At 46.8% G+C, this 141,729-nt stretch overlaps 5 protein-coding genes across 17 annotated transcripts; 1 reads left to right on the top strand and 4 right to left on the bottom strand.

Annotated features, from left to right (window-relative positions):
- Positions 1-8,159: 8,159 nt before the first annotated feature.
- Positions 8,160-30,738, bottom strand: FXYD1 (FXYD domain containing ion transport regulator 1). 3 transcript variants are annotated; one of them, XM_082232227.1, is made up of 8 exons: positions 30,527-30,738; positions 18,815-18,879; positions 17,801-17,845; positions 16,479-16,553; positions 14,851-14,887; positions 12,730-12,779; positions 11,697-11,735; positions 8,160-10,609 (listed from the first exon to the last, which is right to left on the bottom strand). In XM_082232227.1, the coding sequence occupies exons 2-7, from the start codon at positions 18,870-18,872 to the stop codon at positions 11,713-11,715; spliced, it is 288 nt and encodes a 95-aa protein (XP_082088353.1). In that variant the 5' UTR covers positions 18,873-18,879; positions 30,527-30,738; the 3' UTR covers positions 8,160-10,609; positions 11,697-11,712. The 3 variants fall into 3 exon arrangements, with proteins under 3 accessions (XP_082088353.1, XP_082088354.1, XP_082088355.1); XM_082232228.1 differs by lacking the exon at positions 30,527-30,738 and adding an exon at positions 23,804-23,897; XM_082232229.1 differs by lacking the exon at positions 30,527-30,738 and adding an exon at positions 23,701-23,823.
- A 16,020-nt stretch (positions 30,739-46,758) lies between these two features.
- On the top strand, positions 46,759-61,621 carry LOC309537134 (leucine-rich glioma-inactivated protein 1-like). 3 transcript variants are annotated; one of them, XM_082231684.1, is made up of 9 exons: positions 46,760-47,511; positions 49,171-49,242; positions 51,549-51,620; positions 52,762-52,833; positions 53,506-53,577; positions 54,974-55,143; positions 56,634-56,798; positions 57,908-58,416; positions 59,851-61,621. In XM_082231684.1, the coding sequence occupies exons 1-9, from the start codon at positions 47,318-47,320 to the stop codon at positions 60,154-60,156; spliced, it is 1,632 nt and encodes a 543-aa protein (XP_082087810.1). In that variant the 5' UTR covers positions 46,760-47,317; the 3' UTR covers positions 60,157-61,621. The 3 variants fall into 3 exon arrangements, with proteins under 3 accessions (XP_082087811.1, XP_082087810.1, XP_082087809.1); XM_082231683.1 differs by having other exon boundaries at positions 57,842-58,416; XM_082231685.1 differs by lacking the exon at positions 51,549-51,620 and having other exon boundaries at positions 46,759-47,511; positions 57,842-58,416.
- Positions 61,622-64,292: 2,671 nt separating this feature from the next.
- On the bottom strand, positions 64,293-80,226 carry LOC309537343 (FXYD domain-containing ion transport regulator 3-like). Of its 9 annotated transcripts, none has more exons than XM_082232211.1 (8): positions 80,029-80,226; positions 69,941-70,007; positions 69,657-69,689; positions 69,305-69,328; positions 68,799-68,873; positions 66,791-66,827; positions 66,553-66,584; positions 64,293-64,485 (listed from the first exon to the last, which is right to left on the bottom strand). In XM_082232211.1, the coding sequence occupies exons 1-8, from the start codon at positions 80,098-80,100 to the stop codon at positions 64,466-64,468; spliced, it is 360 nt and encodes a 119-aa protein (XP_082088337.1). In that variant the 5' UTR covers positions 80,101-80,226; the 3' UTR covers positions 64,293-64,465. The 9 variants fall into 9 exon arrangements, with proteins under 9 accessions (XP_082088337.1, XP_082088345.1, XP_082088339.1 ...); XM_082232219.1 differs by lacking the exon at positions 80,029-80,226 and adding an exon at positions 79,863-79,973; XM_082232213.1 differs by lacking the exon at positions 80,029-80,226 and adding an exon at positions 79,553-79,759.
- Positions 80,227-98,091: 17,865 nt separating this feature from the next.
- Positions 98,092-122,171, bottom strand: LOC309537653 (alpha-tectorin-like; the record flags this gene model as incomplete). Its single annotated transcript, XM_082232544.1, has 15 exons — positions 98,092-98,186; positions 99,168-99,267; positions 99,949-100,111; positions 101,663-101,911; positions 102,491-102,654; positions 104,000-104,184; positions 104,462-104,581; positions 105,709-105,974; positions 114,745-115,031; positions 115,644-116,036; positions 117,582-117,781; positions 118,727-119,249; positions 120,572-121,173; positions 121,534-122,098; positions 122,166-122,171. 15 exons carry the CDS (start codon positions 122,169-122,171, stop codon positions 98,092-98,094), a joined length of 3,918 nt encoding a protein of 1,305 aa, XP_082088670.1.
- Positions 122,172-122,623: 452 nt separating this feature from the next.
- Positions 122,624-140,997, bottom strand: LOC309537652 (zonadhesin-like; the record flags this gene model as incomplete). The annotated part of the gene is made up of 7 exons (XM_082232543.1): positions 122,624-123,871; positions 125,207-125,472; positions 127,022-127,308; positions 128,829-129,221; positions 134,068-134,267; positions 135,642-136,191; positions 140,638-140,997. 7 exons carry the CDS (start codon positions 140,995-140,997, stop codon positions 123,207-123,209), a joined length of 2,721 nt encoding a protein of 906 aa, XP_082088669.1. The 3' UTR covers positions 122,624-123,206.
- Positions 140,998-141,729: the final 732 nt, after the last annotated feature.

Here is a 141,729-nt window from a genome sequence, read left to right as displayed (position 1 = left end):
GGTCCATCACATTACTAAACTATTTGTGAAGCCATGGGGGGCTAAAACCCTTTTAAAACCATTATTATCTATTGGGAGGATGTGTCGAGACTTTCAGGGTTCTAACGAGACTCCTTGAGCCACGGGAAACGAGGTCGCATGTGGCTCACAGCCGTCCCCGTTCCTCGTTAAGTCTTTCCATCCCCTAATGAAGCCAGTCTGTGATTTAAGGCGGAATTAGTTTTATGCAAGAACTAATTAACATTTTGCTGAGCCATCTTGCCCAAGGTCAAGTACACATAGTGTTGATGGAATCGCTTTTCTCATCCAGCTCGCTGTATTGACAAGCCTCATAAAAACACAAAACAGAAGATCACAAGCTCATAAGAATGACAGCGCTGCTGGAGCACAGCCCATTAGGCTCTCTAATCTCATCAACTCCCCGAAGGCGACAAGACACATTATCCCCAATAGATAGTGCCTGTCGCAAGCCTTTCTCCTTACAGTCGCAACCTGCCCCAGCAGACTACTCTGTTACTGATCGGTGCTTACTGTTCAAAAGAGTAAGGCTGCGCACACACTTTCCCCTCTCCCTCAAAGAATTCTGGGCATTGTAGTTTTTAAAGGGTTGCTGGGAATTGTAACTCTATGAGGGGTAAACTCCAGTTCCCAGAATTCTTTGAGGGAAAGCATGTGCTTTGAATGTGATTTAAAAGGACAGTGTGCTGCATGGCTGATATTGAATCAGACCATAGCTGATTTAGCTCCATAGCTCCATCAGTAGAGCACGAGACTCTTCATCTCAGCGTCATGGGTTTGAACCCCACATTGGGTGAAAGACTCCATGTGAATGTGTCTTTTGATGAACTGAGTAGAAGACTATGAGTCATGGGGGTGGCGAGAGGGTGTGTATGAATTCAGCAGTGCTTAGTTTATTTTTGGTTGTTAGTTTGTTAATATTGTTAATGTTGTTTTGTAGAGTGCTGCGATGCTTTGTGAATTTGATAATATGATTTTTCTTGTGGTTGTGCTGTTTAGCCTTTTTGTTTTGTGGTGGTTGTTTTACTGATGATTTGATCATTATTTTATATGATCTGTGTTGTAACTGTGATGTTCTGTTCTGTTGTTATTTATTGTGTGTAAGCCGCTTTGTGACTCAAGGGAGTGAAAAGAGGTGTGGAAAATAAGAAACGAAATGAAAACGAGACCGCTTGCGGACTTCCCATAGACATTTGGTTGTCCACTGTGAGAGCAGAGTTCTGGAGTTGATGGGTTTTGGGACTGATCCAGCAGGTCTCTTCTCATGATAACAGAAGCACAGAGAAGGCTGCCGTTGACTGACTCACAGTAGCTTTTGTTCTTACGCTTTTGAGTAAGCTTTCAAAAAACAGACACAAAGAGTTTCTTACATTTCCAGAGCATATTGGCTGCAACCTGCCAAATGGCATTAGATACTCGCTGTGCCATCCTGAGCACAGTTGCTCAGAAATAAGCCCCACTGTGTTCAGTGGAATTTACACCCTACTAGGAGCGTTTACAGGGACGTGGGTGGTGCTGTGGGTTAAACCACAGAGTCTAGGACTTGCTGATCAGAAGGTCAGTGGTTCAAATCCCCGCGACAGGGTGAGCTCCCGTTGCTCGGTCCCTGCTCCTGCCAACCTAGCAGTTCGAAAGCACATCAAAGTGCAAGTAGATAAATAGGTACCACTCTGGTGGGAAGGTAAACGGTGTTTCCTTGTGCTGCTCTGGTTTGCCAGAAGAGGCTTAGTCATGCTGGCCACATGATCCAGAAGCTGTACGCCGGCTCCCTTGGCCAATAAAGCAAGATGAGCGCCGCAACCCCCGAGTCGGTCACGACTGGACCTAATGGTCAGGGGTCCCTTTACCTTTTTAGGAGCTTTTACAGATTGAAGACTGTGGATGGAAAAGGAGCCTCAGGTTTCCTTTTTTTAATAATCTGATTGCATGTTCACATTGCATAAGAACGTAAGAACATCCTGCCCCATCAGGCCAAAAAGCCTCTTTTGTTGAGCATCCTGTTCTCATAGGGACCAACCAGATGTCTACAGGAAGTCTGCAAGCAGGATCACGGCAGCAATAGTTTGTCAACCCCAACAACTGGTATTCACTGGAAGTAGTTCATAGCCATCATGGCTAATAAGTTAACGGTAAAGGTAAAGGACTCCTGACAGTTAAGTCCAGTCATAGACGACCCTGGGGTTGCGGTGTTCATCTCACTTTACAGGCCGAGGGAGCTGGCGTTTGACCACAGACAGTTTTTCTGGGTCATGTGGCCAGCATGACTAAGCCGCTTCTGGCGCAACCATGATGGAAACCAGAGAGCAGTGCATGGAAACGCCGTTTACCTTCCCACCAGAGTGGTACCTATTTATCTACTTGCACTTTTTGGCGTGCTTTCGAACTGCAGGTTGGCAGGAACTGGGACCGAGCAACGGGAGCTCACTCCATCGCAGGGATTCAAACCGCCGACCTTCTGATCAGCAAGCCCAAGAGGCTCAGTGGTTTAGACCACAGCGCCACCCACGCCATCCATCATGGCTAATAGCCATGGATAAAAAGGGATGCCTCTCCCCAATTCCATGGAAATATTAGGGTTCAGAGTGACTGTCTCTGGAGTCGCAGGGCAGTGGATCTGCTGCAAGGATGTCAGTGGACTACACAAACAAATGGCCATTGCAGCTGGGGCTGATGGGAGTTGGAGTCCAGCAACATCTGCAGGGCACCATATTGGAAAGGCCTTGATCTGTAGCACACTAGGGGTGTTTACGCCACTTGTCTCCTCTTGTCCACACAGAGCACATAGCAGTATCTTACAACTCCCCTTTTATGGTAGGTATAAATAAGGATGGAAGGAGCTGTCATTTCCAATTCTCTCAGTTTCTCATTCTTTTCAGTCTTAAATTCAGTTTGTGTAGGAATCTGCATTTATTTTAAAAACCCTCATGAAAATTCACCAGCATGTTAGCACGAATTTCTCCTTGTAAATTTTGTACACAGCTTTGACAAATGTACAAATTTGTACAAGCAATATAATCCCAATATAATGCATTTTAGCAAGTTATATTACTTTTTAAAATCACACTTTCCCCAAATAGATGTGTTTTTGAAAACACTGGCAGGAGAACGGCATCACAAAATTCAGATACGCAGCTTTCAAAGGCTAGCTGTGTTTAGATTCTCATCTTGTTTCAGAAAGAGCGGATTTGAGAAGTTCGGGTTTAAACGCGAAATCGATTTTCTCCATCTCTAGTACAAACGCCAGCTGTTATTACTGTGTCTTTGTCATCCAAGTATACACTCACGGTGTTTGGTTTTGAAGAAATCCATCTGCTGATGAGTGTTGGCATATGTGTCAGAAAGGGTGCCCAAATGTCTGTGATCTCTTCATTCGATTTGCATAAGAGTCCTCTGGCCCATTGAACATGTTCAGTCACTGCCATTGCCCTCACATCGTGGGCTATGAATAGCTTTGATGCAGCCACTGGGATGCACTGACTCCATATGAATATATGAGGCTTCGGTGATGTGATTCATTTGTGCTGGGCCATTTGGTGATGCTCCCTGGAGACCCTATTTACAAGGAGGTTGCATTCCAAGGCACCATGTGTTTAAGTGAAATAGTGTATGTCGGGAACACCATTGAAAAAGCCTGCAAAAACCCTCTAGACCAGGGGTCAGCAACCTTTTTCAGTCATGGGCTGGTACATCATCCCTCAGACCATGTGGTGGGCCGAACTATATTTTGGAGAGAAAAAATGAACGAATTCCTATGCCCTACAAATAACCCAGAGATGCATTTTAAATAAAAGCACACATTCTTCTCATGCAAAAACATGCTGATTCCCAGACCGTCCGCGGACTGGATTGAGAAAGCGATTGGGCTGCATCTGGTCCACAGGCCTTAGGTTGCATAGCCCTGCTCTAGACCCTTGAAAAACCCTTGAATTTTTTTTTAAAAAAATCCACCAAACTCCACCACAACCGTGCCCTCTAAATCTCCTCGCTCAAATTCCAAGTCTCCACGGGCTTCAAAGACTCATGGGATTGCATTTGCAAAGGCTTAGAATCATAGAATCATAGAGTTGGAAGAGACCACAAGGGCCATCGAGTCCAACCCCCTGCCAAGCAGGGCTTGTGGGATTGCTAGATGCAGTTTTTGTGCCATTTTCGCAAAAATGTGCCATTTTTCCATTTTAGGGCTGTTTTTGCCTCTTTTCGTGCCACTTTTGTGGCGATGCACACGCACAGTTGCACAAGCCTTGAGTATACGTAAACAAGGAGTTGCCTGTGCTGCATTGTAAATGTCCCAGTTGTGACCTTCATAAATCCAGGCACTTTCTAGGCATCCAAAAAGTAGGCCCAGTAAGGGACAGCTGACTGGAGTATCATGACCTTCAGTAACACCGAATTTACAGACGACACCTTGTTCCCAAAAGCCATGTGATGGCCAAGAGCAGAGCAAGCAAAGAGAGGTTATCTTTCAGGTAAGGCTGCTGATGAGAAGCTGTTGATGGAAAAGATCAGGCTGCTCCAAACTGGCCAAGTCTGATGTTGTGTTAATTAAGTTACTTCTTTCAGAAGAGATTACCTGGGATCTAGGACAGGGAGTACCCGAAAGAGAGGTCTCCTCAGAGTCAACCACGAGACGAGCTGTTCAGGTGCCTACCTTGGTAGCTGCCACAGAAATAGCTCAAGAGGGGGATGAAAGAGGAAGTCAAAGAGGGGTAGAGAACCTGTTTGGTGGGCATCCATTGAAGCTGCACATTGGAAGCTTCAGAAGCTCATTCTTGCATTGCAGGGGGTTGGTCTAGATGTCCCTTCCAGGGTCCCTTCCAACTCCACAATTCTATGATTCTAGGACTGATGAAAGAATTAGCTTCTTCACACTGTGGGATTTGATCCCACAAGGAACAGTAATGGAAACCAGCTTGAATGGCTTTAGAAGAGCAGACAAATTTCAGAGGAATGAGGTTACCAGTGGCCACTAGTCATGATAATTATGTTCTACATTCAGGATGCTTCTGAAGGCCAGTTGCCGGGAATCACAGTTGGAGAGAGTTGGGAGCAAAGGTTGGGTGGCCATCTGTCATGGATGCTTTAGCCAATATTCCTGCATTGCAGGGGGTTGGTCTAGATGGCCCTTGGGGTCCCTTCCAATTCTATGGTTCTGTGCTTCCATGTGAGTGCTGTTATGCTCATGTCCTGCTTTGTAGGCTTCACAGAAGCATCTGATTGGTCACTATGAGAACAAGATGTGAGACTAGTTAAGCCATTGGCCTGATCCAACTCTTATACACAGGCGTCCCCCACTTACATGCAATTAACTCACGTGCAACCACATATACACGCAGCACCGGGAAATAGATAGATTCAAACCAGGAAATGGCAGGAGACAGCTGGAGAGCCCTCATGGCTTGAGAGGAGACCCTCCCCAGACCATGAAAAGAGCTATAGTAAGGGCAGAGCAAGCCCCAAAGAGACCTGAAGTGCAGAGAGGCTTTGTTTAGGCTGCTCAGCCTCCCCATCTAGCAGCTGACATGTGCAGTAGTGCAGCAGCTGTTTTCCTGTGCATCCTCCAGCTGGCCCCAGAGCTTCAACTCTAGTTGAAAAGAGAGTTGTGGGGAGAGAGAGAGAGAGAGAGAGAGCGAGAAGGAGAGAGCTGGAGAGCAGGAGGGGGCGAAATGGGCATTGAGGGGCTTTTCAGAGGCTGCTCCCCACTTGCCCAATTTTCCTTATGCGTGTAGACCCAGAACGTAGCCCCCACATAAATGGGGGATGCCTGCACACACACACACACAGCTGAGGACAATACTTTATATTGGCTTAATGGTGGAGTTAGATCCACAGCAGCTTTGCCACACCTAATCTGTTAGCTTTTCAGGCATCAAAAACCTCTGTTGTTTCTGCTGCGGCAGATTAACATGATTACCTCTTTGGAAGCTGAAACCCAGCTTTGGAGATCCGAGCCCCAGGGAAATGGAAACCTTACATTCCCCTGGAGATTTTTGTTATTTTCCACTCAAGTCACAGCGACAAAGCAGCGTTCAAGGAAGCTGTACAGGGAGCCCCCGAGGGGCAGCTTATTTAAGACTTTGGGGAGTTGCGCCAGTCCCTGAGCAAGGCCTAGAGGGACAAGTGGAAGGCAGAGAAGAAAACAGTTTTGATTTTCATGTAAGACGTGTGGCTGTTTGATGAAACCGTCTCCCTGTCAACCGTCAAGCCTTGTGTGAAAGCTCATGTAGGACTCCTGCCTTCCCCATCCTGGTGCTCTCTACTTGTCTGCAACTACAGCTCCCATCGCCATGCTGGCTTGGGTTGATGGGAATTGTAGTCAGAAACATCAAGAAGGCATCAGTATGGGGGAGGTGGCATCAAACAATTCCTTACTTGCAGGCACTTGTGGCCTGGACCTGTCACATTTGTGCCTTGCAGATTGCTGGTGAATAGTCCCACATGACCAGCTGAGGTTCCGTCAATGAGAGCTCATGGTTTAGAGATGGTCTCCTGCCAGCTGAGGCTCTCTCCGCGTTTTTGAATGAGATACCCAACGGGCCTCGGCAAAGGTGATGCCGTTCCAGCCGAGGAAGCTGGCATGTGTCAGCGCACACACAAGTGTGGAAGGCAGGAAGCGAGAGAAAGCTTGAGGAGAGACAAAGGATGTGGAGCTTCCCCTAAAACTTCTCATCACTTATGGAAGTAGGGGGCACACAACAGTTGCACATCTGTGAGGCTCAGTGTGTTTTTTTTACATGGAAACAATCTGTCATCTGGATGAAGCAGGCTCCTTTGGAACTGGAGTCAATAGATGGTCCAGATAACCGAGACAATACATAGTTCCGAACCTAGGGCACCCTTTCCTTACACATAAGAATCACTGATTCTTTCTCAGCAGGTTGTGCTTTTAACTAAGGCTATGTGCACATTACCAGCTCAAAACATAGCTAGGTATTTCTTTTCCCCCAATAAGCCCGTCCTCAGCTGATCCATAGAAAGAACAGGACCTGCGAAAGCTCTGTTGGTATGAGCCTCTTCATCTCAGGGTCATGGGTTCAAACCCCCCTTTAGGCAAAAAGAGTCCTGTGTTTCAGGGGGATGGACTAGATGGTCCTTGGGGGTCCCTTCTAATTCTACAGTTCTGTGATTCTGGAACACAGAAGTCACGCTATACTGAGTCAGGGACAACTGGTCCATCTAGCTCAGCACCATCTACAGTGTCTGGCAGATACTTTCCAGCTTTTCACGTAGGGCGTCTCACCTAGCCTTGCTTGGAGTAGGTGAGGAATGAGCCAGAAAAATTCTGCCTGCAAAACAGGGGGGCTCTGGTCAGCAGAGAGGGGTTATTGTTCATCAAATGGTCAATGTGATGACCACAGTGGGGGTGACTTGCAGTCCTAAGATGGCACTCATAGAATCAGAGAATTGTAGAGCTGGAAGGGGCCACAAATGTCATCTAGCCCAACCCTCTGTGATGCAGGAACCTTTCAGCTAATGTGGGGCTCAAATCCATGACCCTAGGATCAAGTCTCGTGCTCTACCGACTGAGCTATCCAGCCTGTGAACCCTAATTTATATTACAGTGGACGCTCAGGTCGTGAAAGTGATCTGTGCGGGAGGCACGTTCGCAACCCGCAGCATTCGCAAGCCGCAGCACCGCGTCTGTGTATGCGCAGGTTGTGATTCGGTGCTTCTGTGCATGAGCAAAGTGTGATTTAGCGCTTCTTTGCATGCACGACCACCGAAACCCGGAAGTAACCCGTTCTGGTACTTCTGGGTTTCAGCACATCCGTAACCTGAAAAAACACGACCTGAAGCATCTGTAACCCAAGGTATGACTGTATTTTTGTTGCTGCTGTTGAAATTTGAGGGGGTGGGGGTGGAATTGCTGCAGGAGCTGGATATGGCCCCCAACCTAGGTGGCAAATCACTTAAGGCAATTAAACTCACAATGGGGAAATGTGCAGCTCTCCTCCGATCCCTCCACAGCTGTTTGGTACAGCTGTTATTTGGTGAAGGAGATAGTTCTATATCTGAGCAAGGCACCTGGGAGTTTGTGTGTGGAAATTCCCGAAAATACCACCCATATCTTACTGCTCCCAGGCTCGTTCATGCACAAGCACACAGATACACAGAGAGAGCAAAGTCTGACATTTCACCGCAGCTGGAGAAAGTAGCAATTTAATGTCGTGGAAGAGACTTGGCAGACATAAAAGGTCAGAAACATAGAAAGGGGTCAGCGAAACCAGGGGAACGGGGCTCAGTGGAGAGCTTTCCTAAGGGCCAGCAGCACAAAGGCCATCAGGCATGAAGCTTTGACAGGTGCCACCCACACCTGCTCCTCCTACGCAGCCTAGACGGAACCGAAGCAGGTGGATGTTATAGCACTGCCCTCTGCTGGAAAGAAACCACACTGCTCTGTGGCGAGAGAATGCAGGTAACCTCAAATGATACCGCACGCAGCAAGGTTGTTTTTCCAAGCAGGTGAAGGCGGTATAACAGGAGAACTAGCGTACACACTCATTTGTTGCCTCCTACACACCCAACACTCAGGGCAAAGGCGGGAATTACTTTCTGCCTCCAGATTTTATTATTTGAAGCATCAGCACTTGGGAGCAGATTTCCAGTTCTGGTCTGGATTTTCAGAGCTAGGCTGCATTGCTATGCCACAGGCAAAGATTTAGGCTAAGGATGGGGAAGCCGTGGTCCTCTAATTTGGTGCTGGACTCCCAGCAGCCCCAGTTACCATAGGCATTTGAGTTGAGAGTCCTATCACATCTGGAAGGGCTACGGCTTCTGCATCCCTAGTTGGTTAGATCCAGCCAGCTTGCTGAGCCCAACAGCTGGATATTCTGCACTGACTGTAGGAAGTTCTTGGCAAAAAAGCAAGCTTGTAATAAGGCCAGAACTTCTTCTTCCTGTCGAAACTGTCACTATTTTTTGTTCAAGAAAGAAAGGTCTCAATTTACTCTCATAAATAAAAGGAAAGATCTCATACTCCCTTCCCATTTATAAGAGTGTATTATTGTGCATTTGGCAGGGCTGGGAACTCGCACTCCACCAGACAGGAACAAAATGAACATTCCCCACTACGTCTTGTGGCTGCAGCTGCTAAATGCAACAAATAGGCTCTGGGGGAAATTGCAAAATCCTGGTTAGGGAGCCTCATGGTTAGGGATGCATTATTCATCACCCTCTTCCTGGGGATGGGGTGGGATGTTAGGAGAGGGGTAGTACCTCTGATGGGGGACACATTGTGCTCCTTCTGGAGTAGTTTGTTCAGCTTTGGGCCCCACCCTGCAATCAGCTCTCACCTGTGGCTCCTAGAAGGTGTCAGCATATAACAGCAGCCACACTCTGGGAAGTGGCTTAAAGTGGCTGGCTAAACCAGGCGAGGATAGCAGATGGGTCTCAAACCCTCAGTGAGTTAAGGACTTCCCCTGCAGATGAAGACAGGCTCCAGCAGATGGAGTGGATGAGACCAATAGTGGGCCCAATGGTCAAGAAGATGATTTCTGCACATCCTGCAGAGTGAAGTGAGGGGCAAATGGGGCTCCTCGTCAACTTGGGAAAGCAGCCCATCTAGGAGAAGGAAGACTCAGATCCTAGACCACTGCTGCCTTGAGGGATATCTTCAGGAGAAGACAAGGCTAAGGAGAAAACCCTATGCAAATCTGCAGTTCCCAAGGTGGTTGGATGGTGCCTTGTATGCCTCTGTCCAGCAACTCCAACAGGCAAGCTGCTGTCAAACGTATTGCTCTGCTTTCCTTTGGGCCACATCAGCAAGGCTGAGAGAGGGGTCTTGCCATCTGACCAGCCTGGGACCTCCATACACACTGTCCAGGCTTGCACCCTGGGGAGGTCACTCTGGTGCTGTTAACACAGCGATTAGACTTCACCCTCCGAGGCGCACTCCATTGTCTCTCGAGACAGACAGATGTCAACAACTTCTGGAGACAGTGTGCGCCTTCAGCTTTCCCCAAAACAGTGCCATCCAAATGTCGTCAGGACTGCAACTCCCTTCATCCCTGGCCATTGTGCACGCTGGTCAGGTTTGATGGGAATTGGGAGTCCGACGAGATCTGGAACGCACCGAATCAGAAAAGGCTGCCTTGCACTCTGCACTTGCACTGAGTAACTGAGATTGCATTGAGTGACAATCTGAAAGGCCAGTGGAAGCAACCCCCCCCCCCACTTTGGATGAGCTCCTAGCTTCTCTGGAAGAAGAACACCCCTTCTGTTTTCTTTTCATGGACAGAGCTGCCAGCCTTTATGACTAGATATGTCTGAAAATCATTTCTACCACCGCTCTTGGGAAGTCTCATCATAACCGTTTGAGCACCAGGAAGGCAGATTTAGTATCCCCCATCGCCCAGGATGAGGACTAAGCTTGAGCAAAATGTGACGGACGACAACCCCTTTCTCTCGGAGTCTCGCAGCAAGCTAAGCACTTCCAAGTTAGGCTGGGATCACCACGAAGACAGCAGGCCTGGCGTTTTGCCAGGTTTGGTGCAAAAGGCAGGCGGCTTGCTGGGGGGCAGGGAGGCGAGGGCTGTGTGCAGTGCAGAGACAGGAACACTCTGGATCATGGGGGGAACGACATGTCAGGAGCAGCCTGGGAGGAGAAAAAGAAAAGTCAGGTGCAGAAGGAGTTAAGTTCAAAATAAATCCAGAAAGGCAGAAGTCCAACAGATGCCCCCAAAAAGCCCCAATAAGATCACAGTTTCTCCAGATGGTTCTCAACGACATACTGCTCTGTGAAGTGTCCCACAGTAAGTTTAGAGGAAATGACTGTGGCTCAGTAGGAGAGCACATGTTTGGCATGCAGAAGGTCTCAGGGTGAATCCCATCAGCGCCAGATAGGTCTGCGAGAGACTCTTGCCTGAATCCTGGAGAGCTGCTGACTTAGGATAAGGAAGCTTCTTGTGTACTTCCAGGCCTCTCTGTAACTGCAGGCCTGGAGGTGCCTGGCTAAATTAAAAGGGACATGGTTCACCTTTAAAAGCCCTAGGCAGCTCAGGCCCTGGGTACAAGGACTGCCTCTGCCAGGCCCAGAGCTGGCACCCAGGATTCCTGGGCAGCTCCAAGTAGTGGAGTGCCTTTTGGAACTGGTAGGTTTTAAGGCAGGGAGACCGACAGTAGGTGGCGCTAGAGACAATGTCTGGCAGAGGCAACTAATTCTTGTTTTCTCTCCATTGGCCTCTTCCCTGCTGAGGATAGGGGGCAGGAAGATGGCAGGTAGTGCCAACCCCTGGCTGGAAGTAAGAAGGCAGGCAGGCTGAGTTGATTGAGCTTGGCAAGGGAATGCCCATTCGCCCCAATGGATGAGCCTTCACTGGCTGCCAGGGGTCCGGCAGACCCTGCCCTACTGGTGCCTGCCCCACAGCCCCCTCTTTAACCCCTCTAGTGTTCCAATCAGCATTATTGACAGGGTGTGCGAGCCGCCATTCAGCATTCCCCACAATATCCCTGGATTGAACCCTGGCCAAGCAGGTCCTAGTCCCAGTCTAACCACTGTGACACACTGCTCATTCAGTAGTGTTCACTGGAAAGTTCTATCATCACTTTCAATTTCAATATAGTGTAAACTATGAGCAAAGCTGTCAACTTGATTTTCAGAGCATGCTAGCGGGACCCAAAGCCCAACCAGTCCGTCCAAACCAGCGGTCCATCTCCCCAGGCCTGTGGTATATGCAACTCACCAGTTTCAGGCTTCTTCTATCTCATCCTTGTGGATAAACCTAGCAAGGAGAGTCAGAAAGAGACAGGTTTTTTTTAAAAAACGGTTGTTTCCCTAAAAGGCTTTAAGCTTTCTTTCCTTCTTTTTTCCCTAATCCACCCCAGGCAGGAACAGTTCACCCCAGCAGTGTGTCCTGTTACATGACAAATCAAAGCAGTCCCAAAAGACATTTTGCCCCACAGCGCAGGATCTAGCAGACGGTGGGGAACCAGAGGCCTGGGGGTGGAATGCTGCCCTTCAGAGATCTCAATCTGCCCCTCCTCAGGCCACAACCTCCTCACAGGCCTTTCTTTGTGCCTCAAGTTTTTCTTTGCCTGGCTGGATCCTGTCAAAGAGCTACAATTCCCAAAGTTCCCTGGAAAGAAGAATTGATTGTTAATCCACTCTGGGAACTGCTGCTCTGTGAGGAGAATAGGAGTCTCCTAACAGCCCTCACCTTGTCAACAAAAGGTCCGTATAGTTAAAGCTATGGTTTTCCCAGGAGTGATGTATGGAAGTGAGAGCTGGACCATCAAGAAGGCTGATCGCCAAAGAATTGACGCTTTTGAATTATGGTGCTGGAGGAGACTCTTGAGAGTCCCATGGACTGCAAGAAGATCAAACCTCTCCATCCTTAAGGAAAGTCCACTCGCTTTCTTTGTTTCAGCCGCTCAATTAAGGTGGGAAAAGTCATATCCTGGTTGCTATTGTTAAGCACCTGAGCCAGGAGTCCTTGCCAATCTATTCCAACGCACTTAGAAATCCTACCAGCAGATTTCAATCTACCTTCTGCCGACCCCTTAATATATATATAAGCTTTTGTTTTGTTTTTACAAAAAAATTGTAATTTTTACAAAATAAACAAATAAAAAGTTTTTAACGAAACGAATAAATCTGACGTAGGCACGAGGCTCAGCTCCCTGGTTTTCTTTTTAAAGTGTCTAGTCCTCAAGCATGAGGAAAAGAAGGGCGCAGCAGGGGAAAGTGAAGGATAACTAAAGTAGGCTGGATCTTACGCCGAATCGAGCTGCGCAGGGGCCCCTCCTCCTCGTCAGGTTCACCCGTCCTGTAAATAGGAAAAAATATTTGTCATGCTGTGCTTAACAAAAATGCCTTGCTCTCTTCATATCCTGCAGCGATTTCTGTTTTTTAAAAACCATGGTGTTTTGTACAAGTGCAAAGCAATAGCTCCTCCTGTTGACAGATAAAATAACTACTCAGGGCACCAACAGAAATGGTTAATTAAGGTGATGTGAGCCAATGAGCCTTGCCAACTATGGATTTATTCACATTTCCATGGGCCCAAAAGGGTTGACTATTTGGAGGGCTGGTGGTCTGAACCCTACTGCCAAGGACCCCTTCTTCCAATCCAACTATTGTGGTGGGGGAGCAGGGAGCAGTGGCGTAGCGTGGGGAGGGCCACAGGGGTGCAAAATTGTTAAGGCCGCCAAATTTCAACACCTGGTGCTGTCTCAATACAGTTGTGCGATTCCGTTGCTGGGCTCTGTTGAAAACGGCCTCTCCATGAGAACCTCTCCGGGCAATGGAACAACTCTTATTTTCTTATCTCTACAGCTGCAATCTCTTGGGTGCCGCAGATGCTGTTAGGCAGCTGAATGCACATGCGTTCTCTGTCTCTGTTTCCCTCCTTCTCACCCTCTCTCCTCCAGGTAGCCCGGAGTGCTGGCAACCCACGCTACGCCACTGGCAGGCAGGGAGAAGCTTTGTATTTGCTTTTCCAAAGTCCCAAGTTTAACAATTTGCTGTCTTGCTACCAGGCCAGATTCAAGTTACTTGTGTTCATTCATAAAGCCCTAAACAACTTGAGGTCCAAATACCTTAAGGACTGCCTAATTCCTTACGATCCACCTCTGTCACTGAGACTGTCTGATGGATGACTTCTGGCTGGTTCCCAATGCTCCTAAGGCTGGGTTGGTCTAAACGAGGGACTGAGCCTTGAGTGGGGCACGCCCTGCCCTGCGGAACTCCCTGCCACTAGAGTTCAGCAGGAACCATCCCTTCCTTCTTTAAGATGTCTTTTGAAAACTATATTGTCACGAACCATCTCTTTTAAAGCAATCACTATGTTTTACTGATGTATTTATGGATGCTTTTGGCTGATTTTATCCTTATATGTCGCATACCACCTGGATATGTTTTTATGAAAGTGCCGGCTATAAATATATATATAAGGAAATAAATAAACAAAATCTTGTGAAAGCTCCTTAAGAAAACAAAGGAGGCAGCTTAACAACTGTGTACTCTTAGCACATGGGGAAGCTTTTAGTGAGAAATTCCTTTGGAAATGAGCGAAGCCAAATGTCCAAGTGTAAATAGTTTTTATCTGGAGGAAAGGGTGTGTGGGAAGATCTTTTTCCGATTGTAGATTGTACTTCTTGTTGTTTTGTACCAAACTGTTTTACTGTACACCTTGGTATTGTTTTAATGAGAGGCGGTATACAAACATTTTAAATAATAATAAGTAAAGGGAAGGCAACAAAATCATACACAAGACTTGCAAAGAAAAAGAAAAATCAGCCTGACCTAACTAGTTATATTTTACCTGCTTAAGCAAAGTCTTGGATTTCAGAGCATGTGCAGAGTTCCTTATAGAAGAGAATTTCTGAGCAAGAGAATATCTTTGGCCTCCTGATTGGATGGTTCCAACAAGACAAAGACAGAGCGCAAAGCCTGTTTGTTCGCAGAGGCAGACTGGTTTTTGGCCTATTTGTGTGATAGACTACTGGCACAAGAGATAAAGTATATTTTGCCAATCAAGAATTTCTTTAGAGGTCGATTCCACCTCCTTGATGATTCATTAAAACTTGTATTACAAGAAGGCTTAGCTGTTTTTGATTAGATGAGGTACTGCAATAAATGATTATCAACCTCAGAATGCATACTGAAGAATAAAAGACAGGATATCAGTTTGTTGCAGACTTCCGGAGGAATGGTCTGATCACAGATGCTCTAGAGGGTGCTGTTGTCCTGTTCAGGTTATAATGTCACATTCTCCAAAACTCATAATTTGAACTACTTTTTTCTCTCCTTTCTAGATCACCTGTCTGCATCTGCAATATATAAAAGCCCCTCCATCCTAGGTCACCCACTCATTTAAGCTTTCAGAAAGGCGTTACCTCTGTTGCTGGTTGAACTTGCAGCGACAACGTCGACCTGGGAAAGAGAGAGAGAAATCCCAAGTTGGGCAAACAGTGAAAGAGAATCAGTACAGGGACAGGCGAGGGGCAAAGACTCTGGGATTGCCAGCCTTCTTTTGGGAAGGGAGTGTTGCCAAGTAGTTGGAACAGAAAGCAGCCCACATTAGAGGGAGCCCACAGGTTAGTGGCAGAATGCATAGAGACAGTCCCAACTCCAATTCACAAAATATCTAAAGACAGGATGGGAAAGACTAAACTTAAGAGCACTGAAGCCAGCCAGTCTTGAGCTAAATAGATCAACAGTCTGAGGTCCACATGGGGCTCAGAGACTACAAGTGAGACCTGCAACAAAATGTTGCAGCACAGAGTGCCGCTGCTCGGGCTTCCAGCTAGCCATGCCCTCCTCCCGAAAACTCCATTCCAGACATCCTCTCAATGGCATTCTGAGGACACAAGCAGCTTTCATTGGGTTGCTCTTTCGGTTGGAGAAGATGCCCCCCTACGGGTTTCCCCTTGATGTGTTTTCCTTTTGCAAACCTCAAGGTTCCCCAAAGGATGCCAACACACCCTCCTGTATCTCAGAGGTTCCAATTTATCTACAAGCCTGGTGGCACTTAGCAGCTGCATGTGCTGTTAACATGCTGCAGAAGATCACCAGAAGGTGGCAGCAGAAAGTTATGGCAGAGCACGTAACTTTGCCTGTGGAAGGCCCCAAATTCAATCCCCAGTGTCTCCAGGGATGTGAGTGATGGGAAAGACATCTGCCGAGGTCCCTGTAGAGCCACTTCCAGTCAGAGGCAGAAATAGTGGACAAGGCAGACCAAATGCCTGACTCTGTAAAAGACAGCTTCATATATAAAATCATAGAATTCTAGAGTTGGAAGGGACCACAAAGGTCATCAAGTCCAACAACCTGCAATGCGGGATTTTTATTTTTATTTTTGCCCAATGTGGGCATCGAACCCACAACCCTGATATTAAGAGTCTCATGCTCTACTGACTGAGCCATATGTCCACATGGGCTCCTCGATCCATTTCCCTTCAGTAGTTTCCCCCTCCTACCCTGCCCCCACTAGCTGCTTTTCACTCCTCGAGAGAAAAGGTGTATCCAGTGTGTGAGACAGAGTATGCAACTGAGCCCCGCTGTGTGGGTCTTAAGAGGAGAAAAAATAACAACTGGACAGCGGTGACTGGTTCCCATTTGGAACTGGCGAGGTAGGAGGCAGGGAGGTCAACAGTAGGTGGCGCCAGAGAACGCTAATTCTAGTTTTGTCCACTTCCCTGATGACTCCTATGACACTGAGATTGAGGACAAGGATAGCCAGTAATACCATATATGCTGGATGTAAGTAAGAAAGCAAGGTTGGGTCTGGCAGAGGGCAGGCTGAGAGTTGGTGGGGCAGTGTCCCTTTCGCCCTGAGCGATCAGCCCTCTACTAAACAGGTGTGTGAAAGGAGCCCTTCCTCTCCACACCTGCAGCTTCTGTAGCAGCATTTTATTAAAGTCACAATGTTGGGGAAATTCAGCAGGTGCCATGGCTCAGCTTGGCTCATTATAAGGCAGGGAATTGTGGGGGCTGGGGGGAGAGAGGGAGAGAATCTACTCACTGAGCACAATGAGAATGCCAAGCAGGAACAGGACGACAGCAAAAATCAGCCCCCCAATTCTCAGCGACTGGTAATCTGAGAAGGAAGGAGAAGGAAGAAGTGGTCATTTCCAGCTGGGAACATATCCCCGACTTGGAATGAGGGGACGCTCTTGTGATGCTTTGCATCAGTGTTCCCCAACCCGGTGCTCTCCAGATCAATAGCAGCTGGTGCCCATCGGGATGGGTAGGGCGAAATTCTGGTAGCCCAAACCGTAGGCGGAGCTCCCAAGCCAATGATATCTAAAGGTAAAGGTACCCCTGACTGTTAGGTCCAGTCGCAGACGACTCTGGGGTTGCGGCGCTCATCTCTCTCTATAGGCCAAGGGAGCCAGCGTTTGCCCACAGACAGCTTCTGGGTCACGTGGCCAGCATGACTAAGCCACTTCTGGCGAACCAGAGCAGCACACAGAAACGCCGTTTACCTTCCCGCAAGAGCTGTACCTATTTATCTACTTGTACTTTGATGTGCTTTCAAACTGCTAGGTGGGCAGGAGCTGGGACCGAACAATGGGAACTCACTCTATCGTGGGGATTCGAACCGCCGACCTTCCGATTGGCAAGCCCTAGGCTCAGTGGTTTAGACCACAGCGCCACCCACGTCCCCAAGCCAATGATAGCAAGCGCCAACTAAGGAAAGGAGCCCCCATTCTCCTCGCAGAGCTTCAATTCCCACAGTTCCCCATGGAGAGGGATTGACTGCGAGACCGCTCTGGAAATAGTAGACCCGTGAGGGGAATAGGCGTCTCCTAAGAACTCTCAGAACAACAGCTCCCAGGGTTCTTGGGGGGCGAGGGGAAGAGACGACTGTTTAAAGCAGTATCGCAGCACTTTTAAGGCACGGTGTAAATGTGGCACAGGTTTCCTCCTCCCTGTTGAGTCCTAGAAGGCCAGCACTGAGACTAAGGAATAGAAAGCTGACAGCCAGAGCTGTCTTGTCAGTGAAGAGGTAGGCAGACACGTGAGGACTGGCTGGGGACAGACTGATCTTAGTGCAGCAGTGCCCCACTTGCTCAAATGGATGGGTCTCCACTATGGGAAGCAAGGGAGACATAGGCTGAGGAAAATAGCCTCCACAGGTGGTCACGGAAGGTTAAAAAACCCTTCTCCTTTGCATCAGTGCTGCGCTCCAAGCCAGAGTCATCTGACCTCTTTTAAAGCTGTAGTTTTTTAATTTAAAAAATGAGGAGATTGGAGAACACGTTTTTTGTTTCCAAAAGTCTGTCAGAGGGTCTCCGCCCTTGCCATCTATCTCCTGACCCCAGGTAGTAACAACTGGCTCACCATAATTGAATGGGTCGTGTGGAATGTCCTTGGGTTGTGGTGGTTCTGAAAGAGGCAAACACACACACACATATATAGAGGAGATTAATAATACAGTTATCCTTTAATCTTCCCTGCCCCGCCCCCATTAATCAATCACTTTATACTGAACTACTTAGTGTTATAATAACTTCCCATGATCTTGATAAACCCCATTTGGGGGAAAATGTTTTATCTTTATTATTTATTTTTATTTATATCCCACCTTTCCTCCTCTTTAAATTGCATTTCCTATCCCACCTGGCAACTAAACAACATATAAATTAAGAAATAACAACAAAAACAACACCAAAAATACCTGGATATATAAGTGGCACTTTCAGACACCTGCTACTTTTGGGTGACATTCAAGCAAATACTGGCAAGTTCAGGTTTATTTATTTGATTTATTATATTTTTATCCTACCGTCTGCTGCCCCTGCCCCCCACAAGAGGTTTGAGGTAGTGTATATGGTTTTCCCCTTCCCCATTTACTCCCCACAACAATCCTGTAAAGTAAGCTAAGAGGCAGTGACTAGACGAGGGGTCAGCAAATTTTTTCCACTGTCCCTCAGACCTTGTGGGGGACCGGACTATATTTTTTGGGGGAAATGAACAAATTCCTATGCCCCACAAATAACCCAGAGATGCATTTTAAATAAAAGGACATTCTACTCATGTAAAAACACGCTGATTCCCGGACCGTCCCCGGGCCGGATTTAGAAGGCGATTGGGCCGGATCCGGCCCCCGGGCCTTAGTTTGCTTACCCATGGACTAGAGCAAGGTCACCCAGTGAGTGTGGATTTGAACCCTGGTCTTAGTCCGAGATTCTAACCACTACACCACCTTGGCTCACCAAGATCCTTTTTGACTATAAGGTGCAGTACATTTTTGAACTGGATTTTCTTTTTGCGCAGAGTACAAAATGCCCAAATGTCAGCAGACGTTCTCAGCCATTTCTCATCCTCCTCCTCCCCTGCCCCCCCCAAGCTTACCTGCTACTGCAGATCCTATCAAGATCCCACACAGAGGCAGAAGGAACCACAAGTCCATGACTGTTCTGAGGAGATATAAAAACAATGGATAGTCAGATTCCTGGCTTGAGCAATATGCAGGATGTAATATGCTTTAGCTGATATTCCAGAATTGCAGGGGTTGGACTAGATGACTCTCAGGGTCTCTTCCAATTCTGTGGTTCTTTCTGGCCACCATCCAGGCAAGCAAGAATCGTAAGAATTCCAGGACGCATTCCAGCAAGGCAAAAACTCCCAGGAAGAGCACAAAGCAAGGCTGGTGAGGTGTGCAGCCTGGAGGGAAAGGGGTGTGGTCTGGTGAAAGGGGGTGTGGCCTGGAGAGAGAGCTGAGGACCATACAGAGAGTCGTGGAAGGTTGCATTTAGCCCTGAGGTTCCCTATTACGGGGTCCAACTACACATTGTGTTAAGCACACTTTCTAAAAAGTGTACAGTGGTACCTCGGGTTACAGACGCTTCAGGTTACATACGCTTCAGGTTACAGACTCCGCTAATCCAGAAATAGTACCTCAGGTTAAGAACTTTGCTTCAGGATGAGAACAGAAATTGAGTGGCGGTGGCATGGCAGCAGCGTGAGGCCCCATTAGCTAAAGTGGTACCTCAGGTTAAGAACAGTTTCAGGTTAAGAACAGACCTCTGGAACAAATTAAATTCTTAACCCGAGGTACCACTGTACTTAGCCCCAGGATGCAAAGAGAACCCTATTGGGGCTAAACCTTTCCCCCCCTATCCTGTTTTCCACCAAAAACAGCTGCCATGAGCTACAAATTCCACCTTTTCAGACATGTTGTTCTTCTTCAGGGCATTTCCTGTTAAGTTGTGTGTGAACATATCAGACAACACAGCGATTCTTCAAACAGCTCTTGTTTATTCACAGGCCAGGCCAGAACTGAACTGAAGGGTTCAGCCAGCCTGCTTATATAGAGCTCCACTACCACGCAACAGTAACCATTTTCTGTAACTATCCAATCACTGAACGTCACTTTCAATCCCTTATTTGCACATGTGGACTTGAGTGAAAACTATCTACAGTATCCCCCTGCTGGCCCAGGGTGAGAACTTCAGTACATAACATTTCCCCTCTTCATTCCCCCTTTCTTCTCCCTCCTCCACCCTTTTCTCCCAGCAAGGTTGCTGCCTTTCCCTCTTGAGAGGGCTCCTGCGCTGTCAACGGACGCACCAATCTGAGGCAACCAGCAGAAATTCAACAGCTAACGTTTCCCACCTCACTCGGCATTGCCCTGAAGAAAGAACACAGCCTGTTGGAGAACAAGCAGGAACCCTGAGAGAACGCAAAGTCGGTTACTCTTAAGGACGGAAAAGTAAACAGCAAGTCCACCGGGAGCCAGGGGGGTATGGTTAAAAATAGAGCTTTGCTGAGAAACGTTCCAGAATTAGAGAACGTCCCTCAAAATGCAAGCAGGAAACAAAGATGGCTGAGAAGTGTCAGCAAGACGGCTGTGGGGAGAGGGGCGGTTTGGGGGGGGTGTTCAGATCAGCCAGGTGGAAAGGGAAATGGACTGGGAGAGGCGAGGAAATGGATCCTCCAACAGCTGGGGCTGGACCCATTATTTCACATCCTGAAATGGCCTCAGTGGCCCTGTGGAAGGGAGGGCAAAGGCCTGTAACTATGGCAATAGGCTTTTTTTGCAGCCACCGAAAACTGCTTTGCAATGTTTGCAAATGATAACCTGTCTCTAGGGTGCTCAGGGACGTTTCAGGGTTTCCCTTCTGCCTGCCCTGGCAGGCAATTAAGCTCGCAACCTTCCGGCAGAGAAAGGTCCTGTCGTGCTCTTAACCAGAACATGCAGATCAAAGTGCATTTAACAAGAAAGAGGGAGAATTCAGCTAAAATTCAGAGTCTCTGTTTGCAAGTGCCCATGGCCTCCGATGGCCGAAGAGGCACTTACGGAAAACAACTGAGGCTTGCAATAAAATGCTGCAGTAGTATATATCAGGCCTCTGACCTGCTCAGCCCTGCTCCAGGATACAGTGGTACCTCAGGTTAAGTACTTAATTCGTTCTGGAGGTCTGTTCTTAACCTGAAACTGTTCTTAACCTGAAGCACCACTTCAGCTAATGTGGCCTCCTGCTGGTGCCGCGCCGTCACTATGCGATTTCTGTTCTCATCCTGAAGCAAAGTTCTTAACTTGAGGTAATATTTCTGGGTTAGCGGAGTCTGTAACCTGAAACATATGTAACCTGAAGCGTATGTAACCCAAGGTACCACTGTACTCCATTCTGTACCCCTCTCCCCCACCCGTTCCTCAGGGGTCCCATTTGGCTCAATTTCCGTCGGCACTTATCACATGACTTCGCTGCTAGGCACCGGTTCAAAAACAACCACCACCATCGGACTAATGCTGGAAGGCACACACCCAATTGCCCGGGAGGGAGGCTGGCCCCTGCTTCCTCACTTCCTACCCCAGCCCCATAGTGCTCAGACAAACAGATCCTTTCCACAAACATCCTTCTGGCTTGCATCTTTGGCTGCTGCTATCACTAACCAAGCAGGAAAGAGGAATAGGAACACTCCCATGCCTTGGCTCACTCTCTGCCAGAAAGGCCACGCTTTCAACTGCAAACGTCAGCCAAGAGATTTCTCGGTACAACAAAGAACGCCCTGGCTCACACATTTGGAGCTGCTCTAAACGTTAGGTACCACTTTGCTCTCAAAAAACGGGTTTTCAAGGTACAGTGCCACGTGTTTGCACTTGCTCTGCCAGCGAGCTACACTTCCTTCTGGAATTAGCCAGATTTGCAGCTAGGCAATGATGCTGGCATCGACTGACAGAGGTGTTGTGGGTAGGAGCAGGGACCTGTCAACCACCTGTCAATCAATGAGCGTGGGAGGGGCTGCAAAGAAGCGGGGGACCTCCTCCTCTGCTAGGACGACCGCTGGGGACCTCACAACCACGGCACAAGACCAAAAAAGTGGAAGCCAGGCTCTGGCAGGGAGCAGAGTGTCGCCAAAGCCTTGTGGAATGTGCAGGAGATGTTTGGGCTTGCCCAGGCAGCTCGTAATTTTGAGATCCACTGGACAAGGGTACAAAAGCTTTTCTCCATGCTGGGGAGATTGAAACGGGGGGACGCAGACGGTTAGACTGGCTCGACAATCCAGGGACGGCCAGGTTTAGAGCTGCCTGAATGTTCTTTTGTCGGTTCCTTGTAGCCTTAATTTCCCACACATACACACCCTATTGTTTGTTGCTGTAGCTGCAGAGCAACACCCGCCTGCCTTTCCCTGCTGCTCAGTAACTGCACCTCAGCGGGGAGCACATTCCTGGAAGAAAGCGAGTTGGCTGCTGGGGTTGCCTCCAGCAGGGCTAGCAATGCTACTGAGCACCAGGAGAAACAGCATGCCTCTGGCAGCCAATTTTGAACCCCACTATAGGGGCAATACATCTGTCGCCTCCGGGCTGCCTTGCTTTGCGGGAGGGATTCAGGCGCAGAAAGGAATTTAGGCTTGCAGAATTCTAATGGGTAAAAGTGCCTAGCTGTTGCCCTGCAACCACAAATCCTAGGTGGAGCAGGGCGGACAACAGACATTTTTTGTGGTTAGGAAAGCAACAGGGAGACCAGGGTTCAAATCCCCAGGCAGACCTGATGCTCGCTTGGTGACCTGGGGCCAGCCACAGTCTCCCAACCTAAACAACCTCACAGGGTTGTTGTGAAGTTAAAAATGGGGAAAGGAGAAAACCATGCACACCACCCTGAGCTCCTCGGAGGAAAGGTGGCGTATAAAACCAATAAGATATACATAAAAATTAAAGCTAGATATTGCTTAACCTCTGTGTAAGCATTGCAGTGCTGAGTTTCAGAGGAAAGGAGGCAGAGCGAGCAAAGAGCCCCCTTGGACCCACTGGTGGATCCAGTTAACACTGACTGTACCTCAACTGGATCAGACCTTTCCTTGGGGGCTGCATGCCCACCAGTGCTAAGGGGGTGCGTGAGGGGGAGGAGATTCCGTTGCGCAACCTTTTTGCTGGCAGAATCTTAGCACTATGTTGAACACAAGCCTGTACCCTTAAAGACCCTTTCCCTCCCCACAAAGAATCCTGGCAACTTTAATTGAGCGAGGGCGCTGGGAACTGTAGTTCCCAGGGTTCTTTGCAAGGCTGCTTTAAATGCAGAAAGGATGGCTGCACCTTCACAGGGTGAGGCTAGACATCACGGGAGCATGTCACATCCACACCAAAGGTTTATTTTATTTATTTGTTTTCATAAGCTTTTATTTATATATTTCAAAAAGAAAGTTGAAGCAACATTTGCCAATGTACAATCATATTTTTCTAATTTATGCTGCATGCTAGTTATTCTATATTTTGCCTTTTCCACAGTATTTTCAAATCTGTGTTTTATACTGCTGTTTTTACTCTAAAGCCACTTGAGTTTTAGCATGTTTACAGTAGTTGTGTTTTTAAAAAACAATCTACAAACTTTCTCCAATCCTCCTTGAATTCTGCCTCATCTTGATTTCTGATTTCGCTAGATAAACTTGCCATTTCTGCATATTCCATCAATGTGAAAAATCACAACACATGTTTAAAGCACGTTAAAAGCACGTGGCTTCCCCCACCATGACCACCACCACAGAAACCTGGGAACTGCAGTTTGTTTAAAAAACTGGCTTTCCAAGCATTGCTACACACCAGAGAAAAACGCTTGCCCCCTGATTCTGCCATACCCCATTCCAAATAGCCAACACAACCACTCGGTTGACAGCTCCATTACAGCCCCTGACACAGCTGTCCCTGCTCCTCCCCAGAGAGGTGCCCATTCTGCTGTTTTGGCACGCAAGGGTGTTATATTATCCCACCCGTAGGCTCACCCTCACAGGAAACTCACCCTGCCCAACAGCAGTGCCCTTGGGGTCGTCTTGTCTCCTTTCCCCAGATAAAGGGTGGGGAAATTGCTTCGCTACCTGCCCCGTGCAGCCCCTCACACCTACCCCTCAGGATCCGTACTGCTGGGCCTCCCTGGTCTTTCGCGAGGAGATAAGGGCTGGTTGGAGCTGAGGGAAAGGAACAAACTTCTTTTTAAAAAACTAAGAGGGAAGCTACTGGCTAGTGGCAGAGAGGGAAAGATTAGGGGAGCTAAATTAAGTCTGCCTTGGCTCCAGGACAAAGGCTGGAGGGGAACAGCAGCGTGCGCTGCTGACCAGAAGGTGCGAAAGAAAAGAAAAAAAACCCACAGGCAGCACAGCAGAGGAAACAGCCCGGCTGTGCAAGCAGCATTCACTTAAAAGCAAGAAGCCTGGGAACTGTAGTTTGCCCTTCACAGAACTACAGTTCCCAGAACCCTTAACAAACCGTGGTTCCCAGGATGCTTTGGGCCAGGGTTTCCCAAACACTGGTCTCCGGCTGTTTTGGACTACAGTTCCCATCACCCCTGACCACTGGTCCTGTTAGCTAAGGATGATGGGAGTTGTAGTCCCAAAACAGCTGGAGACCAGTGTTTGGGAAGCCCTGCTTTGGGGGAAGCAATGTGTTTTAAATGTATGGGATGCACACAGCCAGAGAGGGAGTTGGATCAGGCTAGACTGCCGCCCACAAAATATGCGATGGACTACCAAGCAGGTCTACAGAAGAGAGTGGCCCTATAATTCTTGCATTTGTATACTCTTTGTGTGTGTGTTTATTTTCATGTTTTGAGAATATATACCACAGGAAAGCAAGCTACAAGGACATCAAAATATATGCGCCAATGCAGTATTATTGTTCTTTAAAGTTGCAACTGACTGAATCTGACATTCTGCCGAGGACAATCTGTTAACCAAGGGTACATCAGGTTTGGAAACCTTGAAATGAAACCAGCCCTTTTGTTTTCTCCTCTGCGGGGATGCCTGCAAGCTTTGCCGTGACTCATGATTCATTCCTTTTAACTAGCTAGATTGCCCACACAAACTGATGCCACGCTCTTTGGAGAGAGAACGAAGCACCTCTCTTCCCTTTTGCAGACTTACCTGGAGGGGATGCACTTGAGGCTAAACCCCTGCATTTAATTTATCCATTTAATTTGTTGCATTTATATCCCACCTTTTCCTCCAAGGAGATCAAGGTAGTGCACATGGTTTTCCCTCTCCCCATTTAATTGCCACAACAACCCTGCAAGGTAGTTTAGGCTGAAAGGCAGTGACTGGCCCAAGTGAGCTTCATCTGGAGAGCGTCAACATGAGAGCGGGGCCTTTTCTGCAGTGGCTCCCTGTTTGTGGAATACTCTCCCTAGGGAGGCTCAACTGGCACCTTCACTGCATATCTTTAGGCGCCAGGTTAAAACAGTCTTCTTCACCCATGCCTTTGGCTAATTAATCTATGGCTTTTAAAACTAAGTATAGGATGTGTGTGTTATTGTTTTGTTTATTATGTTATAAAATTTTGTGTTTATATACTGTAAACCATCCTGTGATGCTCGGATTAAGGGTGGTATATAAATTTAATAAATAATACTGGCCAAATGGCAATTTGAACCCCGGTCTCCCAGGTCCTAGTCTGGTCCTCTAACCACTACACCACACTGTCTCTCCCCTAAGCTAAGCACCTATCCTGCTTTTGATTTCCAAGGCAGGAGTAGGATGGGAGGGATAGGACTGGGGATGGGGAGTGCAAAGGTTTAACCCTTTCTCTGCATGTTAGTTAACTCACCCCGCCTGCCCACTCCGTTGCTTCTTGTCCTTATCACACACAAACACACATGTCTGCTATCTTAAGAAGAAGAAAATACACAACAGCAGGCTACACATTTAATGCAGACTGAAGTTTGTCCATTCCCTAGCATAGTTAACTAGACTTTTTGCTGTAAGGGGCTATTGGGTCAGTGGTTTGATCCAGGTTGGTACATTGGGTATCAGAAACAAAAAAAAATGGCCCCAGAACCAGCTGAGAGGCATCCTTTTATCTTTATTTTCGGTGGAAACATCAATGCATGTCTCTTTGCACTTGGAATGGGGAGCATACAGCTTTCCTGATATAGATTAACTCCCAGCAGCAGCATGGCCAGTGATCAGAGATGAAAGCCAAAGGTTCTCCAACCTTACTTCACTTTAATATACTCAAAACAAAGGAGCGAAAGGAAGACAGATCTCTGCCCCAAAGAAGCTGGAAATCTAAATTCTAGCAGTAAGGGAGAATAATGAAGAGAGCCAGGGGCACCCACTCTGTAAGGCCAAGCTGTCTATGCCCCCCACCGCAACATTACCTGTTGGGAGCAGGCCAAGGTCTTTTTGTCCAACCCCCTGCAATGAGGGAATCTCCTTTCTTGTAACTTGAAGCCACTGGTTCAGGTACTACCCTCTGGAGCAAGAGAAAACAAGCTGCTTGCTCCATCTTCCACGTGACAGCCTTGTATATATTTGAAAATGGCTATCCTATCTCCTTTCAGTCTCCTCTTTTCCAGGCTAAATATCCAGATCCTTCAACTGTTCCTCATAAGGCTTGGTTTCCAGACCCTTGGTCATCTCGGTTGCCTTCTTCTGCACATGTTCCAGCTTGTCAATATCCTTCTTAAATTGTAGCACCCAGAACTGGACACAGTAAGTATTCCAGGTGTGGTCTGTCCAAGGCAGGACAGAGTGGTACTATGACTTCCCTTGACTTGGACACTATACTTTTGTTGATGCAGCCTAGAATGGCTTTAGCTTTTTTTGCTGCTGCATCACACTGTTGTCTCATGTGAAGCAGGTTGGGGATGCTTAGGAGATATAGACAGAAAGGGAGGCTTTTTCCTGCCTAGGACTTGGCCATTCATTGGCTCATCACTTTTGTAGGTTAGTATTATGAGAGCTGGACCATAAAAAAGGCTGATCGCCGAAGAATTGATGCTTTTGAATTATGGTGCTGGAGGAGACTCTTGAGAGTCCCACAGACTGCAAGAAGATCAAACCTCTCCATTCTTAAGGAAATCAGCCCTGAGTGCTCACTGGAAGGACAGATCCTGAAGCTGAAGCTCCAGTACTTTGGCTACCTCATGAGAAGAGAAGACTCCCTGGAAAAGACCCTGATGTTGGGAAAGATGGAGGGCATAAGGAGAAGGGGACGACAGAGGACGAGATGGTTGGATAATGCTCTCGAAGCTACCACCATGAATTTGACAAAACTGCGGGAGGCAGTGGAAGACAGGAGTGCCTGGTGTGCTCTGGTCACGAAGAGTCGGACACGACTAAACAACAACAAGAACAAAACTGCGAGAGGCAGGGAAAGAAGCGACCCAGGAAGGAAAATTCCTCTTGGGTGTAGCACACGGGAGTTCAGCTAAGCCCTTTGGCCAAGCCCTCTCCCCTGACTTGTTCTTTGGCAGCTCTGTCTAAATATACCCAGGCTAGCAGGATGCTGGAGTTATAAATATCCCCCATACTCGACCCCCATGGCATCCAGTCTCACAGCTCTGCTTGGGTTCATTTCAGTACCAAGCCCTTCCAAAGACGATAAGTAGCAACAGCATTCCACCTTTGCCGCAAGCCTGTTCTCCATTTGCACAAAACCGACGGGCCTGGAGTAGACTGTCTTGGGTTTGTGGGTGGGGAGCAGCAGTTAATATGGCACCCTGGCCTTGATCCTGAGAAGGGTTGTCAGAGCGGCTCACAATTAAAACTATCCATTTAAAACGACAGGTGGCTGCATTTTGAAAAAAGAAGCAGAACATTCAAAACTCGGGCAAATTATAAAACTTTAAAACCCACGTCAGTGGAGTGTTATATTGCTTTAATTGCTTTTTTAAAAAACTGTTTTAATAGTTATAATGTTTTGATGAACTTGTCTTACATTTTTAATAACGAATGTCTTCAACTTTTGGATGAAATTGCATTATTGTGCATTTTAAACAGGTCTGGATACATTTGTTACCATTTGTCGGACACGACTAAACAACTAAACAACAACAACATACTTGTAAAGTGCTTAGAAGCCCTTTTGGCAACTCAGCGGTATATAAATAAATAAATAGCTAACAACAACGGTGGGAAATTGCAGTCGAATATAACTAGCAAGCCTAGGGCTAGTTAATACATCCATGAAGGAGTTAAAACCACAGAATTGTATTCCTAGACTCAGTTAGTTCACGCCCCCTCACCTCTGGTGAAGGAGAATATGCTTAATGTACAAGGAAGATCTAGTAGGAAAGGGGAAATTAATTACACCGTCTCTACCAAATTGGTCTCGTATGTTAAAGTAATTTAAGAGATTAAGAATTTTCTTGTTCATGCCTGCGGAGATTAGGAAACTAGGAAATTCACCGGATCTGGCTAAAGACACCAGGCTAAAGGTAGAAGATAGGTCCACTAGCATGCAACCTTTTAGAACATACACAAGCACTTTAAAAATTGTACTGTGATTTTCTCTCACAATTAAAAAACACCTGAAAAGTTGCTATTGTTCCCCTTTTACAAATGGAAAAACCGAACAAGGGGAACGTGTTCTATGTAGAGCCAGTGCCTTGATCCATCTGCCTCAGCATCACCTCCACCAACTTCTGCCGCCGGCACAGGCTTCTCAGAGGCATCTTGTTGGCCAACCATAAGAACAAGAAGCTGGGGTTTTCAGGGTCATTGCCCTGGTCCTGCAGGTTCTACTTACATTGTGAAGATGCCTGATTATTGTCTTCCAAAGCAACTACTCTATTCCCAACTTAAAAATGGAAAGCGTAATGCTGGTGGTCAACAAAAGGGGTTTAAAGGCAAATCTCAAGGCAAATCTAAACAAATGTAGTATAAACACCGACAACTGGGAAATACTGGCCTGGGAGCCCTCCAATTGGAGAACAGCCTTTACCAAAGGTGTCATGGGCTTTGAAGACACTCAAACTCAGGACGCAAGGGAGAAATGCGTTAAGAGGAAGGCACGCTTGGCAAATCCACACCGTGATCAACTCCCGCCCGGGAACCAATGTCCCCACTGTGGAAGGGCGTGTGGGTCCAGAATTGGCCTCCACAGTCACTTACGGACTCATTGTTAAAACCGTGTTTATGGAAGGCAATCTTACTCAGCTACAAGTGAACGCCAAAGAAGAAGACTTATGCTATTACGGTGCTCTCCAGATTATTTGGACAGCAATCATTCCCGAGTGTAACAAACAGGCTGGTAGAAATGAGAACCACAGAGCACATAAGAAGAGCCCTTGTAGAATTAGTTTGCACAGCATCCTGGAAAGGCTGTACTTCAGCAGTTGAGCAGCTCCTTTGCCCGCAAAAGGTCTCAGGGTCAGATAAGGCTGGAAAAAAACTCCTGCTGGGTGTCAGCTACATGTATAAGAAGGCAACTTCCTGCCTTTCCCCCAGTGGCCAGCCAGACACGACAGCATTAGCCCTTTCCCCAGCAACTGGTCCTCAAGAGGCAGGCTGCCTTTGCCCTGGCAGTTTGCATGTAGCCCTTCATAAGACACACCCTCCATCCATTTGTCTAACGCCCCCTTCCGGGCCATCTCAGCACACCAAGTTCCATGAAGAAATTCTGTAATTTGCAAAACACTAACGCAGCATTCTCGCAAGCCCAGAGCGTTTCCCTTAGGAATGTTGCTAAAGGCAGTCAAAGAAATGGGCCATTCTTTGTCCCTTAAAGCCAAGCAAATATTTCAAGTCAACATGAGTTGATCGGGTCACTTGCCGTGCCCACCTAACACAAGCCTCCCATTCAACCACCTTCCTCTGGAAATACTTCCAAGCCTTTCCCACTTAGGATTGCCTGCCAGCCAGCCACCTCCACCGCCAGCACCTAGGCTCCTGTCTCTTTTTCAAACTGAGCGGCATGCAAAACTTCAACAGGAGAAGCCTTCCCTGCCAATAACGGGATGTGGGGGGGAGGGAGAGGTTTCCCCTGTTGAAGTTGTGCCTGTTTGCACCACTGGGGAAGACACAGAAGCTTTTCTAATAAGAGTCATGCGGCTCTTCGGAGTTATCCTCCCAAACCCCTGGGATTATTCCAAAATATCGGGTCTTTCCCACAGATTTCAAGATCACCCCGATGACCTTTGCAGGAGGAAGGCCTCCTTCGTACGCTGTTAAATTTTCAGAGACCACAACTAATGCACTGTTTCATGGGGCTTGGGGAAGGAAAACTGTTTATTTGCCCCGTCAACTGAGCACCGAGAGGCACCCACACCAGGAGGTAAAAGGACCCCAATTACCAGGGGCAGCAACGTCAAGGGGGAGAGTCCTGGCTCAGCTGTAGAACATCTGCTTTGAGTGCAGAAGGTTCCAGGTCCAAGCTGCGAGTTAGGGGCTGGGGAATTCTCCGGATTGAAACCCTGGAGAAACAGCTGTCAATCAGTGTGGGCATTACAGAACTAGAGGGACAGCTGGTCTGCTTCCTCTCTTCTTAAGTTGGCAAAGGTCAGACCCCCACCCCCACCCCAGGCCCTAGCACACTAACAAGAGCCCCCTAGACCTGCCACAGCGAGGGGGAAGGCTCGCCAAGAGGATTGGGGCCATGGAGAGTATCCTGCCCTCCAGAAACCTGGAACTGACTTTGCTAGTAGCTCCCAACTTAGATTTAATAGTCCACTAATGACGGCTGACCACCAGTATTAGCACTTTCCAGGAAGCAAAGTCACGCACAAAAAGAAACCCGACCTCCAAAAGGAGGCGATTTCGTGCCCCTTATCCAGATTCTGACGTCTCTGCTAACTCCGGATCGCACCCACCTCGAAATCAACCCACAACAGCAGACCGTTGCCTTGAACTTACTTGGCAAAGCGCTTTCCGAGAAGTTCAGAGACGCACAGAAACACCGGTTGCTTTCGGTCGCCCCCACCTCTTCCTACCCGTCCTCGCTGCTTGCCACGCGGTTCCGGGCCCGATCGGTGGTCCCAACCTCGGCGCGCTTCCCTTGCTGAGCGTCGGAAAGCAGCCGCGTCGCCGACGCGAACCCGGGTGGGTGTGGGAGGCGCCGCGGGGGCCGGCGGGGCCTGGGCGGGGCGCGGAGCTCGGCGGGGCCGGCCGGGGGTCAGCAGCCGGAGGGAAAGGCCGGAGGAGGGAAAGGGAGGCAGGCAGGCTGCCGTCGTGTTGGCGTGCGCGCACAGCTAGCGCGCCTTGCAGTTGCGTGTGGATGGCGCACGCGGCAGATCCGGGCGTGGGGCTGCTTGACGCGCGCGGACACGCGTGTAGTGAATGAGATCCGTGCTGAAGACCGTTCATGGCAGGCGTCGATTTCTCTTCCCCTCGTTTTTTTACGCGTGTTTCTAAAAAGTGACTGAGTAATGCGTGGACGCTCCTCTCTGTCAGGCACACACGCCCCGCCCCCTTAATCACGTTTTTTTCTGGCCGCCCCCCCACCCACTCACCCCACGATCGTCCTTTTTCTTTGTTTTCTTCCATTCCTGCAGACTTTGCGACACGGTGGTGTATCCTCGTGGGTTGTTGTGCGCGTGCGCGCATAGCAACGCTGGGAAGTCCGGGATCAAAATGCAGGGGGATGGACTGGATTACTCTTAAGGTCCCTTCCAACTTTACAATTCTATTACAGTATTCTATAAAATCTCCACGAAGATCACTTGGATGGTCTTGGGCCTATTACCGCCTCTCAGCCTAATTTACATCGCAGGGTTGTTGTGAGGAACGATGGATCGGGACAGAACGATATATGTCATCGTGAATTCCTTGGAGCAGGGGTCTGCAACCTTTAAGACAAAAAGAGCCACTTGGACCCGTTTCCGAAGAAAAAAAAACTGGGAGCCGCAAAACTCGTCATTATAAAAATAACTTTTTTGTCACTTTTTATTATTTCTTTGTTTGACCCCTCAGAATTACTCAGCCTCATAGAAATAAACGTTAAATTAACAAGTTACCTTTTTGTGTGTGTGTGTTCTTCACTCCCCTTCAAAACAGTGACCAGCGTACATGCCCCTTACAATGTAGCGGGCGATGGGCGGGAAGGTGACGTTGGGACTAATGCATGCATCGCCCCCATGCGACGTCACAGCCAGTACAGCGCCCGCCACTGTGGCGAGTGTCGGGGCACACAGTGCGCCTCCTCCCCTCACTAGTATCTGCCCCGGAGCCACGGCAAAGGTGTAAAAGAGCCACATGCAGCTCCGGAGCCGCGGGTTGCAGACCCCTGCCTTGGAGGAATAGTGGGGATATAAATGTCATAATAAATAAATGCATTGAAGAAAAGCAACATAGTATCGGGCCACGCCTTGCTTTCTGGGCAAGCTTTTACATGACCTCACTAACATGCATTCTTGGACTCCGGACGCCACTTGGCAGCTCTTTCATTCCAGAGTTTAGTGCGCACAGAAGCGAGCGCCAATTCACAGGGCCACTATACAGGCAGGTGTTCCAGGCTATTTAAATGCGACATTGTGACCGCTACACGCAAGGCCAACGCGCTACTCGGCACTATTCAGACATTACTTTGGAGCGCTACGTCTGCACGTTCCCTTCCCTCCACCCACACGATCAAAGTAAAAATCTGAACACTGATAAACCGCAGTTTGATAACCCACTGCATTGTTCCGTGCTCCGGATCCTGGCCATGTTTACTGGGAAGGCAGGGTCATCGATGTAATTGCATTGCAGCCCCGCTGGAAGTCGCGAAATGGCTATGATGGTGAACTTTTTTATTGGGCTAACGAAACCTGAGGTCAATTGACCTACCTGTGTGAGTGCTTTTAAGTGCCAAAAATCGCCCCCGCCTGCACTGGCATGGATGCAAAACAGCTTGACAAAAAAAGGTCACATAAGAGTTGCATATCTGTGAGGGGTGAGGAACACAGAGCCCTCCAGATGTGGGTGGACTACAACTCCAATGAGTTGCTGGTTGGGTATGATGGAAGCTAGACTCCTAACATCATCTAGCTGCTCCCCATCTCTGCTATAGGTATCACCTGTTTCCATGGCAGGAAAAGTCCCAGAGAAGGGTTTCCCAAACTTGGTACTCTTCTGGTTGTTAGACTACAACTCCCATCATCCCTAGCTAGCAGAACCAGTGGTCAGGGATGATGGGAATTGCAGTCCAAAAACAGCTGGAGACCCAAGGTTGGGAAACCCCTGTCCCAGAGCAAGATTTCTATGTGGCATAGAGTCTTAAAAGAACAGGCCCTCTCTGAGTCAATTTAGCAACCCAAACTGCATTTTTCTTGGGAGGAAAGCAATGACAAACCTAGACAGCATCTTAAAAAGCAGAGACATCACCTTGCCAACAAAGGTCCGTATAGTTAAAGCTATGGTTTTCCCAGTAGTGAGGTATGGAAGTGAGAGCTGGACCATAAAGAAGGCTGATCGCCGAAGAATTGATGCTTTTGAATTATGGTGTTGGAGGAGACTCTTGAGAGTCCCATGGACTGCAAGAAGATCAAACCTATCCATTCTGAAGGAAATCAGCCCTGAGTGCTCACTGGAAGGACAGATCGTGAAGCTGAGGCTGCAATACTTTGGCCACCTCATGAGAAGAGAAGACTCCCTGGAAAAGACCCTGATGTTGGGAAAGATTGAGGGCACAAGGAGAAGGGGATGACAGAGGATGAGATGGTTGGACAGTGTTCTTGAAGTTACCAACGTAAGTTTGACCAAACTGCGGGAGGCAGTGGAAGACAGGAGTGCCTGGCATGCTCTGGTCCATGGTGTCACGAAGAGTCGAACACGACTAAACGACTAAACAACAACAAAGCTGCATTTTAAGCTGGTGTTGTGCACCAGGTCCCTACTCACAGTCATTAAGATGCTGAAATATCCAGGTGGGGATTGGCCTTTTAAAAACACCCTTTAGCCCCACTGATGGTCAGCATGACAACAGGGATAAACAGTGTTCAAGGGCTAATTTGTAATATGCATCAAGTGACCTTGATCATGAGCTGGGCATCAGGCTAAATATCCTACCAATTAACAAGCATACATCGAAGAGTGCTCTGCAGCTTATCAGATTCCCACATCAAATGTGAGCATTCATTTCTTTTGACACATGTTCAAATTCATCTGCAGGGAAAGCAGTGGGGGATGGGTGAAGAAATGTACCAAGCTTATCAGGATGTGAGTCTTTTAACTTCTGGGCCAAGCATGCAGACACAGTCTTAGCTGCTATTATAGTGGCAGACTGGGAAAGTAAATTAGCTCTGGAAAGGAAAATTAACACAGCTTCAGAAAAGGGCAGCCTTTCTCTTGTAAGGACTGCACATCAGACTGACGTTCAGTAGACATCACCCTGTACATATCATATATTTTGTATCTGTAAAGGAAGGAATGTAAGTTGAGCAGTAATGTGCATAACAACCAGCTATTGTGCATATTTCCCGGTCAATACACATAATCTCCAACAGGCCTTTGGAATTATGCATAAATCAATTAACTTTTATACATTCCCTGGCCAATAAGCATAATCTCCAACAGTCAACAGGCCTTGGGGGATGTACATTTCTCAACTGCATTCTGCACATTCTGTGGGCAATATGCACATTCTCCAGTCAGCATGCATGGTCTCCAAGGGGGTTATTGTGTTGTTTTTATTTTGATTATATATTTTGTGGTTTTGTGTTCTGGTTTTGCTCTGTGAGCTGCCCTGAGACCTCCATGTATAGGGTGGTATATAAATTCAATAAATAATAATAAAATAGTAAAAGTGTGTCATCTAACCAACCAACTAACTGAGTCCTCGGACTCTGTGTCCCCTCCGCCACCTCTTGTCTACAACATACCCTCCCAGCTCCCACAGAGCAGCAGGAAGAGGGGAGGTTAATTCATATTGCCTGGGAAATGTGCACAATTCCCTGTTCAATGAGGGGTTGTGTGCACAGTCTCCACAAGGCCTGGTGAATGTGCACAATGGCCAGTTATGCACCTCAACCACTCAACTTACACTTACATCCACTGGGTGATTTGACAAATTACCAGTAGGGGGCAACCGATTTCCAGCAATGGGACCCCAAAAGGTCTTTCCAGGAGATGGAGGATGAGTCTCTAGAGATGCATTGTCTTCAGGAACAGTTGTAGAGAATTTGCTGGAGTTATTTCTAGAGTTTCCAACTTCCCCTGCCTGCCACCAATAGTTCTGCTGTCTCTTTAAGGGCAGCCTAGTCCGTAGAAGTAGAGACATCACCTTGCCAACAAAGGTCCATATAGTAAAAGCTATGGTTTTCCCAGTAGTGATGTATGGAAGTGAAAGCTGGACCATAAAGAAGGCTGATCACCGAAGAATTGATGCTTTTGAATTATGGTGCTGGAGGAGACTCTTGAGAGTCCCATGGACTGCAAGAAGATCAAAGCTATCCATTCTTAAGGAAATCAGCCCTGAGTGCTCACTGGAAGGACAGATCCTAAAGCTGAGGCTGCAATACTTTGGCCACCTCATGAGAAGAGAAGACTCCCTGGAAAAGACCCTGATGTTGGGAAAGATGGAGGGCACAAGGAGAAGGGGACGACAGAGGACGAGATGGTTGGATTGTTTCTTTGAAGCTACCAGCATGAGTCTGACCAAACTGCGGGAGGCAGTGGAAGACAGAAGTGTCTAGCGTGCTCTGGTCCATGGGGTCACGAAGAGTCGGACACGACTAAATGTCTAAACAACAGCAACAAAGTCCGTAGAAACATAGCATGTGGAACTTTTCCTGACATGAAAAAGAACTCATAAGAAAAGAGTCACCTTCTGAATTTCTGAGTGTCAGGATGTGGGCAAAGGCACTGAAGCAGGGCCAGTCAAAAACTGGGAATGCTCGCTATTTCTGTGCTGTGACACAAATGTGTGGGAGAACCTGCCTCCCGTTCACCCATCATTCAAGCAGACTCGCTCAAAGCACCAGTACAGGATAGGAACATGATTACATTTTTTAACGTACACTGTATTTCTCCATTCCTGCAACTAGATTCTCTGGAACAATTTTGCTTAAGTACAGTGGTGCCTCGCAAGACGAAATTAATCCGTTCCGCGAGTCTCTTCATCTTGCGGTTTTTCATCTTGCGAAGCACGGCTATTAGTGGCTTAGCGGCTATTAGCGGCTTAGCGGCTATTAACGGCTTAGTGGCTATTTACGGCTTAGCGGCTTTAAGAAAAAGGAAACAAACTCGCAAGAACTCGCAATACATTTCATCTTGCGAAGCAAGCCCATAGGGAAATTCGTCTTGCGGAACGACTCAAAAAACGGAAAACTCTTTCGTCTTGCGCGTTTTTCGTCTTGCGAGGCATTCGTCTTGCGAGGTACCACTGTACTGTTAAATCTTTGCAACAGGACTATGTTATGAGGCCACCAGCAAACATAAATGACAAAACATACAAAGGCATAACTGCAAAGGCTGATCTGAAAGTTGGTAACCCGGAATGGCTCTCTCATACTTCGTTCCAAGTTTTCGATGGTTCTTGGGAAGATACCACACAAACAGACATCGCTTGCAGCACAGACTTCTCCTGTATGGAACACATGTTCTATAGCAGAGCCGTTTTTGGGTGCCTGTTTTGGGGTCTGTCGCAACTTGCAACCCTTGCAAGCAGTAAAATTGTCCAGGCTGGGTAGAATGTTTGTGATAAAGATGATGTTTCTACTCAGGCTGCCTTTGCTGATTCAGATGCTCCCAGTTGCAACACACAATTGGCAGGGAAAGATGTGGTAGATGTTCGCAGTGAGCTTTTGCAGAAAGGGCTAAAGGCGACTGAGAGACACAGCACTACAACCATTGGCACAGGAAAGTGGGTGGGGTTGATGGGAGTTGTAGTCAAAAACATCTGGTGGGTGAAGGTCAGTTTAGTATATTGCTTTTATTTTAACCACTAGGGGGTGGATTTTGATTTTCTGCTTGCGACTCAAAGATAGCCCAGCTTAGACCAGTGTTTCCCAACCGGTGTTCCGCGGCACACTAGTGTGCCGTGAGACACCGGCTGGTGTGCCGTGGGAGGGAGGCGGGCGAGTCGGGCGGCGAGAGGCGGCGGCGGCGAGGATCCGCGTCGAGCCGGGGGCGGCTCCACGGTGGTGGTGCCGAGCGGCGGGGCAGCGTGCGCAAAAGGGAGGAGCGCGAGACAGCGGAGGAGGAGGAGGCCGGCATGTCCGGGCAGCAGCAACAGCAGCAGCAGCAGCAACTCCCGGCGACGGCTCCTCCTCCGCCCGCTATCGCCGCCACCACCACAACAGCCGCCGCCGCCTCAGCTGCCGCTGTCTCTCAGTCCCTCGCTCTGCTGCCTCCTCCCACCCCGGCAAGGGGAAGGGAAAAAACGTTCACTTTTGTGCGTCCCTCCCGGCGTGACGCTGCGCGCTGACGTCACGGGGCGGGGCTTTAATGGTGGTGTGCCGCGAGATTTTTTTCCGGTAAACAGGTGTGCCGTTGCCTAAAAACGTTTGGGAAACACTGGCTTAGACTGTGTCTGTCTGTTTGGAAGAGCTAGAACTTTCATTTTCTAAACTTTTCCCCATGCTGTCTTTCTGTGCATGTGTGTGTGTGTGTGTGTGTGTGAGAGAGAGAGAGAGAGAGAGAGAGAGAGAGAGAGAGAGAGAGATCCATTGTTTCAGCAGTGTTGCAAGGTCACCAAAAATTTGTCGTCTTCTTCCTTCCACTCCTTTGGACAGCAATTTCAGAATGCAATTCTTGTTCCAGGCACTACGAGTTCTTCTGAGTGCTGACTGGATGGTTGTACCTACCCACAAAGACAGGCATGCAGAACAAGCCAGCATTATTCAGCCTCGGGTCCCTAGATGTTGCTGGTTAAGTTGGCTGGGGACGATGAGAGGGGCAGTCCTACATCATCTGGGGACTCAAGGTTGAATAGCACTCTTCTAACCAGAGCACTGTCCGTTTTATATCAATGGAAATGAGGAGGGGCCACCCTGTCCCTTGCATCAGGCAGCAAATTGTTTTGGGTGGATTGGCACTTGGGAAGAGGGCAGATTTGACCCAAGGAATGCCAGTTGCTGACTCCAAGTTCATTACATGCCTGAGGCAATGCAGAAGGTACTCCTGGCAAATGTATCCCACAGATCAGTGACCCCTCAAATTCTTCTCTGCTAACTCACTGAGACAGTGGTGGCAGATACCCATTGGAGCTGGCAGGGCAGAAGGAAGGGAGGCCCAACAGTAGGCAGAGCCAGAGCCAATAACAGGCAGTGCCAACTAATTATAACTTTGCCCCCATCCTCCTCCTTGACGGTGTTGGCCCTAGTCTCTTGTGAAAGAGCGTTCCACCAAGTCAGGGCCAGTACTGAAAAGGCCTAAAAGTCCTAGTTGAGACCAATCTAACCACCTTGCAACCTGGGACCTCCAAAATGTTGTCATTTGTGGACCTTAAGGTCCTCCGTGGGGCATACCAGGAGAGGTGGTCCCGTAGGTATGTGGGTCCTAGGCCGTACAGGGCTTTAAAGGTCAAAACCAGCACCTTAAACCTGACCCTGTACTCCAACGGGAGCCAGTGCAGTTGGCAAAGCACTGTAAGAAGGCAGGTGCCTTTGGTTATAACCTGCCTTCATCCTGAGCAATTGCCCCCCCCTCCAGGGCAACCTCCTTTGCCCTCTCTTTGCTTTTGCCTCATTCTGAACAGCTGCTCTTTAAGTCCAGGTCTTCTCCATCCCCTCCCGAGAAGACTTTGGAAGAACAAAGCAGCGCTGTGTGAAGGGAAATGCCGAGGCCTGGGCGGGAATCCCAGCTCTTAGGGCACTTGGCCAAACAGCTGGACCCATTGTGCAAGTCGAGGGGGGGGAGGGCCCGCGATCCGCGCTTTGCTTTACAGCTTGGCATTTAGGATGGAGGGGTGGTGGTGGGAGAGAGCCAAAAGGCCGGATCATCAGGGGGAGTGGAAACTATTAGAGCTTGTTGGAGCTTGCCGGAGACTCCTGGGAGATGGAGAGAGGGCATCGACCCTGCAGGACTCGCCAGGTTTCTCAAAGAGCAGCTCTCATGTATTTTGACAAAAAAGAGGAGGCTACTGAAGGGTAAAGTAGCCTGTCCTGGACCTGTCCTAAGATGCCAAAACTTCAGAGCAGCAGGCAAGCTGGGAATCAGACACAGACAGTCGTTTTGGATGGGAGTTCAACAAAGAGACACTAACTAAATATTTTAGCTAAAACAGAGGCAGAGTGAGACAGTTCTAAGGAGGGATGGACTGGTACACAACACCAGTGCAGTTAGGGAAAATGTACAAAACTAGTTCAAATATATGTTGGAAGTGTAAGGAAAAGGAGGGGACATTTTATCATATGTGGTGGGATTGTGAGGTAATTAACAATTTTTGGGAAATGATATACAACGAATTGAAGAAAATGTTTCATTTAACATTTGTTTAAAAACCTGAAGCATTTTTATTAGGGGTTGTAGGGAAATATCTGCCAAAAAGCTGAAAAACTTCTTCATGTATGCGACAACAGCCGCAAGAGTTTTGATAGCACAAGGATGGAAGACTGAAGAAATCCCAACTAAAGAATCATAGCAAGAAAAATTGATGGACTATGCAGAACTGGCAAAACTGACATAGAAGCTACAGGACAAGGATAACTGTGACTTTAAAGATGAATGGGAACCCTTTACAAAGTATCTGAAGATACAACAAAGCGAACTGGACTCCTTGGCTGGTTTTGAATAAACATTCACAAACCTTTTATTGATAATAAGCAGCTAAATAGTTTGAGGATCTATACAACTGTGTAACATACAGAAAACAGCATTTTGAGAGAAATCAAAGACTGGAACTGAGGGAAGTCGGGGGGTGGGGGTGGGTGGGTTCTGTGGGGGGGAGAGAGGAAAAATGGGGGGTGAAATAAGGATGATATGTTTCTGGATAATATGTTTTGTTTTAATTTTGAATAAAAAAGTTATTTAAAAAAAAATAAGGAGGGATGGAGAACTTCAGGTGCAGGGAGCCAGATCTCTATCTGGACATCAGGCCTTTCTCCAGGGTACATCCCTGCCCCAGTCATACCCCCTCTCCTGGGGCCACAACCCTCACTGGCCTTCCTTCACCCTGTCCCTGAGTGCTTTTGCCTGGCTGGAATGTGTCCCTGAGCTCTCAGTAATGCTTCTTGCTTGCTTGCTGGAGGACAGGGAGGGGGTGTGCGTAGGAACTAGCCTGCTGTACAAAAGTAATATTGACATTCATTCCTTTGCCTGTGTTTGCCCACCCACTGCTGACATGTGGCCTCCAGAAAGTTGTGCAGAAGAGAATGTGGCCCTCAAGACTTAAAAAGGAGTTTCCCTAAATGTTGGACTTCATAGAGAGCCACCTCTTCAGTTGGCATTGCATATGGCTCTGCTTATTTCTCAAACTGTGACAAGCCAGCAAGGCTGTGTTTAAAGATCCCCTTGCTTGTTCTGCTGAGTGGGATCCACAACTTCACCCTGATGTCACCATTGCCTACAGGATCCCTGCATTTTAGAAGGGGCCCGAGGACTTGCAAGAGCACAGAAAACACGCTAAAAGGAGGGGGGGGGACACACACAAAATGAGCTGAGCATCCAGGATGTTTCTTGTATGCCGAGGTCTGCAGTGATTTTGCTTTGGGAGTCCTTGCCAACCACATTTCTTTCCTAAGTTTGTAAATAAACAGTTTCACACACAGGGAGAGAAACATGTCCATGTCCAAAACTCTCTCAATGAAAGCCATACTGTAGTGGCTAGGCTGCCAGACTCCCACTGGGGAGAGTGGGGTTGGACTCCCCAAATAGCCCTGAGGATATATTGGATCAGAAGTGGCTTGTCAGATGGGGCAGGGTGGGCTGGAGCTGCTAAACTAGTTTATCCACAGATGGATTGCAGTTGCAGGCAGATTGATGTGTTTGCACCATGCTGGCTTCCCTGCCACCCATATCCTCCCAGGGAGCAACAGTGGCCCACCTGTTGGGAAGCGAGCATAGTAACTTCATAGCATAGTAACTTCACCCCACCCAATGAGCCACTTCTGACCAATCACAATCGCTCAGACTAACTGACCTCACAAGGTAGTTCTGCATAGGGAATGGGTGAATCTAAATTCAGGTCCTTCGGTTTCTCATCTTCCAAACCTTCAGTTCAGTTCTCCACATTTCCACATCAGTTTGCAATGTAAAACAAAAACAAATCTGTGTTTTAGTGCATTTCCCCCTAATGTATGCACATTTGCATGCATATCTGCCTAACATGCACATTTTTGCAGAGCAATTTTATGCAGACTTCATCCCAGCATATGCATTTTAGAAGGCATTACTTTACAGAGAAGCATGAATTTTGAAGGATGACTAGGTTTTTGTTTGCATATTGTTTCGGAAAATGTGGGTTTTGTAAGTACATTTCTAAATACAAACTAAATCAAACCTCCCCTCCATCACTAATCATAACAAAGGATTCTGGAGCACACACTCAATTTTTAAAAAAATTGAGCTAGCCATATTAAAATACAGTGTTACCTCGGGTTACATACGCTTCAGGTTACAGATGCTTCAGGTTACAGACTCCACTAACCCAGAAATAGTGCTTTGGGTTAAGAACTTTGCTTCAGGATGAGAACAGAAATTGTGCTCCGGCAGCGCGGCAGCAGCAGGAGGCCCCATTAGCTAAAGTGGTGCTTCAGGTTAAGAACAGTTTCAGGTTAAGAACGGACCTCCGGTTAAGAACGGACCTCCGGATTATTACCAAATAATGGAGGCATACAATTTGGACAAAAAAGTTGGTTTCCAGGTGGAAAAATCAAAATTGGAAACAGAATTGTTGGATCCAAAAATTAAGAATTTGTCAAGAATGTATAACTTGCTGTTGAAATGGAACACTCAGGATGAAACGGTGAAATCAGCTATGATTAAATGGCCACAAGATGTTGGACATAACATATTGATGGCTGACTGGGAACAGTTATGGACCACAGGTATGGAATTCATGGCATGTAATGCCCTAAGAGAAAATTTAATGAAAATGATTTATAGGTGGTACATGACACCAGTCAAGCTTGCAAAAATTTACCATTTGCCCGACAATAAATGTTGGAAATGTAATGAGACTGAAGGTACATTCTTTCATCTTTGGTGGACATGCCCAAGGATTAAGACATTCTGGAAGATGATTTATAATGAAATGAAAAAGATATTTAAATATACTTTTCTGAAGAAACCAGAGGCCTTTCTCCTGGGCATGGTCGGCCAAATGGTGCCAAACAAGGATAGAACTTTTTTTATGTATGCAACAACAGCAGCAAGAATACTCATGGCGAAGTACTGGAAGACACAAGATTTACCCACCTGGGAAGAATGGCAGATGAAGTTGATGGACTATATGGAAATGGCGGAAATGACTGGCAGAATCCGAGACCAGGGAGAAGAGTCGGTGGAAGAAGACTGGAAAAAGTTTAAAGACTATTTACAGAAATACTGTAAAATTAATGAATGTTAGAAAAATGTTGGAATGAAGTTATATGGCTTTAGTAGAAATGTTATAAGGAATTAAGTATAAATAGATTAATAGAGTATTAAAGGGGAAAATAAGGTTAGAATGTGTTAAGATAATTATAGGATAGAAAACAGAGGAAAATGGAAAGGAATTGCTGAAACAATTAACAGAAGTGGAATACAAAAAGGGAGATGTGAGGTCATGGAAATAAGTGAATGAAAGATAAGATATTGAAATTGTTTGATGTGTTTTAAATGGTTTTTGTTTTGTTTTGTTAGTTTTATGTGTTAGTGTTTTGTAGTGTTTTTGTATTGTATTGTATTGTATTGTATTGTATTGTTTTGTTTTTTCTGTAGTGTTGTGTTTAAACTGTTGGAAAGTTAATAAATATTATTAAAAAAAAAAAAAAGAACGGACCTCCGGAACGAATTAAGTACTTAACCCGATGTACCACTGTAGGAAGTTGCCTTAGACCAGGTCAGTCTATTTGGCAATCCCAGTATTGTTTCACGCTGGCCAACAACAGTCATAGAAGTATAGAGTTGGAACGGACTCTGAGGGTTATCTGCTAAGGATCAAGCCACCCAAACATGTGCGTCACCCTGAGCTGTGGTCCTTTCCAATGGCTGGAAGCTACAAGAGAACCTAGACTTGTGTGCTGCTTCCAGGATGATGGTTATTCACAGATCTTGCAGTGAGTTCTGTTCTGCGGAACTGACACAAAGATCTTCCTCAATGAGAAAGTAGCACCAGCAGAGGGCCTCCCTGCACCAGGAAAAATCATCCGGGGGCTTCCAGACTGTCACTGTTTTCAGGTTGGATTCAATCAGATACCAGCTAATTCAGGTTATGCAATAACAGTTGCTTGGGAAGTCTTGCACAACAAAGCTGCATCTTCCCAAAATATTGGCCTTTTTGCTGTAATGAATGTGATGGGAAAATGTACTGGGAAGTGAAGGGGTGACACTTGCTTTGGCTCAATCTTGAGAAGAGTGCAGGTTTCTAGTCCTCATGCCTGGCAAAATTTCAGAAGCCTGAAGAGGTTGGGCTGATCAGACAGGGGTAAAAAAAAAAGAGAGAGTGCTTCTGTGCTTTGCATAGTTTCTTTCCCTTTCCTGTGATTCTGTAGTTCCCACAGTGATTATAGAACAATACGATCAACGTAGTATAAACACCAACAATTGAGAAACACTTGCCTGTGAGCACTCCAGTTGGAGAACAGCCTTTGCCAAAGGTGCCATGGGCTCTGAAGACACTCCAACTCAGGACGTAAGGGAGAAACGTACTAAGAGGAAGGCATGCTTGGCAAATCCACACCGTAATCAACTCCCACCCGGAAACCTGTGTCCCCACTGTGGAAGGACGTGTGGATCCAGAATTGGCTTCCACAGTCACTTACGGGCTCATTGTTAAAACCATGTTTATGGAAGGCAATCTTATTGCATTATCAGCACCACACTCTAACCAGCTGAGCTAACTGCCAAAGCAAAGGTGTTTATTCCTCATATATTTTCTAGATCATCGAACCCTATGCCCTCTTTGACATACAGAGCTAAGCCACCCTCAATGCACTTGGACATTTCAGTAGAGTCTCTATTCAGCTATAACAATACCCTGCTATTTCTCTCTATTCCACCAGGTTTCCAATAAACTCCCAGGAGGCTTCTTCCATTAGTTGGCATTAGTTCATGAAGTGGGTATAGCTCAGAGGAAGTCCCAAGTTCAGTTTAGGGTTGTATCCAACTTGAGTTCTACTCAGTGAAATGAATGGTCCTAAGTTAGTCATGTCCAATACTTTCAATGGATGTATCCTGAGTAGCATTGGATACCAATATTTGAATGTAATTTATGTATGTATGTATGTGTTGTTGTTTTAAATATACATACATACTTACTTAGTTACTTACATGTATATATACAGTGTTGTTGTTTAGTCGTTTAGTCGTGTCCGACTCTTCGTGATCCCATGGACCAGAGCACACCAGGCACTCCTGTCTTCCACTGCCTCCCGCAGTTTGGTCAAACTCATGCTGGTAGCTTCAAAGACACTATCCAACCATCTCGTCCTCTGTCGTCCCCTTCTCCTTGTGCCCTCCATCTTTCCCAACATCAGGGTCTTTTCCAGGGAGTCCTCTCTTCTCATGAGGTGGCCAAAGTATTGGAGCCTCAGCTTCAGGATCTGTCCTTCCAGTGAGCACTCAGGGCTGATTTCCTTCAGAATGGATAGGTTTGATCTTCTTGCAGTCCATGGGACTCTCAAGAGTCTCCTCCGGCACCATAATTCAAAAGCATCAATTCTTTGGTGATCAGCCTTAAAGCATACATACAGTACATACATGCATATTGTTTTGTGTTGTTTTAACTGTTTTTCTATATATATCTATTTTATGTATGTTTTCATCATACTGGAGGCACCATTTCTGTATACATTAACTGTGAAATCTATCCCATTGCTACCCCTATTTGAATCACTGAGAACTAGGGATAGGAGGTGGAATTTGGTTCAGTTTGAATTTTAGTTCAAACCCACCTAATTTGCGCTTTCCAAAACAATATGCAAACCCAAACACAGCCATTGTTTAATATTTGCACTTCTTTATATACAAAAATGCATACAATAGGAGAAGGGTGCATAAAACTGTATATAATCGTGAAAATAGCCTGGGGTACCAACTTGAATAAAATATTGGGGAGCTCAGGTAAACCCCATCCCAAATAATGAAACACAAGATGCTGTGAATACCCATCATTTGAATGGCAGTGCCCATCAACTTGGAGTGGGGGCTCAAATATTTTATTGGGGGGGGGCAAATGGACCTTGGCCCCTAGGAGTTGGCTCCTATGAAAATAGAACACACACAAACTGCTTTCAAAAATGCATACATTAGGAGAAATTAGCACTAAAATACTGAGAAATTATCATGAGGATTTTCAAAATGCAAACTGATGCAGAAATGTGGTGACCTGAAGACTGAAACAAAAAAAAGACAGAGAATCCAAAATTGATATATTCACACCAATCCCTCCCTAGAACACACTAGAATATTTCTGCTAAACATTAGAAATAACTTCCTGATGGTATCAGGTCTTTGACTATGGAGCTTGAAAGGTGGTGGACTCTCTGCTCATTCAAAAAAGTTAAGCAGACTCTAGATCAGGCATAGGCAAACTCGGCCCTCCAGATGTTTTGGGACTACAACTCCCATGATCCCTAGCTAGCTAACAGGACCAGTGGTCAGGGATGATGGGAATTGTAGTCCCAAAACATCTGGAGGTCCGAGTTTGCCTATGCCTGATCTAGATGGTCAGCTATCCTTCCAAATACTATGATTGCTTTCAGAGTTGTTAAAGACTATATCGAGCTTCTTCTTCTTCTTTTAAAGCAGTGTACCCATGGAGTGTTGGACTTGACCTGAGAACAGGGCAGACCCTTGATAAAGTACCATTTGGTGGGGCTGTTCATATGCCACCTGGTCCCCTATAGATTATCCAGGTGGAAGCAGGAGCATCAGGGATTTGGGTCTTGGAACCTTCATTTAATTTCCCATAATGCCCTTGTTGTAGCATCACGCCAAGGTACATGGTAGACTCAGCCACCTTTTCTAGAGTGGGAAGCAAAGGCAGAGGTGAGTTTTTATGGGTCCTAGGCAGCTGCCTGGGGAGACCTGGGTTCAAATCCCCATTGGTTTGGTGGGATAAGGTCAGTTGCTAGCCGTGTGTGTGTGTGTGTGTGTGCGTGCGTGTGTGTGTGTGTTAATCTGCACTTCCGGTAGGGACTGTGAGATACAGACATGTGATTAATAGAATTAACATGGAACTCTTGTTCTGAGATCTAATCTCACACACAGGAAGATCAGTGTCACCCATATGATTTTTGTGAAGGCAACACCACCTGTGCAGTTAGATAATTTTACACTCTGGTAATGCTCTCTCTCTCTCACACACACACACACACACCTGTTTTAGGTGGTAATATGTATTCAGAGGGCCAGCCCTACCATTAGGCAGTGAGGAGAATGCCCTCAGGTGGCAAATATTGGGGAGCAACAGCAGTTCCCTGGTTGTTCATCTTAAGCTCTACGACCACCCTCCACTGTATATGCTACATGGCTTGCCCTGCACTGAGCTGCTGTCTTCAGGTGCTGTGTGGAGGACACTATCCTGACACCCAGTGCTGAAGATTCAGCAGCCAGGCTAGTCAACTTCTCAACACAAGAGAGGCCCCTATGTTGTCCTTTGCCTCAGACGGCAAAACAACTTGGGCCAACCCTGAATTGGGGGCCCTCTTGCTCATTGCAGAAGAGCGTTAGAAGGGCCCTGCTTGGATCAGGCCCAAGGCCCAGCTTCTCCGCCATCCTATTCTGACAGTGGCCAGGCATATGCCTGTGGGAAGTAGAGATGACACGCAGTCGCGATGGCCATTATCCGCCATGAATTAGTCCAATCCTCATTTGCGCTAGTGGCCATCACTACCTCTTGCGGGAGCAATTTCCAGAGTTTTGATGTGCTGGGTGACAACAATGATTCCCCACCTCCTCCTTTCCCTCCAATTTCATTTGCCTCCCTAGTGTAGGTTGGTAGCTTTGCCAGCCGGGAGCTTGCATTCCTATTGGTTGGCAGCTTTCTCTCGCTCTCTCTCTGGTTTGTGTGTGTGTGCGCGCGCGCGTGTGTACACGCGGCGGTGATGTATCTGCGGAGACAAGAGCAGAGCAGAGAGAAAGGGAGGAAGGAGCGGAGAGGGAAACGGGTGCATGAACGTTAGAGAAATGGCTGTTTGGGGTTAGATCTTTCCTATCAGCCCCAAATCGATTAGCTGATTCTATTTCGTTTCCCTCCTAGGTGGAGAAGTCGATTATCTATCTATATATACATACATACACTTAGATCTTTAGCGATCACAGCAATCAGAGCAGCAGGCAAAGCGGATTGCAAGATCCGCAGGCGGCGGTAACCCGGGAGCGTCTGCGCCGCTGAAAGGGAGTCGAAAAGGGACCCATTGCCGGATCCAGGCGCAGGCGGCGGAGAGGGCGCCTTGCACGCCACCGCCGAGGGCGGCGAGACCATGACGGCGAGAGCGCGGAGCAAGGCGCTGCCGCCTCGGGATTAGGACCCACGCGGACGCGACCGGTCGCTTTGCGCGAGCGGGGAAAGCAGAGCCTCCGCCGCCGGGAAGGCGCCCCGCCGGCCGGGCTGCTCGCCTGGGGCCCCTGCGAGGCTGGAGGATGGGCTGGCGCCTGGGGCTCGGCGGCGCCGGCGCCCCGCTGCTGCTGCTGCTGCTCCTGGCTGGGCCGGGCAGCGGCGGCCGAAAGTACCCCAAGCGCAAGTGCCCGGGGGGCTGCACCTGCTTCAAGGACACGGCCATCTGCGAGAAGGTCAAGGAGATCCCACGAGACCTGCCCCAGAACCTCTTCTCCCTGTAAGCAAGCTTCTCTCCGGGGTGCGGGTGGGGGGATTGGAGGCGGTGGAGGGGCTCGGGGAATGTCGCCCCCCACTCCACGCAGGAACCCCGCTTCCCTTTCCCTTACACGCAGGCCGAATACATGCATATTCTCCAGGACCCCTTGCTTGGAGAAGGTGGACAGCAGGGGGTTATAAAGGAGATAAAGATAGATAGATGGATGGATAGATAGATAGATGATAGATAGATAGATAGATAGATAGATAGATAGATAAACAGACAGACAGACAGACAGATAAATAATTTGCTTAAGTTTACACTTGATTTGGGTGGCTCCGGTTCATTGAGGAGGGACTGGGCTAGGGGATTCATCTCCTAAAAGTTTGGGGCCAGGACTTGAATAATTTAGAGGAGGGGGTGCTATCTACAGATCCCCTTGACTCCCCCACCCTCTCAATTTCACCCGGCTCCCCTGCCCCACCAGCCTTCGAAAAACAGCCCCTTAAGGATGGGTGAGGGACCCTCCCAAAAAGAAAGGTGAATGGCTCTTTTTTAACTGCCCTCTCCTCCCCACATCGGAACCCTGGACATGGGGCCGCCACCGTGGGGAGGGATATTGCCTGTGAGAATCAGCAACCAGCCCTTGGGGTGTGCTCTCCCACCCCCTCCATTTCCCTCCCCGCCAATAGATGTGGCTGGATGTCGGTTTTCCTGCTTGGCATCGTTTAGCATATTTATTCATTTCTAATTGCAAAATGATGGCAGGGGGTTGGACTCGATGGCCCTTGTGGTCTCTTCCAACTCTAGGATTCTATGATTCTCTATGATTTTTGGCAGCACGTAAAGGTGGATGCCCTGCTTCTCCCCTCCCCACATGGCTGTGTGGTGCAGTGATGGTGGCTCCTTGGCGGTTAGCTATGAGGATTCTGGAAGGTTTCGGGGACCCAGCGCTTTGAACCGTGCGGGGGAGAAGAATCATCTCCTTCCCAAATTGTACTGGATCCGCGAGCCCAAGAATGTGCCCTCGGGGCCTTAGATCCCTTGCCTGTTCCCTAGAGCAACACCTCGAGTGGATACTACACAGCCCAGCTGTTACCTCCAGCGGTGGCATCCAAGGGTCAGGACAAGTGTCTATCCTAGGTGTGCCTCAAGTGCTCCCCCCCCCATAGACTGGAGAGATAACTTGCAGGTGAAAACATCTGCAGATCTCTCAGGGATTGCTCTGCTGTTGCAGAGATGCAGGCATGCAGCTCCCTGGAGACCCTTGGAAGTGAGTAGAGGAACCATAGGTTGAAAAGCAATGTGTACTCCAGGAAAGCTTAGAGAAATTCCACAGAAACACACAACCACTCTAGCTGCTGCATGAAAAAAACAGAGGCGTATTTCAGCTCAGCTTTCTCTGTGCAGCAATGAAGGGGTTTTTTATGGGTGGTGGTGGGAAGACAACAACATTTGGGCTTTGAAAGGCTGGTTTTTTGGGAGTTCTGTGGTCAGGATGCTTCGGGGTTTGAGCTCCTTCAAGTCTGGGCAGGCTCAGTTTGGGGCTGACTGTGCCATCCTTCATGGGGCTTGCTGGTGCTGCCAGGCTGCCTGCAGCTGACATCTTTCCTCACATCATCCACTTTCCACCCCCCTCCTTTCTCTTTCCTCCCCCTCTCCTCCTTCCTCTCTCTGCAGGTCTCTAATTCGCTCAGGATTCACCGAGATCTTAGCTGGCAGCTTTCAACAGGTGCCATCTCTCCAGCTGCTGTAAGGATTCCTGACACCTCGGTTGTGAGTGGTGTGTGTGGATAGACAATACCTGGCATGCCTTTTGTTTTCTCCATGCGTGTGAGCCACATAAGAAGCTGTTCCCGTAAACCTCCCTTTCAGCCTGTGTGTCGCCCAGTGACGGTGAATCTCCTTAGGTCAATTTGTACTCTTTCGCTGCCTCTTGCTTTTGGATATGCACAGAGCAGGTGTGGGGAACCTTTGGCCCTCCAGATGTGACTGAGCTAATAGCTGCCACCATCCCTGACCATGCTTGCTGTGTCTGATGGGAGTTGGCACTGTGGTCTAAACCATTGAGCCTCTTGGACTTGCCGATCGGAAGGTCGGCCGTTTGAATCCCCACCATGGAGTGAGCTCCCATTGCTCTGTCCCAGCTCCTGCCAACCTAGCAGTTCGAAAGCATACCAGTGCAAGTAGATAAATAGGTACTGCTGCAGCGGGAAGGCAAATGCTCTCTGGTTTCCACCACAGTGTTCAGTTGAACCAGAAGCGGTTTAGTTATGCTGGCCACATGACCCAGAAAGCTGTCTGTGGACCAACGCCAGCTCCCTTGGCCTGAAAGCAAGATGAGCACTGCAACCCCATAGTTGCCCATAGTTCAACCACATCTGGTGGGACAAAAGTTCCCCGGCAGTATGTGAATATATCCACCTAGCTGTCTTCTCTAGCCCAACCTGGTGGCCTGCAAATGTATTGGACTCCAACTCCCATCATCCCTGACCATTGGCCATGGTGCTTGGGGGCTGATAGGAGTTAGAGTCCAACAACATCTGGAGGACAACAGGTTTGGAAGGCTAGTTTAGTCAATTTGTCAGTTAGAAAGGTCATTGGAAGGGAGTAAAAGGTGCTCAGGGAATTTGTTATACACATTTTCATTTTTATACAAGTAGCATCACAAAAGAGGCATTTCCTCCAGTGTAAGAGACATCAGGCAGAATGCCTCTCCAAAAACAATGTCTGTTGCAACAAATGTGTGCATTGACTTAAAAAATGCTTTTCTTTGGAACAAAGGTTATCTTTCTGCAAATTAATGCAGATATCATCAACTCATCCATCAGTTAATTGGCTTAAACTTGAACCATTAATCAACAATAGCAGCCCTGAAATTGATCTGCCTTATCAGTGACTGTTTGCAGATGCTCCTGTGAGTGTGGATTACAGGAGGGAACTTGTAACGTTTCACGAGATCGGGCTTGTGGGTTAGTGCCGACACTTGATTTTGCGGTACATGTGATGGTGTCTGTTGGTGTGTCTGTGTGTGCCCCCCGTAAGCATGTCTCTCTCACATCTGTGCAATTGTATTTGTACATTTTCACGGATACTTACTTGTGCCCTACTGCTGCTTAAGGGGTGGGTGAGAGAATCTCACGCACCGCAAGCAGAGCCAAGTGGGGTGGAAATAGTGAGTAGAGGCCTTCATTCCAATCTGCGCTGGTGCAGGGCGGAGGAAGTTTCTCATTGGCATGATGGCAGTGCTTAATGAGAGAGGGAAAGGTACCCGTATGAATCCAGAACTGGATTCCAACATCATAGGAAGTCTCCTAACTGCAAGTGTGTGGATAGAAATGGCCCACACATGTTCTACAAAGAAATGCATATTCTGTGCATGCTCCAAGTCACTGTTTCCCCTGTCATTTTGTCACATAGTCCAACCTTGATCCCTTGGGTTGAAGAACAGATTTGGGGGCCAAACCCTGCCAAGGCATGGGCGTAGCCAGGGGGCGCAAGAGGGGAAGATCCCCCCCAATCAATTAAAACAATAGAAATACTTAACTAACTGACCAATCACGTCGGTTCTGCCCCCCCCCCTTAAAAGTCCTACCCTACCCAACAAAAAATCCTGGCTATGTCCATGTGCTGAGCTCTAGCTAATGACAAGAGCAGGGGGGGGCTGGTGCAGGATGCTCTGGCATAATACTCTGGGCACCCCATTAGATCTCTCCATTACAGCTAAGGGGTGATTGGCAGGCCCCTTTCCTTCCTGTTGACCTTCCAGCTGTGGGTAGACCAAGGTCTTGGTACTAGTGAGATAGCTCCTCACTGAGTCCTCTTTCGCCCACCATAGGAACACCAGATTGTGAGTGTGATTTAACTCTTTTGGACGGTAGTGACAGTAAACCTTGTTACCATGCCCTTCCAAACCTAGAGGGCACCTTGATACAAGATGCAGCGATTTGGGACGCAAGCCCTTCTCCCTGTCTTCCATCCCAGACTTGGTTACCGTCCCCGTCGTATGCCCCAGTGTCTGACCTGCCTGCTTCTTCCCCCAATCCCCCAACCCCTAGCTTGATCACTTACAACTCCCTGGAACTGATCGGGGACGACGCCTTTGTGGGACTCATACACCTGGAGTACTTGTGAGTGTGCAAGGGGGGGCGTCAGGGGAGGGCTGGGGGCAGCCATGTGCGTTGGGGTGGGGTGGAGTGGGGTGAGGCATAAATGACCCAGGAGGGTAAGGGGTTGGGATGGATATTTGGGGCAAGGTTGAGTCACTTTAGGAGGTGAATCCGTATTAAGAGAAGACAGGCAACTTATTAAAGATCTCCCTAGTTGACTAATCTCCTAGGCTTTAATTTTGTTACTTAATCTTCGCTTAAGTTTAAGTACACTTCCCTAGACTACAACATCAGTGAATTTTTTGAAAGGAAACATGCTGTTTTAAATGTGCATAATGGTCTGATTTAATAAATTAATAGAAATTATGCACATTTATATAAATAATAATAGGCTAATTAAACAAGCTATATGGCCTTTTAAACTGGGGGGGGTATTGGTTTTGTTTGTTGTTATGGTATGTATTTATGTGCTTTTATATTGTAAACTGCCCTGTGATCTACAGATGAAGGGTGGTATAGAAACATAATAATAATAATAATAATAATAATAATAATAATAATAATAATAGTGAAAGATAGGTTTGCAACCTCTTTCGGCTAGTTCAGATGTGACACCAAACCAATGTCGTACCAAGAATCATGTAAATGAGCCTCTGTGCTCGCAGTCGCTACTCCTTCCACACTACTCCTCACACTCTCTGGTTTCCTTCTGATGTAGCAGCAATCCACAGTTTGCTGTTACATCTGAAATGGGCAACCTGTGGTCTGGGCAAACCATGAATTCAACAAAACAGGTATATAAACCCAGTCCAAAACTGTGCTTTGTAGGAAAACTGTGGCATACACCAACCATGGATTGGTCTGGTTCAGGCCACTAAACTATGGTTTGCCACTAAGCCAAAAGCAAGAGAGGAATTCAGAGTGTGAGAGAGGTGAGATAGGAAGGTATGAGCCACTGTGCCTGGATCCAACACATACAGCTTTTATAGATAAGTCTTGCCATTTCAGGCTTCTAATCCCCTTTGCCCCCCGTCCCTGCTCCATCCCTTGAAGCCATGAATATCACCATTAAACTTCTGAGACTGGCTACCTTGTTTCCCTTTTAGTTGTCCCTCCACTGCTGTCTTCCAAATTGTGACTTAATTGTTCTTTCCACTTGTAGGTTCATTGAGCAAAACAGGCTTGAAGCAATCTCTAAGAATGCCTTCCGAGGTCTCAAGAACCTCCTCTACCTGTGAGTGATTTTTTTGACCCACTCCTAATCCCAGTCTATCCCTTAACACAGACCCAAACAATCTCACTTCCCAAGATGGCATCCAGCCGCCCCACATCTCCATACTTGTCCTCTCCTTCTCTCCACCTTACACTTCCTTGCATTTCCTCCAAACACCAGATTTCCATATGATGTTGGATTCCAGATTCCAGCATTCCCGGACCGTTCTCATCATCCCTCACTGCTCCCAACACCCCCAAATCCAACTCCCATCATTCCTGACCAGTAGCAAAGCGTCTTTTGCAGACCCTGTTGGTTCCTAATACATATCCCCTTTATTTAAACTGTGTTTCCTTCACTTCCACTGCAATGTTCGCCTTCCCAGCCCCGCAAACTGAGGATGTGTACGTTGCCTTCCTTCTAAGTGTTTTCCCTGCCAGTGTGGTGTAGTGGTTAAGAGCGGTGGACTTGTAATCTGGTGAACCGGGTTCGCTTCCCCGTTCCTCCACATGCAGCTGCTGGGTGGCCTTGGGCTAGTCACACTTCTCTGAAATCTCACAGCCTCACTCACCTCACAGAGTGTTTGTTGTGGGGGAGGAAGGGAAAGGAGATTGTTAGCCGCTTTGAGACTCCTTAGGGTAGTGATAAAGTGGGATATCAAATCCAAACTCTTCTTCTTCTTCTTGCCCACAGGAATTTGGCTAACAATAACTTGCAGACCTTACCAAGGAACCTGTTCCAGGGCTTAGATGCTTTGACTTCAGTGTGAGTGTGGGACTAAGGGGGGGGGGGAGGGTTGTGGGTGTGGAGTACATGGAGGATGTGGGGCACTTCCTGGCAGTCACTAATTTTGGGTGGGATTCAGTTGCTTCCTGGCAAAGTCAGGTTGCCACCATTAGAGTTGGTTGGGTGGTCTTGCGCTATTAACCCCCTTCCCTCAAAAGATCAGACCTCTTGCCATAATAAAAGTGAGGGGGGAATGCATGAGAAAGCACAGGACGATATTTGCTTTGGCACACGTTCATCTAACCTCCTCACAAACAAGTCAGAAGGAATGCTCTTGAAATAGCTAATGTTGTCTAACAGCTTAACATGAGTCGACAGTGTGATGCAGCAGCAAAAAACAAAACCCCTAATGCTATTTTAGGCTTCATCATCAGAAGTATAGGGAAGTCATATTCTGCCACACCTGGAGTATTGTGTCCAGTTCTGGGTGCCACAATTTAAAAAGGATATTGACAAGCTGGAATGTATGCAGAGGAGGGTGACCAAGAAGATCAAGAGTCTGGAAACTCAGCCTTATGAGGAATGGTTGAAGGAGCTGGGTATGTTTAGTCTGGATAAGAGGAAATACGATAGACATCTTCAGATACATCAAGGGCTGTTGTATGGAAGATGGAACAAGCTTGTTTTCTCCTGCTCTGGAGGTGGCACTCGGAACAGTGGCTTCAAAATACAAGAAAGGAGATTCTGGCTAAACATTAGGAAGAACTTTCTGACAGTAAGAGCTGTTTGATAGTGGAATGGTCTCCCTTTGGAGGTTGTGGAGTCTGCTTCCTTGGAGGTTTTTAAGCAGAAGTTGGATGGCCATCTGCCATGGATGCTTCGGTGGAGATTCCTGCATTGCAGGGGGTGAAATCCCTTCTAACTCTACAATTCTTGGATTCTAAGTGCCCATAGTGATTCAGTTACCTCTCCGCTGCTGGCAAGGAGTGCAATCAAAAGCGCATTGGAGTCTCTTGCAAAGGAAAGCCAAAGGGGAGGACCAAATGTCACAAGCTCTGCGTGGGTGGAGATTAATTTGCTCGACTAATTGTGGGCACAGTTGCTGAAGCAGCGACAGTTTTCAAAACAGTGCCACCCCAAGCTATGTTCACCATCCTAACCTAATTACAAAAGGATGCAAAAGTTGACTGTGCTGTAAGAAGGGAGGGAGCAAGGCTGGGGCAGGGCAAGGGAAGAGGGCAGGGATAGCCAACATGGTACCCTTCAGAAGCTTTTGAACTGAAACTCCATAGAATTGTAGAATTGGAAGGGACCCTCAGGGTCATCTAGTCCAACCCCCAGCAATGCAGGAATCTAATCCAACAATGATAACACTGTCCACATTTCGGCTGCCCTCACCCTAGTGCTAGTCCCAAACTGGCTTCTTTCCTGGCAGGGATTTGCGGGGAAATGCTTTCCACTGTGACTGCAAACTCAAATGGCTGGTGGAGTGGCTGGGCGAGACCAACGCCCAGGTGGAGCCCATGGAGTGCCGGTCGCCGCCGGAGCTGAACCGCACCAAAATCAGCGACCTCCGCCCTGCAGGCTTCAACTGCATCACCACAGGTAGGTCATCTCTTTCTCCCCTGCGCTTCCCCCACCCGGAAGAGGGTCCCCACCACCACCTTCACTCAAGGATGGCCCAAGACATTTTGTAAACCACTTTTTGGTCTCGTCTGATGCAAAGCAGTATATAAATACGCAAAATAAACAAGAACCCCCACCCACTACAGTTCTTTTGGGATTCCCTGTCCTCTTATTCCAGCCCCTCCAGTCTGTTCTCTTCTGCCACTCTCCTGTCTTTGTTTTCAACAGGAGTGCCAGCTTGGCTCCACAACCGTGGGTACCCGGGGCCATTGATCATGCATGGCCCTGGCACTGAAATTTGTGGGTGCCTGGCACCTTCATGGGGAATTTTATGGGTGCTTGGGCACCCAGGGCCCCAGGGAGTTGGCACCAATGGTTTTCACATATAGCAGGTGTTTGCTGATTGAGGAGTCAGGTTGCCTGCCCATCAGATGTCAAGGAGATGAAGAACTACACATCTTTTAGAAGACATCTGAAGGCAGCCCTGTATCAGGAAGTTTTTAATGTTTGACATTATATTATTTATTATTTTATTTTTACTTTATATTTTATATTTTGCTGGAAGCCACCCAGTCAAATGGGTGGGGTATTAATGTTATTGTTGTTGTTGTTGTTGTTTGGTTTCAGCCTTGCCTTCAGCTTCCCTGCTTGTGGGATTCTTAATGGCATCTGGTTTGGGATACTGGACTCGAATACTTGAGGGGTTTGAACCTCATGATGCTAGTGGACTCCAACTCCTGTCAGCCCAGCCAGGATGGCCAGTGGTTAGGGATGATAGGATTTGTAGTCCAGGATCATCTGGAGAGTCACAGGTTTCTCACCCCTGAGATAAGCCCTTTGGTCTGATCTAAGATGAGTACTTCTATGGTTCTTAGGTTCTTCATGGCTGTCGTGGGTGACAAACATGATCAGGATTATGCATGGTGTAAGGGGAAAGAGGATAGATGAGAAGCTTTTCTCCTTTCAGATCACTAGAACAGCTGTTTTTGGATTACAGTTCCCATCATTCCTGGCCACTGGTCCTGTTAGCTTGGGATGATGGGAGTTGTAGTCCAAAAACAGCTGGAGACCCATGTTTGAGAAACCCTGCACCAGAAGTTGGGATTGTCCAATTGAATTTTTTGGGGCATCAGTGCAGGGCAGACCAAAGGAAACACTTTGTCACCTGGTGGGATTTGCCACCCTGAGATGTGGTGGCCATGACTCTAGATGTCTTTAAAAGTTGATTTGGGAGAGTTCTGAGAGGCAGATAAAGAAATGTGTGCCTGAGGGTTTAAAAGCAGTACTGTAAATAAATACAAAAAGTCTGTGATGTGGGTGGGTGGGTGTTTAAGACCTGGGGAACATGCCCTTATTGATTAATAGTGTTTCAGCCAGCTGAGTTGTCCCCACTCAGGACAGGTGAAGCAAATAGAAGCAGAGGAGGTCCTTTCCTGTTCAAGTTCTAACCTCCACCCTCTTTCCTGCAGACCTTGTTCTCTTCGACACGCTACCTGAGCAGTCGCTCTCGGTGGAAACCTTCATGAACAACAAGGAACAGAACTTGGTCATTGCCCAGCCCTTCACTGGCCGCTGCAGTTTCTTGGAGTGGGACCATGTGGCCGGAAAATTCCGCACCTATGCCAGCATTAACGGTGAGCTATGCACCCACTTCCTCTCCTGGCTCTATTAGAGACCCTGTCTTACATCCTGGGAGGCAGAAGAGCTTTAGCCCAGTGGTAGGGTGTTGGCTTGACATGCCAGAGGTTCCTGGTTCAATCCCCAGCATCTCCAGGTAGGACTGGGAAGGTTCCCTTGCCTGAATCCCTGGAGAGCTGCTGTCAATCATTGCAGACAATACTGGGCTAGATGGTCAGAAAGTAAAAGCGGTTTTCTATGATCCTTATTAATGGACAAGGTCAGCAACAATACATGAGTGTGGGAGGAAAGCTTGAGAGTTAATGTTTGCAGGAAGGCTCATTGTGTCCCAGGTGCAGCGAGGGAAGGACTCTAATGTAGCTGCTAGTGTTAAATAGGCTGGCTGGGGTTTGAGGTGTGAGGCCAGGGATGGTGAACCCCTACACACACACCCAGACACTGTTGGACTCCAATTCCCATAAGCCCCTGCCTGCATGGCCAATGGTCAGACATGGTGGGAGTTGCAGCCCAGCAACCTCTGGGGGAATGTACGTTCCCTACTTGTGTTCTATGGTTCACTTGTGTTTTTATCCTCTAAGAAACCAATAAGATCATTAGGGCTGGGCGCTATATCAATATATCATCGAGTTTGAGGTCCGTATTGTGATATAGGCGTCATAATTTTTGACCTGGCAATATATCGCGAATTGTGATGTTTGTGTGTGCGCACCATGCAAAAATCGCAATGCGGGGGGAAACCGTGAAGCCAGCCCAATGCCTTTACATAGCTCCATCCTTATTTCAGACATCGTGATAGATGATAGATAGATAGATAGATAGATAGATAGATAGATAGATGATAGATATATCATGATGTTTAGATGGCAATATATTGCGATGTTGAAAACCAGATATCGTCCAGCCCTAAAGATCATTCATATTTCCCTTCTTACGGAAACCATGTCTCTGTAGTATGACACTGAACACTTGCCCACCCGTCCGCCATTTTGTCTGTGTTCCATTGGGCCTTCTCCATAGCTGCTGTTTCTTTCAACTGTAGCCTCTCTAACATCACGCAAAGGAGCAGGTCACCATTCGTTCTCTCCACACCGTCTCCACTTCCTAGGCTCGTCCACGGTGGTCTGCAAACCCCTGGTGATCGACGGCCACCTCTTTGTGGTAGTGGCTCAGCTGTTCGGAGGCTCGCACATCTACAAGCGGCATGAAGCAGCGGCGGGGGGCTTCGTACACATGCAGGCCATCGACGGCTCCCGCATCCGCAAGCCCAACGACATTGAGGTCTTCCGCGTGGAGGGAGACTGGTATTTCATCATGGCCGACAGCTCCAAGGCCGGCTCCACTACGCTGTATCGCTGGAACGGGCATGGCTTCTACTCGCATCAGTCTCTGCACCCCTGGTATCGCGACACAGATGCCGAGTTCCTGGAGATTGCTGGCAAACCCCACCTCATCTTGGCCAGCAGCTCTCAGCGCCCTGTCGTCTACCAGTGGAATAAGCAGCAGTTTGTCCGCCGCACGGACATCCCTGACATGGATGATGTCTATGCCGTCAAGCACTTCAAAGTCAAGGAGGATGTCTACGTTTGCCTGACCCGATTCCTTGGTGACTCCAAGGTGAGGCTGGTGGAATTGTCACTAAGTCCCAATTTGCTTCTCAGTAGGACAGGTGTGGGGAATCTTTGGCCTTCCAGATGTTGCTACAGCTACAGTTCCCATCAGCCCCGGCAATGGCGGTTGAACAATGCCTAGAGTAGGGTTTCCCAACCTTGGATCTCCCAAGCTGTTGATGGACTACAACTCCCATCATCCCTAGCTAACAGGGCCCATGGTCAGAGATGATGGGAATTGTGGTCCTAAAACAGCTGGAGACCCACGTTTGGGTAACACTGGTCTAGAGGGCCAGGGTTTCTTCAACCCTGCAGTGGGGGAATGTGCTTATGCTCCGTGAAAAGGTGTTGAAACTGCCCTTAGTCCACTCTCATTTACAGCACCGCCTGTTTCTGAATGTTGAGGTGTGGTGGGTGTTGAACCCGGCAGCCTAGAGGTAAAGGAAGCCCTGAACAGGGAAGTAGATATGGAGTGCTCCTGAAGTCCAGACACATTAGGCTGCATTAGTAGAACCACAGTTTCCAAGCCACGGCAAAGAAATGCCACTTATTCCACATTAACCAGACCTCATCTGGTGTAAAGTGCTCATTTCTGGGTGCTGCACATTAAGAAAGTAGCAGACAAATTGGTTGCGGTTCAGAGGAGGGCAGTGAAGATGGTCCTGTGTTGAAGAAACTGAGTGTGTTTAGAATGGAGACTATGATATGGCAGCATCTTCAAGCACCTGTCGTGCTTTATACAGAAAAGGACAAAGAGTGGTTGTTTATGTGAGGGAATAAGGAGCTACCCTGGCACAAGGCCTACCCTTGACCCAATAAACCATGGCTTATCAGCCCCAAACCCATCAGTTCCCTACGTGGGACTGCCCAAATTCTAGTGACTGGTAAGAAATGAATGAATTTGTTATCCTGTCCTGGTCACAGGTCTTTTTAAGTACATCAATCACCCAGTTCTTGGCTCAATTAGAAGTAGGATATGATAATATTATATCATTAATGTTGTTGTTGTTGTTTTATTTATACTCCACTAATCTGGCTGGGTTTCCCCCGCCACTCTACGCAGCTCCCAACAAAATATTAAAAATAGAATAAAACATCAAACATTAAAAGCTTCCCTAAACAGGGCTGCCTTCAGATGTCTTCTAAAAGTCAGATAGTTGTTTATTTCCTTGACATCTGATGGGAGGGCATTCCACAGGGTGGGGGCCACTACTGAGAAGGCCCTCTACCTGGTTCCCTGTAACCTCACTTCTCGCAGGGAGGGAACCGCCAGAAGGCCCTTGGAACTGGACCTCAGTGTCCGGGCTGAACAACGGGGGTAGAGATGCTCCTTAAGGTATTCTGGGCCGAGTTCGAGCATATCCAACCCTGTGTTGCACTTTGCTGGAGTCTCCATCTTTCCAAGGGCACCTGAGCTCACGTTCCTCTCTGCCACCCGCAGGTGATGCACTGGGACGGCTCCATGTTCCGAGATGTCCAGCAGATGCCTTCCCGCGGCTCCATGGTCTTCCAGCCGCTGAGCATCGCCGGTTACCGCTACGCCTTCCTAGGCAACGACTACTCCTTCAGCAAAGTGTACCTCTATGACCCCGTCACAGGGCTCTTCCAGCACTTCCAAGAGCTGAGCACCCAGGCCCCGCGCTCCTTCGCCCACCTCAGCATTGACAACCAGGACTTCCTCATCGCCTCCAGCTTCAAGGGCCAAACGCATATCTACCGGCATGTCATCAACGATCAGAGTGCCTGAGCCTGGTGGTGGTGGGGTTGGGGGTGTCAAGGAGAAGAGGCAGCCACCATGGGGAGAGGAAGGGCAGGAGAGGAGCCAGCCCCTGGAGGAAGTGCAGTGCCAGAGGCAACTACTAGGAAGGCAGGACGGGAAGCAAGACGCTGCTGAGAGTGCAATTCTCCAGCGGCAGAGAAGGGTGGAGAGGACTGGGTAACAGCTAGCCAGTGGGTGGAAGGCAGGCAAACTGAACAGCCACAATTCACTAGCACGTGAAAATAATGGCAACAGGAACAGTCCACAGAATGCTTAAAAAAATAAACAAAAAAACAACCGCTAGAACAAAGGATGTTGGAGATTGCAGGACCAAAAGCCCACAATGCTTTGCAGTGGGGCTAAACTGAGCATCTTCACAGATGGGGGTGTGCAGATTTGGAGAGGCAAACCTTGCTTAAAATCAATCCGAATTTTGTTCCCGGTCGTTTCCCCCCCGCTTAAAGCATGGATGCTCTCCATTTAAATACTGTTCCTCCTCACTAATGTGGATGAAGGCTTGTGTTTTCCCTCCCCAAGTCAACTTTTATTGTCTTTTTAAAAAAGGTTTCAGTGCAAACCGTTACCCCTTGCTTAATTTCTCTGCTCGCTTGTTGTTTTTACTACAAATTATTTCCCCTCCTTTTCAAATGCATGGTTGCTGTTTTCTAAATAAAATTTGTGCAATCCAGCAAAAGGTAAGCTGTAACCCTATACCCACTGATCTGGGAGCATGAACCCGTGGAACTCAATGGGACCTACACCTGGGTCTAGGATTGCGCTATGTCATTGAAATCCATGACATTTAATCGGCCGCTGCAAAGTCCCATTCTAGGTTTCCATTGAGACAAAACTGAAGAATTCCATGTATGGTTCTATGGAAGCAAGTGTCAATGGCATTCAATGAGACACCTGCAATTATTGACCGCTGGGTTGCATCAAATGTGTTTTTAATGGCCGTTTTCAGCCTTATGGTTTTTTGAATATTTTTAGGCACGACACAGTGTCTGGTTCTTAAAGCACAACTAAAGCACAAGCTTAGCTTTCAAGCACATGAGGTACCCCTGCTCCTTTTGATGTGGGTCAGGGGGAGAAAACCAAGGGGGCACAGGGTAGGCTGGACTCACTGATAGGATGGGTGAGCAAAGGAGACTACAGAACTGAGAAAGGCTCCAGGGAGATCTGCCATGCATCTTAAGTACAGCATTTATCCTTTTACCTGTAAATAACCAGCATGTTGTTCAAATCCATCAACCTTCTTCCAGTAGTGGGCAGCACTGGGCTGCAAGGAGTACATGCTCTTACTGGAATCATGAGGATATTGAGCTGTCATCACCTGGGCAGAGGCTGTTTCTCCGACAGAGGCAGACCGCCTTCTTCTTCTGTCTCCCATTCATGACGTGGGGGTCCCACAACATGCGACCAATGTAAATAATAATAAAAATAGTATATTGTTCGTGGGCTCATGAGTAGTATTGATTGCTGTGCACCTTCTTCCCAACTGCAACAACAGGTGGGTTGTGCCAATAATCATATCAAGGGGGGGGGGGTGCCCAGGCACAACCGTACTGTGCTGCCAGGTTTGTTGCATGCTAGACTCCATGGGGTCAGGGACGTGGATGGCGCTGTGGGTTAAACCACAGAGCCTAGGAGTTGCTGATCAGAAGGTCGGCGGTTTGAATCCCCACGACGGGGTGAGCTCCCGTTGCTCGGTCCCTGCTCCTGCCAACCTAGCAGATCGAAAGCACGTCAAAGTGCAAGCAGATAAATAGGTACCGCTCTGGCAGGAAGGTAAACGGCTTTTCTGTGTGCTGCTCTGGTTCGTCAGAAGCAGCTTAGTCATGCTGGCCACATGGCCCGGAAGCTGTACGCCGGCTGCCTCGGCCAATAAAGCGAGATGAGCGCCACAACCCCAGAGTCGGTCATGACTGGACCTAATGGTCAGGGGTCCCTTTACCCTTTACCTAGACTCCATGGGGGGAGCAGGGGAGAAGTTACTCTGAAGAGAGTGCACTGCTGTGTTTGCCACCGTTGCATTTTCCAGGAAACTTCCTGCAAGTTCAAGAACATGAGAGCCCTGCAGGACCAGGCCAAAGGCCCACCTAATCCCAATATTGTGTTCCCAAAGTGGCCCGCAAAATGCATTGGTTTCCAGCAGGACGTGAGCACAAAAACACTGTCCAATCATGATTCCTAGCCACTGGCAGTGGCTAAATGGATACAGCAGGCATGAGAAACCTTTGGCCCTCCCCATGCTGCGGACTACGACTCACATAATTCCTGGCTATGGATAGGCTCCCTGGGGCTGATGGGAGTTGCAGTTCAGCAACATCCAGAAGTCGCCATTTTGGCTGGAGGATGTACAAAGCTAGAACCAATTCTGAAATGGGAAGACATTTTCAGCAGACATTTGCGTTTATTATGGTGATTAAAGTTCACGGAGCAGTTGATACCTCAAGGTGGACAAAGATAAAAATTGTAATCTCGGTTACGTAATTCCCAGCTTCACAAATCTGCAGTTTCATCAAGCCAAGGCTACACACGCCTTGATCAAACTGGACAGAGAATCCATCCACAAGGCATGCCAAAGTTGCTGACAGCACCACTTCTTTTACTTGTGCAAGATCCATTTGAGGCCATCTTCCTAGTGCCTCTGGATTTAATGTTTTGCAGGAATACACCTGCTTCCCAAGTCTTCGTATTCAAGGATTTAAGAACCGCAGAGACGCAGCTATAAATTGTCAAATGAAGAGAAAGCAGCAGAGATCTACTATACAAAAATATGAAGTCTGGATCCTGTGATGTTAGCGTTATTTTTCCTTCTACTGGGATCTTTCTAGTAGCCTTGCATGCATACAGGCAGCAATATAAAGGAGAGTTTGCTCTGTACAACATGCTTTTTTATTATTCACTTCATTTTTGGATAGCTATGTCTTGCCTTTTAGGACAAAACCCTCCCAAAGCGGCTTACAGCTCAAAGCAATTAAGCCAGAGTACATTGCAGTAAGCAACATTTGGAAGCGCATCATCTGTAAACATTCAGCCAGCAGAAAATCGTTCAAGAAATGCCTTGCAATTAAGAAACAAAAGTGTTTGGAACAAGAGTGTCCACAGACAGCAAGTGAGCGGGGGCTAGTGGAGATCGCAAGGAAGTAAATTCCAGAGGTGCCATTGGGCTGCCACTAAGAGACACGGTACCTTGAGTGATCAACTACAAATCTGCAAAACTGTGAATTGTGTAACCCAGCTTCCAGGCTCCGTGCAGCTTGGAAGACACTAAAACAGGGTGAGGCCCTAGGGGTGTGATCCTTCCAACTTAGGGAAGGGCTGTGGTTGAGCATCTGCTTTGCCTGTTGAAGGTCATAGGTTCAATCGCTGTCATCTCTAGGTAGGACTGGGAGAAAGACTGTGTCCGAAACCCTGGACAGCTGCTAATGGAGCATAGACACTGCCAGCCTAGCTGGACTAATGGTCTAGATCTGTACAGGAGTTGTGAGTCCCAACAACTGAAGGCCCATAGGTTCCCCACTCCTGTCTTAGAACATGGGATAGCACTCTCTTGGAAATGGCCCATGCTTCCTGCAAAACACAAGCTTCCCTCCCTCCAGTTTCATGTTCTACATGCAACATCTTCACACACTGACTAAATCGGTGGGAATTTCTACAGACAAAGGCACCAACTTTTGAAGACTGGGCTTCCCCTCTCTCATGGTGTAATGACAACAGCTAAACTTCAGTGGTGTGCTTCTGGTCTCTGGACATGCCGCCTTGTGACTGGGCCTTAATTCAACCTGAGGGCCACCATATCCCCATTTGGGCAGCCTCCCAAGGATCACATGTCACATGGGACCAAGGATAAACATGGACACAATTTTTTTGTACAGTAGACTTGTTTCATACACTTCTTTTTGTCCTCCCTCCAGGCTGGCAAGAGGCATTGTTCAAGTTCAAATTCCAGCCAGGCAAAAGCACACAAGGTGGATGTGAGGAAAGGCCAGGGGGTGGCCTTGGGGGAGCAGGTGGCCTGGAAATTGTCCCAAGGGCCAGAGAGAGAAAGAGAGAAAGAGAGAGAGAGAGAGAGAGAGAGAGAGAGGACCCTCACTGCTGCCTTAAATCAGAATCATCCATTTCAGGAAAAACACCAGAATTTTATTATATGTCTCTTTTTAAAAAAAACCCAACAAAACCTAATACAGGTGTGAGAGCCCCAAAAAACCATTGAAAAATCCAGTGTGTTACATCAATTGAGAGAGGAGTCAGGTATGGCTGGTATGTTAGTGGGAGCAGTCATTATCTTCACTCAGCATTCACTGGTTTCTCCTACAGGAGAGATAGACGGAGGGAGAACTAGATAGCACAGCATATTTAAGATACCTTCTCTTGCCAAAACAGAATTCAGAACTGTCTACCTTCCTTTGCCAAAACCTGTGCTGAACAAAGTGTGCACGTGAACACACACACACACACACACACACACACACACACAATTTTTACTGGTGTTATTAACACACTTCCCTCAAAAGTTCTTCAATGTTTTGCCTCACAAAGAACCTCCAAGTTTCACGTGTGTGTGTGTGTGTGTGTGTGAGAATACAACCCTTGTAACTGGTTACCAGTTCACTTCTGTGCCCAATTCACTGTGTTCATTGTAGTGTTTGAAGCCCCAAACGACTTAGGCCCCCAAATATCCAAAAGACGCCCTCCTTCCCTACAGACCCTCTCAGTTGTTAAGATCAGCAGAGGAGACCCTCTTGGTCATTCCACGGCCCTCAGAATTTTTTTTTGTGTGTGTCTTATGAGAAGGCATTCTCCAAGGCCCCTGGAGTTGTGGAATTCCCTCCCCACAGAAGAGTGCCTGGCACCTTCATTATCCAGCCTTCATTGTAGGCTGAAGGCATCTCTTCAACCTTGCCTTTGGCACTTGAGATACATATATTTTGGGACCTCCTCTAGCTCAGACTGTAGCTTGTTTCAGAGTGTTTTTAATGTACAGTGGTAGCTTGGTTCTCAAACGCCTTGGTACTCAAACAACTTAGAACCCAAACACTGCAAACCCGGAAGTAAGTGTTCCGGTTTGTGAACTTTTTTTGGCCGAACATGCTCCATTTTGAGTACAGTGGTGCCTCGCAAGACGAAATTAATCCGTTCCGCGAGTCTCTTCGTCTTGCGGTTTTTTCGTCTTGCGAAGCACGGCTATTAGCGGCTATTAACGGCTTAGCGGCTTTAAGAAAAAGGAAACAAACTCGCAAGACGTTTCGTCTTGCGAAGCAAGCCCATAGGGAAATTCGTCTTGTGGAACGACTCAAAAAACGGAAAACTCTTTCGTCTTGCGCGTTTTTCGTCTTGCGAGGCATTCGTCTTGCGAGGTACCACTGTATTACACTTCCGATTTGAGTGTCACACTTCTGTTTTGAGTGTTACGCTGAGGTCTGTCTGTTTTTGCTATTTATTTTGTATTTTTGTTTCACGGCTCATTTTTTTGGTTGACTCTCTGGAACCCAGTTTAGCAACTGATTGATTGAATGATTGTGTGACTGCAGTACATTGTTTACTGCTTTCATTTTATGGATCAGTGGTCTCATTAGATAGTAAAAAATCATGTTAAATTGCTGTTTTAGGGGTTGTTTTTAAAAGTCTGGAACAAATTAATCAATTTTGCATTACTTTCTATGGGAAAGTGTGCCTTGGTTTTGGAACGCTTTGGTTTTGGAACGGACTTCCGGAATGGATTAAGTTTGAGAACCAAGGTACCACTGTAGTATTCTACATTGTTGTGACCCGCTTTGGAACCGTATGGCGATGGACGGGTAATTATTTCCACAGCCGTTGCAAATGTACTTCAGGATTTGCTTCAGGGCAAAGATCTGATGGCATCTTTAGCAAGCCAAAAAAAGCCTCCTGCTTAGGCAATGCTGCAGCCAAGCACTCTGCAGCTGCCACCAGAGGGCAAAATAGTTAAATGCACCCCTCAGCTCTCCCATCGTCTCCCTCACAATACCCTTCTCACAGGGTGGATTCCAACGAGGGGCAGGACACAGCACTTTTATATAACCAGCAACACAGGATTGGGATTCTTTGCATGACAGTTCTGGAGGTAATGGCCATGTGGTATTTCATGCCCAGATGCTGCAAGCATTTGCATGGTTCTCTTTTCTGCTGCAAAATCTATTCCCGCTTAGAAATTTCATTTGGGACCCCTGTCCTCCATTGGCCTGGTGCATGCGATGGAGGCCACTCGGGCTTCCAGGCTGAAGTAGCAGCAGCTTCACATTCCACCCACGATCCACTTCAAGAAATGCTAATCCTTGTTGTCCCCAGCAGGGGTGAATAAGGCATTTTCAGCAGACCCGCCCCCCATTGCTTCTCCAGCCCCAAAGGAGCACTTACCTGCAAGCGGGAGCTTCTGCATGGTGTGGACACTACAAAGGAAGAGGACAAGTTAATAAAGGTTGAAGCCACAGACCATCATCAACATTCCTCCTTCCAGTTTTAAGATCGCGGGAATAGGACTTTACTGTCTCCAGAATCATACCCCTTCAAATTTGCCACCTATTAATTTGTCACCCACAGTGCCTGCCATCTCCCTCCTGCCACCCTACGACCTATGGGAGCGATTTCATCATACCTGTTTTTCCTCTTAGGTTTGCATTTGCACTTTCCACCTGGGAAGAGAGAATGAAAAACAGCATAAGGATTTGGCAAATTAGCCATCAGCAGCGGCTGACAAAATGCAGGTGTCTTGCATAAGGTTTGCACGGGGAAGTGCAAACTTCCTTGGCCCTCTGGCATCTCAGGGAGCAGGGATGGGCAGGGAAGACCACGGCCTAAGATATTTGGAGAGCTGCAGCCACAGAGACTCTAGGCTAGCCTTCCCCAATTGGCTGCCTTTTGGCTGTTTTCGACTACAACTTCCATCAGCCACAGCCAGTATGGGGCAGGGGGGAGTTGTAGACCAGGGCTCCCAGTTATAGAAAGCTGCCATAGGCTACAGAGGCCAACGGTTGATCTGATATATGGTATATCTGTGTGATGGAGCTGGCTCAAAATGGGACATGTTGTGTTCCCCTTCCCAAAATAGTGCCCCCTCCTTTCCAAGTTAAGGTTGCCAGTAGGCAAGGCTGATCAAGTTATTCCACAACTGCTTCTCCTGGTAGTAAAAAATACGACAACAATAAATTAAGTAACTATCCATTTGCTGCTCTGTTTGAAGAGCAAAAATCACTCTGCCAGAGGATGATGGGTTGCATCCAATGTAGTGCTCAGTTAAAGTCACTTAAAAGGTACACAGTACTTGTTCCACTACAGAAATGCTTTATGCCAGAGAAACTACCGTACTTTTCGCTCTATAGGACGCACCCGACCATAAGACACACCTTGTTTTAGAGGGGGAGAACGAGGGGGGAAAAATCTCCCCCTCTCTGCTCAGCGCCCCTTCAGCGAAGCGGCAGGAGAAACGGAGCCCCTTCAGGCTTTAGTAAAAGCAACGCGAAGCCTCCGGAGCGCGGAGGGAGCGCTCCCTCTGCGTTTTGGAGGCTTCGCATTGCTATCGCTGAAGCCAAGGAGCCTGCATTCGCTCCATAGGATGCACACACATTTCCCCTTAATTTTTAAAGGGGAAAAAGTGAGTCCTATAAAGCAAAAAATACGGTATGTTGCACAAGAAAATGCAACAGCAGATTGCTGGTAACGTCATTGCACTATAGATTGCGCAATCCATGGCACTGGATCCCTCTGTTGCTCAATGTTGGAACTCTCCCTTGTGATAGCAGGCTGAGAATATTGGACCCAAGCCATTCTCAGTAAGTAAATACAAAAATAATAGACGTATTGAGTTGTATCGTTAGTCATGCTCACAGCTGACACACTGAAATTAAAGGACACGGTTAACTTGGGTACATTCATTTCAATGGGTCTACTCAGATTTTAACTTAGTTGGGTATGACTCATTATCTGTCAAAAAAAATCGTGTTGCAACGGCAGGGGTACTTGGACAGTGAGCGATAAGGTTCTCTCTAAAGCTGAGCCCAAATTGAAGCAGCATACCTATTTCATTTTCTAAAATGATTTTACTGTTGCTGTTACTATGGGTGCAGTCTCACAGTGGAAACCATTCTGTCTGAACAGCAGCACTGAAAATATACATGAATGAACATACATAAATCAATCAATCAATCAATCAATCAATCGGGTGTCTACGGCTGAAGCGCTTCATGCTGCCACCCAGGACTCCTTTTGGAGGAAGGCTGGGGTATGCATTCAATGAATAATAACTAAATAATAATTCATTGCTGTTGTGATCTGCCTTGAGATCTGCATGAAGGGCAGTGTAATTTTTTTTGCAAATGAATAAAATACTGCAGTGTGAAGGCACCTAGGATTGCATGCTCCTCCACACAGAACAGACCTCTTATGACCGAAATGTTCTAAGCCTAGCTTTCTATAGAATGTGCCAGTTTTCTGCATGGAAGGATAACTGGTGGTGCTCACACATCTCTGCACTGCAGTGGTGTAGCCCAGACACAGATTTAGCACCTAAGGGAGAGTGAAGCCAAACTGTATAAGCAATTGCTAATAGCCTCTAAACCAACTCTTCCTCCCTCCCTCCCACCCCACAAATTTCTGCATTCACTTACTCAGCAGGATAACAATTCCCAGAAAACAGAGTACACCAGCAACGATCAAACCGCCAACACGCAGCGAGTACCAGTCTGCAGGAGGAAAGAGGAGAGGTTTGGTCTTGTCTAGGATACTTGCATCTTCACTCCATTCTCTCCCACTAATCTATAAACCTCTTTCCCACCCACTCAATATCCACCAATCAGGGATGTTCTGGTGATTTTTATTAGGCACGGAGTTATGGAAGAGTCGTCTTAAGGAACTACTCAGTGGGAAATATTTAGAAGAACTTGTAGTTGTGATCAGGGGTTTCAGGGGGTAAATACAGAATAGGACTAAGGGTTTAAAGGAGCTGGTGTGGATGTGTTCCATTGTACGATTAGCACTCTTGCACAAAAGACAGATGAAACATGGCAATTCCTTCCTATTGTAAACAAGTACACCATCTGTTTATGTACAATTGCTCTTGGCCAGAAGATTCAGGATGGATTATACGGTGTTGCCAAGAATGACTCAAACTTACCGTAATAAAAGGGGCTGTTTGGATCTGAAGAGAGAGGAAGAAAGACGTTAGGACATCCTAGCCTTAGGATTCACACCTCAAAACAGCCCTCTTATAAGCACCCAGGTGTGTTGCTGACTGTTCTTTGAACACAAAGATCTCAGGGTCCGGGTTGGTTCATATGGAGAGAAATGGTCCTCAAGGTATTGTGGTCCTGAGCTATTCTGAACATTGGCCGTGCCAATTGGTGTTGGAAGTCCAACATTTGAAAGACCACAGGTTCTCCATCCTTGTTAAGGAGCCCCTGTGCCACATCTATAGCAATATATACAAAAAACCCAAAAACAAACAGGGGGTGCCAACAGCTACTCACCAGTAGGATCATTGGCCCCCAGAACAGGGAATGCTACGGAAGAAAACGAAGAGTTATTGTAATTTGATAGCATAACTACAGCCCCCCAGCTTTCAGTTCCCTACTCACAGCTGCCCTTTGCAGTGCAGAAGCCTAACATGGTTAGGTTGCGGAAGGGCATTCCACCCACAGCTCTCATTGGCCCTGAATAGCATTAAGATACAGGCACCGGCTTCAGTGCCAGCTTCACGGGGCTGGGGAGGGGAAGTGAGCAGAAGATGAGAGGACAATTCTGAGAACTTTACCAGCCAAGAGAAGAAGCAGCATCTCCATAGTGGTGGGTTTCATATTGGTGTGTAGGGATAAGCAGAGCTTTGTGAGGAAAGAAGATGGAGAGAATTCATTTAGATTTCTAGTTTTTCCAGTATTTATACCCTGCCTCCCCCCCCCATTGCCTTCTCCCCCCAAACCAAGGCAGCGTACATGTACTTCCTTCTTAAGCAGTCTCCCATCCAGGAACAGACCCAACCCAGACCTGCTTAGCTTAAGCAAGAGTGGTGGCCTCACATGTCTTCAGGCCATACCCTGGGACCAGAATGGAACTGTATATATATTCCATTCACAGGAACATTTGTTCCATTCGTGCCCCACTTCTCCCAGAGGCTGAGGGGGCAAATGGATTAAGCTTCCCTGTGAACATCTCTCAGCCCTCTCCCTACCCTTAAGAATCTAAGAAGGCCAAAGGCCCATCTACTTCAGCATCTTGTTCTCACGATATAATTATTATTTATAATAATAATTTTATTATTATTATTTATACCCCGCCCATCTGGCTGGGTTTCCCCAGCCACTCTGAGCGGCTCCCAGCACAATATTAAAAACATGATAAAACATGAAACATTAAAAACTTCCCTAAACAATGTCCAAACTGATGCCTAAGAAAAGCTTGAAAGCGGGACTTGAACACAACTGACCATGGGTGTAGCCGAGGGGGTGGGGTGGAGGGCCGTTGCCCCTTCCCCTCCTAGATCCACAAAAAATATCAAAAAGCATTTAAAGCACGCAATTATTAACTGAGGCTCTTCCCCACCCCAGCAGCAGCTTTAGGGGGCAATCTAATGGTAAAGGTAAAGGGACACCTGACCATTAGGCACAGTCGTGACTGACTCTGGGGTTGCGGCGCTCATCTTGCTTTACTGGCTGAGAGAGCTTCTGGGTCATGTGGCCAGCATGACTAAGCCACTTCTGGTGAACCAGAGCAGCACACGGAAACGCCGTTTACCTTCCCGCCAGAGCGGTACCTATTTATCTACTTGCACTTGACGTGCTTTCAAACTGCTAGGTTGGCAGGAGAAGGGACCGAGCAACGGGAGCTCACCCCGTCACGGGGATTCGAACCGCCAACCTTCTGATCAGCAAGTCCTAGGCTCTGTGGTTTAACCCACAGTGCCACCTGCATCCCTAGGGGGCAATCTACCCCCCCCAAAAAAGGTCAGAAAACGTTTTGCCCCACCAACCAAAATCCTCACTACACCCCTGACAGTGAAGATGGAAAAGCCCTATCCTCTGTGATAATGTGCCCACTCCCAAATTCTTAGCAGATTCCATTGCTGGGTTGGCCAGCAACACAACCTTATTTAGCTCAGTGATATAGTGTATGCTTTGCATTCAAGACCAGGCAGTAGGTGATGGGGAAATCTTCTTGCACAAGACTCTAGAGAGCAGCTGCCAACCAGTCACAAAGAGATGTGGGGCGGAGACATTGTATTTTACACCAAATAATAATATTAATTTATTATTTGTACCCCGCCCATCTGGCTGGGCTTCCCCAGCCACTCTGGGTGGCTTCCAACAAAATATTAAAATACAGTAATGTGTCAAACATTAAAAGCTTCCCTAAACAGGGCTGGCTTCAGATGTCTTCTAAAAATCATCTCGACAGTGGTACCTCAGGTTAAGTACTTAATTCGTTCCAGAGGTCCGTTCTTAACCTGAAACTGTTCTTAACTTGAAGCACCACTTTAGCTAATGGGGCCTCGCACTGCCACCGTGCGATTTCTGTTCTCATCCTGAAGCAAAGTTCTTAACCCGAGGTACTATTTCTGGGTTAGCGGAGTCTGTAACTTGAAGCGTATGTAACCTGAAGCATATGTAACTCGAGGTACCACTGTACTGAAAGAGAGTGAAGCACAACAAGCAAAACCGGTCTGTACTTGGGTGGCATTCAGAACTCTACAGGGTTACCCAAGCCAATCAGAAAACAAAATTAGGACAGAACATTCCAAACCAAACATACATTCTTAGCATTGCTTTAGCCCTCCAGGGTGCCCAGAAGGGCCAAAAAACCTGATGCTAGAGATAGAGATAAGTAAATATAAAGTGTTTTCCAGTTACAAGTTACTCCGATGTTTATGGATCAACAGGGCAGTCAAGCAAGCTACAGCACCAGAAGCTTGGGGACAGGAAGAAGGATATTGTCTTAAAGAGACAGAACTGTGAAAAGCACGTGTAAGTTGGGAGAACAGGGTGATGGTTACAGGATTAGAATCATTTAATCAGATAGCTGCTAATCCTCAGTGGCATTTATGCTGTCACTCACAGCATGTGGCAGGGAGAGCAGAGTAAAGCAAATACGTAAGGGATGGTACTTTACTGAGAAATATTCACAAATTCTTTTGGAAAGAGTGAACTGAAGTCAACTGTGTGATGCCGAGACAGAGCACTAATAAAATTAGTTCCAGCCTCTTCATAGCAAACGCTTTCAGCAAAGCCCAAATCCAGAGTTTTGCAGAAGCCAAAAAGGTGCTGCCTCTACTTGTTGATGTCAGAGTGCAAGTACCAAATGTTTGAGGCCTTGGGCTGCTATGTTACTGTTAGTAGTACCTCTCTGGCAACAGCTTCTATTAGGAGGGAGAGAGACAGTGAGTCACCTGGATCAGGTAAACTCATTCTGGTTGGCCTGGGAAATAACAGGCTGTGATTGGCTGGAGGTTCTAGTCAGTGAAGAATGGGCAAGTTAACTGTCAGTTGGGAAAAAGAACACCAACTGCTAAAGCTGAGGAGGGGTGGGAAAGCTGAGGGAAAAGTGGATAGCTGAGGCCTTAATATTAAGCTGTTGCTGGTGAAGAACAGAAGAAGGGAGCTGGTGGTTGTGTTAGGCTGAGAGGGAGCCTTGAGAAAAGGTCTGACCAGAAGATTACACAACTGGGTTTTAAGAAACAGCTAAACTGTGTCCATGTAGGCAGAAGTACAACTGCAAGGGCTTTGGGGTCAGAGGAAGATTGTCCTCAGTAGGACTGGGCAATATCTGGTTTTCAACATCATGATATATCATCAGCTAAACATCGCAATACAGTCATACCTCGGCTCCCGAACACCTTAGAAGTCGAACGTTCTGGCTCCCAAACGATCAAAAACCGGAAGTGAGCGTTCCGGTTTTCAAACATTCTTTTGGGAGCCGAACATCCGAAGGGGCTTCTGCAGCTTCCGATTGGCTGCAGGAGTTTCCTGCAGCCAATCAGAAGCCGCACTTTTGTTTTCGAACATTTTGGAAGTCAAACGGACTTCCAGAATGGATTTTGTTTGACTTCCGAGGTATGACTATATCATGATACCGAAATAAGGATGGTGCTATGCAGAGACATTGGTTGGCTTCGTGGCTTTTCCCACATGAATGATTTTTGCATAGCACACACAAACAACCCCCATGAATAGTGATATATTGCCAGGTCAAAAATTCCAAAACAAATATCACGATGTGAACTTCAAACTGGTTTTGGACAATATATTGATATATTGCCCCACCCTAATCCCCAGTAGCAGAACAGGGTTGTGAGTAACTTTGGCTGGAGTGAATGTTTAGGGAACCGAAGGCAAAAAGACACCTGGAAGCTGGGTGAGTAACAGCATCTCTAGAGCCCTTGGAAACTATCACCAAGCATATTTAAGACCCCCAAAATAAATACCAGTGTCCCCTTATGTATATAACACCCCCCTGATAAACCACCTTACTCATTCTGACTCCAGTGTTGGTTTCAATCTCACATCTAGGCTACGAGGAGTCTTTAAAACATTCTAAGGGAATGGGTGGCAGCAGGAAAGTGTCACCAAGCACAAATATCTAAACTTGCATTTATAAATAATGGGAATGAGAAAAGAGTTTCCCCATAAGCTGTGGCAGACCTTGGCATCTCAAATTTCAGTGGAGCCCTGTGCAACGACAAAATCCAGCAGCCCCTCCATCTCTCGACTTACACTGGACATCATAGTTGCAGCACCCTAGAATTCCTGTGCCTGGTGCGACCGAATTGGTTGCACTCCGCTAGACCTGCCTTTGCTGTAAGGGGCATAATGACAGTGAGGGGGGTGGTCCGAAGGAACATGGGCTGGGAAGAACAAGGGCTGAATAGAGAGGTCTGGAAGACCTCTGGCCTGCTGCTCCCCCCGCCCACACTCTACTCCAGTTTCCCAAACTTCGGTCTCCAACTGATTTTGGACTATAACGCCGATCATCTCTAGCTACCAGGACCAGTGATGATGGGAACTGTAGTCCAAAAACAGCTGGAGACTCTGAATCTACTCCATCAAGAGGCACAAGCTACTCCCAGCAGGGTCAGGGCTGAAGTCAGATGCAGGAGCAAGGAGAAAGGAGCAAGGCTCTCTGTTGGCAGATTCAAGGAATTCAAGGAAATGGCACAGAACTCGGCAGCACTTCCCAGTAGGTCTAGCCTCTATAAAGCAGTTTGAAGGTCCCTGCCTTCTGTCCCTTCCAAGGCTCCTGGAGGAGTTTCCCAAGCAGTCTCAAACTGTGTCTGCGCACTTCTGTTCTCTCTTCCAGTCTCCTGATTATCCTGCTTATTATTTCTTAGAGACCAGTGGGTGGAGGAGCTTATCACAGCAGGAGATGGAGACTCCAGGGATTCTCGTCTGCTTCAGCCTGCTCCCTGTCACAAGTTCCTCCTGCTCACTAAAACTTGTTGTCCCTTCAGCATCCAGCACCTCCTCTCCATCATCCCCCTCTGACCTCTCCTCAGTGTCCTACCACCAATCCCTGGGCTCTGAGCCTCCTTCCTCAGGGACCTCCCTTGGGGGTCCCCCAGCTGGTGCCTCCTGAAGAGTAGCTTCACTGAGGAAGGGTCAAATGTTGAAGCTAAGTGCACCTGAAGAGATCCATGCATCAATAAGGCCCAAGAAAGCTCCCAGGAACCTGAGAAACTGAGTTGAAAAGCAACTCTGGGGAGAATGTTGGAGCTGGACTGGGAAAACACTTTACCCAGACCACAGAGGCAGAAGGAGCTATGTGCTTATTGTGGAATGGCTACAAAGAGTAGTTAATGGCCTTTCACATAAATTCTACAGATTCAGAAGCCACTGAACAGCGATAACCAACGCAATGCCCTCCAGATACTGTTGAACTACAAATCCCATTAGCCCCGGCCATGTTGGCTGGGACTGATGGGAGTTCAGTCCAGCAGAAATTGGAGAGCACTAGGTTGACTACCCCTGCCTTAGAACATATAAGCACTAACTACTCGGTACCTACCTTGTGCCAGTGGGAAACAGATTAGAGCCGTCACAAATGTGATGCAGGAAACAAATCTCAGAAACAAATGGTTTATTAATGGACGGCTCAGGACGGAGAGCAATATTGCAAGGAATGCTGGATGTAGCTGCACCTCCTGTGTCCAAATTCATTGGGTGCCAAGGCAATAATCTGATTGGCAAGTCACAGAACAATGTCTTCCTTGGAAATCTCCAGTTACTAACTCATTATGACAGCATTATGAAAAGCAAACAAGTTTCGGCAAGTTCAAGGAATCTGCTCCGTTCAGAGCCAGGGCTCATTATGGGACTTATAGCCCCAAAATTAAGCACATTTTTTAAAGGCTCAGGATTCAATCAGAAGCATGGTTTTAAAAGATGAGGGGTTTGCCGAAAAGTTCATTGTTAGTACTGCAACAGAATTCACTGCCACAGAACATTGCAATGGTCAGTAGAATACTTTTAAAAGGGATGAGACAAATTAATGAGCGTTGGTGCAGTTTGGGTAATTTAAAACCAGCATTCCTCATCCTGGTGCCCTCCAACGTTTTGGACTACAACTCCCATCATCCCTGGTTATTAAGCCATGTTGGTTGGAGCTCATGGGAGCTGTAGTCCAACAACATCCAGAGAACACAAGGTTGCAGCTGCTTAGGAAAGGCTGGTCGACAATGACTGACAATAGCGCTCCAGAGTTCATAAAAGTCTTTTGCAGTCCTGCAAAAGGAGATTCCAAGGATTGAACCTGGGACCTTTCTCATGCAAGGGATGTGTTCTGGCCCTGAGCTACATTTATAGTATTTACATAGGCCGCCCTACAACAAAGTTTGCAGTTTGCAAGAAGTGGTAACTTAAAATCCAATAATAAAAGTAAATAAACATACCATAAAAAACAGCAACAGAGCGCAAAACTGCTTAAAGCTTCCAAGAGATTTTAAGAGCTTGGGGATATAAAAAGGTCTCCGCTTTACAGGGGCCAAGATAACAACTACCTGCACACAGAGAACTGTTGCATCAACCACAGAAGCAGTTCTTATTGCCTCTGAAGGTGCAACAGTCTTTACAGTGGTACTTCAGGTTACATACGCTTCAGGTTACAGACTCCGCTAACCCAGAAATAGTGCTTCAGGTTAAGAACTTTGCTTTAGGATGAGAACAGAAATCGGCCTCTGGCAGCGCAGCAGCAGCAGCAGGCCCCATTAGCTAAAGTGGTGCTTCAGGTTAAGAACAGTTTCAGTACGGACCTCCGGAAAGAATCAAGTACTTAACCTGAGGTACCACTGTATTTGAAATGAAGTTGCACCAGGACTGAATGAAAGACCAAAAGAATGTCCCAAGACACACAGAGCTCTGAAGCAGAAAACCCCAAACCCCGTCTTCAAAATGTGAGTCAACAACGTGCATGAAAACACCCAAATTCCCCACCTTGGCAGAACTCGTCATCCCAAAGATGATCCCTTTAAAAATAATAAGCAGAATTAGGAACAGCTCTTCAGCAACACCAGTGAATCTGCAGGCACCTTTCAATTTCAAGAGACCATCCGTTGTTTCAGACCACAGAAATGAGTGATTGCCCCTTATTCCAGAAACCCTATTTCCAAAAGCATCCATTCTCCTAAGAACCACAGCAAGCAGTGACAGCCAAAACGAAAGCAATACAAACCAACAATGTCAAACTCTAGAAAACCTATAAAAACAGGGATGCTTAAATTGCTGTGAACTGCAGGCCTCAATTCAGGGATGGGGATCCTGTGGCCCTCCAGATGTTGCTGAACTACAACTCCCATCACCAAATCCAATAGGTGAAGCCAATGAGGGTTGCAGTCCTTAACTTATCACACTCTATTCCTATTTCCCCTCCATCCCCAGCCTTGTTTTGTTTTAACATTGAGCCCGCAAGTCTCAAAAGCTTGCACACAACTTTGTGACATTTGGGGGGAGGGTTGATAAAAGTGTTGCCTTACTGTGGTTTAGGGATCAAGCCTCTCCTGTAATTTAAATGACTGTTTTGCAGATTCAAAAAAAATGTCAAAAGGAAGTTCCTTCCTAATTTTGCAATTCACGGTTTTGCATAATTCCATTTTGCATATGGAATGCACAAGTATTTCAAGAATAGGCATGCAAACACATTTTCTTTGCTAAATTAACATATCCAGGCAGAAGCTGCAAGCGTGCCTAGTGAAGGGTTATTTCAAGACCTAAACTGAGAAGTCTTCTCCCTGCTACCCTATGAGAAACACTGCTGCCATTACCTGCAATAAACAGTGCCTGTCTAAAGACTCCATGGCTGCACCTAGAGTGGCAGCTATATACCGTATTTTTCGCTCTGTAAGACGCACCAGACCACAAGACGCGCCTAGTTTTTGGAGGAGGAAAACAAGAAAAAAATGTTCTGAATCTCAGAAGCCAGAACTGCAAGAGGGATCGCAGCACAGTGAAAGCAGCAATCCCTCTTGCTGTTCTGGCTTCTAGGAGAGCTGCGCAGCCTGCATTCGCTCCATAAGACGCACACACATTTCCCCTTAGTTTTTAGGAAGGAAAAAGTGAGTCTTATAGAGCAAAAAATACGCTAATTGCTACCATTAGTTCCTGAAACCTACCCCCCAGCTCCTGGGGAACTGACTAGTCTTGCTCTTTCAGCTATCAGCAGCAGTGAAGCAATTATTTGCATTGTGACAAAGGAATTAGATTCAACTGGTGTACGTGCAGTGCAGGAATCTTGCATGAATTGGGGACTCACAAAACACACTGAAGAAGCACTGTGTAAATGGGACCAAAGTCTCAAAGCAAAGTCTGAAGATCCTCTGCCAGACTCTCTCTCTCTCTCTCTCTCTGTGTGTGTGTGTGTACCCTTGCATATCTATAATGCAAAGCCATTGTGTTTCTATGAAAACATGATATTTTTTTTTGTCACTCACAATGTTCTGGAGTTGTTTTGTGGAGCTGTATATAATTCAGTTTCAGAACCGGTTCAAATCTGAACTGCAGATGCATATTCCATGTGAGAAGAAGAAGGGGACAGTTTGCCTTTCAATTCCAGCTCCTTTCTGAATCCGTCTTTGCCAGCTGAGTCTAAAGACCCCAGCAGGCTTCTCATTGTCAGTGAGGTCACAGACACTAACCAATAGGTGCTTCCTGACACACAGGTAGCCACATTCCAAAGAGGAGCACATCACAATGGCCCACCATCTGAGAACGGAGGCACATGTCCCAAGCAACCTATTGCAGTCAAGGAGTCCAGCCTGACTAACATTTCCAGAGTCAAGTAGAATGCAGCCATTTTAAGTGGCAGCCAACAACAGGCATAGAGGGGGTCTATTTGCACCACTGAGATGTAGAGATGGAGATACCCCCCTTCCATGCCATTGCCCTGACAGCCCAGTGGGGCCTTCACTTCTTGCAGCTCATTACTTCTGCCTCTTTTTGTCCCCACAATTATAACAGCTTCCAAACGGAACTGCTTTCCTCTAGGAAGAGGCCTGGATCCCACACAAGTGATTTGAAACCACACCAGTTGTTGCTTCCAGATCACGATCAGTTCCAATGGGAAGGACACATCCCCGCTTTGCTCACAGCGGCCGCTCCAAAATTATGCCCCTTTCCTACCGTAACTAAGGAGCAGCCACACAAGTGCCAATCTCTGTCAAATGGTTCAGGCAAATAAAATGTCTGCACAACAAAGGCAACACATTACCCACAAGGCGGCCAGGGGTGGCACAGACTGGAAACAGTCCCTCCCTCAGCCTCCCATAAAGGGACAGAATTGTGCTCATCCAAAATCCAGGGCAATGCTGGGTTTTACCCCATGTAGGCCTAAATACACTATTTTTGTATAAGCCCATCTGAAATAAGGGCCAGCATGGAGCAGCTGGTCTCTAGAAAAGGGAAACTATGATGAAGCACAGAAAGCTACCATACTTTTAATGCGCATCATGATTAATGTTTTTGTTTTGCTTCGTGAGTTAACGCAGCTCTCGGAGAAGCGCTCCCCGCTTGCTTGCTTTTTTTCTTTTTTTGCAGAGAGAAAGAGAGAGAGAGATACAAAGAACACGCTTATTCGGGTCTTACAGAGCTGCCAGGAGCTGGTCAGATGAACTGCTCTTTTCACTGAACAATTCCCAGGCGGCCCTAATTTCAGGGGAGAACTTTCAGCTTGGCAGCTCTGCTCAGAAACAACCGCGCGCACACGCAAGGAGCGCACGATGCTCTTTTTCTCTACCTTGGTAAAAGAGAGCAAAGTGCAAGCCTGGGGCAGCCGCGCCCAAGCCGGAGGTTGCAAGAGAGCCCCACGGTGGGCAACCAAACCTTCCCCTCCGCCAGGAGGCCGGGTCCCGATCCTGCTCCCCCCCTTCTATCCAAAGGGCCCCTCTACTCACCCCGTCTGCAGAAAGGCCAAATGCAGGCGAGCCAACCCGACCCGGAAAAAGCCGAGGCGGGGAGGGGCCCTCCTTTCCCTGACTAAACAGACCTGAGCGCAGACCACACCCAAGGCAGGTGAGGAGGAGGAGGAACAGGTTTGGCTGCCGCGGGGAAGGGAAGGGCCGCCTTGGCCCCCTCGCCTTTCCTCTGCAAGGGAACAGACAACCCGGAGCTTCCAGCCTCCTGCCAGCTCGGAGAGGCGCCTCGATCCTTCCCTTCCCTTGTAGGAAACGAGGCAGGGCCGCTCGGTTTCCCTTTACAACTCACCCCCCCAAATAGGGGTCCTCCTCTGGCTTGAGACAACCGAGCCTTTCATAGCAGCGTTTGTGTATCTCGCAGGGGTGAGGAACCTGTGGCCTGCTAGGTGAGGAACCTGTGGCCCCCTGGCCAGTGGGCAGCGCTGGCTTGAGGAGCTTTAGTGTCCCAACTCCACCTGGAGGGCTGCAGCTCTTCCTCCACTTCCCCACAGGTATGCTGTTTTGAATAATGATGGAGACTGCTGCATCTGTTGGATTTCCGCCTGCCACACAGGTGTTCACAGCTGCCTGATGTACTCCTTTCTCTTTTGCTAGTAGGTCTTCTGACCACCTTTTGTCCTAACAACAATTATTGGGCTTCAGTGCCCATCAGCCCTAGTCAGCGCGGCCAATGAGCAGGGGTTGATGGGAGTTGTAGTCCACTAAGTTCCCCATCCCAGCTATTCATTATCTCAGGAAAGGTAAGATTTGAATTTGGAGCTCCCTGGCTCACAGCTCAATCTTTTCAGCCATTTTCACTAGATAGGCTCTCGTTGGTTGAGTAGGGCCACTTTCTGCCCGGCTTTGGGAGTGATGGAGAAAGCTGCATCTTCTGGTTTTCTGCCTGTGTTGCAATTATCAAATGCATAGGTGGCCTATCAGGGGAAATTGCTGCATTAGTTTTTTTTTTGGGGGGGCAGGGTGTTGTTGAACACCAGAAATCCAATGCAGTTTAGATCCCCAAATCAACCTCTTCCAGCTGAAACGACTTTATTGGGAGGAACTGCGATTGTTTCCCAAGGCACATATTTTAAGTGAACATTTCTTAGCGTTACAACAGTGCACCTCAGTTCGTGCTCAGATTGCAGAGAGCAGGCAGCAGTCTTGGCTGCTGTTTTTAGAAGGCTGGAGGCAGCAGGGTTGTGTAATATTTGATTAACACCTCCACGTACCTGTCACTCCACAATTCAAGCAGTGAGCCCAGACGTATTAATGTTTGTGAATCTGTGCGTTAGAGTGGTGAAAGTAGCCCACACTGCAAGGTATGGGTGCAAGGATTCCTGGGAACACGTCCCACCTCTAAATCTGCCAAGCACTGCTTTTACTTGCTACATTGCTAAGGGAGGAGAGGGCAAGAGGTAGATCTAGGTTCTCCTGGTGGACCAGTAAATGATTTGCAGTAGATCTGCAGGCATTTACTAAACGCAGTGGGAGAGCCCCTCCCTGCTTTGCATGCAGAATGTCACAGCAGGCAGGATAGCCAGTAGGCCTTGCCAGGATATGCCGACCCCTGCAAATGCCCCAGCATGCGAGGTGCAGATTCTGAGCCTGGACTAGAGTCTCTGTTTTGCATGCAGAAGCTGCCAGGTTCAATGCACAACATTTCCAGTTAGAAGAATCTGAAACTCTGGAGAGCTGCTGCTGCTGCTGCTATTGCTGCCAGTCAGGGTGGACAGAACCAGCCTGGGTGGCCAAATGGCCTGACCTGGTATTAGGTAGCTTCCTAGGAAGAGGGTCTTTAAAACAGCCTCGTTAAGAGGCTTGGCAGCTGTCTGTGCCGTGGGCATTGTAGAGGGGCAAAACCTTCCAGCGGCCTTATCAAGCATTCTTGGCTCATGCAAATCACCAAAAGTTTCCTCGTAGGAACAGGGCCCTGACACGTCCTGTTGCTCCTCGATTTCCAGGGAGGCTGCTCCACCCCCTCAGAGATCCAGACTGGGCCAGAGAGGACTTGAAGCAAGATGCTGGAGATGGTTCGAGGAGGCAGCAGCATTGTGCAATCCCTGTCCTGTTACAAAAAGCGGTCGGAGCTGGAGCAGTGCATAGCCTCAGGTAATAGTTAGACCTTGGGTTAAACAAGGTGAGGCCTGCAGAAACTGATGCCTCCAGATTTTTCTAAAGAAGAGGTCCATTAAAGAGTCATCTGTAGGGCTGGGGATGCCAGCAGTGGACAGGACAGAGCCAGGGGGGGCAGGGCGCCCCTTCCCCCCTCTTTTTTGCAGCCCCTCACCTCCACCTCTTTCCACTTGTTTCCCCAGGGCCAGCTACATGCTTGTGTGACAGATCTTTTGCCACTGAGCAAATTTGCCAAGGGCTGCAGCAATTCCCCTATTACACAGTGGGACAGACCCCCAAGAATCCTGGGAACTGTAGTTTGTTAAGGGTGGTGAGATTTGTTAGGAGACCCCCATTCCCTTCACAGATCTACAGTTCCCAGAGTGGTTTAAAGACTCGATCCCTCTTCCCAGGGAACTCTGGGAATTGTAGCTTTGTGATGAGAACAGGGGTCTCCTAACAGCTCTCAGCACCATTAAGAAACTACACTCACCAGGATTCTTGGGGGCGGGGATCCATGTCTGTTTAAAGTGGTATGATTCTGCTATAAATACATAGTGCAGATGGGGCTGTACTTAAGAGCATTCATTCTTGTTGCATTTAATATCCCCCAAATAACTAGAGACGTAGGAATAAGCACAGATGGTTTGAAACGCAGCGTGGAACACTTCCCTAAATAGCACCAATCTTTCCCAGCTTCACGAGGGAAAACAGGCACAGCCAAAAACCCTCTCATGCAGAAATCTGATCTTCCTACTCTGGCTTTGTGCAGGTCGGCGTCACCTTTGCACTGATACAATCACAGAGGTAATGAAGCTTTCCAAGAACTGAATTTGCTAGATCAAAGCAGGCGATTTTGCGTGAAAGCTCCTCTGGAAGTTGAAGTATCCATATTAGTCTGTTGCAACAAAACCAACAAGGCGTGTTGTGAAGCCTTAAGGGCAAAGTGGTCTATTATGTCATACACGTTCACGGACTATAATCCCCTTTATCAGATGCATAAAGTGTTGTAAACACACAGAGGCCTCCTGGGTGCAGTGGGAAGGAAGTGAAAACAGTGAGGTCAGATGGCAATGAAACACAAAACATCATCTGTGATAATGCAAATAAATCTTAACGGTGAGCCAATGCGAATAAGCCTTGCAAAAAGCTCACTTGGATATTATCTAATCCTGCCACACCTTCTATATTACTGACAATAAACACAGCTAGCATTTTGCAGCTATAAAATCAACACATACCTGGCTGGCACTGGGAATCACCCAGTCTGTGGCAACCCTAAGCAAAACTTAAATGTCTGCCATTTAAGTAACCATTTACAGCACCAGTAATGGGCAATGACAACAGTTAACTAAGCTTTGCTTGGTTAACTAAAGCCTCTGATGTGTGAGAGGAAGCCATTGTCTCCATTCAGGCCTAAACAAATAGAATCAAACTTCTGAAGTTCCTTTGCTGAAGAAAAGGTGACTTTCAGGTCAACAGCAGAGAATGAGGTAAGACACATGGGATATAGATTACCTTCCAGCTATCTGCTGCTGCCGCCTATATAGGATGGACTGGACAGAAAAAAAGAAACAGGCACAGGTCTGACATGGAAAAACTGGAAACGTTCAGAAACCAGTGGGAGAAAGCTCCAACAAGCACATGCACAGGTTTCTAGTCCATAAGATTCCCAGTGTCCCCTCCCCGCTTTCCTGAGTCAGAGGTAAACATAGAGGTAAAGAATTTCGACTGAGCAAAGCTAAGGCTGATGCATCAGTGCTTATTCATTTCAGCTCCATTGTTTCTTCCTTAGCAGAGCCGCTGGTTGTGTGGGATGTGAGGGGTCAGTGGGCAGCTCAGACAATCCTATCAAAAAACTAAACAAAGCACTGAAACAATGCCACTGGAACCAGAATGGCCTTGGCAGTCTCTGCTGCTTTGCAACAAAAGTCAGTAGACAAATGCATTGCTAGTTTGGATGTTGGTGGCTCTCTCAAACACACAGACATGGACTGGAAGGAAGGGGGGATCCTACCATGCCAATGAGTGTACTCATTGGCACTGTGATGGCCTGGGACTCACGCTCGGACTCGGAACCAGGGGAGACTCACTCTGCACCGGATCCTTTGCCTCAGGCATCATCTGAACCAAGTCTGGGGCCTGATCCTGAAGGGTCCCAGTCTGCACAGGTTCCCTTGCAACAAACACCATATGGGCCAAGTCAGGGGCCTGAGCCTGCCCTGGCTTCAGATGCGGGGATGACCTCATCGCCTTCAGCTGGGCCATCGTTTACAGCTGCTCCACTACTGGCTTGGTCAGGGGAGGCTGAGGTGGCCCCTGGGTCTAGTAAGCCACTGATGTCTCCTGAGCTGCAGAGACTAAGGTCTGAGAGAAGGAGAGGCCTGAGTATTCGCAGGAGGAGTGCTCGCCTTCGGGCGAAACAGGGAGGTGAGTCGCCGGGGGGATCAGGACAGGCCGATACCCCGACAAAGATAAAAGGCTGTCGGACCCTGCCAAAGTTGTGGGAGCAACTTTGCTGAATGCTAGACGCTGCCCCTGTCCTTGCCTGGTTTCCTGCCTCGTGTCCTGCCTTGGCCCTGTCGGACTAACTCCTAGCAGAACCTTTGGATTCTGGACTGGACTGCATTTCACAGGTTACCCCTGGGCCCAGGGAAGATCTTTTTGAAGTACAGGTAGATGTAACATAGTAATTCAACCAGATAAGGCCGCAATTTGTGTCCCTTGGTTGATTTTGTTGCTTCTGTAAACACTCTGGTGAAATGATAGGCTGCAGAAAGGCCAGACCAGGAAAAAGCTGAGCGCAGCTTACGGATGACCTACCAAGTACCAACATACAGATCTACCTCTGGGGATCGGTAGGTCTGGAGAAAGTAACCTCTGGTGATACCGCCAGCCACAGGGAACCTCTGGGAGCTGGCTGTTGTTGTTTTTTTATACCGCGCTCTTCATCCTGTATTTTTCTATCCAGTATTTTTATCTTGTGAACCACCTTGAGATCACAGCCTGCTGGGCTTTCGCCAGGGGGGTGGAGGTAATGAGAGAGAAAGACACTTCCATCATTCTGTCTATTTCCAGGCTTTGGTGGGGGAAATCACAAATGGATCTCCCCTCTCATTGGGAATAATATGGGGGGAAATCAAAGAGAGAGATTTAGACCAGAGCTGACCTAAATCTTGGCCCAGCTTGGGGCTATGTCAGGTGGCTGAGATGCAATCTCTTCTTCTCCAAGTTCTTTACCAGTCGTCTGCTCACCTGTTTTGGCCTTACCAAAGATGGGCCAGGACCACGGATAGCGGAGGGAAAAGGGGTTGCTGGTATCAAACTAGTATCAGAGCGCTCTCTTGCGCTCTTATTCTTCATTGTTGGAGAGGGAACTCCAACCTTTCCAAAGGACAACTGGGATGCCCTCCCAGGGGCTTTCAGACTGTTATCATGAGGATGCTGAGGGAAATTGCACTAAAGTCAAAGAAGCTTTTAAGGCCAGTTTTACAGGAAGACACAAAGTTATATATGAAAAAGGGGGCGAATATACAGTAAAGGGCTGGGGATGTGGAGAAGCTTTTATTTCTGATTCCTGTAAGTGTGTGTAGAGCCTTGCAAAGTGCTTTCAAACAGTGGCGGGAACTTCAAGCCCTTGGGCCAAATACACACACACAAACACCCAGTCTATCTCTACATCCCTCAGTGCTATCTCTCTCCCATCCAGTCCCTCAGGGCTCTCTCCAGGGCATACCCTTCCAGTGCTACACCGCTCGTTGGTTGTGCTCCCCCTCCTCCTTGGGTGCTTCTGCCTGGCTGAAATGTGTTCCTTGAAACACCTCTTAATTGCCCAGGTGGGGAGAGAGGTGTGCAGCAAGCTCCCAATGTTACATGGCTTGAATAGAACCCTTCACACCAAGGCAAGCATCTTCTCTGTTGCCCCACCCACTTTTGGGTCCTGGCCACACCCTCCACTGGTTAAAGGCCCCTGGGGCATAGCCCTTTGCAGGAACGTGGCCCCGGACAGATAAAAGGTTCCCTGCACCCCTGCCTTAAAACGTGTTTCCCAAACTTGGTTATCCAGCTACGTTAGGACTACAATTCCCATCATCCCTGACCGCCGGACCTGCTAGCTAGGGATGATGGGAGTTGTAGTCCAAAAACAGCTGGAGGCCCCAGTTTGGGAAACCCTGCTTTAAAGAAAGACATGATCAGAGAAGAAGGGACAGTTGCAGCTGGACCTGTATCTCATCTCGGAAACAGCGGACGCTGTAAAGATTGATGGTCTCAGAACAGCCTATCCCTCTCGGATCACCTTCCTTCACCTCTGTATTGTGTGTATATCAGCATATAAACAGCAGAGGTGGGGAAGCCAAGCCCAGAACACACTGTACCTGATGTACATACAAATGAACCCCTTGGCAGTGGAGCTAGGGCTGTGCATTCCTGCGGAGAGCAGCTTAAGTGTTTGGCCTGGGCACAGCTGCCAGGTCCTGATCTCTCTAGAGACCTGCAGGGAACATCAGCTTTACTTGCCAGTTAGAATGGCATGGAGGCAGGCGAGTCCCGCCCCCCCCCCCCTTGCTGAGTCCTGGAAAGAAACTGGCTAATAATGCATATCTTTGGGGCTACCATGCCTCCTCCCTATGGATTTGTTCCTACCTGCTGATCCATCACCCCCCCCCCATAAACTGCATGGGGATTATTAAATTGTGGGTGGACATAGCAGTCAACACAGAGATTTCTCCAAGTGGTTCTTTATAAGTAAGCTGGAACTGAACTGAACTGCAAACAGCTCAGCCGGCCTGCTTTTATAGGCAGCTGGCTGTCAACACTGTAACAACAACCCAGGGTTTCCCGCCTAAATTAACTGACGTAGACCTGAGTGAAAACTATATACACAATGCCCCTGGTGGCCAGGGTGAGAACTTCATTACATAGCAGAGATGGTGCTGCTGGTTCTCGCCAGTCCAACTTGCGGAAATAAAACCAAATGCAGTGGTACTTTGGTTCTCAAATGCCTTGGCACTCAATTTGGTACCCAAACACTGCAAACCCGGAAGTAAGAGTTCCGGTTTGCGAACGTTTTTCAGAAGCCGAATGTGCTCCGTTTTGAGTGTTACGCTCCTGATTTGAGTGCCACACTTCCGTTTTGAGCATTACACTGAGGTCTGTCTGTTTTTGCTATTTACAGTGGTACCTCTGGTTAAGAACTTAATTCGTTCCGGAGGTCCGTTCTTAACCTGAAACTGTTCTTAACCTGAGGTAACGCTTTAGCTAATGGGGCCTCCCGCTGCTGCCGCGCTGTCGGCGTGCGATTTCTGTTCTCATCCTGAGGTAAAATTCTTAACCTGAGGTACTATTTCTGGGTTAGTGGAGTCTGTAACCTGAAGCATTTGTAACTGTATTTTGCGTTTTTGTTTTTGCAGCTCTTTTTGTTTTCTTTTTGTGACTCTGTGGAACCCAGTTCACCTACTGATTGATTGATTTTGTGACTGCAGTACATTGTTTATTGCTTTCATTTTATGGATCAATGGTCTCGTTAGATAGTAAAATTCATGTTTTTAAAAGGGGTTGTTTTTAAAAGTCTGGAACGGATTAATCCATTTTGCATTACTTTCTATGGGAAACCGCACCTTGGTTTTGGAACGCTTTGGTTTTGGAACGTACTTCCGGAACAGATTAAGTTTGAGAGGCAAGGTACCACTGTATCCTAAAGACACCATAGTCTTCAGTGACCTTTGTTCCAAGGAAAGCTGGAACCCCTGGAGCCTCTCACCACTTGGAGACCAGGGTGTGCACAGCAATAGCTAATCAAATAGTCAACCAATAGTTAGGAACAATCTGGGTAGGAAACCTGTGGCAGGGGCAGACTTTGGTCTCAACTTTCAGTGGTGCAAGTCCAAAATTTGGCACACCCCTCTCGCTTCATTGCTTCCCTTCCCTTCCCTACTTCATAGTTGCAACCTTTTGTTTATCAATACTCTTCTATGTTGTTTCGAAATGTGCTTTCTGCAAACATATTGCATCCAAATTTTGTTTCAGTGACACGTCTTGTTTCGTTTCTCGTAACTTTATTTGGTCCATATACATCCCAGCTCAATTTTTAAAAATCCACCTTAATTTCTTATTTGAATTTAATCTGTTTTCTATGTTTAAGAGTCTTGTTCCTTCTGTTCTTGCTCTTCCTGCTCCCTTTCTTCTGGATAGTTCTAGATAGTTTCTTCTGGATAGTTCTGCCCATGTGATAGTCCCCCCCCCCCAGCACTTTCCTGTATTTCCTCTGAACTTATATGCTCTGCTTCTGAAAGGTCTCAACACCTTTGTTTCTTCCCTTTGTACGTAAATGAAATGCCTTCAGGAAGTTCCCATCTGAATGGGATGGCATTATTTCTCAAAGCATCAGCGAGAAAGTTATAATTGCTCCTTTTCTTTAACAATCTCATTGGTATCTCAGAGTTATGATCTTTTGGTCATCAATCTGGATGTCCTTCTGGTAGTAAAAAGGTAATAAGGTAAGAGACCCCTGGACGGTTAAGTCCAGTCAAAGGTGGCTATGGGGTGAGGCACTCGTATCGCTTTTCAGGCCGAGGGAGCTGGTGTTTGTCCACAGACAGCTTTCTGGGTCATGTGGACAACATGACTAAACTGCTACTGGCGCAGGACCATGACGAGTGCCAGAGCACACAGAAACACCGTTTACCTTCCCGCCGCAGCAGTACCTATTTATCTACTTGCACTGGCGTGCTTTCAAACTGCTAGGTTGGCAGGAGCTGGGACAGAGCAAGGGGAACTCACCCCGTCATGGGTTTTCAAACCGCCGACCTTCTGATTGGCAAGCCCAAGAGGCTCAGTGGTTTAGACCACAGCTTCACCTGCACTGGTAGTCCATCTGCAGTGGCCAGTGCAGTGGAACTGGTCCCACTGCCCTACCTCCACCCCTTTGAATGTTGCCGAACTGCAGCTTCCAGCCATCCCTGACCACTGGCCAGGCTGTCTAGGGCTGATGAAAATTCCAACAACATCACTTGGACCATCACACAGGATTCCCCATCCCAACTCTGGTTCTTTACTTTCTGACTCACGCTAGCTCTTTACGATGTGCGAAGGTGCTTCTTGCTGCAGCTGCTGTTAAACTATTTTTTTTTACTGCTGTCTTTTTATCACTGTTTGTTCCTTCTATTGCTGGTGTGGGTGTTTTTTTAATTGCCACTGCAGTTTACTGCTTGGTAAGCCTCCTTGAACTATAGGAGAGAAGGGTATAAACATTCTAAACAAGCAAATTGCTTCTGAAGGGCATCTTTCTCAGGTGTTTTGAGTCCTTTCCTGAGTGCTTTGAATGGGAGAGGCATCCGGCCCTGGGGAAAAAGACTAAAGATACACACCACACAACCAAAGCCCATGGCTTCCTCCAAAGAATCCTGGGAACTTTAGTTTGCCCCTCACAGAGCTGCAACCCTCAACATTCTTACTGAACTACAGTTCCCATGATTCTTTTGGAAAAGACATGTGTTTTAAATGGATGGTGGAGGTGTGATTATCTTCAGAGCAGGAGGCGTGTTTTTCCATGTGAGAGAAACTCCAGTTTTAAGAGAGAAGGTAGAGCTCTCGCTGATAGGCAGAAAGCATCATGCGGTGTGCATGGTCCTCTCTGCCTATCTGATATGGTGAGGGAGTGAATTTGCTGCCCCCTAGGAGCATCCTGCCAACCTAGCAGCTCAAAAGCACAAAGTGCAAGTAGATAAATAGGTACCACTCCAGCAGGAAGGTAAATGGCGTTTCCGTGCGCTGCTCTGGTTCGCCAGAAGTGGCTTAGTCATGCTGGCCACATGACCCGGAAGCTGTACGCCGGCTCCCTTGGCCAATAAAGCAAGATGAGCGCCGCAACCCCTGAGTCGGTCACGACTGGACCTAATGGTCAGGGGTCCCTTTACCTTTAGGAGCATCAAAGCTAGCTGTGTGTCTATGCTGAATCTATGTACTTGTGAATACATTCCAAACTGCCGTAAATCTCCTTCTGGAGGAAGCCAAACCCAGTGAGCCCTACCATTCCTGGCTAACGCAACCTCTTTTTATCTTTGTAAAGGCTGAAATGGTACTTTTTGAAGGCTCTTTGACACATCTCTTGCAGCAGTGGGATCTGAACCTAGAGTCAAGGTGGGGCCACAAGGGCAGTGGCAGTTGTATTCATGCCGATCAGGCTGGTGTAAGACGAGGCAGCAATGACGAGCCTCCCCTCTGAAGGGCTGCCCAGTCCAAATCTGGCCGGAAGATGAAAGAACCCAAGGAGGGAGAGCAAGACTGATCTTGAAGTCACCCCTGAGAGTTAGCACAGCACCTGAACAGCAAACATATCACCTGGCCATAGTCTTCTGCACCTTGGCAAGATGTTTTGTATTTCTATTTGAATCACAGGGATTATTCTAAATTTGCATCCACAAATATAGATTAGCACGTTCGGTTTCCATGCACAGCGGTGTCCTCTTTTGCCCCCGCCTTAATGAGGCATTCAGTGGCCACCCTGGGTCTATGCCAGTAGTTTTCCAAACCAAGCTGTGGGTTGTAGCTCAGTGGCAGAGCATCTGCCTTGCAGGCAGGAAGTCCCAGGTTCGATCCCCAGTGTCTCCAGGTTGGGCTAGGAAAAGCTTCCTCCCTGTAACCCTGGAGAGCTGCTGCCAGTCCGTGTCTGCAGCACTGAATTAGGTGGACCAGTGATCTGACTTGGCATAAGGCAGCTTCCTATGCTCCTAAACCTAGAGGAATTTATTTTATTATCTCAGGGTTGTTCATAGCATACATTCTCTCTTAGATGCAGCTCTTAAAGATGCCTTTGGGCATAGGCTCAGATCAGCTTCCAAAGATGCCTTTGCTCCTTCACCTTTTGGGGTTTGGCTGCAGGCCAGTGGCAGAGCATGGAGACCTGAGGAGGGTGGTGGGGTCCACAGTGGCCTCCGGGAGGGTGCCTGCCTGCCTGCCTGCTGCCCCCCGAGAGCTTCCCTTCGCTCTGTCATTTCCGCTGACTTGAAATTCACCAGTGACCCCGGCACTTCTGAGAACAACCCCAGGCCCCTTTCTCGGCTGCTCTGGGCACAGACGGGACATTGTTAGGGAGTTCGATGGAGAACAAGCGCTCCATTGACTCGGATGTGAGAACGGCAGCCCCGGAGGGAGGGCAAGGGGGCTTGGCCTTTTGTTCCGGCTCCAGATGAGGCACTAGGAGCCAGTGACAAAAAAAAAAACCCCTAGAAAAGACAGGGTGGGGGTGGCACAGAGCCTTAGGACTGCTCCCCCTCCCTGTCAATCCCTTCTTGGGTGTGCTTTGACTGCGGGATGCAGCCACCGTGCCTAATGAGAGCCGTGTTGTCTGGGTGGCTTTAAGAAGGACAGGGAGAAAAGGAAGAGGGTGTTCTGTGTCCCAGGGTGGGGAGATGAGTCTTCTTCAGATCGGGGGGAGAGGGCAGGAGGAACGCCAGTTTGGAGGAAAGCAAGGGGCCGTGGCATTGCCTGATGTTGTCCCCGAGTCACACACAGCCCCTTGGAAGGGTAGGGGGTGGCTTTGCATCTCCAGCCTTGGAGAATGGGGTGATTCAACTGGTGTTTTCCTGAGCCAGCGCAGCTGCATGCGCTTGAGCCAGAGCAATGGCCTGTGATGCTCCCCCTTGGCTGTGAGCCAGTTCCTGCGGGGCCTTTTGCACAGATGTCAGCGAGAGTTCAGCAGGGTGGCATGCTCCAGGAAGCAGGAGGCCTCCCCACCCCCTTTGCAATCCTGCTCCAAGGAACATGCCTTTTATAACCAAGTCAGACCATTGGTCCCTTTTTTGGCCACATTTGACTGGCAGTGGCTCTCCTGAGTTTTCAACTCCCAGCCCCGTTTGGAGATGGCGGGGATTGAACCTGAGACCTTCTGCGCACACAGCAGATCCTCTGCCACCGAGCTACAGCTGGGAGCCTGAAACACAGCCCTCTTTCATCTTTTTAAAGGTTATGGCAGTATTTTCACAGCACAGCTAAAAATGTGTGCCAATGGGCTGTGCAGCCAACCTTTGACTTGCCCCCATCTTTTCTTTGGTTAAAAAACATGGATACAAAGGTTTTGTGCCCTAAATAGCTGTTTCCTCTCCTTTCATCTGCTTTCACGCTGGCAAGGGCCTCCCAGGTTGATTTCTGCTGGGTAGACAAGAGATGTTCAAGGTGGCTTGTGTCCATCTGAAAGGAAGCAGCGCTCAAGTGTTTCTTCCTACAAGGAAACCATGGTGATGGGCTGAACTGTTTTGGGGGTTGTATTCCACAGCTTAAAACCACATAGAAGAGCCTGGGTCTATTTTGAAATTGACAGGGCTTCTCCCTTGTGACAAATCAGTGTTTTCACCACTCCCTTGGCCCAGGCTGGAGGTCTCCGGCATGCAATGTGAAGTTTGCTACTTGTGCTCAGGGCAGGCACAGAATACCTAGCACAAACTCAGGGCAGCCCTTGTCTGTTTTGAGCCCCTCTCACAATGGTCCAAGACCTCTAGTGGGAGAAGGCTGGGCCCACACAGAGAGGTTGAGCCTCTTTGTTATGTGCTTGGCATAGGTTGCAGAATCCCTCCAGACTTTAGGGTGACTGGATGTGAAAGAGGAAAGTTGCTATTGGTGCAGAAGAGGTGTCCACCTCAATTCCCCTCTTGTACACACAGCTAGTGAAAATACTGGAGTCCTATCCTCTTTTGCACCCACAATATTCTCTGGAGGTTTTTTTTTTAATCATTTCAGAGCCTCTCCAATTGTCCTTTTCATTGTGCATTCATGGTGATTTGTGCTCAATAAAATGGTAGCGGGGTCATTTATACACAAACCCACTTTCAATACTGCAAAAGATTCTGGGGGTGGGCGTACCGCTTCATTTCCAATCAGTGCCTGTCTTGTAGTAACTTCCCACTGAAATCCTCTTAGCTTTCTGTACTACTAATGTTCCCAAGTAAATTTTCGTCCCACTTTTGTTGCAAGAAGACTGTCCTTTCAGATGGCAATCATGCAATAACATTGGAGAAACACCAGTCTGGGGGAGCCCCTTTGAATCCAACCATTGTGCTAGCAGGAAGCGGTGCTCTGTGTTCTTCAGCGTTCAATTCCAGCAGCTGAAGCAGGGTGTTGTGTTCTCCCGCAGTAACTCTGCTGCTGTCTGAGAGCAAATCTCAGGGGGGTTGTTCATGCAAAGTATTTCTGGAAAGCCCAGAGGCGCAGAAAGTGCATGCAGAAATCTTTGGTGCCAGGCGATTTCTGTTCCCAAAGTGTTGGCTGAGGTTTCCTGGACATCATTCCATTACAACTAAAGCAAGACTCACCCACATATGCAAAGGAACTCCATCACAAGGTGTAAAAAGGGGAGATAGATAAGTTCAGGATTTATGTGGAGGGTGAGCAGGACACCCACCTGTTATCAACCTCTGTTGGACTCTGTTTAGCAGGTTCAGAATTAAATGTCTCAACAACAGTTGTTTTAAATTACTTTCTTTTGACCCCAGGTGCTTAGAAAAATCTCTCTAAATCTTCCTACAATTTCTACTTAAGTATTTTTATTTACTTACTTGATTGGGAGGGGGGCTGCCCCGTGCCCACGCCCATGGATGAACCTGATGCAGAGATAGTAGGGACTTTGTAGGGCATAATAGAGGAATGCTAGCAGACCTCAGAAGTGCAGATTGTGAATTTGAGATTGCAGGACATTTGCCAGCGCTAGACCCAAAGAGGGGCTCTGTCACCTTTAGAAGCTGCTCGGGAGAAATTCCTCCAGGCACTGCTTTGCCTGAGACAGCTCTGCAATTTGAAAAGCCCTTCTGGTAACGTGTATTAACTCACTACCTCCAGCTCTGGCACACTGGTGGTTGCGTCTAGGCCTTGAACTTCTGCTCCAAAGTGCCCTGCGCTGCTGATGATATACCACTGCCTCTTACAGCTGTGCAGAAAAATTATTATTATTCACATCATTTCTATACCGCTTTATATTTATTTTAATCTCCGGGCAGCAGTTAAGTCAATTTGAGGCACCATATAAGTGATTTGAGTCAATTTGAGGCACTAGATAAGTGATCATCATAACCAGCAAGTCATCATCAAAGCTGAGTGCCATGTTTGGCAGCCCCTGTTTATAAGCCTCATAAGAAGATAAGAAGCACTCTCCTGGACTAGGACAAATGTCCACAGAGTCCAACCTTCTGTTTCCCATAATGTGCCAGTCAGGGGCCCTGGGAAGCCCACAGCGCGAGTCTCCCCAGTCCTGGGACTCCCAAACTCATCTGGTCGCTGCACCTGCCGGCTTCCTGCCTGTCTCAAAGGCACAGCGCTTGGGTCAGCGGGGGGTGGGGGGAATGTGCGCTAAGGGGGGAGAGCGCCGGACCCGCCTTTCGCGCTGCAAAGGCCGCCTTTCTGCCTTGGATGGCGCCATAAATCAAGGCAGAGGCGCCCTCTCCGCCTTCCCTTCCCAAGAGAGGAATCTGGGCTCGCTCGCCCATAGCGTCTCCATCTTCCCGTCGCCGATCCTCTCCGGCTCCGCTTTGCTGGGAAGCGGCCCAAGGCACAGTTACGCAACGCGCCCGCCAGCCCGGTTCGGGAGCCAAGCGGCGGAGGGGCGCCCTCTAGTGGGCAGCGGAGGCGCCGCGTCGCCTCGGATTTTGGAAAGCAGCCTTCTTGGGGTGGGGGAGACAGGGTGCCTGCGCCTGATGACGTGCTCCCCGTGCCCATGGACTGTGCGGGAGATAAAAAAAAACCCCTTTCCCCCTTTGGAACTGGCCGCCCTCAAAAGAATCTGCCCAGAACGTGGTGGTAGAATGGACTGTACTATTTGAGAGCCGGGGAGGGGGCAGAGAGAAAGAAACCTTCCCCCTATATTTTAAGGCAGAGGTTTTCAACTTTTCTGGGTCCACGGCTCCCTGGACCAACTGCATTCTTTCTGCGGCACCCCCGTGGGGCTCAGGAGCAGTCCTGGATTTCCGTATATGCTAAACAAGCTATAGCTTAGGGGCCCACTCTCTTGGGGGCCCAAAAAAAACTAAAGAAAAAAAACACCTGGATGTATATTTCCAAAATATAAGATAAAAAACAAATAAAGCAAAACCTACATACAGCAACAGTGTTTTGTGTTGTGTAGGCTCCTATGATGTAAGTAATGGGCCCTGCCTGCTAGCCTGCTCCCTAAAATATCACTGGTTTGCTCATTTCTATATATAGGGTTGTTATTTGTTGTTCAGTCATTTAGTTGTGTCCAACTCTTTGTGACCCCATGCAACAGAGCATGCCAGGCACTCCTGTCTTCCACTGCCTTCCACAGTTTGGTCAAACTCATGCTGGTAGCTTCGAGAACACTGTCCAACCATCTCGTCCTCTGTCGTCCCCTTCTCCTTGTGCCCTCCATCTTTTCCAGGGAGTCTTCTCTTCTCATGAGGTGGCCAAAGTACTGGAGTCTCAGCTTCGGGATCTGTCCTTCCAGTGAGCACTCAGGGCTGATTTCCTTCAGAATGGATAGGTTTGATCCTCTTGCAGTCCATGGGACTCTCAAGAGTCTCCTCCAGCACCATAATTCAAAAGCATCAATTCTTTGGCGATCAGCCTTCTTGATGGTCCAGCTCTCACTTCCATACATCACTCCTGGGAAAACCATGGCTTTAACTATACGGACCTTTGTTGGCAAGGTGATGTCTCTGCGTTTTAAGATGCGCTCTATAGGGATGCCTAATATAAAGGGCCTCATTACCGTCAGTAGCTTATGGCCCCTTCAAACCTAAATCCAGCCCTGCTCAGGAACCTAGTTATGTCACCCCTTGCCTGCCTCTCACCCTTTTTCAAACACCCTCCCTTGTAGGTGTTCAAACACCCTCCCTGGGAGTCCTCTGGGCAGCCGCTGCTGCCGCCCCTGATCTCTGAGCTTCCCCCCTTCCCCCCAAGAGAAGTGCTTCCTGACACTGCCCCACGGGGCTCCCTTCCTGACACTGCCCCATGGGGGTTTGGCTCGAAACCTGCTTTTGCCACCTGAGACAAAGGGCAAGATGGCATCAACAGCTTCAAGAAACTTTAAGGCCAATAGAAAAACTGGAAAGAACTGAGCATTAGGATGCTGATCAAATGCTTGAGGAGAGGTTTGTGGAAGAGATTTGTAAAAGAGATTTAGATTTGTTTTTTTTTTGTGGGGGTGGGAAACCTTCTGGGAAACGTTAACACAAAAAAAACCAACAACCCAGGGGCTTTCGTAGAGCCAAATTATTATTATTATTATTATTATTATTATTATTATTATTATTATTGACATTTGTATACCACCCTTCATCCAAAGATCGCAGGGCAGCTCGCATCATACAAATCGCAAAATGAGAACACAAAAACACATACTAAAAAATAAAATCTGGTCAGGATTGTATCAGCACTTTGCAGCAAAGGTTCAGTAATGCATAACCCTGCACAGATGGGAAGCAGGATGATACTAGACTCCAAGCGAAGGATGGAAGGAATCAGCAAGAGGATGTTGGAAAAGATTCAGAGGGCGATGCAAAGCTCTGAAACTAGATTTGAGTCGCCTGTCTCTTGCTTCCCAACACCACAAAGTGGAAGGGACCACTAGTCCCAGGATAAATTTGATGAGCATGGCAGTCATGTCTGTAAAGTCATATACATTGCCACAAGATGTACAGCAGAGAAAGGTAACTCTAACATGTGTGTTGGAGAAGTCCAAATAAGCCCTGGAGCTGCTGATGAGACAGGTGTGAGGAAGCAGAGCTCCATGGCTGTGGCTGTCAGAAAGGAAGTGTACACACAGGATTAAAGCCTAATTTTAGAATGAATCACCATGCCAGTGAATTGCCAATAAGGGACAGAATGGCAGAGAGGCGCTTTTAAATCCATTGTGCATTTCTGCCCGCTGCAGGATCAGCATTTGAGTTACCAATGCAGGGAAATGCAAAAGCAAAATTAAACTCTAACCCCACTTTCAGGATTTCAGCTAGGGCTGCAAAGGGCGTGTGGGTGCACCATTGCTCATTTAAATGTTTCACCTGCAGCAATTAGAAGGTGAGCATGTTTAGCTTCAGCAGTTAAAAAATCCAGAAGCACTGGAGCAAGCCAGGTGAGTTTCCCCCCCAACCAGTTAGCAGCTCATTCCATTTGTAGTGTTACACATTAAAACAAAGCAAGAAAACCCTTTGAAAGAGCTGAGGCACTTGGATTTGCTCACTGTCATCTTCAGTCAAAATAAAAAATTCCTTCCAGTAGCACCTTAAAGACCAACTAAGTTAGTTCTTGGTATGAGCTTTCGTGTGCATGCACACTTCTTCAGATACACTGAAACAGAAGTTGCCAGATCCTTCTATATAGTGAGAAGGTGGGGAGGGGTATTACTCAGAAGGGTGGTGGGAATGGGAGATTGGCAGATAGCTGAGATGAGCCTGTTGACGACTCTTAACGACTGCAATAGGTCTTACAGGAAAAGGCAAGGGGTGAGAAGGTGAAAAATGGCTTAGTCATGTATAATGAGATAAGAATCCAATGTCCAGAGACTTATCTCATTATACATGACTAAGCCATTTTTCTCACTATATAGAAGGATCTGGCAACTTCTGTTTCAGTGTATCTGAAGAAGTGTGCATGCACATGAAAGCTTATACCAAGAACTAACTTAGTTGGTCTTTAAGGTGCTACTGGAAGGAATTTTTTATTTTGACTATGGCAGACCAACACGGCTACCTATCTGTAACTGTCATCTTCAGATAAGGGCCAATCTAGAGAGGACACCATTTGCACAAGTAGCAATTGTCTGTTTTATTTTCAGGGTAAAAAACAAAAACAAACCAGAGGTAGGCTGTGTGATGCAGATTATGACTCTGGCAAGTAGGGGTACAGGGGCTTTATCATTCTGTTCTCCACTGTAATCCCAATCTGGATCAGGGCTGTTATTTAAATTAGTAGGCTACCCAGATTCCAAAAAACACCTCCCACCAATACCTGCTTATATATTTAAAGCATCATCAGCATGGTTGCTAATTGCTTGAATGGTACTGCACCAAGTTTGGTCCCAAAAAGATTGTGTAAACCAGGGATGGGGGACATTTTTCAGGGCTGCATTCCCTTCTGGGCAGTCTTCTGCAGGACACAAGGCAGTGGAGGGCAAACCCAGAGGCAGAGCAACAAAAAAACAAACACTTAAGGAATATGTGAAGCAGAGCTGGTGAAATGTTTGGCCGAGGAAGAGGGTGTGTGGCTTGGTTAGAGTCCTGAGGGCCTGAGGTTCCCCACCCCTGACGTAAACAACAGGAGGCTTCTATCTCCACTAATGGGCTCTGCCTTCACAGCAGAAATTGGGAGGGTGTCAGCATGTGCAGCAGCAGCAGAAATCCCGCGGGGATGGTGAATTTTAAGATCCATCTCCATCTCTCCGTGAGCCATATTCCCAACAAGAACCCTGTCTGGGATTAAAGGCGTTAGCAGAAAATGTTGCAGGAAATGATGGCACTGAGCAGCACAGGCAGAATGGTGAAGGAGGGTGCAGTGCAGCTTCTGGCAGCCAGCCGGAGCCCTGCAGAGAGGAAGAGATGGTTATCAATCAGCTTCCCTGTCCAGTTACTGGCAGATCATTTGAGGCAAGCCTCGCAGGGGAATACTGCTGCATCGCACTTAGAAAGTGCTTCGGAAGGTACAAAGTGTTTCGGGTCCACCTAGGCGTATGTTTTGACAGGAGTGTTTGACAAATGCAGCTGTGATTTGTTTTAACAGCACTTTAACACCCAGGCTTCTTAATTAACCACAGTTAAAATGAACTAGTTTCCCAAATTTCTGTGTCTTTACAACTGAAGCCAACCTATATCAAAGGCTCGGATTTTAAAGTTTTGCATTCACAGTTTGAATGACAAAATGGCAAAGCTGAATACTTGCAGATTTTCTTTTTGGTTCAAGCCACAATGCTGTGCTCTCCTAAGATAGGGTTGAGATACGTCCGGAATTTTCCAGACGTACTGCAGTCGGCAGCAGTGTCCGGGTGGAAATTGGCAATATGTTTGGGGAAATCTGGATGTAGGGCAGTGCCATTTTTGCAATTTTCCTTAAAAATGCCTCCAAAAAGTGATTTTGCAATAATAATAATAAAATGCAATAACTTTGAGCAAAACTAAAAAATAAAAAAAAGCTGTCAGGATTTTCACTGTTTGAACGCTATCCTAAGATGTAAGATGAACTCCTGTCACTAATGAACATTGTTAATGCTATGTCTGCTTGCAGGAAATGGAAATTACACACCTGCTGGGTTATTTAAAATCAACAAGCTGCATTTCTTTGGCACACAAACACCCCAGAATTATTATTATTATTAATTCAATGTATTAAATCAAACTTTCTGTTCCTCATGTTCCTTGCTGAATTAATCTAATTTACAACTTGGGTAAGAAAACAGCAGCACCCCCGCCCTGCCCCACAGTCATGGGAGAGGCAGAAAGATTCTTTTAGCGTTGTTTGTGAGAACAGGCAATGCCTGAGCCTTTGTGTCGAGAGGAAAGTGTCTTGCCTTGATCAAGAGAATCATCATATCTCAAGAAAGGGCCAGCTGAGACAATGCCCGATGGAGGCTTCCTTCCAGCAATCGCAGGGCCTGGCTTGTCACAATTCTGAAAGAAGGGGAGGAAATGGGACCTTATTGTTTTGTCTAGAGGATTCTGCATAGGTTAGCTCTGTAGTCTCAGCACTCCCGTGGCTACCAAGATGACAGTCAGGCTAATTTCCCAGCCCATTGCCAGTCTGTTTTCTGTCCAGGTTGATGCAGGTATATCAGGATCATATCTAGATTTTAACACAAGTCAAGATCGCCTGGGTAATTTTCCACCTCTCTGATCTTAATCTCTCTCCAGATGAGGCTATGAGGGCTACCACCAGCTCTCAAAGCTGTTGCCTTGGCCTGATCTGACTCAGAAACCTTGACCCTGTGTCAGCATGCAACATGCTTGGGCAGTTGCCAAGGCCTCAGACTCCCAACAGGTAACCACTGCTGATGCCTGCCCTAGGTACTCCTTTAACCGGCACTCCATTCTGAGCACTGGAGTCTCTCAGCTGCCATTTAAATGCCCTTGATGTTTTCCAGGGAACTATGAGAAACTGACCACCGTTTTGATTTCCCAGAATACCCCAGAATGACACTATGGTGGGGGCATTGTGGGAAACTTAAATGGTTCTATAGGAGTGGAAAGAACTCTGCTTCCGCCGCCAGGTAAGTCCACAACACCAGGGCAACCCATTGGCATGGGAGGAGCCAGCCTTGTTAGCGGTTCCTCCTTCTACTTTTCCTAACTCACCACGGTGCACCTGTCGGTAAGGAAGCTGCAGAGGCGGATACGACAGTGCAGGTACACTTCCTCCAAATCTGGGATGAAGGCAAAGACATTGAAGGAGAAATGGCCAGTGAGGGACACGGCATCCTTTTCAACTACCACGGTGCCGTCTCGAGGGTTTGGACACCTGCAATGAGAAGGTGGCATAGGGCAAAGGATTGAGAGTTGCAGGGGCCTGGTGAGACCAAGGGCTTGTTCACCTGTGCAAGTTTATCACTCGTTTGACTGAACTCGCAGGTGCGAAAGACCCTTCACAAGACTTTCATGTCCATCCAGGGTCATCACAATGATCTTCCATTAAGACAGTCCTGACATTCAGCTAGGAGTCCTGAGTCTTTACTAATCATCGGCTGAGAAATCACATTAGGCTGGTTCACATAGAGGCGTTTTCATACTTGATCTCTGCAACATCAAGGAATGATGGGCAGAGGGGCACTGGAGATGTTGCACCACATTTTCTGAGACCCAGGCCTTAAGAAGGAACATTTTCATCCCTTTCATCCCTTGGGCTGTGTTTTCCTTCCCCATAAATTTTATACGCAGGAGCCAGAAAGGGATCAAGACCACAACAAGGATAGGGAGGAGAGAGTCTTTAACCCTGTGGTCTGAATTGAAACTGCAGCTCCCCTTTGCAGTGGGGAGCTCTCTGCATAGAAGACATCAGGTGTGTACAGGCCCAGATGGGGGGGGGGGGTGCCATATGGGCTATTTGGCCCGGGCCTCCGATTCCAAAGGGGGCCTCGGTCAGCATATTTATATATATATTCCATTTTGTCTTTATATGCAGATATGGTTCAAGCCTTGAAATAAAATTATTTGTCAGCATAACTTTTGTGAAAATTATTTATATACTTACTTATTTATAAGACTTCAGTTATCCACAGGGTAAAAAAAAAACAGGGGGACACATTATCTATCTGGTCCGGGCCTCTACCTGGCTCTGGGTGTGTAAGTGTGGAGGGTTCAGTTTCTGAACAGGATCATAGTGGGGGCAAGAGTTTAAGATTCCCCCCTCCCTGCCCAGCATGTTATCCACCCAGTTTGAGGTCTCTATATCAACTACTTATATGTTTTGTTTTAAGAAAAACAGACACGCAGGGACTAAATATATGAATAACATCATTTCTAGTTTGATCCTCAGTTAAGAGAATATTCAAGTTAGGTTCTTGTCTTGCTACACTGCAGTCCCTCTACTTCTCCACTTCTTAATACAAACAGTGGTACCTCGGGTTACAGACGCTTTAGGTTACAGACTCCGCTAACCCAGAAATATTACCTCGGGTTAAGAACTTTGCTTCAGGATGAGAACAGAAATCGTGTGGCGGCAGCACGGTGGCAGCAGGAGGCCCCATTAGCTAAAATGGTACCTCAGGTTAAGAACAGTTTCAGGTTAAGAACGGACCTCCAGAACGAATTAAGTTCTTAACCCGAGGTACCACTGTATTCAGCCTGAATGCTGTGGCTTTCTTCTCTAGCTGCCCTTTCATGCCAGGTGTCCTGGCCCTCAGTCCATGGTCGATGTCTAAAAGGCATCAACAGCCAAACCCAAGTATCCTGATTCTCAACCCCTGTTCTCCAGTGCTATGAATTCTCTCTTCTCCCTGCCTGTCTCCTCCAGTTACTAAGCCCTGTTCCCTTTCGAGCAGACCACGCAAACAGGAAGAGGCAAGCAGCTTACTGGTTGGTGATGATATCCCACCGAATGCTGGAGGAGGCGTCTTTGTCCGGTGTGGCCCAGCACGACGACAAGGTCAGTACAAAGCGGGTGGCGTCTGCCCCCGAGATGCTGATGCCCACATAGGCCCTGTGATTGACAGTGAGTAGGATAGGGCTCTGGGTGAAGGGCTGGCTGTACTGAGGGTCTTGGTACAAAGTCATGGTGGTCTGGTAGCTCCCTTGGCCGGAGGTGAGAGTGGTGTTAATGATGCTATCAAAGGGGGTAAAACATAAGAGAGTTACAATGCTTTTGTTTTGGAGCAAGCAACAGGGCAGCACGGCACTTTCTTGGGCTCAGGAAGAGGACTGATGGGAGATGAAGAGTGAGGAAGAAGGAAGATTTGGAAAGCAGGAGTTTGGAAGGACACAAGAGCAATGTTTTGAGGGTGGGGAAACTCTGCTTGGCCTTTGTTGGAGTCAAGAGTACTGAACTGGGAGGCCTTCAGTCCGGTCTAGAAGGTAGATTCTTAGAGGAATGCAAAGGTACCTAAATTTGAAGCGAATAAGAGCAAAGGAACAAAGAACTTTGGAGCCAACATGGTGAACCTAGGTAAAAGGCCTGGAGTATTTGAAGCCGTGTGAGTGGAAGAGGCACAGAAAGGCTTCCACAATTGAAAGATGCATGCAAGGAAAGATGGGGAGGAGCACAGCGAGAGGATACAAAGACAGCTCTCTGCAGGGGACCAGGTGCTGCTGGAGCCAACGCTGGAAAGATGCAAATATTACGAGGATGTGAAATCCTGCATTGGGGCATTTGGCTTCTCTGTCCTGTCCTTCCGGCTGAACTCACTCCTGGATGGGATGGATGGCAGATGTCATTGAAAGGTTGATGTTCAGCGGGTAGGCGCAGGAGAAGCGCAGGAAGAGAAAGCGATCCCTGCTGATCACCCCTCCGTAGGTGTTCTCCACACGGCCCTCCACTGCGTTGAAGTAGATGGCATGGGTTGTGTTGATCTGGAAATAATGCAAGGAAAGAACTTTGTGAGGCCCACTGCAACGTAAGCGGACACAGAGGGCAGGTTTTCCTTTCTTGCTTTGGCAGTGTCCCTCCTCCCAGTTTCCAGGAGTCTGGAAATAATACCGACATCTCCCTTAGTGTAAGCCAGTTAGGTATCAGAGGCTAAAGGTACAGGTAAAGGACCCCTGACAGTTAAGTCCAGTTGCGAACGACTCTGGGGTTGTGGCGCTCATCTCGCTTTACTGGCCGAGGGAGCTGACATTTGTCCGCAGACAGTTTTTCTGGGTCATGTGGCCAGCACGACTAAACCGCTTCTGGCAAAACCAGAGCAGCACACAAAAACACCATTTACTTTCCCGCCATTTATCTACTTGCACTTTGACGTGCTTTCGAGCTGCTGGGTTGGCAGGAGCAGGGACCGAGCCATGGTAGCTCACCCCGTCGCGGGGATTTGAACCGCCGACCTTCCGATTGGCAAGTCCTAGGCTCAGTGGTTTAGACCACAGCGCTACCTGCCAGAATCTTGCTTTTTAGGAGGTCTATTTGAGGCGGGGTCATAGCTCACTGGTACACACAGAAAGTACCAGGGTCACAACATCTCTGGTTAAAAGGATCAGATAGCAGGAAATGGTATAGACCAGGCATTTCCAACTCCAAAAAGACTGTGACCTGAACAATTGGGAGTTGCTATAAAATTTTGGACATTGGGATGCAGAAAGGGGGGGGTATGGGGGAGTCCCGGAAAAGAGGTCTATGAAAAAATGTTATGAAATTATACGTGTTTGTATGTCTTTTTTAAGTGTTTGTTTGTTTTTAAAAAATCTTGTAAAACCAATAAAAATTTTATATATATATAAAAAAAGAGACTGTGACCTACTCCAATTATAAAAAAAACTGGCAGTGATCTACCCATTGTCATTGGAGGGAGGAGGAGCATGCGTGGGGTGGGCGGATGCCCAGAGTTGTAATCTTTTGGGGGAAGGAGTTTTTTTAGCTTTCCCCCCATAACTTTTTGTACACAATAAGCATCCTGCGATCTACTAGGATCAGCCAGGGATCTACCGGTAGATCACAATCTACTGGTTGGACATCCCTGGTATAGACATAGGAAACTGACTTCTGCTTATATTATTTACTCATCTCATCTGTCTACTCTGATGGCAAGCAGCTTTCTAGCATCTCAGTCAGGCAGAGATATTTTGCATAACCTTGCTGCTACCTATTTCATCAGAGAGGCTTCTTTTTACTGGAGCAGCAGCTGCATGTTGGGATATCTATCAAGTGTTTCTTCATGAGTGGGGTGGGAAGAGGGGAGGCTTTATGCTGGATAATTCTCCCTACCTCCATTGTGGTCCCACAGGTCTTCTGCACAGTATCAAAGTAGAAGAGGAGCCTGTCTCCGACAAGTGTGCCAGTGCAGGTGGGATCTGCCAAATGCAGTTCCTCGGCGGGGAATCCATCGACGAAGAGCAGGCAGCGGGAGAGAGACACGGCACTGTTGCTGCCACCGCATGTCAACCGGTAATCTGGAGGGAGAAAAGGAATTTGGCAGGCTGGCCCTGTTTCTGACAGCTGGGTTGTTGCAGGTGACAGCTGATGATATTGTTGCTGGAGCTGGAGCCCGCCAGCGTGTGGCAAGACGAGGGCTGCTCTGGGATGGTTGGGACCCACACATGTGGCCCTCGGTTTGACGGCACGGCATCAGGGGAATGTGTGAATACCAACATTCTGTAACATGAAGCGATTCCATGTTTCAAAGGCAAATGCAAAGACAAAAAAGGAAAAGCTGTGGTCCTTGTTTACCATAAGAAGCCCGTTTGGCAGGGCTATAATCTCTGTGGCAGAAGCAGCCCCATTTCCCATTTTTCTCGCCACACCATTCATTGTCTCCACATGCCAAGTCAAGGCAGGGGTCTGCTGCGGCTAGAGAAAGAGGAACAGGTTTAGTTGCAGGAATCAGTGGTGGTCTTAGGTAATTGCCGACTCTGAACTTCACATGGAGGGGTCTTTTTGGATCATAGTATGCATCACTTTCCTTGCTTCACAAAGTGGTAAGCCATACCTGGGTGGAGGGGGGGGGAAACTTGCTTATACTGCTGAATGGGGCCTTCTACCTTTGCTCCTGATGAAGTCTTCTCCTGATGGTTCCACATACTGAGGAACCCCCTCTATTCCTGTGAGCTTGTGTGTATTGAAGAAGCAGGGGGATGGGGGTGTTGAAACTACGCAAGCTACAGAGAGGAACATTTCAAATGTTTACAGTTTTTAAAGATACCACACACAGAGAGTTACACACGCACACCTCTGGCCAGTGATTTAAATATCATGTTCATTATCTTTTGTGATTGCTGAGGGAGAAAGGCAAGGCAAGTCACAGAATGCTGATAAACATTCCAGCCTCTGGGGTGGAAGTGAAAGCCACTTTGGCTGTAGGGGAAATCTCAATAGGGCCCAAGGATTAGAATGCAGCCTGCCATCTGACAATGGTTAGTCAACCCCTGCTCTGAGGAAGTCTGAGAGCTCAGGGACACAGAAAGTAGAGGAAGTCTGTCAGCAGCAGCACTAACAGAAGAAATAATGAGCCTCGCACCTGCACAGCAGATTTTCCGAGGGTTTGTTTTTACCTACATTTAATTACCCTGTGTAGTCACCAAGGTTGGTTTTCCATCCCTTTCTAGTTAATAGACTTGGGGTGCTTCCAAAAAACCTCTCTAAGAAGTATTGGTCTTGTTTTGTTTGAAGGGAGATCAGATAATGTCCACCATTTATTTATTCAGCATTCATTCTGATTTGTTTGTGGGGAGGTTAGATGAAGTTGCATCAAAGCTAGTATTACCCCAGACTTTCCAGTGTATTTTCCCGTCACTTTTCTTGTTGCAAAAAGTCTGAACATTTGGAAAGTAGATAAGACCTCCCGACCTGCTATAATTTCACAACCTGAATTTGCCAGTTTGTAACTGAATCCCACACGAAAAGAGTGAGAATCTGGAAGCCCCTTTAACCCCAGTTGCCCCCAAGATGGACAGGCAGCTGATGAAATTGGAACTCACGGCACCGGGCAGCTGCTCTCCAGCCACTGACGTGGACCCCATTAAGAAGACACCGTTCCTCGTAAGCGCTGAGGGCCACACACAACATGCCATTAGCCACCCCATAGTGGCACAAGTCATATAAGCAGGACAAATAAAAAGGAGAAGGGTCCACATGCCAGTGGCACTCAGCAAATGGTCCTGATTTGTTAATCAGGACCCCACAGACCTCTTCATATTCCTGGGGATCTTTGCATGGCTCTAGTGCTACAGTGTCATCCAAGCACCTGAAAAGTAAAGACAGGGGGTTTTAGTCCCAGCAGACGCCTTTCTGTGGTCACCGGCCAGAGTTGGGGATGAAAAGGAAAGAGCCTAGGCAAACCTTGGGCTTCCATGTAAATTACACTGGCATTGTGGGACAAGCATGTTGGTTCTATGAGGCTGGTTAAGTTTAATTAATGCACGAAGGGGTTAACACCATAGAGGAAGCTGTCCTGCCAGGCTTCGCTATGTCACTTCCCTTCGGGAGGAAACTGGTAATCCAGCTCAGTGTGTGAAGAGGTTTGAGCTAGTTGCTCCAGCTCAGGCACATGGCTCTCACTAGCCGCTCTTGAGTTCCTATACCAATAATTTAGGAACTTTCACCATTTTGGAACTAAGCTAAGTTTTACTGCCTATGAAACTTTTTCTGAATGCTCTATAGAAAAGCACATGAATCTGACCTTTGGAGAGTTTGTAAGTACAATAAACCATTTTTAACTTACCAAACACATGGTTCTTTCCTATGCTGGAGGAAGTAGAAAACTTTGAAGGGAATTTTAAAATGCGCATTTTCTATGCTTTATCTTGCTGGATATTTTGTGATTTTAAATCCCTGCTGGAATCTTCTCCCCAAAAAGTACAAGATCCAAATTTGGATCTTGACAACCAGGAATCCTCTCTCTCTATACAGTGGTGCCCCGCAAGACGAATGCCTCGCAAGACGAAAAACCCGCTAGACGAAAGGGTTTTCCGTTCTTCGATGCGCTTCGCAAGATGAATTTCCCTATGGGCTTGCTTCGCAAAACAAAAAAGTCTTGCGAGTCTTGCGATTTTTTTTTTTAAAAAATAAAATTTTTATTGGTTTTACAAAGTTTTTAAATAACGAACAAACACTTAAAAAGACAAACATACACGTATAGTTTCATAACATATTTTCATAAGCCTCTTTTCTTGGACTTCCCCTCCCCCCCTTTCTGCATCCCAATGTCCATAATTTTTAGCAACTCCCAATTGTTACTTCCACCCTCTGCCATCTTATTCCTCTCTATATTCTGACCTTATATCACTGTATCCCTTTATTTCTAAAAACCACAACACTTTAACATTCATTAAGTTTATAATAGTCCTTAAGATAGCTTTTAAATTTTCTCCAATCTTCTTCCACCGTCTCCTTTCGTTGGTCACGGATTCTGCCTGTCATCTCAGCCAATGTCATATAGTCCATCACTTTCATCTGCCATTCTTCCAGAGTGGGTAGATCTTGTGTCTTCCAATACTTCGCGATGAGTATTCTTGCTGCTGTTGTAGCATACATAAAAAAAGCTCTATCCCTTTTTAACACCAATTGGCCGACAATGCCCAAGAGAAAGGCCTCTGGCTTTTTAGGAAAAGTACATTTAAGTACCTTTTTCATTTCATTATAGATCATTTCCCAGAAAGCCTTAATCTTCGGGCACGTCCACCAGAGGTGGTAGAAGGTGCCTTCAGTCTCTCTACATTTCCAACATTTATTATCGGGCAAATGATAAATTTTTGCCAGCTTGACTGGAGTCATGTACCATCTGTAAACCATTTTCATAATATTTTCCTTTAAGGCATTACATGCCGTGAATTTAATACCAGTGTTCCATAACCATTCCCAGTCAGCTGCCATGATATTGTGCCCAACATCCTGTGCCCACTTAATCATAGCCGATTTGACTGTTTCGTCCTGTGTACTCCATTTCAGCAACAAGTTATACATTCTAGATAAATTCTTAGTATTGGGTTCTAGTAACTCAGTTTCTAGTTTTGATTTTTCCACCTGGAAGCCAATTTTCCTATCCTGTTTAAAAAACTCCATTATTTGACGATATTGAAACCAATTTTGTACTTTATGTTTCAATTTCTCCTGGCTTTGTAGTTTAAACTTATCTCCATCCTGTTCCAAAATTTCCCAATACTTCGGCCATCCGACCTCCATATTGAGTTTCTTCACTGCTTTAGCCTCCACTGGTGACACCCATCTAGGGGTTTTGTTTTCCAACAAATCTTTATATCTTATCCAAACATTATATAGTGCTTTTCTAACAATATGATTTTTAAAGATACTATTAACTTTGTCATACCATAGATATGCATGCCAACCAAAAGCATTGTTAAAACCCTCCAGATCCAAAATGTCCGTATTCTCGAGGAGCATCCATTCTTTCAGCCAGCAGAAAGCTGCTGCCTCATAGTACAATTTTAAGTCCGGCAGGGCAAAACCCCCTCTTTCTTTTGCATCTGTCAATATTTTAAATTTAATTCTGGGCTTTTTGCCCTGCCAGACAAATTTCGAAATATCTTTCTGCCACCTCTTGAAACATTCCATCTTGTCAAGAATCTGCAAGGTCTGAAACAAAAATAGCATTCTAGGCAATACATTCATTTTAATCACCGCAATTCGGCCTAACATTGACAATTTCAAATTTGACCATATTTCTAGATCTTTTTTGATTTCTGACCAACATTTTTCATAATTGTCCTTATACAAATTCACATTTTTAGATGTCAAATAAACCCCTAGGTATTTCACCTTCTTAACCACTGTCAGCCCTGTTTCTTCTTGGAATTTCTCCTTTTCTATGTCTGTTAAGTTTTTTCCTAAAACTTTGGTTTTTTGTTTATTCAACTTAAATCCAGCTACCTGGCCAAACTGTTGTATTATTTCTAAAACCTTTTTCGTACTAGTGATTGGCTCTTGTAAAGTCAATACTAAGTCATCTGCAAACGCTCTTAACTTGTAATGTTTAGCTCCGACCTGCACTCCTTTAACCTGCTGGTCATTCCTTATCATATTCAGCAACACCTCCAGGACTGAGATAAAAAGTAATGGGGAAATTGGGCACCCTTGTCGTGTTCCTTTTTCTATCTTAAGTTCCTCAGTTACTACGTTGTTTACGATCAATTTAGCCTTTTGTTCAGAATATATTGCAGCCATACCATTCTCAAAACCTTGGCCTACCCCCATCCCATGAAGGTTCTTTATCATAAAGCTCCAAGAAATATTGTCAAAGGCTTTCTCCGCATCCACAAAAATCAATACTGCTTTAGTGTTTATATTCACCTCTAGCTTTTCCAAAATGTCTATTACATTCCTTACATTGTCTGCCAGGTGTCTTTTAGGGAGAAAGCCTGCTTGGTTCTTATGAATCCTTTCCATCAACACTCTTTTAAATCTTTTTGCCAAAATATCTGCAAAAAATTTATAATCCACATTAAGTAGCGATATTGGGCGGTAGTTCTTCAGTTGAGTCTTTTCAGTCTCTGTCTTTGGTATGAGTGAAATATATGCTTCTTTCCACGATTCAGGTGCCTTCTTTCCCTCAAGGATCTCATTGCAAACTTCCTTTAGTGGTTGAATCAACCATTCCTTCAACGATTTGTAATATCTGGAAGTCAGTCCATCTGGTCCTGGAGATTTGCCCAGTTGCATGTTCTGAATGGCAGCCTCTATCTCTTGTTCTGTTATTCTCTGGTTCAGATCCATCTTACTTTGATGAGAGATTTTTTGTAATCCATATTTATCAAGGAATTTATCTATATCTTCTTCATTTTGCGGGCCTTGAGTATATAGCTTTTTAAAGTAACTCAAAAAACAGTTTCTAATTTCATTAGGTTTGGATATATTCTTTCCATCCACTTCTAGGCTTGTAACCGTATTTAATTTCTGCCTTTTCTTCAGTTGCCATGCCAGAAGTTTGCCACATTTATTTGCTGATTCAAATGTCTTTTGTTTCATTTGTTTTATCTTCCATTCAATCTCTTGGTTCATCAATTCCATATATTGTGTTTGATATAACTTAATCTCTCTTAAAATCTCCTGGGACTTTGGTTTTGTTCTTAATTTTTTCTCTCCTTCCTTTATCTTTTCCAAAATCTTTTCTTTTTTCTCATTTTGTTTTTTTCTCTTTATTGAATTTTGTTGAATCAAAAAGCCTCTCATCACCGCTTTACTTGCGTCCCAGATCACTCTTTTTTCCACGTCGGCCCTCAAATTTATTTCAAAGTAGTCTTTTAGGGTTTTTTGGGCCTTCATAAGGATCTCCTTGTCTCGAAAGAGGGTGTCATTCATTCTCCATCTGAATTGACCAGTTGTTGTAAGTTTCATCTCCATCCTCACGGCATTATGGTCGGAGCAAGTTTTTGGGCAGATTTCCACCTTCTTAACCTTTGGAGCCATACCACTAGTAATCCAAATTTGATCGATTCTGGTCCAGGTCATCATTGCTTGAGAGAAAAAGGTTCCCTCTCTCTCCAGAGGGTTCCTTGTTCTCCATATATCTATCAAGTCCATGTTTCCCATCATTTCGAAAAAAGTCTTAGGAAGTCTCCCTTCCTTGCTGACTGTTAGTCTTTGTGCCTTGTCCATGTTAGTGGAGACCACACCATTCATGTCTCCCATGATTATCATATTGTAATCCAAATAGTCCATCAGGGTTTCATGAAGTCTCTTAAAAAAGTCAGATTTACCTTCATTTGGTGCATAGATTCCAACAACTAAAAATTTTTCTCCTTGTACTTGTATCTCCACTGCCAGATATCTCCCTTGTTCATCTTTAAATATCATTTTTGGAGCCCATTTCTCTTTCACATATATTACAACTCCTCTTTTCTTAACTTTATCTGATGCAATAAATTCTTGTCCTAGTCTTTTATTTGTAAGTAGTCTCCTATGGGCTCTAGTTATGTGAGTTTCTTGTAGACATATCAAGTCCAGTTGTTCTCTGTTCAAAATATGGAACACTTGTCTTCTCTTCAAAGGCCCATTAAGTCCATTACAATTCCAACTAAGGAATTGCAGAGCCATCTTATTATTTTTCTGAAGCTCCTCCAACAGCTCCAAGTTGTTGCTCTTCTTCTGATGGTGGTGGTTTTTGTCCAAACGAGAGATTCAGAATGTCTAGTACTCTCCTCTGTTCTGCAAGTACGTCCACTGTCCCCTTCTGCAGGTCCTCCTGATTTCTTGCCAAGAATTTGTCTTTGTCTTGAATAGTCTTTATCTTCACCTTCTTTCCCCTGTAGTCAAATGACAGTCCTTGTGGAAATTCCCACCTGAAGCGGATGGAGTTTTTCTTCAGCAGAATAGCCAAGTCCTTATAGAAGTTTCTTAAATCCAGAATATATTTTGGAATATCTTTAAAAATCTGTATAGCTGAATTTCCAATTTGCAGGGCCTTTTCAAAGTGTAGTCCTAATATTTTGTCTCTTTCGTCCTTGGATCTAAATGTAATCAGGCAATCTCTCGGGGTCTTTCTGTCCTGCTTTTTGCCCAGTCTAAAAGCTGTTGTAATTTTGAATTCGTCTTCTTCAAGATCCCAGCAGTCAACAAACTCCCGTGTCAGATATTCCGCGAGATTGTCTCTTTCATTCTCTGGAATCAATCTTAATTTCAAATTTCTCTCTTTTCTCTGTAACTCCCACAGGGCCAAAGTTGCGTCGTGCTCATAAACTTTCTTAGCGATCGGCTCTAATTTCTCTTGTGTCTCTGCAGCAGTAGCTTTAGCATCTTCAGCAATTTTACGCGTAGTAGCATTTTCCTCCACCAATTTATTTATTGATTCTGTGTTTTGGTTTAGTCTTACTGATATTTCTGTTAATTTTTGTGTATTTTCTGAAGTCTGTTTTGTCAGAGACTCCAAAGATTGGTTTATTTTAAGCAGGGCTTCTGTCACGGCATCCATAGAGACAGCCGTCCCTTTTTCTTGTCCTGTTGTTCCTGCAGATCCAGTAATTATGCCTGAAATTGAGCCTCTTTTCTTTGTCTGTTGCTGCAGCTGTTGTTGTTGTTGTTGTTGCTTGGTCTTGGCTCTTGTAACTATCTCTTCTTGTGAGCAACTCATGTCAAGGTCGTTTCCCACAGGAGCTATTCCCCGTTGGAAAATTCCACTGTCCCAAGCTATGCCAAGTTTTACTTTACCCTCTAGGGGGAGCAAATCAAAATGGCCAAAAATAAAATGTCCAAGTACAAAGACAAAGGAGAATATCCAAAGATGTATAAAGAAAAGTTTTTAACACAGTTAAAGCAAGTATAGCTGGAGGCTTGTAGCTACAAATTGCCACAGTTTCCCAATATATACTGTTTCATCTTGTGATGTACTGTAGCCAGACACTGTGTAAACTTTGTATCGCAGTATCACTTTTACAGGAGGAAGTCAGTTCAGTGTCCTATTGTCCTAAAAGGCAGACCGTTTCATACTTTTGTTAACTGAGACAGCAGAGGATTTTTACTGTAAATAGATCGTACAGTTACTAAAGTCTCTTTCACCTCCCCTCTGCCCTGCTAGCTAGAGGGGAGACCTAAGGTCTGAGTGTCCGGTTTAGTTATATAAAAGCAAGTTTCAACGGATGCAGATTTAGAGTTCCGTTGCTTTCACTTTCATGCAGTCGGGGGGAGGCAGACTTCCTTGATTTAACTTCCCCGCTTTTAGTCCGATTTTCAGAATTTAAAGGGTCCCAATTGTTTTCAGTTCCTACTCACGGGAATTCAGTCCGAATTTTCTTTCAGGAAGGAATCGGCGCTCTCCGCTTATGGCGACGCGGCTTCACTCCGCAGGCTGGGTGACGACTCTCAGCACCGCGCTCACTCCCGATGCCGCTCCGTAGCCTTTAAAAAGGCTCTTTCGCAGTACCGGGGGGCGCAAAGGTGCCCACCGAATCTCCTTGTTCTCAGGCTTCAGCGCCTGAGATTTTAGGGGTCCCCCGCTCGCCGTAGCGGGTAAGACCCGAACTTGCGGAGCAGTCCTTCTCCGGAGCTCGGAGGTAGGACCGCCATTAAGCGCTGGCACCGACCGGAAGTTCGAGTCTTGCGATTTTTTCCGCTTTCCCCTCCCTTTTTCTAAGCCGCTAAGCCTTTAATAGCCGCTAAACCGCTAATAGCGCTAATACGCTAAGCCGCTAAAAGGGTTGCTTCGCAAGACGAAAAAACTGCTAGACGAAGAGACTCGCGGAACGGATTAATTTCGTCTTGCGAGGCACCACTGTGTGTATGTATGTATGTATATGTATATGTATATGTATATGTATATGTATATGTATATGTATATGTATATGTATATGTATATATATATATGTATATGCTTTCGTAGATTTTCACGGGTACAGGAATGCAGGTTTTGGTGTCTTCGGGTGTCTTCCCGTGACACCAAAACCTGCATATATATGTATATGTGTATATACATATACACAGGCATATATATATGCTTTCGTAGATTTTCACGGGTACAGGAATGCAGGTTTTGGTGTCTTCGGGTGTCTTCCCGTGTAAGAGTCGGGGTGTCTGTGCGACGTTTCGACGAGGTCTCACTCGTCATCTTCAGGCTGGTGCTTTCGGCTTCTTGTTACTGGAACAGAGCAGAGTCTGGTGTTTGAGTTCCTATAAATACTGTTGAGGGGTGTGGTGTATAGCCTCCAACGTTCTGGGCAGAGAGGAAGTTCCTAGATTAGTGTGCCTTTTCTTCTTTTGTTCCTTAATTACTTGAGGGATATCTTGGGTGATTTCATGAGTGATATTCTGAATACCACTGGGTGGGTCATTAAGTGTAGATTAGTTGCTAAAGCTTTCGTGTCTTGACCTCTTGAGCTTGTGAAGAGTTTTTCTGAGAAGATGGTTGTGCTGCATTTAGTTGTGCTCTGGCTTGGCTTCGTGTATAGGGGCGAGCTGTGGTTTTGTGCCTTATGCCAGCCAGATCTGTGTAGGGATTGCAGGGGGGTGCAGCATCCGGAGGTGCCACTATAGTTTGGCTACTGGATGGAGTCTGTAATATGTCTGTGGAGAGGGTCTGGGTTTGGGTCTGGTGTGGTTGATTGGTGACGGCGTTCTGTGTGCCTCTGGTTCTGGTGTCGGTTTTTGTGGGGAGGGCTAATTTCCAGATGTCTGGCAGGCGGGACGTGTCGTCACGCTTGTTCATGTTGTGAGGGTGTTTCTCTATCTCGATGGCTTCCATGAAGATGACGAGTGAGACCTCGTCGAAACGTCGCACAGACACCCCGACTCTTACACGGGAAGACACCCGAAGACACCAAAACCTGCATATATATATATATATATATATATTGCCCCAACAGACATTATGTTGTTCTGTTCATTTCAGTGCAAAGGGAATACAAGGCAAATAGGGTTAATGTAATCAATTATGTATTACTTGATTTAAAGCAGCAGTTTTAATGTATTTTTAATCTTTGTTGGAAGCCGCCCAGAGTGGCTGGGGAAACCCAGCCGGATGGGTGGAGTATAAATAAATCATCATCATCATCATCAATCATATTCGCCAGGTATATTTTCATTTTGCACTTCGGACAACTAAGCAAACACCGGCCATTTCCACTTATGTTTCCATTTCCACTGGAATTCTCAGACATCTTTACTTCAGTGTGACCAAGAGAAAAGCTTTGTTAGCATCCATTTTATTTCCTACTAATCTTGTTCAGAGGTCATGGTTTAAAACAGACTCAAGCTAAATAAGCCACCTCTGCTACATGTGATTTGAAGTTGGCTTATTTTGAAACTGACTTGAGAAATGCTGGCTGTGCTGAACCATGTGGTGGCTTGAGCTGAATGCTGAGGACGTGCTCAGTGCAGCTCACCTGAACACTCTTGTTGCCTGTGCCTTACGCCACACCACACCTTGCTGAGCAGAGAGAGAAAATTTATGGGAATAGATATTCTGTACATTGCTACCCTCACACCAAGGCCTCAGCATTCATCGGACTGTAAAGATGATGCCACAAAAAGACCAACAAAGTGTTAAACGCTGCAATATCGACCCCTCTTACCCCATTGGGCTTGTATCTGTTTTCCAGGCATTCCCAAACTGCAAGTCATTCTGGGCTCTGCTTCCATCAGGCAGGACTTTATCGTCTCTACGGATGCCGTTGAAATTCCCACACATTCCACAGAGTTTCCCCTGGTATTCTGGTCCCGCATGGATAAAGAGTGTGTGGCGGCCGTTGTACTGGATCTCCACACTGGCTACTGTTTTTATTGTCACAATGTTTTTGACCTTGGAAATAGCACCCAGGGCTCCCAGGCTGTGGGGTAGTTGCACTCTTTCCTGGTTGACCTGTGATTGAGGCAGTAAGCATATCAGATGTGTCAGAGAAAGGTTTGTGGCCACCTGTGATCATTTCACAACAAAGTACAGATTTCGTCATTCAGTTCAATTGCACTGAAATTGTTTCCCAGGACCTCATTGTAATTGTGATTTATTAAAGCAAGCTTCTTTCCCAGCTTTCCATCTGATAAATGCCTAAGGGAGCTGACAATAGGAGTGTGGCTAAAAGGAAAACTAACCTGTAACAATGTGAATTTTTTAATTAAAAAAAAAACACAGACAAAAAATGCAATTGCAAAGACAGCTAAAATGAAATTCAAGCTGGGCACTAAATAAAATACCAAATCTGACTAAGCAGATAAATAAAATGGTGCCAGCATAAAGTAGCCTTAAGGAGGTGGTGGAAAACCAACAAGGGTGAGATGGGCAGGAAATGCCACCTAAGTAATTCTGTCACCATTGGGCAATTGCTGTTCCCGATACCAAACTCTGACATCATTTTTATTGCATTTTCTGTAAGCAGTTTTGAGAGTCTCTGGAGAATATAAAGCAGGATAAAAGCATTTCCACACACCCCCCAAAAAAATAACTATGCACCATATCCAGAAATCTTTCATGTACCTCTGCTGTTTGGCCACTCCCTAGGATTATATGAAAGTTCAGCGTTTCATTCTTCAGCCAGACTTCCACTCGGCTCACAAAAGACACCTGAGGATTTCCCTGGTGCCTGTTCTCTGCAACAACCCGGTAGAAGAAGGGAGGGGAGGGGTGGCAAGTCCTGGAGATCTCATAGGCGCAAGTGCCCTGGAAATGTGCCACAGCCCCATCAAAGGTGAAGTAGTGAGGGTCCCCAGTGACTGTGCAGGTTCCCCACCGTGTATGGCAGCCCAGCTTCCCATCCTTCACAGCACACTTCTGGCCGAGGTTACAGCTGGCTGGGACACAGCGGAAGTCGGAAGGGTCGTCACAGATGCACCTCTCACGGCAACCAGGGAGCCAGACCCGCTCCCCAATCTGCAAGCATAATGGGAGGTTGTGAGCTGAAAGACTTGCCACAGATATTAATGGTGCACAACTTGAAGTGACTGGATGCAAAACAACAACAACAACCCTGATTCCTTTCGGAATAAACGTTGCCTGGACCCTTTGTTTGATTCAAAACTTTCATTGCAGAACTTTCTTCAAAACAGAACATAAACATCAAAGACACACCCAAGTTGTTCCGTACAATGCAGTGGTACCTTGGTACTCAAACTCCTTGGTTCCCAAACACCAAAAACCCCGAAGTAACTGTTCCGGTTTTCAAACATTTTTCGGAGGGCTAATGTCCGATGTGGCTGTCGGCAATTGTTTCCAGGGCTCCTGCACCAATCAGAAGATGCACCTTTGTTTTCGAACATTTCGGAAGTCAAACGGCCTTCCGGAATGGATTAGGTTCAGCACTTTTGTTTTTGCTATTTATTTTGCGTTTTTGTTTTTGAGGCTTTTTCGTGTGTTTTTTTGTGACTGTGTGGAATGCAGTTCAGCTACTGATTGATTGACTGTGTGACTGCGGAAATGGATAAAAGCCCCCCATCCAAACAATGACTATCATCAGTGCAGGTTAAAAAAAATTTAAAAATCATCTACAATACTATCTTATTTATTTTATAATACAGTACATTGATTATTGCTTTCATTTTATGGATCAATGGTCTCGTTAGATAGTAAAATTCATGTTAAATTGCTGTTTTAGGGATTGTTTTTAAAAGTCTGGAACGGATTAATTTGTTTTGCATTACTTTCTATGGGAAAGCGCGCCTTGGTCTTGGAACACTTTGGTTTTGGAATGGACTTCCGGAACAGATTAAGTTTGAGAACCAATATACCACTGTATCTTGTGCTGTCCAGCACAGGTTCAGCATCTTAGAATTCCAAACAGACCTGGAAGCAGAGGTCACTCTCTTTCCTAAAGCCTCCATTTTGCTTGGAGCTGTTTTCTTTCCCTTCAGGAGACTCTTTCACACATTTCTATTCCCACTAATCCTGGGAACAAAGGACTAGAGCCACAACCCTTCCAAGATGGCAGATTTGCAATTCAATAGCCTCCCATGTGATCTAAAGTTAAACACTCCCATGTTAGCTAGCAGAGAACAACAACAATTAATTATCAACCCATGAAGGAGCCCAGAGAACTTAGTACACTCCAGTGGAATTTCCCCATGTTGAAACTTTTCAGCAACACACACAGGCACTCTCAATTTCAGGGTCAATTATACAATTGCACTTAACAACATATGGCCACTGTAAAGCTGTGTCTACTCAGCAGAATGCCCTCTGGTGGGCTTCCTTGTTTATGCTGGTGTCCTCCCAGTGGACTAATGAAGCACCAGTTCTCCTCCAAACAGTACCAGGCAACTGCCATTTTAATTTACTACAGTGTCCCAGATATAAGCATCACTCCAGAGCACTGTAGGTAAATGGGAGCCATTTGAGGATTAAGGGCAGCAGGGAGAGAAGAAGCCCGTTGTGGCTACATTATGGCTACATACACTGGAAAGCATGGGTGTGGACCCTCACCTTATAATGCAGCCCTTTGTGAACACAGCCACACTGCTCTTCTGGGATGCATCTGTCTCCACTGCGCAGGTACCCTCTGTCACAGAAACACCCTTCAATGCACATAGGAAGGCAGTGGGGCTTAATCCAAGCACTGAAGCAGACGTCCTGGCAGGGAGGCCCACAGAGCTCATAGTGGCTATTGGCAGGGCAGTCAATGCCTGCTCAGGAATGAAGAGACATGGAATGAGAAGCAGAGTGCCATTAAGGGAGGGGAAGTCCCAAAGCACAGGTGGGCAACCTCAGACACAAGGGGCCAAATTCAGCCTTTTAAGTCTCTCTCTCCCTTGGAACTCTCTCCAGGCCTCACAACACCTCACCAGCCCTGTTGTACACCCTCTCCTTGAGTGTTCTTGCCTGGCTGGAATGTGTCCTTGAACTTTTATAGAACCATAGAATCTTAGAGTTGGAAGTGACCCAAGAGTCATCTAGTCCAACACCCTGCAATGCAGAAATCTCAGCTAAAGCGTCCTCATGCTTTCATAATACCTCGTGCTTGTTTGGATGGAGGACAGAAAAAAAGGGGGGTGCTTATCCATATTATGAAGATCACAGGCCCCAGACCAAGTGCTTGTTAGCTTGTTTGATATTCTTGCCCTGGTCAAAACAATCTCAATCTCCATTGTCATGGGGGGGGGGGACGACAAATAAAGTGCAAGCGTAAGTATAGATACTATTGACTGTTTTTCAGTCTTTCTGCGCACCACCTGAATCACTCTTCTTGTAGAAGAAGAATTTGGATTTGATATCCCACTTTATCACTTCCCGAAGGAGTCTCAAAGCGGTTAACATTCTCCTTTTCCCTTCCTCCCCCACAACAAACACTCTGTGAGGTGAGTGGGGCTGAGAGACTTCAGAGAAGTGTGACTGGCCCAAGGTCACCCAGCAGCTGCATGTGGAGGAGCGGGGAAGCGAATCCGGTTCACCAGTTTACGAGTCTACCGCTCTTAACCACTACACCACACTGGCTCCCAGTAGAACACCAGTAGTCCACGGATCACAATTTGAGAACTCTTGGTTTTAAGCCTAATTTGTTACAGAAAAACAATACATCACATTAGCTATACTGCAGTCCAAACTGTGAGGCAGAAGTGGATTTGGCCTACCACAGAAAGTCTCTGTCCTCCAAGGTGAGATGGTAACATTGGCTCTCTGGCAAGCCATTACGTATGTCTGAATGGACCGGCACAAGGTGGTGTTGTCCCTGACAGAGAGATGAAAGTAAAAGATGCAGTCGGTCAGATAAGGCTCTGGATCAACTTGGGAGTGGCAAGAAGCAAACGGCCCATCTGGATTCTGGATGATCCAGCACATAGATTTTGACCAGATGAGATCAAACATGGGGTTAGAGGCACGAGATCCATCGAGGTCACCCAAATGCAACGTGTTTTTTGTTGTGGAGCTATTTTTCAATGGGAAATCATCACCAACAGCTCCATTAAAGTTCCCACACAGCCCACAGGTCTGGCCTTGGTATTGAGGGGGAAGTGTGACAAGGAGACCGTGGTCCAGGTCATAGATCACCGTTAGCCCAAAGTCTGCTTTTAAAGTTGTGTAAAAGCCATGCTGATAAATGGCAGTTCCCAGGGCCTGGATTTGCACTGGGAGGTTTAAAGCCACGCCGTCAATCTGTATGAAAGGAAACGACAAAAGCAGGTTAGTCCTGACAACAGAAACCTCAATGGCCAAACTATGCAGAGTGAAGATGGGTCAGGGATTCCCAATTACCACATCTTTGCTGCAAAGTGGCCATGGAGAAGGGATTTTGCAGCAGAGATACATCCAATGTGGGCATGTGCTTAACCCTTTCCCAACCACCTTTCTACTGCGGCTGCAACCATGTCCCTTGCAACAAGCCACGGCCCTCTTCTTGGCACAGCACATAGCATTTGTGGGAAGCTCCATCAGGATAATCTGAGCATTTTGCAGCAGAGGAACAACGGTTGGGGTTCACAGCGGCAAAGAAGCTGAGCAACAAATGACAACGTTCCTGGTTTGAATCTCCCCTCTGTCACAAACTCATGAGGGAAGCCACTCTCTCTCTCTCAGCTTCAGTCATCCCATCTTCTGTATAATGACACTGACTTGCCTTACATTAAGACCAGCTAACCGCTGCCCTAATCCTGGCCTAACCTGTCTGCCTTCCCATGGACATTTGTCTCTGCCCACCCCAATTTTTATGGTAGTAGCAAAAAAGGGGACACTTAGGGAAGACATGGTCTAGGGGTGGGAGGTGCCTAAATCTATCTGCCCAACTCAGCCCTGCATCCTGATGAGGACGCAAACCATTCCATCCTTGGTCATCAGACTGATCATTTGAGAAGCATGGAAGGGCCAATCACATCCCTCCCCCTCTTCTTCCCCCTTCTCTTATTAGAACACTGCCCACTGATAAGGGGAGGCTGTGAGTAATTTGTGTGCCCGGCATGTCTGTATGTTGTGTGTATGTCTAGTGTTGTCAAAAGTTGCTGGTCTCCAGGCTGATGGAGTGGTCCTCCCGTGTCCTTTCTGATCCCTCCTCTGCTACAACCTGATGCCAAAGCTGCAGCCCTATGACAGCCGAAAGGGCTGGGGAAGGAAGAGTTTTGGATTTGATACCCCGCTTTATCACTACCCGAAGGAGTCTCAAAGCGGCTAACAGTCTCCTTTCCCTTCCTCCCCCACAACAAACACTCTGTGAGGTGAGTGAGGCTGAGAGACTTCAGAGAAGTGTGACTAGCCCAAGGTCACCCAGCAGCTGCATGTGGAGGAGCGGGGAAGCGAACCCAGTTCACCAGATTACGAGTCTACAGCTCTTAACCACAACACCACACTGGCTTCTTAGCTGAGCTGCTCCTCCTTTGCACACTGAATTTTCTGCTCTGCCGAGTCTGGGGATGAGTTTAGGCAGAAGCTCAACACAGGCCCAGGCCTTTCCTGTTTAACCTCCAACATGGCTCCTACGTTCTTACCTGGACCGTGCCCTGGCGTTCTCTCTGCAGAGATATCTGTGTATTATTCGCTAGCACAAGCACTTCTGATAGCACGGGTAAAGGATTTCCAGCCACATTCTCGGTCTTCACCTCAACTCTAAAAGATGGCAAGGACTCCGGTGCCCCACACAGTTCAACCACGACAGTCGTGGAGGCACCATGGAAACCATAATGCCGCCCATCAAAGGTGATGTAGGTGAGAAACCCGGAAACCTGGCAGGTACCGTCTGACAATGGGTGACACCCGTATACCCCATTCTGGCTACCGCAAAACTGCCCGGGGCCGCACAAGGACTCTGCGCCACCGACGGCATGGACTGATTCGTCACACCGGTATATCTTATGGCAATTCTCTCCTTCCTGGAAGAATGTTTCCCCTTTTAGGTAGTATCGGCCCTTGTAGCTGCAGCCGCACTGCTCCCGAAGCACACAGGTGGTGCCACTCAGCACTGAGCCAGGTTCACACTGGCATTCTTCTAAACAGGCAGGTGAGAAACTCCTGGGCACAGGTGGTTGTGAGCAAGACGCGGGGGAAGCAGTTCCACAGAGCACGTAGTTGCTATTCGATAGGCAGGTCAGCTCTGAAAGACACACACAGTGCAACACTTCCAGCAATGTTAAAGAAACATATACAAGAACATATGCAGCTGACTTATACTGAGTCAGACCACTGGTCCATCTAATCTCAGTATTGTTGACACCAAATGGCAGCAGCTGTCCAGGATTTTCAGACAGAGGACCTGGAGATGCTGGAGATTGAAACTGGAGATGTGCATGCAAAGCGGATGTTCTATCACTGAGCTATGTCTCTTCCCCATTGAGGGAATACTCTCCATGAAGGAGAGATAGGTAAAATAAGAAAAATGGGAGGAAACTTCCATTCCAGCTGTTGACGATACAACAAGACACCTTAAAATTCTACTTTTTGGAGTCTCACTTACCACAGCCGACAATCTTCCTCCATGGCTGGATGATGATGCCCTGAACCTGACACTGCCAAGCATAACTCTGAAGGGCCATGCACAGGGTCTTATGGCTGCCCTGAGTGGCACACAGGTCTTTCACACAGGTCTCCATGTGCATTTGAGGATCTGCAAGGTCGTGGCATTCTTTAAAGGGTCCGTTTTGATCGCTAATCATTCCACAGCGGCCTTGAGATCTGAACTGGGCTGCCTCGGTTTTGTTGCATGAGGACGGGAGCCCAACCACTGTGCAGTGGAAAGGGGAGTTGGCATCCTTCCAGCTGTTGCCAAAAGCAAGGGCATCCTGAGCCAAGGAGCCGTTGGGGGTCCTGAAGTCATCGTGGTGGTTTCCATTGAAATCTCCACCAAGGCCGCAGAGGGACTCAGAATAGGTTTCGGGAACAGAAACGGACACATAGTAAGACCAGTCGTAGGAAATGGAGAGGCCAAAATCAGTCTGGATGATGACGGATGAGCCTCTGAAGTAGGCGTTGATCTTCCCTGATGCAAGAGTGAGGGGCAGGTTTGCCAGGAGGCCATTTACCTAGGACAAAAGGGTGATGCCAGAAACCTTTAGGAACTACTGAGACCCCCGTGCCGACTACAATTACCCCCATGCTGACTGGTGTGTTGTTGTTTTTTTAAAAAATTAAATTTTATTAAATGTTACAAAAAAGAAAGAAAGAAAGAAATAGAAACAATACATAAACATACATAAAAACATTTTATCTACACAAATTTCCAGAATGCAATCTAGAAAAGAAGAAAGACAAAAGATAAAAGAAAGAAACAAGAAAAAAATGAAAAGAAAAAATACTTTTCATAATCAATTTCATAACTGATTAATTGATAATTGACTGGTGTCATTTTTAATATACTGAAATCATTGCTCATTTTAGTTTACTATTTTCATATTCATTCCTTAAGCTGCCATTCTACAAGAATTGGCAACCTTTCGGATATTGCCGGGCTTCCCATTCTGATTCACTTTATTGCTGCATGGAGGGGCATTCCTGAGCTGAAGTGCAATGAAAGAAAAAGACAGCCCACACACCCTCTGCCCTGAGCATATAAGGTATGAAAAGCGACAGGATTGCAGCAGGCCATTATGGGACATGCACCAATGGAAAAGCAACAAGCACACCCACCCCAAAATGTCTGCAGCCACAAACAGTATTAAAAAGAGGATGGTGTATTACCTGATGCTATCATGAGCACAAATCATCACGAAGGCACAAGGAAAAGGACAACTGCAGGGGCCCTGCCATATCTACATCTTACTATGCAATGGGGCAGCCACTTTTTCAGACATACAGTACATGACTACTGCTGTTACTTCCAGTTCTGACCTATGCATGACAACTAAGGCTGCAATCTTTTAACGCACTTACCAGGAATGCGATGGGACTTACTGCTAAGTGAGCATGATTAGCATTCTACTGCATGTTTGTCGACGAGCAACTCTTTTAATTGTGACCTCCTCTCCATCCCCTCTTGGGACAGGAAGACACCTGAAACGCTTGCTAAATTTAGATGGCGATGATTCCTCAAACATCCTGCAGACTTGCGAAAATTGGCTGTATAGGCAGAGTGTATTTGTGTACGAGTGTGCCAAGCTAGCGACTCTTTGGGGATTCCAGGTTCTCTACTAATCAGTTCTGCAGTGTTCTCTGGGGTGTGTGTGAGGTTCTTCCAAGCTTGCAAAAAGTTCTCCTTACCTGCACTTTGCCTTCTTGCCCTCCTGCTACAGCAATGTGTTCCCCATAGACATCCAGTTCTATCTGTCTGGTCCAAGATGCTGCGATGGAGTCCATGTGTTCGTTGGTCACATGGATGGTGAAAGCAGGAAGCTGGCTGAGAGGGCCACAGTACCTAGTGAGTGTGTACCTGCAGACGCCTCGATAATCAAATGCAACTCCATCAAATGTGATATAGTGGAGGTAACCGAATGCCCACATGGTGCCGTATTTCACAGGGTGACAGCCCCGGATGCCGTCTATGGTTCTGCACCTCTCTAGAGGCCCACAGGTGTGGTCCCAACATTCCATGGGATGGCCAGGCTGCTTGCAGGAGCATTTCCTGCTGCAGGTGTCTGTCAGGATCACCTCTTCGCCCACCTGATAGCTGTGGCCATTTAGCCTGCAGCCACACTCTTCCAAGGGCACACAGACTCCAGACTTCAAAACATGGCCTTCTCTGCAGAAACAACCTGCCACACATGGCTTGGAGCACTGGGCAGAAGCATTGAGGTTGGCGCAACTGGCAGGGCAGGCTGTGCCACAGAAATCATAGTAAGTGTTGGCCGGGCAGGCAATTTCTAGGGTAAAAGAAAACAAGTTACCCCAAAAGAAGAGGACATGGCTGCCTCGCTGCCACCAAACAAAGAGACAACCACAACGTTATTGTGCAACCCTGATTGGCAACTTAAGTCAAAATAGATGCAAGGGGTGTGTGATTTGGTCTTTCCTTCCTCCCCAAACATTTAAAGGCAGCCACAGAAGCACTCATCCACACTTATCGAAGCTGTATTCCCTGCGAAAACCTGCTCTTTACAACTGAATCAGAGCAAATGACTATCCGTGGAAAACCTGAATTGCCATTTGCTCCGATTCAGCGTTAAAGATGATGTTTTCTGGGGAAAGCAGCAAGGCAAAACAAAAACACTTGCACCCAGACCAGGAAAACACATATCTGTGCCTAGAAAGCACAGGGCAAAAGGTAAATGTGTACAAGTCCTAATTTCAACTGATTTAATCTGGATCCGTATTTTTCTTTCTTAATGATATTTTTTCTGCAAAAAGAAGAAGAAAGAGGGGAAATAAGTAATTCAAGCTCCTCCTCCCCCTGCTGTGGGAACAGAATCTGACACTAGGGCAATTCTATTGGGGGGTGAAATATTAGTGAAATATTTGTCCCTTATCCCCCAGGTGAAATACCATGCTATAAATGTTAGTTCTACAGAGCAAAGCCTTTGAAATTAATGAACATGACTAGCGCCCATTAATGTAAGTGCATTTACTCTGAGTAAAACTTAGCTGGATATTGTCCTAAACATTTAACTAAAGATGGCGGGAAGCTTTGCTGAATAGAGATTACTTGTGAGAGTAAATATTGTGTAGGAGGATCTCGTCTATTAAAAAGGGCATTTCTTCATAATACAGCACCGAGGACACAAACCTCTTCAGGCACACGGGCATACTTGGAGTTTTGAGTAAGTGCTTTGGGCACCAATCACAAAATGGCTGCCATGGGGATGTGGCACAAAAAAGGGCTGCTGTAGGGGCATGGTATAACACAAATTCTGTAACCTTTCCTCATAGGGGAGAAAAAGAGACGGTGAGAGATGGAGGGACTGTGTGTGTGTGTGTGTGTGTGAGAGAGAGAGAGAGAGAGAGAGAGAGAGAGAGAGAGAACGAGAGAACTATGCAAGCCTGCAGTGCTGTAAACTCCACCTCTCATTTTTGGCTTTTGCCAAAAATGGCTCTCCCCCCGCCCCCAAGTGCCGGCATGCAGCCCCAAACAGATTACCCCTGTGGGAATGTGGTTCACAACAGAAAAGCTCTCCTTAACTAAAGGCATAGAAATGAATGTGTGCACATTTGCACATTATAAGTGTTGATGTCATAGATAGCTCAAGAGGAACCATGCTCACCACACTTAAGTTCTTTCCTCCAGTTTGGCACCGTCACTCCCAGCATCTCACACATCTCTTCATAAGCTTCTATGGCTCCACAGAGCATGAGATTGCCTGGTCCGAACCGGCAGAGGTCATAGATGCAGGATTCATAATAAGAAGCTGGATCCTCATGCCAGTGACACTCTGAGAAAGGCCCAGAGCGATCTCTTAGAATCCCACACATTTGCTCAAACTCTTGCTGCTTTACGCAAGGCTCAAATCCTCCGGTGTCATTTCTGCACCTGAAAGTGTGAGTAGCGGTTAACTGGAATTACTGTGCATTCAAAAATTATGTACAAAACTCCATAGATCAACCCAAACAGGCAAGATTTAAGCCACATTCAAAATTGGGCTCTGGTGAATCTCCAGAGGAGTTTTATGAAATCTCCCCAATTCCAAAACTTCCAAGCAGGACAACAGCTCCTTTCCAATATCCAGTAATGCCCAATCCTCCTCAAGTGCCTATTTTTGGCTAGGAAAGGAAGAGATTGACAGCCGTCACTTATACTAATAGCAAGTGGAAGTGATAAATTACCGTATTTTTTGCTCTATAAGATGCACCAAGACCACAAGACGCACGTAGTTTTTGGAGGAGGAAAACAAGAAAAAAAATATTCTGAATCTCAGAAGCCAGAACAGCAAGAGGGATCGCTGTGCAGTGAAAGCAGCAATCCCTCTTGCTGTTCTGGCTTCTGGGATAGCTGTGCAGCCTGCATTCGCTCCATAAGACGCACACACAGTTCCCCTTACTTTTTTGGATGGAAAAAGTGAGTCTTATAGAGCAAAAAATATTGTATATTGCTGTAGCCAAAACGCAAAGGCCCAAAAAGGAGGCACCAGCATACTTAGTGGAACCTCAAGATTTACAGTAGTAGAAAAATTCTTAAGGCAGACAATCCAATGAGGAATAAGCATGTTCAGGGACCACATAATGCCTGTTGTGTGAGGAATGGAAAGGGGAATGGAGTATCCAATAAAGGGCATGACTGATTAGCACACTAAACAAGAGCACTCTGCTCTGCAAGGTTCCATTGCAGGTCCCCATTGTGAACACTAATTCTGAAATGGTGTGGACCATTCTCCCTGAAACCAATCAGAGAATGCTGTTTCTCAGCAGAGACAGATGCACATAAATTTAGTGGTCAGGCTGCTATGGAAACACATTCATCATATTCATGAAAAGATGCCAAGCGCAAGGGAAAGCACATATTTCTGTTTTGTAGCAGATTTGCATAGAGCTGATCGACTGGCCCATTTATCAGTCATGAAGCCATCTCCACACCCTTCCATGAAATTTTGTTTGGTTTTTTAAGCGAACAAGCAATAGAGTAGAAAATATATATAAAAAATTAAAAAGCCAGACATTTTAAGTAGATAAGCAAGTGAACACTTATGACCAGCCCAAGACTAATTGCTGCCTGAGGCAAAGGATAATATGACACCTGATCCATGTACAGAAACTGACCAGGCTTAGGAAGCACAGGGAGGCAACGTGTCACACAGATCAGTCCTCCAACATTTCCCCACCACTTCCCACCCTCCAACATCTGCTGCCTAATGGAAGGATCATAGGACCAGTGGTGAGAAGGAAAACAAAGCAGACAGTCAGACTGGAAAATGGGGGATAACAGTCTGCATTTCATTCAGATGCAGGAATGCATGAGGAGCAAAGGCAGTTGAAGAGCATGTACTGCAGCAAAGAAAGCCCTCATCAGCTCCTGTTTCCATGCACGTGTGAATGCACCAGCACCACCATGAATGGTGAAGGAAAGATGAAGGGTATAAACGTACTCTGAGGGGCTTCTGTCCGACATCCAAGCGTTGCCGAACTCCGCATCGTTCTTGGCTTTCTTGCCATCAGGCAAGACCTTATCATCCCTGCGGATGCTGTTGAAGTTCCCACACATCCCGTGCAGCTTTCCCCAGTATTCTGGGCCTACACGGACAAACAAAGCATGGCGGCCATTGTACTGGATTTCCAGATTGGGGGGCGCTCTCAAAGTCACCACGTTCCTCCTTTGCGTGATGTTGGCCAACTGCTTCAGCTCTGTTGGCAGGGGGGTCTGCCTCCCATCAACCTGAAAAGGGAACGGAATTCCAAGTGGGAACCAGGAAATAACTGTAGTGTCCAGAGGGGAAATTGTGGGTTACAACATCACAAAGCAAGGCCCAAGGAGGACACACATGCCAGGCTGTTGAAACAGCCGCTGCTTACAATTGCTGGCACTGCTTCTTCCTAGACTTCTCCACCTCCACTCTGAGATCTGGGTGGTAAAAGTAGGCGGGCATCACAATGGTCCTCAGCAGCTACCAGGATATGGAGGCAAATTCACAAGAATATAGGCAGATTCAAAAAGATCTAAAGAAAATGGGCCCTGGGAATTAACCCTCCACATATTTGAAGAGTATTATCACGTCCCTCTTCAGACGTCTCCTCTCCAGGCTAAGATGTGGGATGTAACATAAGCAGTCAAGTACAACACTTCCTGTTTGCCCAGAGTAGACACACAGGGGGATCTTACTCCAGTTCCAGGAGGACTTCCTGTCACACCTGGTCTGGAGCATCCTCCCCCTGCGTGTGACCAGGTAGGTGGGCGTGACCCCATGAGATCCCTGTAAAAGGGCCAGTCACACAGACATCTTTCCTTTACTCTTTTGTTGCTTTCTTCTGATACTGATGTATTTTGCTGTCTGCTGGCTCTGAGCCAGCAGCACATGGGCTCAAATCCCTACATAGGATGAACCCACTCTCTTTCTGTAACGACAAGCTAAAAGCCTGCTTTCAGCAAACCTACTGTGAACTGAATGTAGGTAAACTTCTTATCATTACTTTTAAAAGAAGACTGTTGTGTCTTTATTCTTTTTAAGAGGGGTAAAAGGGGAATTTACCAGGATCAAGCCCAATCTGGACAAGCCAGATTGCTTAAGTCGGGCATGGCCAAACTTGGCCCTCCAGCTGTTTTAGGACTACAACTCCTATCATACCTAGCTAACAGGACCAGTGGTCAGGGATGATGGGAATTGTAGTCCCAAAACATCTGGAAGGCCAAGTCTGGCCATGCCTGGCTTAAGTAAAGAGATTCAAATGAATTTACCTACTAGCTTCCTGCTATATACTGGGGAATGTACTCTGCTACTGACTCACTAGCATGAGTGAGGAAGGATAATATTTAATCAATATATCCTCTCCTACTATCCACAACATTCTCACATAAGATACAGTGGTACCTCGGGTTACATACGCTTCAGGTTACATAGGCTTCAGGTTACACACTCTGCTAACCCAGAAATAGTGCTTCAGGTTAAGAACTTTGCTTCAGGATAAGAACAGAAATCGGGCTGGCGGTGCAGCGGCAGCAGGAGGTCCCATTAGCTAAAATGGTGCTTCAGGTAACAGTTTCAGGTTAAGAACGGGCCTCCAGAACGAATTAAGTACTTAACCTGAGGTACCACTGTAGTTCCTTCCACCTTTCCTCATAGGATGTGTTCCTTAAGAATGGCTCCTGGTTATGCTGCTCTATAATGTATATCTTCCAATCTGCTTGTGTTTGATTCCCACCCCACGGCCTCTTCTCTGAGCCCAACAAGTTCTGCTCACCTCCACATCTTTGCCTTGTTCCAAAACAACATGAGAACGGAACTGCCTGGAGACAAGCCATATTTCCACTCGGTAAAGAAAGGACACCAGAGGACTCTGGAAATTCTTGTTAGCCGCCACCACCCGGAAGGAGAGGTCAGTAGAGGAGCCGCCAGTCTTTGAGATCTCATAGGCGCAAGTGCCCTGGAAATGCGCCACAGCCCCGTCGAAAGTGAAGTAATGCGGATCCCCGGACACGGTGCAAGTGGCCAGCCGAGGCCTGCAGCCCAGCTTGCCATCCTTGAGGGCACACTGCTGTCCGTGGCTGCAGCTTGCTGGGACACAGCGGAAGGCGGAAGAAGCATCACAACTGCACCTTTGTGTGCAACCAGAGAGCCAGAGGAGGTCTCCGATCTGGTAGGGAAAGCAGCCATGAAGAGAGAAAGAATGTCCATTGTGAAAAGATCATGAATTCATATATATATATATATATATATGCTTTCGTAGATTTTCACGGGTACAGGAATGCAGGTTTTGGTGTCTTCGGGTGTCTTCCCGTGTAAGAGTCGGGGTGTCTAGGCGACGTTTCGACGAGGTCTCACTCGTCATCTTCAGGCTGGTGCTTTCGGCTTCTTGTTACTGGAACAGAGCAGAATCTGGTGTTTGAGTTCCTATAAATACTGTTGAGGGGTGTGGTGTATAGCCTCCAACGTTCTGGGCAGAGAGGAAGTTCCTAGATTAGTGTGCCTTTTCTTCTTTTGTTCTTTAATTACTTGAGGGATATCTTGAGTGATTTCATGAGTGATATTCTGAATACCACTGGGTGGGTCATTAAGTGTAGATTAGTTGCTAAAGCTTTCGTGTCTTGACCTCTTGAGCTTGTGAAGAGTTTTTCTGAGAAGATGGCTGTGCTGCATTTAGTTGTGCTCTGGCTTGGCTTCGTGTATAGGGGCGAGCTGTGATTTTGTGCCTTGTGCCAGCCAGATCTGTGTAGGGATTGCAGGGGGGTGCAGCATCCGGAGGTGCCACTATAGTTTGGCTACTGGATGGAGTCTGTAATATGTCTGTGGAGAGGGTCTGGGTTTGGGTCTGGTGTGGTTGATTGGTGACGGCGTTCTGTGTGCCTCTGGTTCTGGTGTCGGTTTTTGTGGGGAGGGCTAATTTCCAGATGTCTGGCAGGCGGGACGTGTCGTCACGCTTGTTCATGTTGTGAGGGTGTTTCTCTATCTCGATGGCTTCCATGATTATTCTCTTGTGGTGATGTTCCATGTTAAAGAGCAATTTGGAATCTGCAAAATTAATTTCGTGTCTTGTTTCTTTCATGTGTTGGAAAAGAGAGGAAGTTTTTTCTTCTTTTTTGACGGCATTCTTGTGTTCTGCGATACGTGCATTTATTCGTCTGTTTGTTTGTCCAATGTACGTGGCTGGGCAGACTTTGCAGGGTATTTCATAGACCCCTTGGTTTTCCAGCTGGATTTTGTCTTTTGGGTTTCTGAGGATATTGGCTATTTTTTGGTTGGTGCAGAAGGCTGTTTTGATATTGTGTTTATGGAGGATTTTGCTGATTTTGTCTGTAGTGCCCTTGATATAAGGAAGGAGGGCCATGCCATTGTTTTCTTCTGTGTCTTGGTTTTTGGGGGGTGTTTCTTTTTGGATTAGCTTCGTAACCCTGTTTTTCTGGTATCCATTGGCGATTAACACATTTGAGAGATTCTGTAACTCAGTTGTCAAGTGGTCTTTGTCAGCCAGGCGTTTGGTTCTGGAGATGAGAGTCTTGGCTACGGAGTTTATTTGTGCAGGGTGGTGGTGTGATTGTGCATGTAAGTAGCGGTTGGTGTGTGTTTTTTTCCGGTAGATAGTGTGTCCTAGGGAGCCATCAGGTTTTTTGTAGATTAGGACGTCAAGAAAGGGGAGTTGGTTGTTGTCTTCTATTTCCATAGTGAATTGTATTTTGGGGTATAGGCTGTTGAGATGTGTGAGGAAGCTAATCCAAAAAGAAACACCCCCCAAAAAACCAAGACACAGAAGAAAACAATGGCATGGCCCTCCTTCCTTATATCAAGGGCACTACAGACAAAATTAGCAAAATCCTCCATAAACACAATATCAAAACAGCCTTCTGCACCAACCAAAAAATAGCCAATATCCTCAGAAACCCAAAAGACAAAATCCAGCTGGAAAACCAAGGGGTCTATGAAATACCCTGCAAAGTCTGCCCAGCCACGTACATTGGACAAACAAACAGACGAATAAATGCACGTATCGCAGAACACAAGAATGCCGGCAAAAAAGAAGAAAAAACTTCCTCTCTTTTCCAACACATGAAAGAAACAAGACACGAAATTAATTTTGCAGATTCCAAATTGCTCTTTAACATGGAACATCACCACAAGAGAATAATCATGGAAGCCATCGAGATAGAGAAACACCCTCACAACATGAACAAGCGTGACGACACGTCCCGCCTGCCAGACATCTGGAAATTAGCCCTCCCCACAAAAACCGACACCAGAACCAGAGGCACACAGAACGCCGTCACCAATCAACCACACCAGACCCAAACCCAGACCCTCTCCACAGACATATTACAAACTCCATCCAGTAGCCAAACTATAGTGGCACCTCCGGATGCTGCACCCCCCTGCAATCCCTACACAGATCTGGCTGGCACAAGGCACAAAATCACAGCTCGCCCCTATACACGAAGCCAAGCCAGAGCACAACTAAATGCAGCACAGCCATCTTCTCAGAAAAACTCTTCACAAGCTCAAGAGGTCAAGACACGAAAGCTTTAGCAACTAATCTACACTTAATGACCCACCCAGTGGTATTCAGAATATCACTCATGAAATCACTCAAGATATCCCTCAAGTAATTAAGGAACAAAAGAAGAAAAGGCACACTAATCTAGGAACTTCCTCTCTGCCCAGAACGTTGGAGGCTATACACCACACCCCTCAACAGTATTTATAGGAACTCAAACACCAGATTCTGCTCTGTTCCAGTAACAAGAAGCCGAAAGCACCAGCCTGAAGATGACGAGTGAGACCTCGTCGAAACGTCGCCCAGACACCCCGACTCTTACACGGGAAGACACCCGAAGACACCAAAACCTGCATTCCTGTACCCGTGAAAATCTACGAAAGCATATATATATATATATATATATATATATATATATATATATATATATATGAGCATATCTCTGAAATATGAAACTATATAAACCAGCAAGAGCTCTGTCTTTGCAGAATGGAACCTAGAGAAAATGGAAAGTAAATTAGAGGACAGACATATATAGTGGTCTCTGCTGGCCCTTTCCCAAGGCACAAAGGAAAGGAAGAATATAGGATTCACCTCCTTTGTCACATCAGATGATTGTTCCTCTAGGCCAGCATTTTATCTCCCGCTTGGACTGCTGCAATGTGCTCCACATGGGGCTACCTTTGAAGGTGACCCGGAAACTGCAACTAATCCAGAATGCGGCAGCTAGACTGGTGACTGGGAGCGGCCACCGAGACCATATAACACCGGTCCTGAAAGACTTACATTGGCTCCCAGTACGTTTCCGAGCACAATTCAAAGTGTTGGTGCTGACCTTTAAAGCCCTAAATGGCCTTGGTCCAGTATGTCTGAAGGAGCGTCTCCACCCCCATCGTTCTGCCCGGACGCTGAGGTCCAGCGCCAAGGACCTTCTGGTGGGTTCCCTCCCTGCGAGAAGTGAGGTTACAGGGAACCGGCAGAAGAGGGCTTTCTCGGTCGTGGTGCCCGCCCTGTGGAACACCCTCCCATCAGATGTCAAGGAAATAAACAACTCTCTTACTTTTAGAAGACATTTGAAGGCAGCCATGTTTAGCGAAGTTTATTAATGTCTGATGTTTTATCGTGTTTTAAATATTTTGTTGGGAGCTGCCCAGATTGGCTGGGGAAACCAAGCCAGATGGGCCGGGTATAATTATTGTTGTTGTTGTTGTTGTTGTTGTTGTTATTTTGTCTTCAATCAGTACGCAGCCAGAATCTCACAAGGGGGGAGGATGAGTGGCAGAGAAAAGCTGCACCTATGAGTATGTCCTGACACATCAGGACTTCCAAGACAAAGGCATTTGTTTGGAGGACAAAATAACAGAGCTCTCGCTTTGGGTGCATAACACCCCAGGCTCAATCTCAGTCTCCCCCAGTCAAAAAGATGTTGGGAAGCAGAGATGGAAAGCCTTCTTCCTCACCTTTTGGAGGGCTGCTATTGGTAAAGAGAGCCTAGGGCCAAACTATGGGCTCGTCCACACTTCAGCTTGTCCTGCAATTTCTAAGCATGGGTCTGAGTGGTTTTCCTCTTGCCCCATTGCTTTCCCTTGGAAAACCTGAATTTGAACAACCATCAATTAATGAATAATAATAATGAATAATACTAACAAGAAAATAATATAGCATGCATACGCTTGCTGCCTTATGGTGCGTCGTGTGATTTTAAGGATGCCTCCAGGGATTCAAGAGCAAATTAAAGGTAAAGGTAAAGGGACCCCTGACCATTAGGTCCAGTCATGGCCGACTCTGGGGATGTGGCGCTCATCTCGCTTTATTGGCCGAGGGAGCCGGCGTACAGCTTCCGGGTCATGTGGCCAGCATGACTAAGCCACTTCTGGCGAACCAGAGCAGCACACGGAAACACTGTTTACCTTCCCGCCAGAGCAGTTCCTATTTATCTACTTGTACTTTGTGCTTTCGAACTGCTAGGTTGGCAGGAGCAGGGACCGGGCAATGGGAGTTCACCCCGTCGCGGGGATTCAAACCGCCGATCTTCTGATCTGCAAGTACTAGGCTCTGTGGTTTAACCCACAGCGCCATCCGCGTCCCTCCAAGAGCAAATTAGGTTTGCACAATTAAAGGGGATTAAAGTGCTCTGTCCCCCCTAGTGCAACAAATCCACTTTAAAGAGGAAACGAGTTTTGGCAGTTAGGAAAGAGATGAGGAAATGCACTGAAAAGCACAAGACGAATGGATGATTAATGGGAAGACGAGTATACACTCTGGAAGCAACCCAGGATGAGTGTTTATTTGTTGTAGAACCTCCCCACAAACAATTCAGGATAAATGCTCAGTAAAGACTGGAGATGGTCTTAAACACTTGCATAAGCTCATATTGGCTTTGAATCTAGCACAGTAAACTTAATTCTCTCTTTAAAAAACAACAACACAGCATTGCATGCCAGTATTTTTAACTATATGTATTTTAACAACATCAGGGAGGGTGAAATCTACTCACATTGTAGTACAGCCCATTGTGTTTACATCCACATTGCTCAGGCTGAACACACTTGTCTCCATTCCACAAGTATCCATCATTACAGGCGCAGCCTTCTGAGCACAGGGGGCTGCAGAGGTGTTTAAATGTGGAGCTCAAGCACAGATCTTGGCAAGGCGGCTTGCAGAGCTCATAGTGACTATTTGCTGGGCAATCTGCAGCTGAAAAGAAGAGGATAAACAAGGATGAGAAATGGCTTGTTTTTTCCACCACCAAAATACAGTACTGTAACAGGGATTTTTCAAAATCTGGAGTGGTTGTTTATATTTTTCACTGCTTACAAAAGCCATTGCTCTCACCCATGGTTTTAGGACTCTTAAAGATGTATTATTATTGTGCCACCATCATTGTAATGCAGCATTTACATACAGTGACTGAGCTTATCAATTAAAAAATTGCCTTAGTGATTATTCTGACAGTGGTTTACTTACAAATTCTCCAATGGTCAGATTCATGGGCTTTTCCATACATCAGTCAGAAGGTTGCACAGGCAGTAATTTATTATTATTATTATTATTATTATTATTATTATTATTGTTATTATTATTATTATTATTATACCACCCTATACTTGCAGGTCTCAGGGCAGTTTACAGAATAAAATTAATATATAAAACCACAAAATAAAAACAACAAGTATAGTTTAGTTCCAAAGTGGTCAAAGTTCCTAAATGATTGGTATAGGAACTCAAGAGTGGCTAATGAGAGCCATATGGTTTGAGCTTGGTTTGAGTTTCACAAGTAGACTGTGGAGGGCTTCATAAGCTAGTTCCTCCAAGGTGAAGGGAAGTGGACACAGCCAAGCCTGGCAGGACAGCTTACTCTATGGTATTAACCTCTTCATGCATTAATTAGACATAAACATGCTGGTTGTATGAGGCTGGTTATCCCACAGCAGGCACCCCCAAACTCGGCCCTCCAGCTGTTTTGGGACTACAACTCCCATCACCCACAGGACCTGTGGTCAAGGATGATGGGAATCACAGTTCCAAAACAGATGGAGGGCCGAGTTTGGGGATGCCTGTCCCACAGTGACCTCATTTGGGCTACAACCCTGATCAGATCAGATCAGATTTGATCTGAATAGCTACAGTCCTGTTGACACTCAGTACCTGAGGTAGCTAATGGAGGGAACAATTTTGTCCTTGGTACATGTTCACCTGTTCTGCCAGCCCTCACAGGATTGACTTTTAATGCTGTTCCTACAGCATAGTCGGCAGGGCACATATGGGATGCTTCCAAATCTGCACTAATTTTTTTCCATTTTCTTCTCCCTGCCCCAAAGTTTAAGTTTACACTTAGAATCAGTATGAGCAGTGAAGCTCACTATGCTGTCCTCTGCTGCTTAGAATGCAAAGAACAATGCAGTAGTCACAGGAACAGAAAGCACATATGTTTAAGCAAACATGTCCTTGAGGACCAATTGTAAGAGTCATGCATTGGGAAATGGAAGTTTGAGGGCTGCAATGGAAGTGGGCCGATGTGGGCAGAGCCCAAAACTGCAGGGTGTGCCAAGTATCACAAAATGGACCTACCACAGAAAAACTCCGTCCTCCAGGGCCGGAGGGTTACATTGGCTCTTTGGCAGGCCGCTGCATATGTCTGAATGGACCAGCACATGACGCTGTTTTTCCCGGAGGAGATGTGCAGGTCAAAAATGCAACGCGTCAGATAAGGTTCTGGGTCAACTTGCAAGTGACAAGAGGCAAATGGCCCATCAGGATTCTGTATTATCCAGCACATAGATATAGATTGGACGAGACTTCCCCGCCGACCAAATATAGCAGAAGAGGCGCCATGGGGAATGTCTGTTGACCTCCAGTCTAGGGCAGCGTCCAAGGCATGCTTCACTGTAGATCCATTGCGTGTCTCCGAGTCGTCGTCCGCGACCCCATTGAAGTTCCCACACAGCCCACATACCTGGCCTTGGTATTGAGGGGAAAGTGTGACAAAGACGCTGTGGGCCAGGTCATAGCTCACTGTTAGCCCAAAGTCTGTTTTTAAAACAGTGTAAAACCCATGCTGGTAGATGACAATTCCTTGGTTTTTCAAATGCACTGGGAGGATTGTGACCACGCCATCGATCTGTGTGAGCAAAAGAAGAACATTGAACCTTTCATCCCCGAAGCCCATCTCTCTAGAAAATGGCAGGCAGCTGTATCTAGACAGTATTTTAATTCCCCAGAATGCATGTGGGAGACAGCAAGTATTAATTGCCAGAGGAAGTGAGGTCTATTTATTTACAGTCCAATCCTACAATGTCCGCTTAGGAACGAGTCACATTGAGTTCAATGGGGTCTGCTGCCAGGTAAATGTATAGGATTGCAGCAGAACATGGGCTTTTTCAGGATGCCAATTTAAAACGCATCTGTTGCTGTTATAACGGTGCTCGATTTCATTGTGACCTGAATTGTTTAGGTTGCATCTACCCTGACTTTATGTCAGCCACCTTGAGTTGCAGATGGTTGTAAACAGGTGGGAAATCCAAATCGTGGTCATTAATTGTTTTAAATGTTGTAAGCTGCTGTGGGAGAATGCTGCATTTCAAACAGAGGCCAACACTCACAAAATAAATAAATAAATAAATAAATAAATAAATAAATAAATAAATGCGCTATTGAGCACATGGTGCTCTCCAACGTTTGTATGGGACTACAGCTCCCATGCTTCCTGGGACTGATGGGAATTGTAGTCCCACCTCCAAAAAAACTGTCAGAAATATATATTTTTAATTCGCAGATGACCTAGTATTGACTTTGCAAGAGCCAATCACTAGTACAAAAAAGGTTCTGGATATAATCCAACAGTTTGGCCAGGTAGCTGGATTTAAGTTGAATAAACAAAAAACCAAAGTTTTAGGGAAAAATTTAACAGATATGGAAAAGGAGAAATTCCAAGAGGAGACAGGGTTGACGGTGGTCAAGAAGGTGAAATACCTAGGGGTTTATTTGACATCTAAAAATGTGAATTTATATAAGGATAACTAAGAAAAATGTTGTGGGGACGCGGGTGGCGCTGTGGGCTAAAGCCTCAGCGCCTAGGGCTTGCCGATCGAAAGGTCGGCGGTTCGAATCCCCGCGGCGGGGTGCGCTCCCGCTGCTCGGTCCCAGCGCCTGCCAACCTAGCAGTTCGAAAGCACCTCCGGGGGCAAGTAGATAAATAGGTACCGCTTACCAGTGGGAAGGTAAACGGCGTTCCGTGTGCGGCTCTGGCTCGCCAGAGCAGCGTTGTCACGCTGGCCACGTGACCCGGAAGTGTCTCCGGACAGCGCTGGCCCCCGGCCTCTAGATGTGAGATGGGCGCACAAACCCCACAGTCTGTCAAGACTGGCCCGTTCGGGCAGGGGTACCTTTACCTTTACCTTAAGAAAAATGTTGGTCAGAAATTAAAAAAGATCTAGAAATATGGTCAAATTTGAAACTGTCAATGTTAGGCCGAATTGCAGTGATTAAAATGAATGTATTGCCTAGGATGTTATTCTTGTTTCAGACCTTGCAGATTCTTGACAAGATGGAATGTTTCAAGAGGTGGCAGAAAGATATTTCGAAATTTGTCTGGCAGGGCAAAAAGCCCAGAATTAAATTTAAAATACTGACAGATGCCAAGGAAAGAGGGGGTTTTGCCCTGCCGGACTTAAAATTGTATTATGAGGCAGCAGCGTTTTGCTGGCTGAAAGAATGAATGCTCCTCGAGAATACAGACATTTTGGATCTGGAAGGCTTCAATAACGCATTTGGTTGGCACGCATACCTATGGTATGATAAAATTAAGCTGCATAGTGCCTTTAAAAACCATATTGTCAGAAAAGCATTGTTTAATGTTTGGATAAGATATAAAGATCTATTGGAAAACAAAACCCCTAGATGGGTGTCACCAGTGGAGGCCAAGACAGTGAAGAAACTCAATATGGAGGTCGGATGGCCGAAGTATTGGGAAATCTTGGAACAGGAGGGAGATAAATGGAAATTACAAAGTTACGAGAAAATGAAACATAAAATACAATATTGGCTTCAATATCACCAAATAATGGAGTGTTTCAAACAGGATAGGAAAATTGGCTTTCAGGTGGAAAAATCAAAACTAGAGACTGAACTGTTAGAATCCAATACTAAGAATTTATCAAGAATGTATAACTTGCTGCTGAAATGGCATACACAGGATGAAACAGTTAAATCGGTTATGATTAAGTGGGCACAGGATGTTGGACACAACATTATGTCAGCTGACTGGGAATGGTTATGGAACACCGGCATTAAATTTACGGCATGTAATGCCTTAAAGGAAAACATTATGAAAATGGTCTATAGGTGGTACATGACCCCAGTCAAGCTGGCAAAAATTTATCATTTGCCCGATAACAAATGTTGGAAATGTAAAGAGACTGAAGGTACCTTCTATCACCTTTGGTGGACATGCCCGAAGATTAAGGCCTTCTGGGAAATGATCTATAATGAAATGAAAAAGGTACTTAAATGTACTTTTCCTAAAAAACCAGAGGCCTTCCTCTTGGGCATCGTCGGCCAATTGGTGCCAAAGAGGGATAGAACTTTTTTTATGTATGCTACAACAGCAGCAAGAATACTCATCGCAAAGTATTGGAAGACACAAGATCTACCCACTCTGGAAGAATGGCAGATGAAAGTGATGGACTATATGACACTGGCCGAGATGACAGGCAGAATCCGTGACCAAAGAAAAGAGACGGCGGAAGAAGAATGGAGAAAATTTAAAAGCTATCTTAAGGACTATTATAAACTTGAAGAATGTTAGAGTGTTGTGGTTTTTAGGAATAAAGGGATTCAGCGATATAAGGTCAGAATACAGAAATGACTAAGATGACAGAGGTTGGAAAGCCATAATTGGGAGTTGCTATAAAAATTATGGACATTGGGATGCAGAAAGGGAGGGGTACGGGGGAGTCCCACAAAAGAGGTGTATGAAAATATGTTACGAAACTATACGTGTTTGTATGTCTTTTTAAGTGTTTGTTTTGCTCTTTAAAATTCTGTAAAACCAATAAAAAATTTTATTAAAAAAAAAGAAATATATATTTTTAACTGCCGCTGTATCTGTACTGTCTCTGTTATACCCAATTGCAATTCAATGTATTCCTGTTGCGTTTTATGATTTCCCTGATATTGTAAGTGAGCCGGAACCGGTCTGTGACTGTAATAATAAAATTCATTCAACTGACAGAAAGCTGCTGTAATTGAGGGGTCAGTTGTTGTAACTTTGCATTTCATTTCTCTCTGACGGCACTGCTTACAATCCCCCACTATTATGCATGCCATACATCCAATGAAGGGGGAAGCTTATGCCACAGTAAACGTGTTAGTCTTCTAAGAGCTGTAAATATCTTTTTCTTGTGGAATAGTAACATGTACGGATTTGTTTGCAAGGCTGGCTGATGACACTAAACAGTCTATAGAGGCACTAGGCTACTCTGTACCAGTGGAACGTCAGCTGCACTCCATCTGCCCAGGTTTTGAGGGTGGTGAAGGAGGAAGGTTTAAGAGTTTAAAATTTTACAAAATGAAGAAAAGATAAGTAGGCAAAGACTTAATGGGTTCAATAGAGAAGAGTGTGAGATGTCAGCGAACCCTCATCTTTCTTAGGTGCCGATGTGCACAGTTCAATCATTGGACCTGTTCAATATTACACTGCACTGGCTTCTATGTGATACCCTGCTTCTGATTCTTTTAGTCGTAATTGGAATATAACAGCACTTAGTAAGCACCCTAACAATAAATAAGATGGAGAGACTCCATCAGGCAAGGCCTCTTTCCACCTGCCTTGCCCCACCCCATGGCCCTGAGACTCCTCATAAGGAAGCTGTGCCTGGAGGAAGAACTGTGAGGGGAGAGACTTTGTCAGGCAAGGCCTCCTTCCACCTGCCTTGCCCCACCACCCTCTTGTCTCTGCTTCTCAATTTGTACTGTATTATTTTATGTACAGTGGTACCTCTGGTTGCGAACAGGATCTGTTCCAGAGCCCCATTCGCAACCTGAGCAGAACGCAACCCGCGTCTGTGCGTGCTGTGATTTGCCGCTTCTGCGCATGCACATGACATCATTTTGAGCGTCTGCGCATGCGCAAGCGGCAAAACCCGGAAGTAACCCTTTCCGGTACTTCCGGGTCACCGTGGGACGCAATCTGAAAAGATTTAACCCGAAGCGTCTTTAACCCCGAGGTATGACTGTACTGTGGATTGCCATTGTTTTACTGATTATAGTTTAGAAATTATTAATTGTAACTGTTGAGCGGATTTCTGTTTAACTTTTATATGTTATTATTATTTAATACTATTCTAATGATGGTTGAATGTTACATTTTTGATGCTAGTTGCCTATTTTAAAGTTATGTTTTATTATCACATTTTTGTGTTGCATTAGATTGTTATAAGATGTACATTTTTTGTTTCTTCTGCTTGTAAACCGCCTTGTGTATTGTAAGATAGAAAGACGGTATACAAATCAAAAATGATGATGATGATAAAGTAGCCAAGCTGTGAATACGTACGAATGTTCTTACCTTGACTCTGCCCCTGTGTCCGCTCTGCAGGTGTATCTGGGTGTCGTTCACCAGCACAAACACCTCTGATGCCGCAGATAATGGGCTGCTGGACTGCTTCTCACTCTTCAGTTCAACTTTAAAAGCTGGTAAAGGCTTGGACACCCCGCACAGTTCAGCCAAGACGTATGTGGAGGTGCCCTGAAAGCTATAATGCCACCCATCAAAAGTGACGTAGTGGGAAAACCCAGAAACCTGACAAATACCATCCAACAATGGATGACACCCATACACCCCCTTCTGGGTACCGCAGAATTGTCCGGGTCCGCACAGGGACTCAACAGCAACGACGGCATAGGTGGGTCCATTACACTGATACATCTTTTGGCAGTTTTCTCCTTTCTGGAAGAAGGTTTCCCCTTTCAGGTAATACTGTCCCTTGTAGAAGCAGCCACACTGCTCCAGAGGCACACACTCGATGCCACTCAGCACAAACCCTGCATTGCACTGGCATCCTTCAACACATGCGGACCAGCTGCAGTTCTTGGGCAGAGCCAGTTCAGCACAAGAGGCAGGGCAGGGAGAACCACAGAGTACATAATGGCTATTTGACGGGCAAGTAAAGTCTGGAAAATAAAAACATCACATGGAATATTCATTTATTTCTAGCTAAGACAGAGCCTTTACACACACTCCCAGGCATCCAGTTCACTCCCACTGCTAGTTTGGACTAAACACAGGTAAAAGGTAAAGGAAGGTAAAGGACCCCTGGAGGGTTAAGTCCAATCAAAGGCGACTATGGGCTTGCAGCGCTAATCTCGCTGTCAGGCTGAGGGAGCTGGCGTTTGTCCACAGTCAGCTTTCTGGGTCATGTGACCAGCATGACTAAACCGCTTCTGGTGCAATGGGACACCGTGACGGAAACCAGAGTGCACAGAAACGCTGTTTAGCTTCCCGCCACAGTGGTACCCATTTATCTACTTGCACTGGTGTGCTTTCGAACTGCTAGGTTGGCAGGAGCTGGGACAGAGCAATGGGAGCTCACCCCGACACGGGGATTTGAACCGCCGACCTTCTGATCATCAAATCCAAGAGGCTCAGTGGTTTAGACCA

The sequence above is a fragment of the Podarcis vaucheri genome (assembly GCF_965113315.1).
Source record: "Podarcis vaucheri genome assembly, chromosome: 7".
NCBI lineage: Eukaryota > Metazoa > Chordata > Lepidosauria > Squamata > Lacertidae > Podarcis > Podarcis vaucheri.
The sequence above is the reverse complement of the archived record's forward strand: the minus strand, read 5'-3'. Positions and strand labels throughout refer to the sequence as shown.

Bases quoted from the DNA above. Each gene is read 5' to 3' on its own strand.
- FXYD1 (XM_082232227.1), bottom strand. From the start codon at position 18,872: ATGGACTTGTGGTTCCTTCTGCCTCTGTGTGGGATCTTGATAGGATCT. The intron at 14,888-16,478 runs GTGAGTAGATTC...TCTCTTTCCCAG, and splicing joins TGGCATTCTCATTGTGCTCA to GTCGACGTTGTCGCTGCAAG. The intron at 12,780-14,850 runs GTAACGCCTTTC...TCCTATTTACAG, and splicing joins AAGTTCAACCAGCAACAGAG to GACGGGTGAACCTGACGAGG.
- LOC309537134 (XM_082231683.1), top strand. From the start codon at position 47,318: ATGGGCTGGCGCCTGGGGCTCGGCGGCGCCGGCGCCCCGCTGCTGCTG. The intron at 51,621-52,761 runs GTGAGTGTGCAA...TTCCACTTGTAG, and splicing joins CTCATACACCTGGAGTACTT to GTTCATTGAGCAAAACAGGC. The intron at 56,799-57,841 runs GTGAGCTATGCA...TTTCAACTGTAG, and splicing joins CACCTATGCCAGCATTAACG to CCTCTCTAACATCACGCAAA.
- LOC309537343 (XM_082232211.1), bottom strand. From the start codon at position 80,100: ATGCAGCAGTCTCCATCATTATTCAAAACAGCATACCTGTGGGGAAGT. The intron at 70,008-80,028 runs GTGGAGTTGGGA...TTCCTCACAAAG, and splicing joins GAAGAGCTGCAGCCCTCCAG to CTCTGCTTATCCCTACACAC. The intron at 68,874-69,304 runs GTAAGTTTGAGT...TTCCTCCTGCAG, and splicing joins AAACAGCCCCTTTTATTACG to ACTGGTACTCGCTGCGTGTT.